This window comes from Pan troglodytes, chromosome 5 (genome assembly GCF_028858775.2).
Source record: "Pan troglodytes isolate AG18354 chromosome 5, NHGRI_mPanTro3-v2.0_pri, whole genome shotgun sequence".
NCBI classification, from domain to species: domain Eukaryota; kingdom Metazoa; phylum Chordata; class Mammalia; order Primates; family Hominidae; genus Pan; species Pan troglodytes.
The window spans coordinates 91,777,507-91,909,899 of record NC_072403.2 but is presented as its reverse complement, the minus strand read 5'-3'; the positions used below and the strand labels follow the sequence as shown (position 1 = coordinate 91,909,899).

Sequence of the window (132,393 nt, the reverse complement as noted above, 5' to 3'; positions counted from 1 at the left end):
TTTGGGAACCAAGGGATAGATTTGAAAGCAGATTCTTATACTATTAATACTGTACCCACATGCAGAAATCTTTTGTTTTTATCATTGTGGCTTTTTGCTGTGCTGGTTTAGAGATTTTCAGTACCCAGAGAAGGAAAGTTTCTACTGGGAGATAAAATAATGGTTTCACTTAAAGTCAAAATGGCCACCTAAAATTTAGGGATTCTTTTGCCATTCAACAAAGAAGAGAACTATATCTGCTGTGGTGATTGCTGGGGTAAAAAAGAGAGGTCTATGTCTTGAATTAGATCCTCTTTGGTGCTTCCAAGTATTTGCATGGGCAGTGATAAAATTTCATGGATGCCTTTAGTAATCAGAAGGAGACAGGATTACCGAGGCCTCAACTCTTTCAGCAATGAAGGTTAGGGTTTCTCTGCCATGTGAAGAATCCTCTCCAGTTTAAATAATAACTGAGGCAAAAGACAATTGGAATAAGCAGTGGAAAATTAGGTTAACCATACTACTTATGATTTTGTGACCAGTTGCAAGAACAAGATCTGAGATAGTTTTGCACATTTTCCCCTGCTTGGTGTTTATATTTGTATATATTAACCCCAAATCTCTTCTCTCTCTATTCCTTTCTATTTGATATAAGGCATATTATTGATGGTAAAATTTATAGTTTAGCCCTAAGTTTAAAAGATATCGGCCAGGCGCGGTGGCTGACGCTTGTAATCCCAGCACTTTGGGAGGCCAAGGCGGGCGGATCACGAGGTCAAGAGATTGAGACCATTCTGGCCAACATGGTGAAACCCCGTCTCTACTAAAAGTACAAAAATTAGCTGGGCATGGTGGCGCTCGCCTGTAGTCACAGCTACTCGGGAGGCTGTTGCAGGAGAATTGCTTGAACCTGAGAGGCGGAGGTTGCAGTGAGCCGATATCGGGCCACTGCACTCCAGCCTGGCGACAGAACGAGACTCCATCTCAAAAAAAAAAAAAAAAAAAAAGATATCAAGGTGGAATTATAACTGAACTAGAAGAGAAATGAACAATATCACTAGAAGGATACAATTAACAGACTTTGGATTTTCTCTTTCAGGAGACAGTGAGCGTATTTTTGTCTCTAAAAAGTCCTGTTGTAATATGCAAGGTTGGAGCATGTTGGTTTTGCTCTGGTTTTTCTTTGAAAGATAAATATAGGCAAAAGATTGTGGATGTTGAGTAGCTGCACAGCACACTGTGTTCAATATTGTTCAATGCACTTGACATGCATTCCCACTCCTTTCTTATACCCTCCCACATATCACTATTGCAAGGGCTAGAGTGCTAAAAACTGTATTTCCAACCTTCCTTGAAGCTACAGCCTTGGATCCGGTTATATTTTACCAATGAAATGTACTTGAGTGAGTGGATTTTTTGGAGAGAGAAGGTAATTCAAATAGCTCAGACAGTTAACTCTGATAATAGCTGGATCCCATGTTTCATCATTTATTATCAGCTTCATTCACATGGGGAAAATATGATGTTATCAGTGATGGTAGCAATGGCAGAAGCCGTTTTCTGACCTCCAAACTTTTTAAAAATGTTAAAGAAATGTTTCTCAATGTTTGGATGAGTGCCAAATAATTGGCCTAATTTGGGCATCCACAGATCTTAGCATAGGCCTGATTCCTACACCTCTCCTCTCTTATTTTGGGGGTTTCTTAAGAGTTGATGACAGGTTTTAAATACAGACAGTTTATTTGAGCGTTGCTTCTAGAAATCTGGAATGAATGAGTAAAGGGAGTAAGATAGGGAAAGAGGGAATGCCAATAAAGGGTATATTCTAGGCTGGTTACCGCTGTGAGCCACGAAGTACATCTGCTGCGAACCCTCTGGGGAACCATAAAGAGACCACCTAGAATCTTATATCTGGAGGATGAGAGAGGCTGGACATCTATCCACAGATTTCTGTCTCCCGTTGGTTACTCGGGAGCATTGTCTGTACCCTCCTCCTGATGTCTGGGATATGCCTATTTTCAGGCTAAGTAACTCTGAGACAGAAACAAAAAGAGAAGCAGCAAAAATTAGTTTGAGATGGGACATTCACTGCCAGTGATCATGGAACTGTCCATTACAGCACTGAAATGAGCAGCAGGCTGAGGGAATGTAGTTTTGAGCACCAAACACTTAATACAGCTGATTTGACTCTCAAGAACCACTCCCCACTTAAAAAAAATAAAAGACTGCGCTTACTCTCTGGCTTGTAGTGTAATCTCTAGTGTGTCCAGTTGTTTGCAATATTCTCTAGACACCAAATTCATTCTGTAGTCCATGGAGTTATCCAGGTGATATTTATTATTAGCTGATTTATTAGCTGATGCCCTAGTTCTCAACATAAATTTTAACAGAACTTTCTTTTTTTCAATGACAATATAAGAAGTAAAGCTTAAGTGCTATAATGGTATAAATTTTGTGGATGAGGGAATTGGGAGTTTGTTCTGTATACAGGCTTTTCAAACTGCCTTTTTTTTTTACCCAACTTCTCATTCCAACAACAATTCATCAGTCTGGCATTTCTTGGGGGCTGTGGTGGAAAACCTGGTTACCGCCTTCACTACAGCTGCCTCTGCATATAACTTGGTGGCAGTTTCCTCTACTTCGCTTCATGAGTCTATAATTTAATTGCCTACTTTCCATCTTGCAGAAAATTATTGAAATATTTTATTTGCTGAGGCCCCTTCATATTCTTCCCATTGTTGTGGGTTTAGACATTTTTGCTAATCTTTGACTATTTTTTTAAACAGAGCCTTGAGATGGATAGAAAATAAATGGTTGAGCTTACACTACCATCTTGAGTCAGAAGGCTGTTCAATATTCCTAAAAAAGAAAATGTTTTTGAAGTCATCCTTGAATCAATGAGGATTCAATCTGAGCTTTGTCACTGATACAACCTTGAACAAGTAACTTAATCTTTCTGGGTTTCTTTCTTCAAATGTAAAATGGGGATATAACCTCTAACTTGATTAATATTTGGAAATTAAATTTAAAAATGCATACAAAGTATTTAGCACAGTGTCTGCTTCATGGAATTGCTTAATAAATGTGATTTCCCTGCATTTTTCTTGGCATCCCCTTAAAAGTTCATTCATCCTCAGATTTGGTTAAATTGTTTTAATTTCATTTCTTAATTTATTATGTGGCAGTAATGGGGAAGGTTAGGTAGTTTGCAGGATTATTATTCTTTTCACAGTCATACAAAATAAAGAGAATAACTGCCCTAAGCTATTTTCTTGTCATAAGCAATCCACAATATGTTCTTATATTCATTTCCAAAAAGGGTTACATTCCCCTCCACCAGGAAAGAAACTGTTCATTACTTACTTACATCAGCATCATGACTTTCTTGTTCCTTTCTATTCACGGCTTAAAGTTTACTTCTAAAATGGCTTTTCTATAGTTAAAAAATTACACTCTCTTTCTTGTGAATTGATTGTATTAAGCATTTTTTAATGTAACACAATACATTGTGTATATTAACCACTTAGTAAAGGATTCACTGCATTGTTATTTATATAGCATAGCTAGTTACAGTGATGCTCTGAATTTGGAGCCCCCTTGGAAAATATTTATAACAACATGCAAATAATAAAATCTCCTTTGCAGAGAGAAATCTTTCAATTAATGAGTTATTGGAACATTAATGGCACCACTTCAATCCTGATATTGTGGATTGTGGATTGATATAGTGTAATTTGAATTCAGGCAATGAAAATCACTATAGAAAATAGCAGGATATCTTAATCAAATACTGAGGCACTTTAAAGTTTATTTAATAGCAAAACAAATTTAAATAACTTTCTATAGTAGCTCTTATTGCTTTATGTTGGGAATTAATTTGCACCTGTTATAAGACAGTGGTGGAATAGCTCTGGTTAGAATAGCAGGAGAGATAATCAGATTAAGGGCTCATGGCCAGGCACTGAGACAAAAATAGAAATTAATGACTTTAAATCCACAGGGGCCTGCTATGGATCCCTGGATTAAAGAACATTACTAATACCATGCCCATCCCTGTACACATCTACAAATCTCCTGCAGTTTGAATATAAGTGCTTGAAAAATATTTATTAATCATCTAAGCAAAATTAAAGTTATTGTATTATTGATGCTGCTTCTGTATGCTAATTTTTCAAGTCACTTTTTATAATTTCATTATAAATCATGATGTTAAAATTAGACTTCAGTTTTTAGAGGGGTTTTAGATTCACAGCAAAATTAATCAGAAAATACAGAGAGTTCTAGATACCCACTGTCCTAGATAAACACAGCCTACTCCACTATTGACATTCTGCACCAGAATGGTTCAGGTGGGTAGAGTGAACCAGTGATCACCCAAAGTTCATAGCTTGCATTAGTGTTCACTCTTGGTGTTGTATATATCTTACAGGTTTTCACAAATGTATGACATGTATCTACTATTAGAGCATCATAGAGAATAGTTTCACTGCCTTAAAAATCTTCTGTTCTCTGTCTAGTCATCCCTCCCCCTACCTTTGGCAACCACTGACCTTTTTGCTGTCTTCATAGTTACACCTTTTCCAGAATGTCATATAGTTGGAATCATATAGTGTAGCCTTTTCAAATGGGCTACTTTCACTTAGTAGTAGGCATTTAAGATTCCTCCACATATTTTCATGTATTGATAGCTCATTTCTCTTTATCACTAAATAATACTTCATTGTCTAGATGTACTACAGTTTATCCATTCACATACTAAATAACATCTTGTTGCTTCCAACTATTTGTAATTATGAATAAAGCTGCTGTAAACATCTGTGTGCTAGTTTTTACATGGACATGAGATCCTAACTACTGTGGATAAATATCAAAGAGTGTGATTGCTGGTAAGAGTATTGTTTAGTTTTGTAAGAAACTGACAAACTGTCCTTCAAAGTGGCCATGTCATATGGCATTCCCACCAGTAATGAATGAGAGGTTTTGTAGCTCAGCATCCTTGTCAGCATTTGGTGTAGTCAGTGTTCTAGACTTTGGCCATTCTAATAAATATATAGTGATAGTGTTTTAATTCACATTTAATTCACATAAGAATTCTTTTTTCTAGTGAAAAAATTGATGTAGCTTAGTTCATCCCATATTTCATTTTTATATTTAAAATTCATTTTGGTTTGCCTACTTCTCTATCATAATTGCATGGTCAGGGGACAAGGTTATTGTTTTTTAAATTTTTTTTACAAGTATCCATCCTAGTAGTTTTGACTAGATCCCCTGAAAGTGTTTATTGTAGATGGCAAAATATTTTTAACTGACATCTTCCTTAATTATTATTTAATTATAAAATATTAAGACTCTGGGCCAAGATAATTCTCATTTACTCTACTTATGTTTGGCAAAGACAGCTGCTCTTCACCAATATTCATTTACTCCTCCTGTCTCTGGCTACATGTTTTCCAGCTCCCTCACAGTAGCTGAGGGCTGATCAGTACATGTGAGTAGAAGCAACAGGTACTAGTTCCTCCTTGATTCATGAAAGCCCTCTCCACATGAATCTCCACTCTCTTTCCCCTTCCAGAGGCACATGGTTAAATACGTTGGCTTGTTGACAAGGGTGGGGCCTGGGTCCCCAGCTCATCCTTTGGAAGCAAGCTGCCTGTTTTCTGAACTGAACTGTGATTAGAGCAAAAAATAAACTTTTGTTGTGATAGTTGCTGAGATTTGGGGTTCACTGTTACAACAGTTAGCTTACCTTGACTAATACAAAGTGAAAAAGCCAAGTTACATTGAACATAACAGAAGAGAAGAAGGGTACACACAGCAGGTCAAACTGAAAAACAACTTCTTGCAGAAATTCAATTACTAGTATTAAAATAGGCCTTGTTGAGTAATAGAGATGATGATATTCTCAATTATTTAAGCAAAAATTTGCACTATAGGATGAAGATCATCAGATTAAAAAAAAAAAGAGTTATTATGTGCTGGAGTCTTTTTTGACAAAGGTTGTGAAACCTTTTCTCATGAAGATATAGATCCACCTGGAGTGATTAAAGTGTACAATACAATCACATCCAAACCTAAAAAGTTGTATTCAAAAAGAAATCAGAGGCTAATTTCAGAGACTATGGATAGAAGTACAATAGCTGTATGTGTGGGCCCTGTATGCCCTTTGTACAGCTGAGCCCTGCTCTCCCAGCATTTTTATTCACTCTTATGTAGGAGAGGCTTGTGCTTTGATTTTCTCACCCCCGTGACTGGTACTTGGGAGAGGACTAACCATGCGTGGACATTTGGTCTGTAAAGGAGAAATGGTGGTCCAACATGGAGCATTCTCTGGCCACAGTGGTCATGTTGGATTGTGCCATACTCCCTGTGCCACCTACTCAGTGACCCTGCACTCTGTGCTATGGTCAGGTGTTCCCTTAGTTGTATAGAGGAAGGAGCATAAGTTTGCAATTAACAGAATCCACTTGAATGTTTTTTGCAAATTGGCTGCTGAGTTATTAATAGTGAGGTGGCAGGATCCTTATAGCATGTGCTGGTATTTAATTAACATTTCCCATTGTCGGTGCTAAGTGATTAAGGAGCATGAGTTCTGGGGTGAGCTGGCTGTGGTTTAAGTCCTGGCTCTGACACCTATGGGCTATATAAGCCAGGGCAATGTCACTCAACTGGGCTTTAGTTCTCAAGTTTTTGGCGAGGATTCAATGAGACATTGCTATAAAAACAGTTAGCCCAGGAACTGGCACATATTAAATATTCAATGAGTAGTATTATTGTTACAGGGTTTCCATCATATTATTGGCAGAATAATAATACTTCTTATTATTGTCATATAATTGTAACACTACATAGTAATTACTTTGGCTTGTAACTTGTTTCATTTTCATTTATATTTATCAATAATCACGGAAGGCAGGGCTTACCTGCTTTGGGCATTCACAGTGCCACATGATCTGTTTAGTTCAGGAAAGGGATCACCTTCATTACCCACTGGACTGGAGCCTGTTTTAGGCAGTGGCCTTAGGGACAATTAATGAGCACGTGATATGCAACCAGAAAAAAGTTCCGATTTTCCTATTCATGGGATTTATAGAAAGTCGGTCACACTGAACTAATGGGACTCTTTACTATTGTGGGTGTGGTATAGTATATGTGGTATAAAGCAGACATACATATCATTTAATGTTTTTCGCATAGATCTACTAAATATTTAATATAAATTAATTGCTTTAATCTTGGTCCGAAATGTTTTCTTATATACATCATTATGGTTTACGTGCTTCTTAAGATACCTGGACATGGCTATGGAATTGTACCACTGCCTGAAAGTCTTTCAAAGACTTATTTTTGAACAACTTCAGTGGTGATTAAGGTTACAACAATTTATGTAACATTTATCCTTCCATATTCAGATTTTATGTCAGAAGTTTCCTAATTGTAACTGAAATTCATATAACTATTTGGGGGACAGTGGTATAATTTTGGAAACAAGACATTTCCTTGTCAAGAAGTAGTGAGCTATGCCTGTAATCCCAGCATTTTGGGAAGCCGAGGTTGGCAGGTCACCTGAGGTCAGGAGTTCAAGACCAGCCTGGCCAACACAGTGAAACCCCATCTCTACTAAAAAATACGAAAATTAGCTGGGTGTGGTGGTGGGCGCCTGTGATCCCAGCTACTACTCAGGAGGATGAGGCAGGGAGAACTGCTTGAACCCAGGAGGCAGAGGTTGCAGGGAGCTGAGATCGGGCTGCTGTACTTCAGCCGGGGAGACAGAGCAAGACTCTGTCTCAAAAAAAAAAAAAAAAAAAAAAAAAGAAGTAAAGAAGTAGTGTACTTATGCCAAAACCTAGATAATATAAAAAGAGCTTTACCTATCATTTTTGTGGTAATTATACTTTATACCCTCAGCTTACTGTTGAATATATTCATTTAACATATATTTAAAGAATTTCTTATATGTAACAATTATTGTGTTAGCCTCAGGAAGATAATAACGTACATCCCAAAACTTTGACAAAGCCATTGACTTGTGGGGAAGATTGGCAAAGAAACTAATAATTACATGATAAAAGGTGCTGAAGTCAAGGTCTAGACAAAGTGAGAAAAAGTTAGAACCACTTCATAAAACCTTACTTCTCATTTACAAACAACTTTTATGAATATATATACACATTCATAGTATATTATGTATGAATACATATTCATAATAATACATATATTTTCTTGCCTAGACACGCATAGATTTGTGTTTAACATTTCTGGTGGCCAGTGCAGTCTTAGATGTGATACTATTGGAAACTCTTGAGATAGTATTAACAGAACATACGGCTTTTCTATAAACTAATTGAGTCTGAGGCAGGAGGGTAAATTGAGCCCAAGAGTTAAGACTACAATGAGCTATGATTGTGCCACTGCGCTCCAGCTTGGGCAACAGAGCTAGACCTTGTCTCTTAAATTAAAAGAAAAATTATCAGGGAACAAACTAGGAATTATTTGACCAAGTTTTTATGGTCAGCCAGAGCTTGAACTAGAATCCAGGTTTTTTTTTTAAATTAGTTTTTATTGTTTTTTCTTTTGAGACAGAATCTCTGTCACCCAGGCAGGAGTGCAGTGGCATAACCATGGCTCACTGCAGCCTCAACCTTGTGGGCTCAATCAGTTCTCCCACCACAATCTCCCTAGTAACTGGAACCACAGGCACACACCACCATTCCTGCCTAATTTTTGTGTATATATATATATATATATATATATATATATATATATATATATATATATTTATTGTAGAGACAGAGTTTCACCATGTCTGCCAGGCTGATCTCGAGCTCCTGATCTCAAGTGATCCACCTGCCTTGGCCTCCCAAAGTGCTAGGATTACAGTCACGAGCCATCACCCTCAGACTATACTGAGTTCTTTAACAATTGGAAGCTAATTTTATACATGGTATATGTCAAAGAAATAGAATAATAGGTTGAAATAAGTGTGTAATTTGTCAGCTTGTTTCATCTCTACTGGAAATGAGGTTATGGTTTAATATAAGAACACAGTACAATTTAAAAGAAGATTTAAAATACAGTGAACTTTTACTATTAGTTACAAGTTTTTAGAGTTAATGTTGCAGAGTTAAGATTATTGATATGGTGCTTGAGAGTGCACTAAATTTTAATTCATTCCTTTAGTACGCAGTTGTGGTAAAATGGTCAAATGCCCAACATATCACAATGCAAGAGTATGTAATAAATGCCTATGGATATTAAGAAAAATATTAATCATCTTAAAAATAAGAGCTAGTTGAGACCAAGCTGAGTTGACATGTTATGAGTGTTAGTTTATGCAATAGTAACTAAATAGATGTTTGACATCCATACAGAATGATGACAGAGTTTGCCTTGCTAAGCAAGTTTGGATTCATTGCTGCTAGTTTAAACTGCTATTATGAGAATGTTCCCCAGGCATATTGTGATATTACACAATGCACCTAGTATCTATATGGGTAGTCTCCCAGTTATTGTTGTATTGTGTTCCAAAAATTTGTTGATCATTCATTCATCTGACCTTCCAGCTGAAACTATGTCATACATAAATATTAAGCCTCAGGCCTACCCACAGGGCCTATTGAACTTAAAGTTCACCTGAAATAAAAAAAATTTGTATTTTAATCTAGCCATCAAGTAGAATCAACAGTATTTTTCTAAGAAAGGCTTTCAGAATTCTAACTCAAAGAGCTATTTTGGGGGCAGGGTGTTGCAAAAGTAATTGTGGTTTTTGCCATTACTTTTGCACCAACTTAGTACCATAGCTGACACTCCCAACACAATAGAAGCAGGAACCACTCAGCTCCAAGCCATTGCTAATAGCTCTAAAATCTTGGAGCAGGGCCACTAAAGGTAAGAATAGGAGATGAGGAGGCAGGGAGGAAACAGGTCTGTGGGAGATAAACTCCTCATTGGGTTATAAACCTCCCATCAGATGGCAAGTTCTTTCAGGGCAGAGACAATGTCTTACTTGTCTTGCAACAGGTGTTTAAGGGCTTGAAGTTAGGCAAAAATAGAAGTTTTTAAATGGTTGTTTAAATAGTCTGCTAGTAGCTAAATTCATTGACATATAATTCATCCCAGGAATACATTGATAGCTTGGATTGCATCCATGAACTAAAAGATAAATAAATGCTATATTTTGAGAAAGCTGCAGATATTAGAAATAAAATCAACATTCTCTGAAATATAACAAATAGTTGGTAAACATTACCTACTTTTATTACTTCTATTGAGTACTTGCTATGGCCCTCTCAACACCGCCTCTCTATGTCTATCCCAGCAATTTTGAATTATACCAATAACTTAACAGCATTTTATTTTTAAAATATCCCCAATTAATGAAAAATTTATTTCAGATCAATAAATACTTATTGTGCACCTTCTTGGTATAAGATAAAGTTGTAGGAAATAGGTATGGTCAGCCAATAAGACTCAAAAATGTTGATTCAGTGTGTTTGGCTGCAAGTAACAGAAAGCACAATTAATAACAGTTTAATCGAATAGTTTTGCTTTTTTTTTTTCCTTACATTATCAGAAGTCTGGAGGCAGGGGACATAGATTTGGTATAGTAGCCATTTTTATCAGATTGAAGAATTATATTCATGTAATTACATGTATGTAATTTTTATCCTTTTTCTCTACTGATCCCATCTTTATTTAAAATTTTAATGTGTTGTTCACCATGGAATTTTTGCAATAATTTTTATTCTTTTAACATAAGTTGTATTAAATTGCACTTTAACTACATTAAAATATTCGTCTTGATTACTTTTTTTTGTATCCCCTTAAATTTTGTGCCTGAAGCAAAGGCCTCACTCATTTCACCTTACTCCTGGCCCTGCCTATTTCAATGACTAAAACAACTCTTGTTAAACACATGTACATTGGCCATTTTCTGAACTCAACCCTTAAATTACTTTTCAGTGCTCTGAAGCTTCAGAATGAGGGAAGCTCACAAACAAATTGGAATTTGTGTTTTCAACCCTTAGAAATGAGAATGGAAGAACCAAACCATCTTTAAGCCGTTATGTACTGGGGGGCATGAAATGTGGTTGCATAGAATGGGGAACGACTTACTAACAGTGTGGCTCCTAACCCTGGCTTCAACCATTAGAAGCCATGAGCCAATGAGCAAGTCAAAAATCCTCTATTGGCATCAGTTTCTTCACCTATAAAGCAAAAGTAGTAAAATCTGCTTTGCTTCTCACTCCAACTTGCTATAAAAATCTAATGAGGTCAAGAATGTGAAAGGCTTTTTAAAACATAAAAGTATGGAAGAGCTTTGTAAACTCTAAAGCACCCATTGAGGAGGACAGCTAGGGCAGAATAAACGAGAACAAAGAAAGAATCAGATTCATAGAATGTTAGCTATAATCCAGACCAGCCCTCTTATTCTGATGGTGCAGAAAGTGAGAACAGGGAATGCGCATCTTTCACCTACTCAGACGGTTAAACAGTGGCAGAGATGGAGCAGGGCATAGGCCTCCCGAGCCCAGGCCAAGGCCACGGCTCTTCCTCTTGCTCAAATTTATGATCTCTAAATCTTCAGATTCAGGGTATAATCTGGACAACTTCTACCAGGACAGATTCTTTCTTCAGGAAGAAAGAGAGAGATTTTTATGTCTTTTGTGGAAAAGGAAAATAATAGGTACACAGAGAGAGAAAGGAGGTAGGAAACTGAGATGATCTGTTTCTGAAGTGTAGCTAATTTGGACTGAGACTAGCAAAACTGGCATTTCCAGGCTCCCATCTCAAGGTGTGGCTACACAGACAAACCACAATGAGTTAGACTGACCATGTTTTTCAATTGTGGTTGGTTATGCCTGTGGTATATAGACACTAGTTTAACAGGAAAACTATGATGTAAGAGTTAATCATTTCTGTTTACAAATAAATGATCTCTGAAAAAATTATTCACATTAAAATAATGTGGCTCTCATAGAATAATAATTTACTTTAGAAACTAAAGAAAAACACCTAGAAAAAGACCCCACTTCCACCCTCCTATTTTTGGTAATAAAATTCCTTCTCTAAATTTCTCCATTCTGATGGAACTAAAAATTTTGCCAAGCTCCACCCAATTCCTCATTGCCATGACTGATTCATCAACCTAATTATTAGTTTTTACATGGTACAACTTACTCTCTAATGGCACAAGTATGAGAGTTTTATTGACATTAGTCTTAAAAAGCAAAAATAATTATAAAAGTTAAGAGTAAGAGACACAAAATTCAGTTAGAGCCATGTCTCAGAACACAAAGTAATAGTATAAAAATTAAAGATAAGTGACATCACATCTCTTTTCTGAACAGTGGTAATTTTTAAGGGAATGAAGTTCTCTGCATCTTCTCTAAGTCATTCCTAAAATCTCATTGTTCCTTGAAAGTATTTATAACATTGCTGAAAAATCACTCAAACTGTTCTCTGGTTGGCAAAACCACTCAACTTGTTTCTGCTGGACTTTATCCAAAAGATGAATGAAATTCTAGGGACTTGTTTTGAATAATTATGCTAAGCCTCCAGCAAAATTACTACATCGCCTTAACACTGCCAAATTTCCTAAAGCCTGGCTACTTCTCATGAAAATATTAGGAATCCTACTCAAATTGTTGTGTCACAGATTAGTTGTCACTATTCTTCATTCCTAGGAAGGGTGGGTCCACCCCATTTGAAGGGAAGTGTTGGGATCTACACTACCTTTGCTGAATAGTCTCTTCAAAATTTAAGAGAGATGTGCACATCTTTTTCAGTCCTAAGATAGGAATTTAAACACACACACACACACAAATTTCAGTAGTATATACTTTCTGAAAAAGTAGGCTTACATGATTGCTATAGTCCTGTGTAAATGAATAGAGGATGTCCAATGTAATGACAACATTTTTCTCTTCCCCAGAGCTTGGGAATCTAAAGCAAGAAAACTTTCATTTTGTGGAACAAATATTTAAGCCAGAATTCATACAATGTTGTTGATGGTAGTAATCTTTGGATGCCACAATGAGTGAAAGAGGAGGAAGGAAAGATCAAACAAACCTAAGTGCAGTCGGGAGACAATCATCTGAGATTCTATCCTTTGCCAGGTTATACAACTCAATGCAGGATATAAATTTTGTTTAAAAGAATATCCCCTCCTAGAAGTCTAAATATAAAGATTGGATTTCTAAGATTTGTTCCCTCCATTTTCTGTCCCCATTTTCATCATTTTTATCTCTTTTTTCCCACTTACTGAGTTCTAGGTAAAGACAATGAAATCTCATCTTCATTGCCTTCACCGTGGGTTGTTTTATTTTTTCAATTTTTAACTCTATTAAGGCATGATTTACATCAGCAGTCCCTAAACATTTTGGTACTAGGGACTAGTTTTATGGAAGATAATTTTTCTGTGGTGGGTGGGGGAGGATGTTTTTGTGATGAAACTGTTTCACCTTAGATCATCAGGCATTAGTTAGATTCTCATAAGAAAAGTGCAACCTAGATCCCTCACATATGCAGTTCACAATAGGGTTCCTACTCCTCTGAGAATCTAATGTCACCATTGATCTGACAGGAGGTAGAGCTCAAGTGGTGATGCTTTCTCACTCACTGCTCAACTCCTGCTGTACAGCCTGGTTCCTAACAGGCCACAAACCGGTACAGGTCCACAGCCTGGGGGCTGGGGACCCCTGATTTACATAATTGAATGCATCCATTTTAAGTATGCAGTTGGCTCCAAGGGACCGCTGATTTGCTTTGTCAATGTACATTAGGTTTGTCTTTTCTAGAGTTTCATATAAATAAAATAATATATTTTTTACTCATTTGTATAGACCTTCTTTTGCTCAGTATAATGTTTTTTGAGTTATCTATATTGTTGTGTAACACTAGCTTGTTCCTTTTTATTGTTGAGTAACATTTTATTGTGTGGACATAAACACAAATTGTTTATTTGTTGACCTGTTGAGGGACATTTGGATTGTATTATGGTTTCAATGAGATTTATCCCCATCAAAACTCATGTTGAAATTTACTTGTCAATATAGCGGTGTTGGGAGGTGGTTCCTTGAAAGGGTGATTAGGTCATTAAAACAGATTAACACTTTTCTCATGAGACTGGGCTAGTTCTTGTGAGAATGGATTAGTTTCCACAAGAGTGGGTTGTTATAAAGGCTACTCCTCCTGTTTGGTCCCTTTTGCACATGCCTACTCACCTTTCTGCTTCTTTGCCATGCTGTGATGTAATATGTGAACCTCACCAGAAGCTGAGCAGTTGCTGGTGCCATGCTGTTCAACTTTCCAGTCACCAGAATCATAAGCCAAATAAACCTCTTTTCTTTATAAATTATACAGCCTCAAGTGTTCTGTTGCAGCAACACTAAACAGACTAAGACAGTTTGCTTCCAATTTTTGACTATATGAATAAAATTGCTATGAACGTCCATGCACAAGTCTTTGTGTGGGCATATATTTTCACCTTTCTTGGCTAACTTCCTAACAGCAGAACTGCTAGGTTGTATGGCAATTGCATGTTCACCTCTTCAGGAAACTACTAAACTGTTTTTGCAGATGATTATACCATTTTACCTTCCCACCAGCAATGTATAAGAGTTCTACTTCCAGGCCAGGCATGATGGCTCATGCCTGTAATCCCAGCACTTTGGGAGGCTGAGGTGGGCGGATCACGAAGTCAGGAGATTGAGACCATCCTGGCTAACATGGTGAAACCCATCTCTACTAAAAATACAAAAAATTAGCCAGGCGTGGTGGTGGGCACCTGTAGTCCCAGCTACTCGGGAGGCTGAGGCAGGAGAATGGCATGAACCCAGGAGGCAGAGCTTGCAGTGAGCCAAGATCATGCCACTGCACTCCAACCTGGGCGACAGAGCAAGACTCTGTCTCAAAAAAAAAAAAAAAAAAAAGAGTTCTACTTCCTCTATATCTTCACAAACAATATTGTCAGTGTTTTGTCTTCACTAGTTTATGTTGTTGTTAATTTAAGCCATTCTAATGGGCTTGTAGTGGTATCTCATATTGGCTTTAATTTGTATTTCCCTCATGTTAACAATATTGCACTTCCTTCATGTGCTTCTTTTGTAAAATGTTCCAATCTTTTGCCTATTTTTACATTGGATTGTTTATCTTAGTATTAAGTAGTGTTGTTTAAAATAATCTGGATACAAATTTTTGTCAGATATATGTGTTCCAAATATTTCCCTCAGCCTGTAGCATTTGAAGAGCAGTAGTTTTTTATTTTGATCAAGTCCATTTTATTGATTTTTTTCTTCTGTGTTTAATGCTTCTCGTGTTCTATATAGAAAATCTTTCCATACCAAAAGATCACAAAGACTTTCTCCTATATTTTCTTCTTAAAACCATAGGTCTATAGTTTATTTACAATTAATTTTTGTGTGTCATGTGAGATAAGAGTAATTTTTTATTTTTCCTCAAGTAAATATTTAGTTGTGCCAGCAGTATTTGTTAAAAAGACTCCCTCTTCTCTATTTAGTCATATTAGGACCTAGCATACAAAATAATTGAACATATACATGTGAATTTCTACTAGACTCTATTTAATTCTATTGATCTAAATGTTAATCTTTACATCAATACCACAATGTCTTGATTACTATATATTTACGGTAAGTTTTGAAATCAGATAATACAAATGTTTAACTTTTTCTTTTTCAAAACTATTTTGGATATTCTAAGTTCTTTGATTTTCTTCATATACATTTTAGACTCATCTTGTCAGTGACCACAGATAATACTTCTAGGGTTTTTATTGCGATGTTGTTGAATCTATAGATCAAATTTAGGAGAATGCCAACTGACATCTTAACAGTATTAAATCATCTGCTCTAAGTACATTCATATCTCTCCATAAAAATGTGTTTATTAATTCTTCAAGTATCAAACCAAACTTTCCTGATATTAGAATGTGTTGCAGGAAGTCAGGGACCCTGAATGGAGCGACCAGCTGGAGCCACAGCAGAGGAACATAAATTGTGAAGATTTCATTTTAATGTGGATAAATTTTAATTTATCGGTTCCCAAATAATAGTTTTATAATTTCTTGCACCTGTCTTTATTTTAATCTCTTAATCCTGTTATATTCATAAGCTGAGGATGTGCGTCACCTCAGGACCACTGTGATAATTGTCTTAACTGTACAAATTGATTGTAAAACATGTGTGTTTGAAAAATATGAAATGAGGGCACCTTGAAAAAGAATGGAATAACAGCGATTTTTAGGGAACAAGGGAAGACAACCATAAGGTCTGACTGCCTGTGGGGTCGGGCAAAAAGAGCCATATTTTTCTTCTTGCAGAGAGCCTATAAACAGACGTGAAAGTAGGGAAGGTATCTCTAAATTCTTTTTCTGGCAAGGAATATTAATATTAATACCCTAGGGAAGGAATGCATTCCTGGTGGGAGGTCTATAAATTGCCGCTCTGGGAATGTCGGTCTTATGCAGTTGAGACGAGGACTGAGATACGCCCTGGTCTCCTGCAGTACCCTCAGGCTTACTAGGGTGAGGAAAAACTCTGCCCTGGTAAATTTGTGGTCAGACCAGTTCTCTGCTCTTGAACCGTGTTTTCTGTTATTTAAGGTGCTTATCAAGACAATACGTGCACCACTGAACATAGACCCTTATCAGTAGTTCTGCTTTTGCCCTTTGCCTTGTGATCTTTGTTAGACCCTTACTAGTAGTTCTGCTTTTTGCCTTTTGAAGCATGTGATCTTTGTACCTACTCCCTGTTCTTACACCCCCTCCCCTTTTGCAACCGTTAATAAAAACTTGCTGGTCTGAGACTCAGGCAAGCATCACAGTCCTGCTGATATGTGATGTCATCCCTGGCAGCCCAGCTGTAAAATTCCTCTCTTTGTACTGTCTCTCTTTATTTCTCAGCTGGCCAACACTTACGGAAAATAGAGAGAACATATGTTGAAATATTGGGGGTGGGTTCCCCCAATAAGAATGTTCTTTACTTCATGATCTCTCCACCCATTTTCACAAATACACTTTTGTCTCAAAATTTGTCTCAGATTTGTACTTGACAAATTTGTGTTTGAGACAGAATTTGTCAAATTTGTGTTTGACAAATTTTGTCTCAAACACAAATTTATCTCACCCTAGTTTCACAAATAAATTTTTTTCTCAATTCATTCTTAATTTAGAAAATTCAGAAATTTTCTAAAACTGTCTCTTTTTTTCTTTGAATAAATCTATTTAAAAGAAAGGCATTTCAATTTATCATGCAAAGCCATTCTCTCCTTCAATCAATATGGAAGTATTTCTGTTTGCTCATTCAGAACAAATCCCATTATGCTGGATTTCTGCTAGTTAAAGCCATGTGTTCTGGGAGAAGGAAGGGAGAAGTTCCTCCTTGGTGTTGGATTTTTCTTTGTTGTGTTTATCTCCTCTAGGAGGAAGCCCACCACAACAATTTTTTGGCTTTTCATTGCCTGCCGTTATATACTTGAGTCTCATGGTATAAGTGGAGTGCTTTAGAGTCTGTATCACTTAAATTTGATGCACTTTGTTCTTTCACAAGAGGGAAATTGAGTTAGCCCTTTATGTCTCCATACTTGTATTTCATCCACATTATAATAAAAATGTAGTCTTTCCTCTAACATTGTTTTGTTTGTTTTGTTTTGAGACAGGGTCTCACTCTGTCACTCAGGCTGGAGTGCAGTCTCACTGCAGCCTTGACCTCCTGGGCTCAGGTGATCCTCCCACCTCAGCCTCCTGAGTAGCTGGGACTACAGGCATGTGCTGCCATGCCTGGCTAATTTTTTGTAGATATGAGATTTTGCTATGTTACCCAGGCTAGTCTTGAACTTCAAGACTCAAGCAGGCTGCCCACCTCAGCCTCCCAAAGTGCTGAGATTACAGGTGTGAGCTACCATGCCTGGCAATAACATTGTTGATCCAAATTTACTTTTTATTACTGATAGTTGGGATATATAATATATGCAGCTTCACACACAGATATACTCACTGTAGGACTGGGTCCTACAATCACAGAAATTCTGTTAAGTTACATCTTGTACAAATACCATCAAGAAAGGAATTAATGTATGGCATGTTCTCTGTGTTAGCAAGCATATTATTAACAGGAATGTACTTCCATTTTTACTAGAATTGAATCCTTGGCTTATAATTTTTATATCAGTTTTATGCTTCTGAAAATTAAAATAAATTTCCTCTGGCTTGCTTTTGGCTCCATACAAACTTTGTTTTACTTTCCATACCAAAGGTACTGTAAGATATGTTTCAAAGCTTGTTGTAACGTTCTGCTCTACAGCTTCAGTCATAAAACTAAGTGAGCCAGCACAGTGGCAGTAGAATATCCCTGAAAGCCATTCCTACACAAGCAGAGCTAGCAATAACTACACCTTAACTCATCCTCTCCTTAGCCATATCTCCAAAATGATGACAGCTTCTTCAACACTACCGTCAGTGGTCAGGGAGAAGGTCAGAGTGGAAAGAGAGGGCACTTAACGTACTACAGCTAATTTTTTAAAAATAATATCAACTTATATTTTAGATTCAGGGGATACATGTGCAGGTTTGTTACGTGGGTATATTATGTTAGGCTGAGGTTTGGGGTACTATTGAATCCATCACCCAGGAAGTTATCATCGCACCCAACAGCTAGTTTTGGGAGTTTTTTGTTTGATTGTTTTTTAAATTAACAGCTAGTTTTTCAACCTTTGTCTCCCTCCTTCCCTCCCTCCCCCCTCTAGTAGTACCCAATATTTACTGTTGCCATCTTTATGTCCACTGAATACTCAATGTTTAGCTCTCACTTACAAGTGAGAACATGTGTATTTGGTTTTCTGTTCCTGCTTTAATTCACTTGGGATAATGGCCTCCAGCTGTATCCATGTTGCTGCAAAGAACATGGCTTTGTTCTTTTTTATGGCCAGCATTGTAAATATTTTTTACATTTACAAGTTTTACCAAAATATATAAGCATGTAAACACATCTCTAGGGTTCCTCCAGGCCTTTGAAAAGGATATAATAAAATAATAAAAATTAAGCTTCATTCACTTTGTGATAAATCTGCCTCAATATTCAATAAACAATTTGTTGAATAAGTGAGTGAATAAATGAACAAAATAATTTTCCTTGCAGAAGGCGGCCAAACTTTTGTGAACTGTATAACATTAGCAATGAAAGAATGTTTGGCGAAGTCCTGGGACCCTTTCTTTGCTGACATATATGATGTTTGTTTTTAATCAATGTCATTTTAGTTGGAAATGATAAATTTCCTCTCACCTGATTGACTGAATTTGCTTATCAGTTCTAATAGTTTTTTGGTAGGGAGTCTAGATTTTTTGGAACATAAGATCATGTCATCTGCAAATAAGGATAATTTGCCTTCTTTCTTTCCAATTTGGATGCCCTTTATTTCTTTCTCTTATCAGATTGCTAGGACTTCCAGTAGTACATTGAAAACAGTGGTGAAAGTGGGCATTCTTTTCATGTTCCAGATCTTAGAGGAAAGGCTTTCAGTTTTTCTCTATTCAGTATGATACTTGCTGTGGGTCTATCATATACGGCTTTTATTATGTTGAGGTATGTTCCTTCTATACTCAGTTTTTGAGGGTTTTGATTATTAAGGGATGCTGAACTTTATCAAATGATTTTCAGCATCAATTGAAACAATAATGTGGATTTTATTCTGTAATACATCATTCTGTTGATATGATGTATTACATTGATTGATTTGTATATGTTGAACCATGCTTGAATGGCTGGTATAAATTCCACTTGGTCATGATGGATGATCTCAATGTATTGTTTAATTCAGTTTGCTCGTATTTTGTTGAGGATTTTTGCATCAATATTCCTTGGAGATATTGGCCTGTAGTTTTCTTTTTTTTAATGTGTCTTTGTCTGGTTTTAGTGTCAGAGTAATATTGGCCTATGGAATGAGCTTGGAAGTATTCCCTTTTTCTCTATTTTTCAGAAGAGTTTGAGTGGGATTAGTATTAGTTTTTCTTTAAAGGTTTAGTAGAATTCAGCAGTGAATCCATCAGGCCCTGGGCTTTTCCTTACTGGGAGACTTTTCATTATGGTTTCAATCTTGTTACTGGTATGCTCAGGTTTTCTATTTCTTCATGGTTCAATCTTGGTATATTTTATGTGTCTAGGGATTTATCCATTTCCTCTAGATTTTCCAATTTATTGGCCTATAGTTGCTCATAGTAGCCACTAATGATCCTTTGAATTTCTCTGGTATCATTTGTAATGTCTCCTTTTTCATCTCTGATTTTATTTACTTGAGTCTTCTCCCTTGTTTTCTTTACTAGTCTGGCAAGATGTCAATTTTGTTTATCTTTCAAAAAACCAACTTCTTGTTTCATTGATCTTTTGTATTGTTTTCTTCATTTCAAAATTACGTATTTCTGTTCTGATCTTTATTATTTCTTTTCTTCTACTAATTTTGGCTTTGGTCTGCTCTTGCTTTTCTACTTCTTTTTTTTTAACTTTTATATGTGGGTGTTATATAAGTAAACTCATGTCATGGGGGTTTGTTGTACAGATTATTTTGTCACCCTATTACTAAGCCTGGTACCCAATAGTTTTTTTTTTATACTTCTCTCCCATCTTCCACTCTCCACCCTCAGGTAGGCCCCTGTTTCTGTTGTTTCTCTTTGGGTTCATGCGTTCTCATCATTTAGTTCCCACTTATAAGTGAGAACATGTGGTATCTGGTTTTCTGTTCAGGCATTAGTTTGCTAAGAAGAATGGCCTCCAGGTTCACCCATGTTTCTGCAAAGGGCTTGATTGCACTCTTTTTTATGGCTGCATAGTATTCCATGGTGTATGTGTACCACGTTTTCTTTATCCAGTCTATCATTGATGGGCATTTAGGTTGATTCCATGTCTTCGCTATTGTGAAGAGTGCTGCAATGAACATACACCTGCTTGTGTCTTTATGGTAGAATAAGTTTTATCCCTTTGGGTATATACACAGTAATGGGATTGCTGGGTCAAACAGTAGTTCTGTTTTTAGCTCTCTGAGGAATCACCACACTGCTTTCCACAATGGCTGAACTAATTTAGACTCTCGCCAACAGTATATAAGCATCCTTTTCTCTGCAATCTCACCAGCATCTGTTATTTTTTGACTTTTTAGTAATAGCCATTCAGACTAGTGTGTGATGGTATCTCATTGTGGTTTTGATTTGCATATCTCTAATGAATGGTGATATTGCACTTTTTAATATATGCTTGTTGGCCACATGTATGTCATCTTCAGAAAAGTGTCTGTTCATGTCCTTTTCCCACTTTTTAATGGGGTCGTTTGTTATTTCTTGGAAATCTATTCATGTTTCTTACAGATGATGAATATTAGACCTTTGTCACATGCAGAGTTTGTGAATATTTTCTCCCATTCTGTAGGTTGTCCATTTATTCTGCTGATAGTTTCTTTTGCTGTGCAGAGCTCTTAAGTTTGAATAGATCCTGTTTGTCAATGTTTGCCTTTGTTGCAATTGCTTTTGGCATCTTCATCATGAAATCTTTGCCCATTCCTATGTCCAGAATGGTATTGCCTAGGTTGTCTCCCAGGGTTTTTATAGTTTTGGGTTTTACATTTAGGTCCTTAAGCCACCTAGAATTGATTTTTAATATGAATTAAGGAAGAGTTCCTGTTTCAACCTTCTGTATGTGGCTAGCCAGTTATCCCAGTATCATTTATTAAATAGGGAGTCCTTTCCTCATTGCATATTTTTGTCAGTTTTGTCAAAGATCAGATGGTTGTAGGTGTATGACTTCATTTCTGGGCACTCTATTCTGTTCTATTGGTCTACGTGTCTGTTTTTGTACCAGTGACATGCTGTTTTGGTTACCATAGCCCTGTAATATAGTTAGAAGTCAGGTAGTGTGATGGCTTTTCTACTTCTTTAAGTTATATTATTAGGTTATTTTTTGAAGTTTTTCTTTTTTGATGTAAGCACCTATAACTAAAAATTTCCCTCTTAATACTCCATTGCTGTATCCCATAGGTTTTGGTATGCTGTGTTTCTGTTATTCTTTGTTTCAAAAATTTTTCAATGTCCTTCTTAATTTCTTCATTGACTCATGGGTTATTCAGGAGTATATTGTTTAATTTCCATGTTCTTCTATAGTTTCCAAAGTTCCTCTTGTTTCTGATTTTTAGTTTTATTCCATTGTGGTCAGAAAAGATGCTTGATATTATTTCAATTTTTTGAATATTTTAAGACTTGTTTTATGACCTAGCATATAGTCTATCATTGAGAATGATCCATATGCTGTGGAGAAAAATGTTACATAACATTTGAATGAAATGTTATGTTTACAATTTTTATATCCTATTGCTGCATTGACCCCTTTATGATTATATAATAACCTTCTTTGTCTCTTCTTACAGTTTTGGTCTTGAAATATATTTTGTCTGATATAAATATAGCCACTCCTGCTCTTTTTTTGGTTTCTATGCATGGAGATCTTTTTTAATTCCTTTATTTTTAGTCTATGTGTATCTTTATGGGTGAAGTGTGTTTCTAGCAGGCGAGAGATCATGGGTTTTTTTTTTTTAATCCATTCAGTCACTCTATGTCTTTTGATTGGAGAGTTTAGTTCATTTACATTCAATGTTATTATTCATAAAGTAGGGACTTACTCCTCCCATTTTATTATTGGTTTTCTGGTTGCTTTGTGGTCTTCTCTTCCTTCCTTCCTTCTTTCCTGTCTTCCTTTTAGTGCAGATGATTTTCTCTGGTGGTATAATTTAATTTCTTACTTTTTGTTTTTAGTGTATTCATTGTATGTTGTTCAATTTGAGGTTACTGTGGAGATTGCAAATACTATCTTATAACCCATTATTTTAAATTGATGGCAACTTAACATTGATTCTGTAAATAAACACATAAAAGGAAAACTAATAAAAACTCTACATTTTAACTTTATCCTCCGCTTTTTTTTTTTTTCTTTTTCTTTTTTTTTTTTTTTTTGAGACGGAGTCTCGCTCTGTTGCCCAGGCTGGAGTGCAGTGGCGCGATCTCGGCTCACTGCAAGCTCCGCCTCCTGAGTTCACGCCATTCTCCTGCCTCAGCCTCCCGAGTAGCTGGGACTACAGGCACCCGCCACGACGTCTGGCTAATTTTTTGTATTTTTATTAGAGACGGGGTTTCACCATGTTAGCCAGGATGGTCTCGATCTCCTGACCTCGTGATCCACCCGCCTCGGCCTCCCAAAGTGCTGGGATTACAGGCGTGAGCCACCGCGCCCGGCCTTTTTTTTTCTTTTGAGATGGAGTCTCACTCTGTTGCCCAGACTGGAGGGCAGTGGCATGATCTGGGCTCACTGCAAGCTCCGCCTCCCGGATTCACGCCATTCTCCTGCCTCAGCCTCCGGAGTAGCTAGGACTACAGGAATCCTCTGCTTTTTAACTTTTTGTTGTTTCTATTTATATCTTATTATACTGTCTATGCCTTAAAAAGTTGTAGTTACTATATTTGATTGGTTCATCATGTAGTTTGTTTGTTGGTTGGTTTGTTTGTTTGTTTTGAGATAGAGTCTTGCTCTGTTGCCCAGGCTGGAGTGCAGTGGCATGATCTCAGCTCACTGCAACTTCGGCCTCCCGGGTTTAAGCGATTCTCGTGTCTCAGCCTCCTGAGTAGCTGGGATTACAGGCGCCTGCCACCACGCCTGGTTGATTTTTGTATTTTTAGTAGAGACAGGGTTTCACCATGTTGGCTAGGCTGATCTCAAACTCCTGACCTCAGGTGATCCACCTGCCTCGGCCTCCCAAAATGCTGGGATTACAAACATGAGCCACCACACCCGCCCCATCATGTAGTCTTTGTACTTAAGATAATAGTACTTTATACATCAGCGTTACAATGTTACAATATTGTGTTTTTCTGTGTGCTTATCATTACCAGTAAGTTTTGTAGCTTCTTATGATTTCTTCTTGCTTGTTAACATCATTTTCTTTCACACTGAAGAACTCCCTTTAGCATTTCTTGTAGGGCAGGTCTGATACTGATGAAATCCCTCAGCTTTTGTTTGTCTTGGAAGGTCTTTATTTCTCCCTCATGCATGAAGGGTATTCATACTGGATATACTGTTCTAGGGTGATTTTTTTTTTCATTCAGAACTTTAAATATGTCATGCCACTCTCTCCTGGCTCTTTTTAGATTTCCACTAAAAAGTCTGCTGCCAGAGGCACGGGAGCTCCATTCTATGTTATGTTTTCATTTTCTCTTGCTGCTTTTTGGATTCTTTCATTATCATTGACCTTCAGGAGTTTGATTAGTAGTGCCTTGAGGTAGTCTTCTTTTGGGTTAACTCTGGTGTTCTATAACTTTCTTGTACTTAATTGTCAATATCTTACTCTAGATTTGGGAAGTTCTGATATTATTCCTTTGAATAAAGTTTCCACCCCTGTCTCTTTTTCAACCTCCTCTTTAGGGCCAATAACTCTTAGATTTGCCCCTTTGAGTCTATTTTCTAGATCTTGTAGGCATGCTTCATTGTTTTTTATTCTTTTTTCTTTTGTCTCCTCCGACTGTGTATTTTCAAATAGCCTTTCTTCAAGCTCACTAATTCTCTCTTCTGCTTGCTCAATTATGCTGTTACGTTACTTTGATGTATTCTTCAGTATGTCAGTGGCATTTTTCAACTCCAGAATTTCTATTTGATTCTTTTTATTTATTTCAATCTATTTTTAAATTCATCTGATAGTATTCTGAATTCCTTTTCTGTGTTATCTTGAATTTCTTTGAGTTTCCTCAAAACAACTATTTTGAATTCCCTGTCTGAAAGGTCACATACCTCTGCTTCTCCAGGATTGGTCCCTGGTGCTTTATTTAGTTCATTTGGTGAGGTCCTGTTTTCCTGGATGGTGTTGATACTTACAGTTGTTCAGTATCTGGACACTGAAGAGTTAAGTATTTATTGTAGTCTTCTCAGGCTTGTTTGTGCCTGTCCTTCTTGAGAAGGCTTTCCAGGTATTTGAAAGGACTTTGGCCTTAAGCCCAATTTTGCTGTGGTTTTTGCAGACTCATAGAGGTACCACCTTGGCAGTCTTGAATAAGACACAGAGGAATTTTCTGGATTACCAGGAAGAAACTCTTGTTTTTTTCCTTTACTTTCTCTCATATGGAGTCTCTCTCTGTCTCTCTCTTTCTGTGCGTGTGTGTGTGTGTGTGTGTGTGTGTGTGTGTGCGCTGAGCTACCTGGAACTGGGGATGTGGTGATGTAAGCATCCCTGTGGCCACACCACTGAGACTGCATTGGGTCAGACCTGAAGCCTGCATAGCACAAGGTTTTGCCCAAGGCCTGCTGTAACCACCCCCTGGCTACCACCTTTGTTCACTCAATGACCTAGGGCTCTAAAATCAGCACATGGCAAGGCCAGCCAGGCTGGCTCTTCAGGGTGGTGAGGTCCTCTAGGCCCAAAGCAGATCCAGAGATGCTCTCTGGTGGCCAGGGATTGCAGTTAAAAACCTTAGAAATTTGCCTGATGTTCTATTCTACTATGGCTAAGCTGGCACTCAAACCACAATATAAAGTTCTTCCCATTTTTTCTTCCCCTTTCCATAGGCAGAGGAGCCTCTCCTTGTTGGCACCATCCTACTGGCCCATGGGGGTGGGGAGTGGTCTGACAGGCTACTACTGATGTTCACTTAAAGCCCAAGGGCTCTTCAGTTAGCTTGTGGTGAATGCTGCCAGGCCTGAGACTCAGCTTTCAGGGAAGTGGGTTCCCCTCTGGTCCAGGGCAGGTCCAGAAATGCTGTCCAGGAGCCTAGGCCTGAACTCGGGGATCTCAAGAGTCTTCTAGTTGCTCTATCCCATTGTGGCTGAGCTGGCACCTAAAGTGCATGACAAAGTTCTCTTTATTTTTCCCTCTGCTTTTCTCAAACAGAAGGAGTTTTACACTGTAGCCACCACAACTGGGGCTGTGCTAGGTTACACTTGTAGTTAGCATGTTTCAGATGCATTATCTTACTGAGTCTGAGCTGGTATCCAAGATGCAAGGCAAAGTTCTCTTTACTCTTTGCTCTCCTCACCTTAAGCAGAAGGAAGGAGACACATTTGTTGCTGTGAGCTGTTTTGCCTCAGGTTGAGGGAGGACTGGCGCAAGCATTCCCTTAGCTACTCCAGCTGATGTCTCTCTAGGTCACATGCCACCCCAGTCCTCTGGCTCTAAGCCCAACCCAGCACTAGGAGTTGCCTAGGAATTGCAGTCCCTGTGTCCTAGACTGTCTTTCAAGTTTACCTAGAGCCCCAGAGCCCTCCGGCCTGCTGTGGTGAGGCTTGCCAAGAAATTTGAGTTCTGACTTATGGAATGTGTGATTCCCCTCTGACTAGGTCTGCTCCAAATGCACCTTCCATGTGCAGTCACTGGCTGAACCTAGCATGGCTTTGCTTTCTGCTATGACAGGTCAGCACTGAGTTCAGGGTAAAGTACGCCAGTCACTGCACTCTCTCTGTCTCCGAAGTGCATAGACTCTGTGCTACACGGCCACTGCCACGGCTGGAGGAGGAATGGTGTCAGCAACTCAAGGCTGTCTCTTCAACCCTTTTCAATGCCTCTGTCAACAACATGAAGTTAAAACCAGGTACTGTGATTGCTCACCGGATTTTTGGTTCTTGTGATGGTGCTTTTCTGTGTGTAGATAGTTGTGAAAATTTGGCATACCTGCAGGGGGTACATATGTTGCAGGTTTCTATTCTACCATCTTACTCTGCCTCCCAGCCCTGTCTCTTAATACCATCACAATGACAACTAAATTTCAACATGAGATGTGGAGGGAGCATTCAAACCATGTCAGATGGCAATGGAGAGAAAATATCTTGCTAACATTGTCTTGGATCAAACTGTGACTGAAGTCAACTGCACTCTGGCCATACCAGTTATGTAATACAATGATTCCCTTTCCTGACTTCAAACTTTTCTGTCACTTGCCACCAAAAGTTAGCTAAATAATAAATTGATTTTATACATGTGAGCATGAGAATGTTCAAGTATCATGCAAAAAGCATAAAGGTCTTAGGGGAAACTGTGTCCTTATTCATTACCTTTTACTAAGATTTAACACTGGGCTGAGAGCCAGGGTCATTCATTTATTACCAAGGGCCATTCTAATAGAAACAATTGGTGACCTGGCATTCCCACGAGTTTGAAATAGCATAGTCCAAATATGTTAGTGTATACGTGTGTGAACATGCACGTGTATATGTGTGTACCTCAATTTTGAAACAGTCCTGGAAAGTCTATTACAGTGGAAAGGTAAGGGGATGTCTAAGGTTGAAATGAGGGGTAGAAGCATATTTAACAATTTGCCTTGTGCCTAGTATGACTGGAATATAAACTCTAAAAAGGATTTCTTTTAATTATGCTGAAATCGCTTGCTGTCAAGCAACAAGCTCCCCCCCAGAGATAAATCTTAAAGCCTTAAGCTACTCTCACTCTTAAAACAGGTTTATAATTTATTCCTTTCATTCTTAGGCCTCCTTACCTCCCCTTTACCAGCTACCAACAGGTTGCTTCCTTTCGGATGCCTTTTCCTAGGATCCTTTGGAATTCCTCAAGTTTTTTTCCAGCCTGCTATTTCCAATGCAAACACACAAACTCTTTTCTTCCTGCAGGAGTTTTTTGTAGTAGGTTTTCTTATAGACTATAAGAAAGTAGGTGAAAAAACACAGAAAACATTGGGTTGGTTCCTGCAAAACCATGGGAACTCTCAACAAGCATAAACAGCATCAGTTTCTCCACTTCACTGGCATGTGGGCAGAATTGGCTGGCTGTGTCCTAGCTTCTTCCTTATCTTCTTTTCTGGATGGTCCCTTTACCCTCATTTCACAACTCTTCCATGTCTAAGGGGGGGATGTGATATCATTTTCCCTCCTTCCTCAATGAGCACCAGGTCTTTCCAGATGATTGTGTGCTCTGCTTTGGACCCCGAGATCTGCATGGTGCCTCAGAGCTTACTCTCAAAAGGGGCCCATCCTGGAGGTGTCTGATGTCTAAGTGCTCTTTGCTATCCAAAGGAAAAGAAGCCCAGTTACTCCCTGACATATATAGGAAAACCATTGCCTTTCTTTCCAGGTAGCAAAAATACTGTTATGCTCCTTTGGAGATGGGGATTTTTAACCTCCATTTGTCTCTGCTTCTAAATTTCCAAAATAATAGTACTGACATTAGATCATTTTTGTGAGGATTAAATGAGTTAATTTAGATAGCATGCCTATCCTGTGTGCTCTCTCTAGGCTAGCTCCTCTGTTATTTTAGTGTCTTCTTTCCTACCAGGGAAGTATGAATTAAAAAGCATTGTTTCAGATTTCCTTTTCTGGCTATGAGTTTCTAAAACAAAGATTTTTTTTCTTCTTTTTTCTTCTCTCCTCTGTATTCTTTCATCTTGACCTGACTCTGTATCCTTTCCTCTTGACCCGACTCTAGATTGTGCTGGCAATAGAGTTGTCCACACCCAAAATGCTCTCCTCCTCACCTATTAATAAGGCTTCCATTGTGCACCATAAGAATGTTTTTATTAGTATAAGTCGTATCCTCAAAGGTATTTAACTATCAAAGCTATCAAAACTGCAAATGAATCATTTATTTGTGTGACCAATATGTGCAGAAATGTTTGCAGAGAAAAGACTAATCTACAAGGAAATTTAAATGATACCACCACTCCTTTTACTGGGGAAAAGACAAAAAGACATTTTGGTTTCTGGTGCTAGTTGTTGTATTACAAATTATATATAGCAAAAGACCTTGAACAAGATAACTTGGGGCATTGGAATACTGGTTATTTGTGACATTAAAAAATAACTTGAATTTTTTGGTGTGCAATAATGTTATTGTGATTGCAATTTTAGACTGATCCTTAAACTTTTAGAAACACAAAAATATGTATGAGTAAAATGACACAGTATCTGGTGTTTGCTTTGCAATATCCAGTGTGTGTGTGGGAAAGTGGGTGGAGGTACACACAAAACAAAATTGACAATGAATTGATAATGGTGAACTTGGGTGATGGCTACACTGGAGTTCATTACCCTTCTCTCCCTACCTTTGCCTATGTTTAAAATTTTCCATGATTAAAAGCTTAAAAAGAACCATTCTATGTCAAAATGAGAAGAACCAAGTTAGATCTCTGGTTTCCTCCTATTATGGAGCTTATTTTAAGTTTAAATTCCAACAATGTGTGTATGTGCGGGGTACGGGTGGGAGGTCTTCCTTCTACACAGGCTGTATCATCCACATCTCGGGCATGAGGGCTTTGGACCCTGTAGTCATGCTGCTCTTCTTAAAGCATAGCTAAAAGAAGTGATATTTATGGAAGATAAGTCTCATTCCACTTGATCTCCCAGAATCATTTTATATCATTGACACCCAACTTCTCCTTTCTTTCCTATCCTTTTGCAAAACACTCATTTCTCCTTCAGTCTCTGACTCTGTTTTCTCTAGCTCCTGCCAGCCATCAAATAAGTTGTACCTCTTTGTTTTGTCCTTGGTCCTTTTCTTTTTCTCCATGCACCTTTAATTGTGGATCTTCCCAATTCCAGGGGTTCAGCTATCATTTCATTCATTTAACTTGTGTTTTATTCTGCTTCGGTTATATGGCTTGGAATCTACTTTGATTTGTTAGACTTGCAGTTAATTAATTTGTTCATTGATTAATTCATTTGTCAAACTTTTAAGACCTTCTACTACACACCAGACACCAGGTTGAACACAGAAGATATGGAGCTGAATAAGAAACGATTCTTCTCTCAAAAATTTCACAATAATATGCTAATGTTTCCTGTTTCACAAGCTCTGAACTCTTTCCTAAGATCTAGATAAATGAAATTGCCAACTGGATGGTTTGTTTGCTCTTCAAACTAACATGTCAGAAAAGAGTCTGGCTTTACCCCTCAGCCACCCCTACTCACATTTGTTTTTCACCATTTCTATTAGTGTCCTCAGCACCCCAGCACCAAATTATCTTCCTCCTTTTCTCGTCTTCCCAGCCTTGATTCCTCATCTTTCTCTACACATACCTCACACTTTAGTCAATAGCTCTGTCCTGAGCACACCCAAACTCTTCCCAGTCTTCCAGTATCAAGACTACGTTTAAGATCTGCTTCCTTGCAATGAGTTTCGTGTAAATTAGGATGCACATTGTGACAATATTAACTTTTATTGTCAACTTCTGTTCCTACCGTAAATGCATTTTGTAATGAATCTTCTCTCTATGGCTGTCCATGGAGGATATATTATCATTTTGTTTCACATGTGAAGAAATCAAGTGACTTGCCCATGATTATACTACTGGTAAGGGTCAGGGTCAGAAAAACAGTTTGCCAGTTTCCCAAGTATGAATCCTTTTCAGTGCTTGACGATTGTGAAGCAAGTTCTTAGCTTCTCTCAGCAGCATTTCCCAAAGGGTGTTCCTTGAGATGCTACTTGATGCTATTCAACAAACAAAGAATCCTACAGACAAATGAATTTGGGAAATGATAAGAAATTAAAACTGGCTTCTTTTCTGCTAGTATTCTCTGAATTTTTAACATGCTAATGAAGTGCATTGTGAATATATAATGCATAATATTTTATATAGCACTTTCTGAAGATGACCTAATTACCACAGAACCATTATTTCACAGCCTCTCTCAGACTTGTTTTATTCAGAATAAATCGGAGAAAATGTCTTTTAAAGAAAGGGAGCTTGGGGGTCACAGCACTAGTTCATATTCTCTTAATTTCACTTGACATGAGAAATCTTCACCTTAATATTTCCTGGTTGACCATTCGACAAGCTTGTTATGAATTCAATTACACATCAGTTTCAACCTTTGTCAAAAGCTTTTCTTAGGAGGCTCAAGGAGGTGCCTCACCTTCTGGCAGAGAACTAGTGAGTCTGTGTTTACATTCTCAGGAAAATCATATTATTAATTAATAAGAACTTCCACTTTTTTAACACTGCTAAATTCAAGACACTGGAGCACTTATCTCACTTAATCCTCAAAACTATTCTGGGGAGTAGGTACTAATGTGACCTCTATTTCACAAATGGGAAAGTAAAGGCTCAGTAGTACATGCAAGTAAGCCTATGACCACCATAATGGTGATAAGCTTAAGGCTCATCACCAAGTCTCTCCGATCAGAGCCCGTGCTTTTAGCCTTATATTCTTATATCCTGACTCATTATCAACATATTTAAAAATAGGTGAATCTGATTGAATGATAGAAAAAGAATGTACCAGGAGACAGCCATGTCTGTATCCACCTCATGATATTTATAGCTCCTAGCACAGTGCTTAGCATGTAGGAGGTGTTTAAGAAATCTCTGTTGAACAGAAATTAAGTTGAATGACAGTATGGAGCCTTATAAGGGAGGTATATAGAAACAAGAGAACACACTTTGAAAAAGAGCATCAATTAAACAACATAGTATCTTCATTGTGAACATGTGAAGAAAAATCACGTCACTCCTTGGAATGACTGGAATGATTCTGAGAGCTACTTGTTTCACCAGGGTCATAGTTTCCCTGTTGGCTTATTGAGCTAGAGAACAAGATGCTGCAGCTAAGTTGTCATCATCGCCTCTCTTTGTTGTTGCTCTTTTATTACATGTTTCAGTTGCAGCAGCAGGGATGAATCAGGCATACTTACACAATCTTGAGTTTCCTGAAGGAGAATTGCCTGTTAGTCATATATCAACTACTCACCTGCCCAACCAGTGAAGATTTAACCTTAGATATTGGAGCATGTGCACATGTCAGAAATGTAGACAGAGGATAAGTAAAGAAATAAAAGAACATGTAAAATCATCTTCTAAGTAACTTATTCAGCTACAACCGGACAAATTACAAATGTTATGATCGTGTCTGCAAAAGGAAGTGGATAGGTGTATTTACATGAGTTTCTTACACTGAGATAAGTAAGATAAGTTAAAGATAATGAAATTTATATGCTGGGGTGATGACTAAAGAAGGAAATCTTAATTACCCAAAAGAATATGGATGGTATAAATCAACAAGGAGGGATAGAATTGGAAGGCCTAAGAGTTAAATAATTAGGAAAAACAACATATGGTAAGAGAGAAAGGAGGAAATATCTAGTCAAACAACTTGAAACCGTCCTTGTTTGGTCTTAATATTAATCCTATTCAGTTGACTCTCTGATTCAGCAAGATGGGGCTCAAAGTTGAAGAGGTAACACAGCCTCTCTACCTCCTTTCAAAGTGTTCTGGATTTCTCATGAGTCAGTTGATGATACTCAGAGTGTGGTGCTGACACCATTCCCATTCACGTGTCCATTAAAGTAAACACCAGTGTGCACAGTGATCATTTTCACTGTGGGAACATCTGTAATCTGTTTTATTTTTATGTATTGACCTTAGTTTACCCAGACTCTTTATTCACAGGATTCAGAAGGTGTATCACACTAAAGTTAATGAAACCAAGCAGCTCTTATTCCCCCTTCTTCATAGCTCCTAGCATAGCATGAAACATGGTAAGCACTTAAAAAATGCTTGTTCAGAGAATGAGTAGAGGATCTAAATGACTGAAAGAACATAGAGTTAAAACAACCACTATTACATTTTGGTTCCAAAATTTTTCTTTTCATGAGATTAACTGTTCTTTGTACGGTCTGAGGTTCTTACCCCACATAACCTTTTATAATCCAATATAAAGTGGAATTACCAGATTTAAGGAGTTTACATCTCCACTGGGGCTATGTTATAAGCTGCCAAATGCCAGTGAAATGGCATAGAAAACACCATCAGAATTCTGACATATTGCTCTCTAGAAATACACCAGTTCATTCAATGAGTGCCTTATGTTCCTTTCCTAACATAATCTTATACAAATAATAATACAAATATTTGTTAGAAAATTACCTTAAGAATTTAGCCTAAGTGGTTGATTGGAGGAGGAATTAACATCAGATAACATCACATCTCCTGGGTTTCAAATTTGCCATGTTTGCTAAAAATTCAGATTCCAGGGCCCCATCCCAGTACTACTAGATCAGAATACCCAGGAGCTAAGGCCTGAAAGTGTGTGCATTTTAAAAGCTGAGAAAGATTTTGGATCACTGCCCTTTCCTTTGTTATCTAAAGAACGTTATTTCTTTTTTATATATATTTTTAATTTAAAAACATTATACTTTAGGTTCTGCGATACATGTGCAGAACGTGCAGGTTTGTTACATAGGTATACACATGCCATGGTGATTTGCTGTGTCCACCAACCCATCATCTACATTAGGTATTTTTCCTAATGCTATTCCTTTCCTACCCCCCCCACCCCCTGACAGGCCCTGGTGTGTAATGTTCCCCTCCCTGTGTCCAAGTGTAAAGAACCTCATTTCTAAAGGAATGAGCTATTGAGACCCAGGCTTCTGAGCTCAGACCTCCAGCGAAGAAAGGACAAAGCCCATTCACCCTTTGATTGACCCTTCCATATTTTCCTTTGATGCTTCCTTTTTATTTCTAGCAAACATTTCCTATTTGATTCTGCTTGGAGGTATACAAACAGGCCTCCTCATATACTCAAGTACCAGCGCTGTATGTTGGAAAGAGTTGAATAAGGCAGATGTGCATTTGCATATTGGCTGTCTCTATGACCTTCGCCTAGTTACTTCACTTCTTTAAGCTGACATTTCCACATCTGCAAAAATGTGGGCAATGATAATAACATTACAGGGTTACAGTGAAGATTAAATTAGATAACAAGATATAGAGCCTGGAACATATTATCTTATGTAATTATTATTGCCTTCCTTATGTGTTGTTTTTAAAAGTGTGAGTACCTAATGTCTCAATTTCCTGAGCAAATACCTGCCACCCGACTTTGTGAGATTACAGATAAGGACTAACATGGTTACAGGATCCAGTGTATCTGCGTAGCAAGGCTAAGGGACAATCTATTTAAAAGGGGGCAACTTCCAGGGGCTTTGTCTTGAAACTGTAAAGCAAGACATTTGCTTTTGCTTAGATTCTGTGATCTTTGTTTGCGTGGCTTGAAAGAGACTAAAAGCCACCCTTTTCCCTAATCACCCCTTAATACTGCCATTGGTGGTAGGGGCCCCTATCACCAGAATTCTGTCATTAGTATCTCTACCTTGCCTTGACTCCACTAAAGCCAATGAGTGTGGAGATGGTTGTGATAGATACTCCTATTCATTCATTCAACAAGCAATCATGGAACACCTACGTTGCAGAAACTGTCCTTTAAGGAACTCAGATGGAACCTGCGAGTCATCTCTGGATTCTAGAACCCATGTTCTGGCTCCATGCCACTGCTGTAGACACTATCCTGTGTCATTAAACACTAAAAGCAGTGTTTTGTAAAGCAATCTCAGGTATATCAATCCCTCATCGGCTGGCCCAGACCTCCAGCCATCCATTTCCTAAGTTTAACAGAGGAACTAAAATTCCAAGACCCAATTCCACAGTCGTTGCTGAGCATCAGCACTTCAGCCATCATCTCCTCTGCGATGAAGTGGTCATTCTCTGAGGGTAGGAATAGGTTTCTTCTTTGTTTTTAATTCCAAGCCTGTAGTGTATTTCAATGTTAATTCATTTAAACTTATTTACTAGCTATCAGGCACAGGCACATCACAGAAGACAGATAAGCATCTCCACCTCCACAACTTGCTGTCTACATGAGTACTCTTTGACAAATTATTTGGGGTGAGTGGGGTCTCTTTAGCATGAAAATGACAACATCTATCAGTGTTCAGTGGTGAGTACAGCCCAGGGTTAGACATCAACTGTCAGCTTAGGCTGTTGTACAGAGGCATTTTTTTCCATTGTATTTTTAAGTTAAACAAGGGAAACTCCATTTCCGCTATTGGGAGTAAGGCCACTTTCTTGTGCAGGCCCCCACCGCAGCCCCTCCAGGAGAAAGTAGCTGAAGGTGAACTCTCTCGGACGTGGCCTTTCCGGGGTTGGAGCCAGCAGCACCGCCCAGCAGGGCTTCCGCTCGGCGTGTGTGATGTCCTTGGCGGCCGCTAGAGGGAGGTGAGAGCCTGAGGCAGCAGCGCGAGGAGCCGCACCGCCCAGGCCACCTGGGCTCCAAGGCCCAGGACCTCGCGCCCTGGCTCAGCAGTCACTCAGCTAGATTTAGAATGCCCTGGAAAACAGCGTGAAAACAGAGTTCAATCAAAGATAGGGTTGCCAGGTAAAGTACGACAGCCCAGTTAAATCTGAATTTCAGATAAACAACAAATACAAATACTTAAAAAAAAATCGTTATCTGAAATTCATATTAAAATAAAATCCAGACTGGGTGCCCTGGACTTTTATTGACTAAATCTGGCAACTCTAACCAAAGAGCAAAGGGCCCTTGGAAAGACTGAAAACCCTTTTAAGGTACAGAGGTGGGAAAGACAATATTTACTACCTGTTAACTGAATCTTGGACAAGGCATTGCATCCCGTAGACTGGAAGAGGCTGTTCTTGTCACAGTTGGCAGAGACGCAGCCCTGCAGCCTGTGGCCTTGTCTAGGACAGACGTGAGGAAAGGTCCTCCCCACCTTAGAAAATTTCCTCCTTTATCTTCTCCAAGGCCGAATGCATTGCTAAAGTCCTCTCTGTGTTCATTCAAGAATTTCTCCTAAAGATGCAATTATCAGAAGAACACAAACAAAGCAAAGAACACGAGCAAAATGCAAGCAAACACACACACACAAACACACAAAGAAAAATACACAGAAAAAGAAAAACACAAGTAAAGAACAGAAAAAAAAAAAAAAAGTCCGTTGACTTTTCCAGAGAGATTACTTGGCAGCTTGTTGGAAATAAGTACCAGCCTAGGAAAAACACATTAAAAGCCCAGGTGGAGAGGCAATAAACAAGAAGGGAACAAAGCATCAAGATAAAAATGAGGGCCACAGAAAGAGGCTGCCGTTACTAATGCTACATCCCTGGTTAACAATATTGTCCAGGGCTGGAGCCTTTCAGAGGGTAGCTCACACCAAGTTAACAGAATGACATCTGGGCACCTGGAATGCCCCATCGTGATTGCTATTCATTGGTGGTAATAGTTTTCGCAGACTGAATAAACTCCATCAATGAACGGAGCTCTACTGTCCTTTGGTCCTGAAGTGGGGATTAATTACAAGGGGCGTGTGCTCACCCGCAACCAGCTCCTCTCTCTTCACTGCTTGCTCGCTTTCCTTATTCAGAGTCACCAAAGGTACGGGGAATACTGAGAAGGTTCTTAGAACAAATATCTCCAGAAAGCTCATAAAAGGAGGCATTCCTCCTTTGCTTCCTTTTTTCCAAGGTCACGATCAAGCAAAAACTTCGTATTTGCACAGAGAGGCTGCCTTAGCCTCTGAGAGGAGGACATGTAAATTACTGACCTTGAAGACACTGCACTACCCTGCGGCACTGCAGGCCTTTTAAAAAAAAAAAAACAACCCAAAAAACCAATGACGCTAATATCAAGTTAAATCAGCAGGGGGCACAATTTCTCCACAATGTGGTAAGCTTCTTTTTCTGATTAGAAGGAAAAATGCCTAAGCTGTTTCTTTGTGCTGTTTTGAATCGGCGTTATCTGATAATCCAAACATTAAAATGTCGTGCACAAATTCATTTTCCACAGAAACAGGCAACATAAGCCATCCAAAGGGAGTTGGCAAATTTACTGACAGTGCCTTGCTGATTATATCATTTCTGCATCCGTGAGTTTTTATTTTTTAAAATAAGCAACCATGGGGTGGGTGTGTTCAAAACTGTAAATACAAGCAGTGCTATGGAACCTGTGGCCACATATTTATTTAGAGTCTTTCTCTAGAAACTCCCAGCCTGACAGCGACTCCCGTTTTCTTGGTATCTAGGAAAGATGTCGTCTATTGATTTCATCAAGAATTGCAGCAGATACTTTCAGGGGCTGTGTTTTATAGCTGTCTTGCACATCTTCCAACACTTTGCGCACTCATAATGCCTCATAATCCAATTTATTATATTCTCTTTTTGATTTGTTATAAAGAAAGAAAAATCAATGACCTTGTTTCTTAGGGTTTCCATATGTGTGACATGGAATGATCTAGCAATGCCCAAGTGTCGGCTCCTGTATTTGTACCTGGCCCTGGCTCAGTGCTGTTTGATATTACTGTATTTCTCTTGGCATTCATTTTACCACCTTTGGGGGGAAAAAAGTTAGGAATATCAGAAGAATTCAGGAAATCTTATCACTAAAGGGTTAAAGTGTTCTTCAAAATTATTACTGTTAAATGCAGTATTAATAACAGACTACAGTCATGTAGAACTCACTGTGTTTTAGGCTTGATTCCTTTGTATTTATTAACTCATCAAATTCCTTCAAGACAGAGAGGGGTTAAGAAATTTGCCAAAATTCACTTATGTAGTAAGTGAGGCAGAAATTCAAACACATGCAGTTTGGCTGTAAACACTATGTGCAAGGTGTATGATTTAAAATTTTTAATTTTTAATAAGTAATAATTCACAGGTAGATTATTATTTTTAATTCATGGATTTTTAAAATAAAAATGTTATATGTTGAGTTTTGCTTCTATTCTATCCACCCGGTCAGCCCCCCTCCTTACAGTATACCTTTCCAGTACTTTATGCAGTTGCAAACCAAAACAAATACATATTCTTTTCCTCTTCTTTATGACACTATGGGCATCATAATGTGTTCACTATTCTGAACTTTTCTTCTGAGCCATCTATCCTGGATACCTTCCCACAATGTAACAGAGAGGCTGTCTTCATTCTTTTTCAGCACCTAGTATTCCATTTTGAGGACATACTGCACTTTATTTAACCAGTCCTCTCTTTATGGAAATGGGTTGTTTCTTAGGCTATTACAAACAATACCATAACACATCACTTGTGCATGTCATTTTGTAACTGTGCAGAGATTTCCATAGGATAAACTCCCTGTCATGGGTTAATTGAGTTAAAGGGTGAAAGCATTTGTAATACTGTATGGAAATTGCTACATGGTCCCCTCTCAGAGCTGTACCACTTGGGTTCCTACAGAAATGTTGAAAGTGCCTGTTTTCCCACAGTCTCACTAACAGAGTATATTACTGAATTTTTGGATTTTTGCCAACACGATAAGTGAGAATGGCTTCTCACTTATCATTTCTTTGCATTTTTAAAAGTATGGGTAAGGTTGCGTGTCATCTCACTAAGGGTCATTTTTATGTGAACTGTCTGTTCATGTCCTCGCTCATTTATCTTTTGGCTGATTGATCTTTTTCATCTCAATTTATAACGGTTTACATATTAAGGAAATAAATCATATTTATATGATAAGAGTTGCAGATATTTTTCTTGGTTTGAATTTGCTTTTTACCTGTGTCTTTGTTTTGGACCATAAATGCACTTTTTATTTTGATGTGCTTCAATGAAGATATAGAACTTAATTACGTTATTAATTATGCATGTTTTAAATAGTTTTTTGACAGCCATCAAGGAAGGTATAAACAGATTTTATTCAACAAAAACATGTTAAGAACTTACTACTGTGCATTCTACTTTGTGCTAAGTGTTTGGAACAAAACTGTTCCCCTGGAAAATTTCCTAATGTAGTGGGTAAGACAACTGTCTCAGTAAATAATTCCAGTGTGCCAGTGGTAAGCATTATAATAAACACATGAAAAAGAAAATTATTTTTAAGCAGCATCTTGAGGGATATTTAGGAGTTAGGTAGGAGAGAAGGAAAAGGTAGGCTGAGTTCTCATAGCCTAGCTCCTGAGGGATTAGTTCCTATCTTAGCATTTGAATAACTTTCTACCCTCCAGACAAAATAGGTTGGCTTTTTCTTGTATCAATTTCCCAAACGCAGGCAATAATCCCAATTATCTCTTACTTAAACAAGAGGGGATATAGTAGTACTCTTACCTGAAAGAAATTTATTTTATTTGGAATACTGCAAAGGTGGGTAAGCTTATGGTGGCATCAGACTCTCAATGTTCACCTAATGTCATTTTGCTTCTAAACATTTGATGTTGTCAGGTAAGAAAAGGAAGGAGTTCAGGTGCTGGTGCATTTATAGTCCTTGATCGTGACAACTCTCAACTTTTTTCTTTCAGATTGGATTTACAGTTTCTGAAGAACTGGAAATTGTGTTTGCAATGCCCCAGTTATTCATTGGTCAGTTCAAATATGAGATATAATTGATGTGCAAGCAAGAAGAGATAGTAGAGTCAGCGACTGACAGGTCTTCCCTACTGAGCTGGGATAAGAGGCTGGGACTGGCAACACTGGTTCAAATGGCAGATACAACTTGTTGCCTATCCAACTTATACTCTTCTTATGTCCCACCAATGAAACTCATGTTTGGTTCAGAAAGATAAGGAGACCAGCCCAAATGTGTACTCTGACAAGTCTGGTCTAGTGTAGGCCAATCATGCTGATCTAGCTCCTCTTTTTCAGAAACTTTTTTTTTTTTTTTAAGCTCAGGGTATTATGATCCAGTTATGGCCAATGGTGCACAAGGTGAAGTCTGCTGGAGTATTTCTGAGAGAGCTTTTGCTTTCATAATAAAGCAGACAGATGATGATTCCTGCTTTCACTCCTTCATCTTGCCCTAAATGCAGATGTGATTTGATATCCAGAACCAGAACAGCCATCTTAGGACGAAGATGACTGAGAAATTTTCGCAGTGGATCAGCCCTGACATCATGTCGCTGACTTAACAGTTGCCTGTGTCCTGACTTCTTGGCATGTGAGGAAAGGAGACATCCCTTCTTTCTTAAGCTGGTTGAGTTTTCTACCAAGCAGCCAGGCAGTCACTAAGCAATAGCATGGGGGCGGCTGCTAGCTTTGCTGGCCATATTTCTAGAGATTCGGCTGGTAAGGAGACAACAAGCCAAAATGGATTTAGCCAATCTATAACTCATATAGACAGCATAAAAGATCAACATGGTGTCAGCTACCTGCCACCATTGTTCCACAGGATGACACCAAGCCAAGGAGGGAGATGATGGGGAGCACAAGCAGTGGGTCACTCCTCACCCTGTGACTGAGAAGTCAACAACTCTAGGCTCCAGCCAAGCACTTTTATAGTCTGCAACAGTTCCTGAAGAAGGGGGACAGATGGAAAGTCCCATACCTCACCAGAACCAGGAAAACAGATGGGAAATGACCTTGTGACAACCTCCCACAAGGTAGAGAGGTGAATGGCAACAGCCTTGACAGCACCGCACGGAACTGCCACTCATGCCAAATTCCTGAGAACATGACAAGGTGTTCGTTCACCAAGCCAAGTCAGGCTGCAGCTGAGCCTCACCTCCAGGGCCTGTGTGGAGACCTGCAAGGGTGCCAGGAAGCCATTCCCTTAAAAATTGCAGATAAAAACATTTCTAATTGAGAAAACTCTTATCCCAAGGAGGTATGAGGGAAAGGAACTAATCTTATGGAAGAACAAAGGTTTTCCAGAGGAATAATACCTTCTCTTTATTTTTTTTATTTTTTGCTGAAATAGTTCCCAGTATCTCGTAAGACTGATTACCAGGACACTTCACTGTATACAAAGGCAGTGTTGAAAGCATTTCCAGACATTTCCAAGGGCAGATGCCAAGGTCATGCATGAGTGTGTCTGTGTGTGTAAATGTGTGTGTGCTAAGCATTCATTAGCAACCAATCTCATAGACCCCAGAACAGCGTATCAACATGCTTCCTGCAGCTGCCCTTCAGAAGTGATGTGTATAATTACACATTCAAATTCATCCCCAGCCACCCACACTGGTTTGTTTCACTCTTATTTCCTAAATATATAATGCAGGTTTTGAAATATAAAATTCCAATGTTAACAAGCCTTAAAAGAAACCATTTTACAGCCTTTGCCTTTTCATGCCTGAAAGAAAAGCTCACATAACTACAAGTGCAAAGCACAGGTAACACTGCTTCTTCATTTATCCCTTCAAACCACAAGATGTGGGAGATGTTATTGTTATTTGTGACATTCATGTCATATCACCTTAATGTCTTGAAGTAGAATTTATGTCTGTATATGATTCATCCTAGCTATCTACAGGGATAAAAATGAGATGACTTCATTACTGTGGAATAGAACAGATGATCTTAGAGCTGAAGGGAACCTAAAGATCCCACACTCTAACCCTCTAATTTAATTTTACTAGTGAAGGTAAAGTGATTTACCCAATAGTCTCCTCTTATGAACCCAAAACAAGACACACGTGGAAGTCCCTGGGCTGCCCCTCCACTCCCACCCCATGCCCGGTCCTATACCCTAAAGTGTCTGGGAGCATGCATGTGAATATCCTAGCCTGCACAATCAGGTTGTTCTATTACTAAGCTCTTAATGATTTTTTTTAGCCCCTTTTAATCATTGTCCTCAAAAGGCGATGCCTGAAAAATGTCTTTAAGTTCTGATTTGCAACCCTGTAAAAATGATCCCACTGAGTAAGCTATTCCTTGTGATCTTTAGAATTTGCTAGAAAGACTTGATTACCTTTCTGAAGTTCCCAAAGAAGGGACAGATTCAGGAACACCAGTTGGGAGAAGTGGAGGAGGTGAGGCAAGAGGATGGAAGCAGGGAATTCAGTGAAAGTCTACACACCAAGTAGTGAGCCCCTGCCTAACTCAACCTCCATTCTCTGGTGACCAGCCTTAGCTCTCCAGCTAGGAGAGTGGAGGATGCTCTCTGGATAAACAGATTGAGCAGAACAGACCTACAGATGCCAGTATTTGAGGGTCACTCAACAAAATGGCCATCTCTACCCATAATCCCACAGTGAAGCTAACCAGGAAATAAGGACTAGCCTTGAACACAGAGCTTCACTCCACCCTCAAGGGGCTCACTCTTATGAGTAAGGACTGACAAAGAGGAGCAGATGTCAAGGAAGTCTTCGAGAAGCAAGGCAGAGATAAAAAAGGAAAAACTAAAGAGGAACTCAAAGGATTCAGCAACTATACAGGCAAGAAAAGTAACAGCCCCAAACACTTTATAACCACATTCCTCAGAGGGAGATGAGAATACACTATATCCATAAAACAAGAACTGGTAGGATCTTGGAAGTTAACATTTGAAAGCTGAAATCAGTAGAATTGCTAGGAGATAAATTTAAGGAAATAGACTGGTAAGCAAAACAAACAAAAGCCCCTACAGATTTCTAACAGGAAAACAGAAGAAGAAATAATAAAAAAGTTAAAGGATCAAACTAGGAAATAGATTTAATTAAGAATTTCTGGAAGAGAGAAAATGGAAAGGAGGTAATTGCTAAAGAAGTAATAAGTGACATTTCCAAGAACTAAAGGATGTTGGCTTTCAAATGCACATGAAAGCCCAGCCCCCTAAATGAGGAAAGACCAAAACCAAGGGTTTCATGGAGACTGCAATATGGCTGCAGACTGCAGTGCACACTGGTCACTGATTAGTTCTCCAGTCTCCTGCTGGCACTGGACTCTGTTCTAAAATACAGGTCATGTGTCTGGAGCTGGAGAACGTGTGAATTCTTAGTCAGGCCCAGACTACTTCAACTGCGAACTTCCTGGGAGTTGAACCCTGAGTCAGCTCAGTTGCTGACTAAGGACTTGCTTCAATTCAAATGGGTCCTTTTGCCCCTCCATTTAGCTAGGACCAGACCTGATGATTACCCCATCTGCAGGGTGCTCTGTGGCACTCTGTTCACCAGAGAAGACCCTGGATAAAGCTGCCAGCTTGGTTGGATCCCTTTTATTTTGTGATTTGGAAGGCAGGCCACCCCTCCCACGCATGTTCAATGGCAAAGTTGGTTCCTGATCTCAACCCTGACCGTTCCTAACTTATCCCTTTTCCCCGCTGGCCTCTGTACCCAATGGCTTAGCCTAGAGTGGTTATTTAAATGACATCTCATTATCTTATAGTTGAAATACACGCTGAGTATTGTTTCTGGGCCATATATTTGAGTCAGGAGACACTATAGGCCTTCAACTATATGATCTTAATAAATGAATGAATGAATGAATGGATTAACAAGATTACATTCCTAGAGAATTTGTTGGCATAAAATATTTTAATGAGTTTCTAACTAAACACATAAGCCAGATCACCCAAATGAGGTCATTTGAGTAAGAGAGGAGAGAAACCAGGAAAGCAGCACAAAAGAAGCAGACAGTGCTCCCAGCCTTACCTTCTGCAGGTATTTACTGAGGCCCACCATGGGCCAGGCACTGCCATAAGCACTGAGGGTACAATAGAGTGTAAGATAAGGTGCTTCTCTTGTGGTGCTCATCTTCCAATAGGGCACATGATAAACAATGAATACATTTTGCTCACCTGTTTTATTTCACAGAGTATGACTATTTGCCAGACAGTGCTCCCAGGGCTTTCAATAGTAATTCACTTAATTCTCACAATCTTATGAGATAGGCACTATTAACATTCCTATTTTCCAGAAGAGGAAACGGAGGAACAGGAAAATTAAGTACCTTATCCAAGGTCTTCCTCCTCCCCACCCCGCCCCCCAGCTGTCAAGTCACAGAGGCAGGCTGCACATGCAGGCCGCCAGTTTCAGGTCGTAGGCCTTACCAGCTACCAGCCTGCTGTTCTCGGGCAGTAATAGCCTCTGTGAAGACAGCAGAGTGAGGGGCTGGAAAGCCATGGGGTGCATGTGTTGCTTTACATAAGAAGGTCAGAGAGTGTCTTTCTGAAAAGATGGCATGCCTGTTGCCCTCTGTGTGCTTTGGAGCTCAGAGGAATCTGGAAAATCGAGGACAGTGAACCTTTTCCCCTTTCCATACTCATGATTAATTTAAAAAGAAATTGGAAGTTTCTTGTTTAGCAAATGATGTCTAACTTCTGAAATTATGGCAGGGTCACAGTTGCCAGGAGTGGCATCCACAACAGCTTGCCAGGAACAGTTGCTTCTTGGGAATATTTTTATTTCCTCTGATGACTATAAATTAGATTCTGTAGGTGACACAATTCTCACCCATTTCAACTATGTGATACACTTCTTTACTTTTTTTAAAGGTGTTAGTTTATTACTCTGTGACTGTTTCTATCCTTACATTTATCCTCCCTATTTGGATTTTTTTATGATTGCTCTAAAATATCACATCTGCAGGAAACCAGTCTCTACATTTCAACTTTCTGGGTTCTCATCATGCTGACCAGTGTCTAAATTTTATTTACATCACTTGGTAACAAAACCGCAGAACTAAAGTACCCCATCTTTCTTCAGCCATAGTGTGCTTTCTGCAGTTGGAAGACCCTTAAAAATGCACTGTTACAGTAAATATGATGAAGGCTTTCCTGGAAATGGCATGAGCACAGTGGTAGAAGCTAGCATCGTTATGTAAACTGATGTTTTCACTGTTAAATGCCATACATTTTCATTAGGTGATCAATAGAAATGACAAGATTGCTCAATGCTCAGCTCTGATATTTAAATTCTTTCTCCTTAATCTTAATGAAGGCATATATCACAGCAGTGGAGTGGGGTGACATTTAAGACACTGATACTCTGTGATTAGATATGGATCATTCAGAGGTTAGGCTTCAGGCTGGCCATGATTCTAACATGTTCTATATAGCAATCGTGGTAATTGCAAAACTTATAATAATAAGAATAACAAATGATATATTGGTTGTTAGACTGCACCTTGAGCTTCTTCTCAGTTAGCCTTGCGTTACATAATTGGTAGTGGGGAGGAGCTTCTATTACATATCAGGCCCTGAACACAAGGAGTGGGAGGGAGGGTAAGGGGCTTCTGGGAAGATGAAGAAATAGAGAAGAATATTAGGAGTTGCAAGGAGGCAGCTGGAAATAGAATCTAAGTTTATTAGTCAAGGTTCACCAGAGAAACAGAAACCATTGATTTAAGTATTTGGCTCACGTGATTATGGAGGTTGGCAAGTCCAAAATAAGCAGGATAGGCTGGAAGACTTGAGACCCAGGGAAAAGATGATGTTGCCATTTCAGTCTGAAGACCGTCAGAAGGCAGAATTCTCTCTTCCTCTGGGACTTCAGTGTTTTCTCCTAAGGCCTTCAATGGATTGAATGAACCTTACCCACATTGTGGAGTGTAACCTGCTTTATTCAAAGTCTACTGATTTAAATGGTAATCTCATGTAAAAAAAAATACCTTCACAAAAACATTCAGACTGCTGATTGACCAAATATCTGGATACTGTGGCCTAGCCAAGTTACACATAAAATTAATCATCACATTAAGGGTCAAAGTGAAATCATCCAGTCTCATTTTATAAACCAAGCAAAAATCCCTATTACTCAGGAATTCATCTAGTCTCTACTTGAACACCTCTCAGAAGAGAACTCTCAACATTTTTTAAATTATCCATACACTTTTATTCTGAAAGAGAATCAGACCTACCAAAAATCTGTAAGATTATTACAATTGACATTCATATAGATTTTACCTAGATTCACCTACATTTACACATATTCCCTCTCCTCATATATATATGTATGTATATATATAATTTCTGTTCTTATTCATATATATTGCTGAACTGTTAACAAGTCCAAGCTTATATCACTTGCTGCAAAATAGCCAGTAAGTCAAGAGACAAGGTGTTAGGGGAAGGAAGGCGACTTTATTTTGGACAGCCAATAAACCAAGAATATTGTGTACTGATGTCCTAAAGAACCATCTTTAGTTAACAGAATTTTAGGCCCTGTTTATGTTGGGGAAGGTGAAGAGGGAGGAGGTTGAGATCAAGAGGTGATCAATGATCACAGACATCTGGGTGGCAACAAGGGTCTCAGGGAGGGTTGTGAAACTGCCTTGTCCTTGGTCAGGTCACAATGCTCCTATAAATCTTTAACATAACATGGTTCCTTGTGTGTACACCATCCTTATCTCCTCAGGGGTTTGTTTTGGGAAGGGACTATTATCCTTGCTTTAAAGGTAAACTGTAAATTCCTCCCATAATTAGTTTGGCCTATGTGCAGAAATAATCAAAAGCAGTTGACCTAAATGATATCATTGTTTAGGGTGCTAGGGGCAGTGGTGGGGTTAGGAGCAAAATGGAACTAGTCATGCTAGACTTCCTTTCACTACTACAATTTCTGCACTGTCAAAGGTCATTCCACAATCTTGTGGGATTGCAGACAAAGGGATTTTTTTCTCTCATCTGCCTATTTCTTGCTGGACAAGGTTGATGAGGGGCGGCTGTAGAATAAAATCGTTTGACCTGCCTAAGGAAATAGTCCTTAGTGTTTCTTTTAGGAACAATGATCATGGGCATCTCCTTTCTTGCTTTGATAGTTTTAGTCAAACTCATGCAACCTTTGGTTATGCAATACATAGTAAGTTTTACTAGTACGTAGGCCGCCATGACAAAAGAAGAATATTAAGGCCCAATTTAAGAATGCTTTCCAGGTTTAACTGAATTCCACTAGGAATCCCAGAGAACAGGTCTATAAACCAGTCCCCGAAAGTGCCCAGATTAATTCTGCTTTGGTGTTCTAAAGTTCGTTGAAGTCAGGTAGCCTGTTGTATAATTTTATTAATATGGGTCTCTACTTTAGAGGAGGAATTAATGTAAGTGCAACAGGTGGCTTAACCTAGGGAGGTCATTTGGTCAATAGAAATTACACTTGTAAGCTTGTGGGTTCTTATTATTTCTTTGCACATAATGTGTAATGCAGTGCTGAGTAAGAAAGAAGCATGGATCTCTGGGTACGAAGTTATCAATCAGACCCTATAGGTGATTGGAGAAACAGGCTTCAGGTTGGTGCAAGAGTAATTGCGGTTTTTGCATTGTTGAAATTTGCCATTTGATATTGGAATGCATTCTTAAATAAATGTGGTAGGACATACATTTTTATTTCACTTAGGGTTTTTGTGTAAGAGTAGCTTTGGATCCTCCAAGGCCTCCCAAACCCCTTGTTTTCCTGGTTTCTTCTGGTTGTGCTGCCTTGACCTGAGTGTGATGCACCTATGGCTTTCTTCCAGCAAGCTTAACTGATGAGTGAATATTTGACAGCACTTTGAATGGCCTTGTCAACTTGGCAGGAGGTCAGCGTTCAAGTCCTTTTTTTTTTTCAGAGTCTTCAGGAGGACACAGTCTCCCAGTTGAAAATGATCTAGGGCTACATCTGTGGGATGAGTGGTCCTGCTAGAAGCAAACTCATGAACAGAAGTCAGTATAGTGCCCAGAGTCTTAACATATTTGGCAACTGCTAAATCTTTTAAAGCATCAGTTGGTGGTCCCACTGGAGCAGACACCTGGAGTAGCCTACCATAAGGGACTCAATTTGAGCCTACTTCAGAGAGCCACTCTAATCCATAACAGGGCAACCAGCAATGACTTATCCCAAATCAAATTCATTTCTTGACATATTTTGACAATGCTTCTTTTGAGAGTATGGTTTATCTATTCAGTTTTTCCCATCAATTCTGATGCGATAATTGATCACAGCCAGTGCCAGAGAAAGGCAGTCTCCCAATAGATAGAAAAAGCCTGAAACTGAGGATCAGCAACTTCCCAATAAAATCTCAGGAGTTGGATGAGTAGTCTGAAGCACATGCATTAAGAGGCAAAATGGCAGAGTAACTGGTATGTGTCCTTCCTCTAGAAACTTTCAACTGGTAAGGGAAGGCCCAAGTGGTGTACAATCTCAGTAAACACACTGCGATGCGGCCCCTCCCAAGTGCTGACAGGCCGCTGCACATGCAGACAGCCTACCCCAAGGGAAGAATCAGAGGAGAAGTAACACAGGACCCTGGAAGCATGCCAGTGTATAAACCCCAAGTCAAAAGGTCAAACCATGCACTTCATCTCTCTAGTCACCTGCTTGGTCCTCTTCAAAGTGTACTTTCTTTCATTCCTGTTCTAAAGCTTTTAAATAAATTTTTCACTCCTGCTGTAAAACTTGCCTTGGTTTCTCATTCTGCCTAAGCCCCTTGGTCAAATTCTCTCTTCTGAGGAGGCAGGAATTGAGGTTGCTGGCTTCACTACTGGTAACATAATTTGGTACCACAGGAGTCAGATGCATTATGCTGCTAACATGTCCACCCCTCTGCATTTGTATATTGAAGCCCTAACCCTCAGTGTGACGGCATTAGGAGATGAGACCTTTGGGAGGTAATTAGGTTCATATGAGGTTATCAGGTGGAGTCCAGACAATGGAATTAGTGCCCTTATAAAAAGACATATCAAAGAGCTTGTTCCTTCTCTCTCTCTCTGCCATGTGAGGAGCTAGCAAGAAGGCAGCTGACTGCAAGCCAGGGAGCGAGATCTCTCTGGGAACTGAATCCTCTGGCACCTTGATCTTGGACTTCCCTGTCTACAGAACTGTGAGAAATAAACATCTATTGTTTACATCGCCCAGTCTATAACATTTTGTCATGGCAGCCCAAGCTGACTAAGAAGGGGCTTAGTAACATGGTCAACATGGGATCACATTGCTCAAAATGCCATAATGAACTTATGAGAAAAGACAGGAAAGTTAAAGGTTACACTCTATTGGAGCTGATACATATTCCCTCTCCCAAATCATACACTGACTCCCAAAATAAAAAATACTACAGCCTATTCAGTTTTAATTTGTGTATTGAGATTTTCAATTAAAAGGTACTATGGTCAGAAATCAATGAGAAGAATGCACATTCATTAAATGTATTCATTATAAGTAAATAATTCTTAGGAAGGCCGAGTATTTCTTCTACTGCCAAAGACTTGTTCTTGATTAAAGTGTAGGTAAAATATACACACAGGCTGACATTTTAATTCATTAAGATTCCTTTGCTTGGTTTTGGAAGTTTCAGAGACTAAAGTTTGTTACCATTGACAGCATAGTATTTTCAGTAAAAGGAGCTAGAAAGCAATGAAAAATCAGAAGCGAGGGGGCTTAGAGAGACGTATACCCTCTAAATATACACAAATTTCTACCGTGTATTTATTTTCAAAAGAAATAAATTTTAAGTAATGCTAATTTAACCAATGGGGAAAAAACTTTCAAAAAATATACATTCTCCATTACAAACTAGAAGGTAAATATTAAAATACAATTGTAAGCCAGTAAGTTTGCTTACACAGATAAGAGTCATTATCCCTTTGAAACACAAAGCATCAAATAATGTCTTATAAAAGATCAGTCTGTGATCTTTTTCATTTGTATGTTCTGGTAAATTCCTAAATCTTGAGTTTCAGCCTTTAGATCAAGGTATACCCATGTTTCTTAATCCAAATTAAAGAAAAAGAACTGTAAGCAAACTGGTCTTTGCAAATGAGATTTGTGATAGCTGAGTTCTAATCCTGTTCCATCTGATTCTGAACATTTTGTTCTAGAAAAATTTCATCACATTTGGTATGAAAGTCTTTAATTTTAGCAAATATGTCAACCATCAAGCAAAAGTTATGGCAAAGTTTCAAACTAGCGCACAATTCAAAACTGTACAAAAACTGCAAAACCTGGTCCCACCACTTCCCAGCCTCAGTCATACACTTATATACTTAAGGTACTGGTCTAGTACTCTGTAAGAAATGGTGACAACTAACTGTAGTGCCCTCTGGCTGCATCTGTGCTTATCTTCTCTGAATTATAGTTTCATTTTATTTTCATTTCATTGGCAGCCTAGTTTCTGCTCTTCATCTGATGGGCCAAATCTCAGATTCTGTAGAAAGTCTTTTGCATTAAACATGGTTATTAAAGAGGTAGTATCTTCTGGACTTACGATAATGGGTGTTTGAGATTGTTTCTTCTGGTTTAGGGGAAGTCCTGCTTGGGAAACTGATCTCAGTACTGGCTATCCTGCAGGGGTCTATGTCTTATAGGCAGATGCACCCTCTGTTGGAGATTTCTGTGCCCTACCATGCTAAGTGCTGCAGTGTTGAGTTTCAAGCCTTGTTTCTTTTCCTTTGAATCTACCCTGGTCATGTCTGTTGTGTGCAGCTGGGATAGGTTTTTTGGTATAATATAACATGGGATCCACGGGTGCTGCATTTCAGTCGGTGACTGTACAGGTATATACCCTTCTTCTCTGGTCCTTACAGACTGAAAAATTGCAAAAATAGTCTTGGAAACATTTTACTGTGCTTCTGATTCTCCACATATACTGTCTTTGCTCACAATATCTTGGGTCATATCTAGCTCAGCATCCATAAAACTCCTCTATTTCAGGTCAGTTATATAATCATCTAAATTAGTCTTTTAAAAATTTTTTAAATTTTTAATTTCTGTAGGTGTATATGTTTTTGAGGTACATGAGATATTTTGGTACAGGCATGCAATGTGAAATAAGCACGTTGTGGAATATTGGATATCCACCCCATCAAGCATTTATCCTTTGTGTTAAACGTACAATTAAATTATTATTGACTATAGTCCTGCTGTTGTGCTATCAAATACTATGTCTTATCTATTCTTTCTATTATTTTTAACCCATTAACCATCCTCACCTCCCTGCCACTCCATGATTACCCTTCTCAGCCTCTGGTAACCATCCTTCTATTCTCTATCTCCATGAGTTCAATTGTTTTAATTTTTACATCCCCCAAATAAGTGAGAACACGCAATGGTTGTCTTTCTGTTCCTGGCTTATTTTATTTAACATAATGACCTCTAGTTCAATCTATGTTGTTGCAAATGGTAGAATCTCATTCTTTTTTATGGCTGAATAGTACTCCATTGTGGATAAGTACCACATTTTCTTTATAGGTTAATCTGTTGTTGGAAACTTAGGTTGCTTCAAAATCTTGGCTATTGTGAACAGTGCTGCAACAAATATGGGAGTGCAGATATCTTTTTGATATAATGATTTCATTTCTTTTGAGTACATATAGAGCAGTGGGATTGCCAGATGGTATGGTAGCTCTATTTTTAGTTTTTGTGAGGAACCTCCAAACTATTCTCTATTGTGGTTGTACTAGTTCGTATGACCAACAGTGTACGAGAGTTCCTGTTTCTCCACATCCTCACCAGCATTTGTTATTGCCTGACTTTTGGATAAAATCCATTTTAACTGGGCTGAAATGATATCACATTGTAGTTTTGATTTGCATTTATCTGATGATCTGTGATGTTGAACACCTTTTCATATGCCTGTTTGACATTTATATGTCTTCTTTTAAGAAATGTGTATTAAAATCTTTTGCCTATTTTTTGATCAGATTATTAGATTTTTCTCTGTAGAGTTGTTTGAGCTTCTTATATATTCTGGTTATTAATCCTTGTCGTATGGGTAGTTTGCAAGTATTTTCCTCCATTCTGCGGGTTGTCTCTTCATTTTGTTGATTTTTTCATTTCTTGTGCAGAAGGCTTTTTAACTTGATGTGACCCCATGTGTCCATTTTTGCTTTGGTTGCCTGTGCTTGTGGGGTATTGCTCAAGAAATTTTTGCCCAGGGCAATGCCCTGGAGAGTTTCCCAAATGTTTTCCTATAGTAGTTTCATAGTTTGAGGACTTAGGTTTAAGTCTTTAATCTATTTTTATTTGATTTTTGTACATGGCAAGAGATAGGGGTCTAGTTTCTTTCTTCTGCATATGGATATCTTCTAGTCTCCCTAGTGATATGGTTTGGCTCAGCATCCCCACCCAAATCTCATGTCGAATTGTAATTCCCATTGTTGGAGGAGGGGCCTGATGGGAGGTGACTGAATCATAGGGGCAGACTTACCCCTTGCAATTCTTGTGATAGTGAATTCTCACACAGTCTGGTTGTTTAAGTGTGTAGCACTTTCCTCTTTTCTCTCTCTTCCTCCTTCTCTGGCCATGTAAGATGTGTCTTCTTCCCATTCACCTTCCACCATGATTGTAAGTTTCCTGAGGCCTCCCCAACCATGATTTCTGGACAGCCTGTGGAACCGTAAGTCAATTAAAGCTCTTTGCTTTATTAAATACCCAGTCTCAGGTAGTTCTGTATAGCAATACGAAAACTGACTAATACACCCAGCACCGTTTATTGAAAAGATTGTATTTATTGAAGAAATTGGGGTCAAGTTTCATTCTTCTGCAGAGATATTTAGTTTTCCCAATTTATTGAAGAGACTGTGTTTTCCCCAATGTATGTTCTTGGTACCTTTGTCAAAAATGAGTTCACTGTAGGTGTATGGATTTCCTTCTGGGTTCTCTATACTGTTGCATTGTTCTATGTGTCTGTTTTTATGCCAGTACCATACTGTTTTGGTGACTATAGCTCTGTGGTGTAACTTGAAGTCAGGTAATGTGATTCCTCAGTTTTGCTCTTTTTGCTCAGGATAGTTTTGAGTATTCTGAGTCTTTTGTAATTCTGTATAAATTTTAGAATTATTTTTTCTATTTCCATGAAGAATGTCATTGGCATTTAAATAGATTGCATTAAATCTGTAGATTGCTTTGTATAGTATGAACTTTTAACAATATTCGTTCTTCCAATCCATGAACATGGAGTCTCTTTCTATTTTTTGTGTCTTCTTTAATTTCTTGAGTCAATTTCTCATAGTTATCATTGTAGAGATCTTTCACTTTTTTGGTTTAGTTAATTTGTAGGCATTTTATTTTATTTGTAGCTATTGTAAATGGGATTACATCTTTGATTTATTTTTCAGATTGTTCACTGTTGGCATATAGAAATGTTACTGATTTTAGTGTGTTGATTTTGTATCATGCAACTTGACTGAGTTTGCTTATCAGTTCTAATAGTTTTTTGGTAGGGAGTCTAGATTTTTTGGAACATAAGATCATGTCATCTGCAAATAAGGATAATTTGCCTTCTTTCTTTCCAATTTGGATGCCCTTTATTTCTTTCCCTTATCAGATTGCTAGGACTTCCAGTAGTACGTTGAAAACAGTGGTGAAAGTGGGCATTCTTTTCATGTTCCAGATCTTAGAGGAAAGGCTTTCAGTTTTTCTCTATTCAGTATGATACTTGCTGTGGGTCTATCATATACGGCTTTTATTATGTTGAGGTATGTTCCTTCTATACTCAGTTTTTGAGGGTTTTGATTATTAAGGGATGCTGAACTTTATCAAATGATTTTCAGCATCAATTGAAACAATAATGTGGATTTTATTCTGTAATACATCATTCTGTTGATATGATGTATTACATTGATTCATTTGTATATGTTGAACCATGCTTGAATGGCTGGTATAAATTCCACTTGGTCATGATGGATGATCTCAATGTATTGTTTAATTCAGTTTGCTCGTATTTTGTTGAGGATTTTTGCATCAATATTCCTTGGAGATATTGGCCTGTAGTTTTCTTTTTTTTAATGTGTCTTTGTCTGGTTTTAGTGTCAGAGTAATATTGGCCTATGGAATGAGCTTGGAAGTGTTCCCTTTTTCTCTATTTTTCAGAAGAGTTTGAGTGGGATTAGTATTAGTTTTTCTTTAAAGGTTTAGTAGAATTCAGCAGTGAATCCATCAGGCCCTGGGCTTTTCCTTACTGGGAGACTTTTCATTATGGTTTCAATCTTGTTACTGGTATGCTCAGGTTTTCTATTTCTTCATGGTTCAATCTTGGTATATTTTATGTGTCTAGGGATTTATCCATTTCCTCTAGATTTTCCAATTTATTGGCCTATAGTTGCTCATAGTAGCCACTAATGATCCTTTGAATTTCTCTGGTATCAGTTGTAATGTCTCCTTTTTCATCTCTGATTTTATTTATTTGGGTCTTTTCCCTTTATTTCTTCATTGGTCTGGTTTAAGGTTGTCAACTTTATCTTTTTAAAAATAACACACTTTTTGTTTCACTGATCGTTTGTATTTTATTCTACTGATTTGGAGTTCAACCTGTTCTTGCTTTTCTAGTTCTTTAAGATGCATTGTTTGGAATTTATTTGATTTTTTTTCTCTTTTTTGATATAGGCAGTTATAGCTGTAAATTTCCCTCTTTGTCTCTTCTTATAGTACTCCTTTCACTATATCCCATAGGTTTTGGTATGTTGTGTTTCCATTATCATTTGTTTCAAGAATTTTTTTCAATTTCCTTTTAAATTTCTTCATTGACTCACTGGTCACTCAGGAGCCTGTTGTTTAATTTCCACGTGTTTGTATAGTTTCCAAAATTCCTCTTGTTAGTTATTTCTAGTTTTATTCCATGTGGTCAGAGAAAACGCTTGATATTATTTCAAATTTTTTGAATGTTTTAACATTTGTTTTCCGACCTAATATATGGCCTATCATTGAGAATTATCCATGAGCTGGGGAGAAGAATGTGTATTCTGCAGCCTTTGGATAAAATGTTATGTAAATATCTATGAGGTCCATTTATTCTGTAGTGCAGATTAAGTCCAGTGTTTCTTTGTTAATTTTCTGTCTGGGATATCTGACCAATGCTGAAAATGGAGTGTTGAAGTCTCCAGCTATTATTTTGTTGGAGGTCTATTTCTCTAGCTCTAATAATATTTGCTTTATATATCTGAGTGTTCCAGTGTTGGGGGCATATATACTTACAATCATTATATCCTCTTGATTGACACTTTTATCATTATATAATAACCTTCCTTGTCTCTTCTTACAGTTTTTGTCTTGAAATCTGTTTTGTCTGATACACTGCAGTACAGCTACTTCTCTTTTTTGGTTTCCATTGGCATAGAATATCATTTTTCATCCCTTCATTTTCAGTCTCTGTGTATTTTTATAAGGCAAAGTGTGTTTCTTGTCAGCAACAGATCATGGGGGTCTTGTTTTCTCATCCATTCAGCCACTCTGTTTTTTTATTGAAGGGTTTAGTCCATTTACATTCAATGTTGTTATTGATAAGTAAGGACTTACTCCTGCCATTTTGTTATTTGTTTTCTGGTTGTTTTGTGGTCTTCTCTTCCTTCATTTCATCCTGTCTTCCTTTTAGTGAAGGTGATTTTCTCTGGTGGTATAATTTCTTACTTTTTATTTTTTGTGTATTTGTTGTATGTTGTTCAATTTGAAGTTACTGTGGGGATTGCAAATACTATCTTATAACCCGTTATTTTAAGTTGATGACAAGTTAACATTGATTCTGCAAATAAACACCCAAAAGGAAAACTAATAATTTAACTTAGTCCCCCTAGTTTTTAGCTTTTTTTGTTTATGTCTTATTTTACTGTTTATGTCTTGAAAGGTGGTAGTTATTATTTTTGATTGGTTCATCATTTAGTCTTTCTACTGAAGTCAAGAGTAATTTGCACACCACCATTACAGTGTTATACTATCTTATGTTTTCCCTGTGCTTACTATGACCAGTGAATTTTATACCTTCAAATGATTTCTTCTTGTTTATTAACGTCCTTTTCTTTCAGACTGAAGAATTCTCTTTAGCATTTCTTGTAGGACATCTCTGATATTGATGAAATCCCTCAGCTTTTGTTTGTCTTGGAAGGTCTTTATTTCTCCCTCATGCTTGAAGGGTATTTATACTGAATATACTGTTCTAGGGTGATTTTTTTTCCTTCAGAACTTCAAATATGTCATGCCACTGTCTCCTGGCTCTTTTTAGATTTCCACTGAAAAGTCTCCAGCCAGAGGTATTAAGCTCTGTTGTGTGTTATGTGTTCATTTTCTCTTGCTGTTTTTTGGATCCTTTCTTTATCCTTGACCTTTGGGAGTCTGAGTAGTAGATGCCTCGATAGTCTTCTTTTGGGTTAACTCTGCTTGGCATTTTATAACTTTCTTGTACTTGAATGCTGACATCTTTCTCTAGCTTTGGAAATTCTCTGATATTATTCTTTTGAATAAACTTTCCATCCCTATCTCTTTTTCTACCTCTTTAAGGCCAATAACTCTTAGATTTGCCTTTTTGAGGCTATTTTCTAGATGTTGTAGGCATGCTTCATTATTTTTTATTCTTTTTTATCTTGTCTCCTCTGACTGTATTTTCAAAAATAGCCTGTCTTCAAACTCACTAATTCTTTCTTCTGCTTGATCAGTTCTGCTATTAAGCAACTTTGATGTATTCCTCAGCATGTCAGTTGCATTTTTTCAACTCCAGAATTTCTGCTTGTTTCTTTTTCATTATTTCAATTTCTGTTAAATTTATCAGATAGAATTCTGAATTCCTTCTTTGTGTTATCTTAAATTTATTTGAGTTTCCTCAAAACAGTTATTTTGAATTCTCTGTCTGAATGGTCATAGATCTCTGTTTCTGAAGAATTGGTCCTTAGTGCCTCATTTGGTGAGGCCATGTTTCCTGGATGGTGTTGATGCTTATAGATGTTCATCAGTGTCTCAGCATTGAAGAGTTAGGTATGTACTACAGTCTTCACAATTTGGGCTTCTTTGTACCTGTCCTTCTTGGGAAGGCTTTCCAGGTATTTGAAGCACTTGGGCCCCATGCCAAATAGTGTTGTGGTTTTTGCAGACTTGTAGTCTTCTCTCCCCTTTCCATAAGTAGAGGAGCCTTTCTCTGTGGCCACCACCACCACTGGTCCACAGAGGGGCTCCGTCAGGCCGCCACCAATGTTCACTTAAAGCCCATGGGCTCTTCTGTCAGCTCATGGTGATGCCTTGGTGGTCTTGGACAAAATTCGGAGGAATTCTCTGGATTACCAGGCAGAGGTTCTTGTTCTTTTCCCTTACTTTCTCCCAGGGAAATGGAATCTGTCTCTGTGCTCAGCCACCTGGAACTAGGGATGTGATGATGCAAGCACCTCTGTGGCCACCACTGGGACCTGAAGCCAGCATAGCACTGGGTCTGATCCAAGGCCCTTCCCTTCATGGCAGTGAGTTTCTCCAGACCCTGGACATGTCCAGGGAGCTAGGGATTAGAGTAAAAAACCTTAGCAATGTACCTGATATTCTATTCTACTGCAGCTAATCCGGCACTCAAACCACAATACAAAGTCCCTCCTGCTCTTCTTTCCCCTTTCCACAGACAGAGTACATACTGGTTGAATGAACAGCTAAATGGGAAAAGTGGAACTTAAGTCAAATGTCTTTGTTTCCCTGTTTTTTCCCAAGGTCAGTTTTGCCAAGGGTAAGGACAAATCAGTATACAAATAATGTGGGCATCCATGACCAGAAATACAGAGCAATTTTAACTCAAGTCCTGTGGCATCTCTTTGTGGCTCCTTATTGACAGTGGAAATAAAATTTCATAATGGTCTGCCCAATGAAACTTAAAACTCAATTCTATCTGAATTATTTTCCCCCAGTGTTTCTGTGTAAACCATCCAGCTCTGATCACAGCAGAAGTTCTGCAGATAACTTACTGAAATGGCATGTGTGTCCAACCTGGGTCAGTGCAGGAACATCAATATCACATTTGCTAAATTATATTGCTAATGAGGACATTTCTAGGAAGTTTCATTGACAGCCCCCTCATTTACATCCCAAGATGCATGCACAATTCCAATAGACCTTGAGAATGCTTGGGAAATCAGTCCATAAATCATTCTTCTAATGAGCAAAGAAAATATATCACATCTTACATTCACCACATGTTATAGCAAATAAAGGGGTATGTTTATTATTTACTTACTTTGGTTACATCAGCTTTTTAAGTCATTGTGGTTAAATTATAAAACTCTATTAAATGTCTTAGACTGTCTTCTATAGCAGAGTAGAGAAACTTGTAGTGGGAATTAGAGCACTTAGGTTTGTTTTTATCACACACGTACATATGTGGAAGCAGTTTACGTGCCATCTGCCCCTTGTTATAGTAGAGAATAATGCAATTGAAATTTTCCACAAAAAATACATTTTCAGGAAACAACAACAATGAGAATCTTTTCCTTTACAGGAAAGAAAATGGACAACTTAAAATATATAGAGAAGGGGTTAGGAACAATGGCTCATGCCTGTAATCCCAGCACTTTGGGAAGCCAAAGCAGAAGTATTACTGGAGGCCAGGAATTCAAGACCAGCCTGGGCAACATGGAGAGATCATGTCTCTACAAAAAAAAAATAATAATAAAAAATTAAATTAGCGGAACACAGTGGTGCATGCCTGTGGTCCTAGCTCCTCAAGAGGCTGAGGCAGGAAGATTGCTTGAGCCCAAGAGTTTGAGGTTGCAGTAAGCTATGATTGTGCCACTGCACTCCAGCCAGGATAACAGAATGAGATTCTGTCTCTAAATAAATAAATAAATAAATATAAATAAATGAAATATATATGTATAGAAGACATATTTGTGGAACAAGATTTGGCTTTCTACAAAGGAATGTATAGAATGAGGGAGTTTCTTTAAACTCTGAATTTTTTTCTTTTTTGTATTTCCAAGTTGCTTACATTCCTTCATATGTTCATTTCACAAATATTTATTGAGCATCTACTAAGTTTTATGCACTTTCTAAGTAGAGTTAGGGATATGCAATGTAGCAGACAGACATGAATGTAAACATGTATTGCTCTTATAATTAAGTTAAAAGAATATAGTCTCTCTGATCAAAATAATCTTGGCTTTTATAAAAGTTTGAGGGGAAAAACAGGGGAAGGAATTTTCAAAATTCCAAGAAAAACTGGTAAACCAGAAACTAAAATGAATGGAAGTCAGATTGCATCTACGTGGACATAGAAGAATTGGGTTGACAGAAGTTCAGAAAATACTTGAAACTTTTGAAATTAGTCTCTGATACTCCTAATATTATTATTTTAGTTCTTTGTTTCTTTAAAATTCTCTCCCATGAAGTTTTATAAACCTAGTGGCCTCCCCCTCATTAATTCACAGACCCTCTGGAGGCCAAAGCAGGGACTGGCAACCTTGTGTGGTGAGGCTGGAACACTCAGGCCTTCTAGAGGAAATGCTCACTGCACATTTCTGGAAGCAGTTTGGCAATATGCACTCTTCATTTCACATGATTATTGTGGAAAAATTTTCCTCAGATCTGGCTTTAGGAAAAATGAAGAAGAAACTGATAATGGAGCCCCAGATCCATCCTTCCTTCCCTTCCTTCCTTCCTTCCTTCCTCCCTCCCTCCCTCCCTCCCTCCCTTCCTCCCTCCCTCCCTTCCTCTCTCTCTCTCTCTCTTTCTCTCTCTCTCCCTCTCCCTCTCTTCCTTTTTTGAAGCAGGGTCTTTCTGTGTCACCCAGGCTGGAGTGCAGTGGTGTGATCACAGCTCACTGCAGCCTCTGCTTCCCAGGCTCAAGCAATCCTCCCACCTCACCCTCCCAAACTGCTGAGATTACAGGCATGAGCGACCACACCCAGCCCCAGATTCCCTTTCTATACCTTCCCCCTTCTTAAAGAGCCTCCTTCACCTCTAGTTGCTAGTGCCTCATGTTCTCTGTCCACAGACAGACTAATCTTAGGAGAGTCATTCACACCACAGTTCACATGGGGGATGCGTCTTTTCCTTTTTCCATTGGCATTTGCACTAGGCAAGGGTCAACCTCTCAAACAAGAGGAATCACGTCTAAATTTCTTATTTTATCATCTGAGAATTGGAGATGTGACTTTCAGCTCTGAAATTCTGTGGTTCTAAATGTGTAGCATCATGTTTGGCCACATTTTACTAGGTATTATGGGGTTGTGAGGGGAGCAGAGAAAAGCAGGAGGGTAAAACTCTTTGTGGAAGAGCCTTCTATCAGTTAGGGTGATTTTTCTTACAAGTAACAAAAAAAAAAAACCTAACAGTAGTTTAGCCAAGAATGTTACTTAATTACTCACATAACAGAAACTCTAGATGTGGGCATTTCTGGGTGAGGGTCAGTAGCTCAGCACTGCCAGGTCACCTAGTCTGTCTCTGTGACAGGCTTCTCTTCCCATCGTGATTTCCTGAAGGTCTGCTGAAGTGCCAAACATCACATTCTCATATAACAGTGTTCAGGAAAAGAAAGGAAAGGCAAAGGGCTGGATTCATGGGCCTTTCCTGCTTTGTCTGGGAGGAAACTCTTTCCCAGAGCCCTCAGCAAACTCTTCTTACATCTCATTGTCCTGAACTTGGTCAATTCTGCCATCTCTAGCAGTAAGGAGTTGACAGAGACCAACCATGATTTACCCTCTAGGGTTGGGCACATTGAGACTTGAGAAAAGTGGAGGTTTTGCTAGCGAGGGAAAGCCAATAGCATCCTGCCACAACCTTGAAACCACATCACTAAGTAGCTTCTCTGAATAGGTCTATAACCAGGCTTGAAAATGGATGAGGTCAAGCTAGGTACAGTGGCTCGCGTCTGCAATCCCAGCACTTTGGGGGGCTGAGGTAGGAGGTCACTTGAGCTGAGGAGTTCAACACCAGTCTAGACAACATAGTGAGGCTCCATCTTTTAAAAGAAAGTAGCCAGGCATGGTGGTGTGCACCTGTAGTCCCAGCTACTACTCAGGAGGCTGATGTAGGAGAATCACTTGAGCCCAGGAGGTTGAGGTTACAGTGAGCTGTGATTGTGCCACTACACTCCAGCCCGGGCAACAGAGAAAGACCCTGTCTCAAAAGAAAAAAGAAAGAAAGAAAATGTCTGAGGTCAAACACCTGGACTCATTCAGATCCCCTCTACCTTTCAGGTCCTGCCTTGCAACTCTGAGTTAAGAAGGGAAGAGGGTGTATGAAGAGAATATATGATGATGTTCTAAGTTGAAAGAGGAAACCAGATGGTGTAGCACTATGTCCAAATTTCCTACTCTCATAATTTGTCTTATATTTTTATACTTTAACTTAAGTGTATTCTGCTGAACATCTTCATTTACATCTACAAATTGATAGAAAAAGTAATATAATTTTTGGTTAGGCCATTCTCTTATGGAGATGGTCCACAGATGATTGTATTTGGTTTTATTTATTAATTCAAAATCTCCACTTATAAAATACTAGCATGCTAAGAAAACAGATAATTTGATCTGAGGCTTCTTTCATTGTATGCAGGATAATGGTGTTTTTTTGTTTTTTTGTTTTTGTTTGTTTCTTTGTTTGTTTGTTTTTTGAGACAGAGTTTCACTCTTGCTGCCCAGGCTGGAGTGCAATGGTGCAATCTCAGCTCACTGCAACCTCCACCTCCCGAGTTTAAGCGATTCTCCTGCCTCAGCCTCCTGAGTAGCTGGGATTACAGACACCCGCCACCATGCCCAGCTAATTTTTTTGTATTTTTAGTACAGACGGGGTTTCACCATGTTGGCCAGGCTGATCTTGAACTCCTGACCTCAGGTGATCCACCTGCCTTGGCCTCTCAAAGTGCTGGGATTACAGGTATGAGCCCAGCAGCGGGCTAATGTTTTAAACATTATGCAAATATTTCGTTTGTAATTTTAATTTTTTAAATAGATTTTTCTTATTTTCTTTTTTTGTTTATGTTTTTTAGAGACAGGGTCTCATTCTGTTCAGGCTGGAATGCAGTGGTGCAATTATGGCTGACTGAGGCCTTTAAACTCCTGGCTCAAGCAATTCTCCTGCCTCAGCCTCCTGAGTAGCTAGGACCACAGGTGCATTCTACCATGCCTGACTAATTTTTTAAAAAACTTTGTAGAGACAGGGTCTTGCTACATTGCCTAGCCTCGTATTTGTAATTTTAAAATTGCTGTTTTCCCAGACTAACCTTAGAGTAAGATCAAAATTCTCAGACTTCATAAGGGATAAGCAAAACTTTTGTATGAGGGCTAATGCAGGAAAAAAATAAGAATGTTTAAATGACACATTTTTAAAATCAAAATAAAAATAGTTTTATTGATTCCAAAGTAGAAAAAAGTCTCTATTTTTAGGATATATAGACCTGTTGCATTCAATAGAGGAAAGAGAGTTTTAAAATTTTCATTTCTTTTTTAGCCATTAAAATGTTGATATCTTGGCACTTTTGAAAAGAAGCAAACTTAGATGCAAATTAATCATTTATCTTTTATAGTTGAGTAGAATTTTACAGTTCATGAAATTTCTTCATGTGGATTACCTTATGTTATCTTTCCATTAATGTGTCAAAAAATTACTGTTATTCTGATTTACAGATGAAGAAACAGGTTCAAAAAGAATAAAATCACTTGCCTAAGAAGACAGAATGTTACCTATCAAGTTAGGGCTAAAATTAGATTGGTATATGCACGGTAACACTTACTAATGCCTAACCTGTGTCAAGCACCATTATGACACTGGAAATAATTAATAAAAATCAGACCTAACAGTTATTGAAGAGTGGGTGCCAGGCACTGTCTTAAATATTTACATGCATTATTTCACTTAATCCCCTCAACAAACCTATGAAATAGGAACTATTAAAATTCTCATTTTACAGGTGTAGAAACTGAAGTCTATAGAGTTGCATAAGGTCATACTTCTAGATATGGGGAATTACTGGCTCTTAATCATTTAACAAGCACATGTCTCTCTCATTTAATCATTTAACCCAAGCCACACCTGGGTTGTAGTTGTCCCTCTCTGATTGAGCTTCTCACGAGTTTCATCTGTGCAAGGTGGAGCCACATCGGGAAGCACTGGCTGCAATAATTCATGGTTATCTTTTCCAGTGCTCTGCATTTTTTCGTGACTCTCAAGTTGCTGTGATGGAATTCAAGAGAGAGCTAAACAACAAAAACATGCATCTGCTAGAAGAGCAAGGTTGTTGCTAGTCTCAGGTACAACTGAAATCAGAAACTTCAGTGCTGACTAAATTCTGATCTCTTGCTTTTCCTTTTGCGTTTATGTTGGTTTCATTTTTTTCTCATTACACATGGCTGTTTTTCAGACTGTAGGAAACTCAGTCACCAGTAGCTCATGCATTCATCTTCATCATTTTGGCTTTCACCAGTTAGAGATGGTCCAACTCTCTTGGTCTAGTTGGAAACAATTATACAAGAGGGTGGCTTATGTAAGAAGCCACCACTGGGCCAATCAAATGTAGTTAAGGAGATACATCATGTAAGACCATGTAAGAGCTGACATGTATAATTGTGCAATTTGTGCACTTCTCAAAGATGCCCAGCAGGAGGGCATGTGAAGATGGAAACCAAGCACGTTGTCTGCTCACCACACCATGCAGCATGGAGTAGGGATTTTCCCAAAGGAAGGGATTCCCTTTGCCTCTTTCTGACGCTGGGTTTTCCAAGCTGGGCACCCATGGAGCTGAGCCATTTTTCCACATTGATTAAGCTAGTGGTAGCCATGTGTAAAATATGACAGCTTCTGAGGAAATCATGTATTTTTAGATTGAGGAAGAAAAGGGAAGTATTCATTTCAGAAGAAGGAGAAATACTCACCAGAACACTGAGAGGGAACTTAAGCTATTGGCTGTGCTTTAAGTTGCCTAGAAGTATTGATGCTCTCTCTTTAGAAAACTATAAAATATTTTGAACAGTTTCACAATCAAGTCATGAAGAAAAAGATAAATAGAGGCTGTATGGTATGAGTAACAACCACTGCCATAGCAAGGTCTAAGCAGCATCTTGGAGAGCAGCTTGCTACTTTCCCTGGCGTGCACCATCACTGTAGATGACTCAGCTCTCTTGCACTGGGGTTCAAACACAACTTCATAATTTTTATGCAAAAATAGTCTGACATTTAATAGAGATGCCTGTTATTTTCCACTAGCATAGTGCTACTGAAAACATCTCAGCTTACATTAAAATGATACATTTAGCACCTGGCTTGTGGAGCTGTAAAGACATTAAAACAAACAAACAAACAAACAAACCAAAAAACTTAACTGATTTCTCATAGGCCAAACTAAGCTTTCTCTGGAATACAGTTATGCTACCTCTACCCAGCAGGCCTGGCATATCCTCCAAAGCTGTGGCTGTGTGGAGCTGGGTGACACTCAGCATGTCTAAAGATGGATGGAAAGAGGCAGACTCAGGGACTTGACCTGCTGGCCCCATTTCAATACAGTCCATCCAGCACACAAACCAAGATGTAAAGTCCCCAGTGTAGTTATTCTGGGACAACCAGTTGCCTTCTTCCCTGGGACACACATAAAAATCTTCAGACTGTGAACTTTGCAAACTTCATCAGGCAGAATGCAGTGAGGAGGGAAATCTGATATTTCAAAGGCTGGAACAACAAATTCACTTTTCATGTTGCTGCAGTATCTTCCCAAGCTTAAGAAGTTTTTGAATTTTAGACTCTCCATGGGTGGGTTCCACTTTCCTTCCCTCCTCATTGATCCTTGTTCCTTTCCTGCAGTTGCCTTTCTTTGATGGCCCCAATTGATGTGTGTGATTTAACCTCTTTCTACTCTTCTGCTTCCTCTTTCCTGGAGGTTTCTCTTTGTTCAGTGAAATAGGTCCTAGAGAAATGAGCAACACTGGGGACTCAGAGGAGCAGAAAAGTGGTAACAAAGCCATTCAGGGCGAGGATGGGCAATGCTCATAGTCAGTCTTCTCCCTCTCTCCTTTATTTCTCTTCTTTCATTATTTTCTTCTTATATGTCACTCATCATCCGTTCTTCACTTCTTCTTTTGTCTCTCTCCTCATCTTCCCTACCTATGACTAAGCCCTCCTTACAGAATTTCTCTTGTCAGGAATGCTAATAGCATGTTCAGTTCATTTTAAATTTGGTGATAGTTTATTGAATAGAAACAACATACTCTTCAGTAAGGGACTCAAGGGACTTCATGGGAAATGTGTGGTGTGTGTAGGAATCAACAGACTGTACACAAACATCCTAACTCTGCCTTGCCTTTCCCCATGTGTGAAACTTGTTTTTGGTAAGTAGAAGTCGCTTGTATCACTCCTGGGTGGAAGTTTTAAGGGCCAGTGCAGGAGCTGATGATAACAAGGCTGACAGAATGACATTTTTCCTATTGAGAAACCTTTGTGGAAAATTGCACCATGAAACTGCAGCTCGAAACGCACTGAAATCAAAAAGGTACGTCAATAATAGAATATTTCTGGTCTTCAGCATCTTAGTTTTACTTCTGTTTCAGGCAGAAAAGAGGGATACCAAATCAATTACAGTGCTGCCCTGTAAACTCTTCTTCCTACTCCCTGTTCTCTGACATACAGCTGGGCCTGCTGGTTCTTCGCCGGTAACCTCTGGGGATAGGGACACTGCTGTCTCCTTTACTGGTGTGTTAGAAGCAAGGGCAAGTCTTTCCCTGATTTCCTGCAGCACAGCAGAAACCAAGCTGTACTTCAAAGTAGACTTTATTGAAGATTTGAGGAAAATGGAAGAGAAATGCAACACTGAGAACACTTTACAGTTATTGGCTAGGCACAAGCCTGTCTCCTGGCTCCCTCCCTCTCTCCTGCCCAGATGGAGACTTTCTCCCCAAATACTCTCCATCCCTTACATTCATCCCAATGTCAGAAATGCTCCAGAAATCTCCCTACCTTAGACCTCTGGCCCCAAAGAGAAGGAAAATGTTCTCTCTCGAAAGTTTTCTATAAAATCCTTATTTCTTACTCCAGGCCTGATCATTTCCCAGGATGACTGATTTTGGGATCACCTGCTCCTTTAGAATAAACTGCATCTTCATCTTCACGTACCATGATCTTACCCTATGACTCCAACAAGACAATCACATAACTGTGCCAGAAAGTAGAAAATAGGCTCGGCTCTGGCAACAAACACTCCAAATGGTCAAAAGCAATCAACACAAACATTCATTTCTCATTTATGTGAAGCCCGATCTACATTGAGTAGTCCTACTGCATTACGTACATATACCATCTGGTAGCCTCTGGGACAGCTATGGCAGGAAAAGGAAATTCAGAGGGTTGAGGGGAGTATGATGGCCTACATCATTTCCACCCAGATAGCTAGAACTCAGCCTCAGGGGTGCAGCCAACCCCAGGGGAGCCAGGGAAGCCAACACTCTCTGTGAGTCCAACAGGAAGAAGTGCATTCGTAAACGCATAGCAGCATCTTTGCCACAGTACCTTTCCCAAGGTTTTAGGTAATCAATCAACAATTACACCCAAGTAAGGGATATTAACAGTCCAGCCCAGATGGAGTTGTACCAAGCTCAGCCTCAACACTTTTCTGATTCTTCTTATCAAGGTCTTTAAAAAAGTTCTAGGATGTTATCTCATCCAGGATCACCTTTTTACTTTAATACTATAGAAACATAAGTCAAAATGGAGGCTCTTGAACCAAAGAGTAGTTCAGTCACTTCTCATGTAGAGTACACTAAGTGGCACCAGGAAATGAGTGAAATATAAAATATATTGGATGAAAAACATGTCTCTACAGGTACCGAAGAGAGAAAAATCTGTAGAGAATTTGAAATGTTTATTCTCAAAATTGTAAGAAAAAGTTACTATATCCCATCAAAAAGTAGATAATATAAGAAGTCACTGGCCTAAAACTCCTAGAGCACAATTTGAGGGAACATAAAAGAATGCAGTAACTAATGGAATAACTCTGCTAGTGAATTAGGAACTGCAGAAAATATGGTAGAAATGATCTCTTTTTTCAAGGGCAGACATTTTAAAAATAATGTCTCAAAGATAGCTTCTTGTTCAGAAAGGTCTTTTACATAGTCTGTGTACTGTATTCAGGAAAATTTCTCATGGTGTTTCTATAGTATTTATTTTTTAGAATGACTTGAAATTTATTAATTCCAGACCTTTCCTTCTTCCTTGCCTGGCAAAATCCTGTTCCTTTGTCAATTTCTCTGTGAAGTTTCCTCTCATTCTGGGAAGGGTGAATACTTCGATTCTGGGTAATTCTGTTGCATTATTCTCCACACCTGTTTGACAAGATTTTTTACCTTAATATATTGTGATTTGTCTTTTTTATGTCTTTAGATAGTAGTAATACCTTCCCAAGGACAGGAGGTAGGTATTTTCATGCGTCTATCCCAGTGACTAGCACAGTACTTGGCACATAGGAGCCATGTGATCTATGTCAACTGCATGGATGAGTGGCATCTAAAGGTACCATTATTTCCCCCACCACACTTGGTCATATGTGTGTGTTTTGTGTGTGTGGGGGTATGAATTATATCTGTGTAGCATCATGTATGAAGGGATGTATCTAAAATTATATTGAACCTATCAAAATAGTTCACTGATTAAAATATAGAAAAGGTTTGAGAACTATTTATATAGGCAATTCCACCACAAGAAGAAAGTCTGAGGTTCTTATTTGCCAAATAAAACTTGTCATACTCCACAGTGGTAACCCATATTTACCTCTGAGCCATTTCTTTCATAGTTAAAATCAGAAAATTAAAAAACTTTTTTTTCTTAAAGGCATGTGAGACACTGTTGTAACTCAGGTGGGTAGTTTATAATACTTTTAGTGTGAAATAAAGAAAATTATTGAAATTTTTTCTCAGTATAAACTTTTAAGCCCACATGATAAATCAGCATTTACAACAAATTTCTTCATGTGAGTTCTGGTCTCCTGATTTACCTCATATTTTCTGAGATGTAAGCATGATAAACCTTGCTGAAAAACAAAAAGAGAGAGTGGTAGATTTTAATTGAATTATCACAGAACTGCATTGCTATGTTTTCCCATTTATCGTAGGCAATGGTATTTTGTTATTTGTCAACCCCCCCTGCAAATGTTTTTTTTCTTTCTGTAAGTCAAAAAAGTCTTCTTCAGGGCATTTAGGGTAAGTTGTAATAACATATGTAATAAATAATTCTCTTCTATCAATGTACACAGTGAATATTATTAATGGGAAACTTTTTGCATGGTCCCTGAAAATAGCCAATAACTCAACTTGTCAGCATTTTGATAACTACAGGCTTCAATTCAGCATGAAGAAATATAGGATTCTATTTAGCAGTTTCAAAAGCAATGAATACAGATGATGAACTCTCTCCTTTCCAGCAAAGAGATGCAAATTATTATACCTAGACACTTATTTCTAATAATGTCATTTCAATTTACTTCTCATTTACCTGATATTACAAGTATTTGTCTAGGTGTTGGATCAGAATTTAATCACAATTTCAGAGTTCCAGGCCTGGTCTGAAGCACCAGCTGAAAATCTTATTAGCAACTGAGTGACAATGTTTCTCATCCTTTCCCTATGCTATCTTATCTCCTTTCTTTTCTACCTTTCAAGTTTATTTATAAACATCCCAGAAATAGCTATTTGAATGAGAATTAATCATGAAATCAAGATAGTTGTTACCTGGGCATGGCTTTTGTCTTGATCCTCCTTCCATCTTTGGTCACTTCAAGACACAGATTACGCCTCCTTATTTTTTAATACACTTCCTTCCTCTTTGCCCGAACACCCTCAGTCTGGTTGAACGAAAAGGAATAGATGTCCTCAGATAGCCTAGCATCAAGCTGTTCCCAGGAAGAACTGCACGGTGGCCAACTGAAATGGGCAAACTACCAATACCAGGATGCTCATCTCACTAGTAAGGCCATTCCTCAGACTGCAAAGCCTCCTGGCTCCCATTGTCTTGCCATTGGTAGGTGCCACCTGTTCCTCTCAACTTCATCCACCTGCAGAGGTATGGGAATCTTTCTCCTAGAGTATAACCCATCCTTCTCCAAAGCATGTTAAGAGTTGAAGGACCATGTACATTTTAATGCTTTCTTTCTATAAGATTCCCCAACCTATTTCAGCTAGCACAAAATGTCGTGTTGTTTATGGTGTTAGTCTCACACCTGCCTCAACACTCAAGTTTGTCTTCTCCGTTTTCCCATGCACCTGTGCTTCCCTCCTGTGTCAATCTGCATTGTGCTCATCCATTACTCCTGGAGTGGGCTATTAGGCTATAGGCTCCCCGAGGGCAGGTACCGCATCGTATACTTCACTGTACCCAGAGGGTCTAGCATGGTGGTAGAACATGCTCAACACTGTTGAATGAATGCTTGAATAGTCAAAAAGCACCAACAGCAAAATGAGAGAAATGTTAGCTTGGGTACTTCTTTTATACTCATAGATTTCTCACATCTACTTTTTAGTGGGATTTTATTTTGCCTGCAAAATCAACTCTGATGTAAAGAGCAGAACTATTCTTGAAGATGGTACATTGTAGCTAGCTCCAGAGATGTCCTAGCAAATGTTTATTGATATAGCTGATTTCATGCTATCAGCATGTTGTCATCGAGCGTTGAAAAGAGATGTTCAGTAGTACATCATTCAATAGTATTTTCATCAGATAGCTACAATATGAGAAAATTACCTCAAGAGTACAGATAACAGTAAAATGTAGCAAAAATAAGAAGTGAAGGAATACCAGTATTTATGACGTTTGTTGTATATAATTTAATTGTAAGTTTAATATATTTTTAAATAATAGATGTATGTAACAATTGGCTTACAAAATTCCTGAGAATTTCATCATTTCCTCTTATTACACTGTAGGAGTTGACTCCAGCACACCACTCAATAAGACTATTCCAATCTGCCTTCAGTACCCAAACCTTCCCCCTCTAGCCTAGATCCCATGCAGGACCACTTTAACCAGTTCTTTGCCAGCATTCTCCACCACAAATATGTGCTGTTTAATTAAAACAACTAGTTGTTTTGGTTAATAGCAGAGAAGTACAAAAGTTTGTAAGAAAAGGGAGTGAGATCAGAAAGAAGGTTGGGACATTCTTTGACGCTCTAAAACCTTACTACATATCTTGAGTTGCAGGTGAATAGCCTGCTTCAACTAAATATTTTGTATTTGGTACCATAGGCCACTTCTGTGCCTCACTACCTCCACAATCCAACTTGATTTCTGTCCCTCATTTTCTGTCTAACTGTATTTTCTGTCATGTGCGCCTCCTTTTCAACCTTCTCAATTGCAGAAACCTTTGAAATGATACTTCATTTCAAAATTGTCTCTTGACTTTGGATGAAAGGTGATGATTCCACCAATATTGCCCCACCATACAACATCAAATTTGCTCTTGTTTTTTTAAACCACACCAAAATACTTCCATGGTGCCTTGATTTTGTGGCTATATTATAAATGTATTGAATATTTTCATCACCCTTTTCTATATATGCTTCCGACTGTCTGCTCTTCATGGGAAGTGCTTAGGAATCAGATCATGGGGTTTTTTTGTTTTGTTTTGTTTGCATCTCACTGAGTAAAGAATCATGCCCAGAATCATGTCTTTTCATAGATTTCAGAATGGTAATTTTCTTTCTTTTTTTAACTTTTATTTTGAGTTCAGGGGTACATGTGCAGGTTTGTTGTATAGGTAAACTTGTATCATGAAGGTTTGTTGTACAGATTATTTTGTCACCCAGGTAATAAACCTAATCCTCTTCCTCCTCCACCCTCCACCCTCTTGTAGACCCCAATGTGTGTTGTTCCCCTCTATGTGTCATGTGTTCTCATCATTTAGCTCCCACGTATAAGTGGGAACATGAGGTATTTGATTTTCTGTTTGTGCATTAGTTTGCTAAGTATAATGGCCTCCAGCTCCATCCATGTCCCTGCAAAGGACATGATCTCATTCTTTTTTATGGCTGCATAGTATTACAAGGTGTGTATGTACCACACTATATTTAGCCAGTCTATCATTGATGGGCATTTAGGCTGATTCCATGTCTTTGCTATTGTGAATGGTGCTGCAATGTACATACCTGTGCATGTGTCTTTTTAGTAGAACAATTTATATTCATTTGGGTATATATCCAGTAATGGGATTGCTGGGTCGAATGTTATTTCTGTCTTAGGTCTTTGAGGAATTGCCAACTGCCTTTCACAATGGTTGAACTAATTTACACTCCCACCAACAGAGTATACAGTGTTCCCTTTTCTCCACAACTGTGCCAGCATCTGTTATTTTTTTACTTTTTTTTATAGTCATCCTTACTCATATGAGATGGTATCTCATTGCGGTTTTGATTTGCATTTCTCTAATGATCAGTGATGTTGAGCTTTTTTTCATATGGTTGTTTGCTGTATCTATGTCTTCTTTTGAGAACTGGCTGTTCATGTCCTTTGCCCACTTTTTAATGTTTTTTTTTCTTGTAAATTTGTTGAAGTTCCTTACAAATGCTGGATAAAAATGGTAATTCTCATGAAGAATTAATTGATAGATGTAGATTCATGCATGTGAGCAGCAACACATGAAATGGTGACTCTATCTTAGAGTATGAGTCCTCTATAAAAAGCAAGTGATGATGATGATAATGCTTTCAAACTTCTGGCACTGTTCCTGTGTCTTAGCACATTATTCATGCATGATAACCTATACAGAAATTGTGCCAAGACACACTCTAAAAAATCCGCAATCATCATGTCTTTCCTTATATATCTTCTAAGTTATGGATACATGGCACATAAACAAATTCCAGCTATTTTGTGCATTAAGAGTAATGAAGCCGTTTTACAGTTGCCTCATCCTTAAAAACAGAAACAACCATTAGATTTCATTTCTAAATGTTTAATTCATTGCCACACTCATCATCATCTGGGCTACAGATGGCAGACATACTTTCAAAAATTCTATTTCTAAGTAAACAGCATTTCCTTGAACAGCCCTGAAGAGAGAACATACATTATTTACATTCCTCTCAGTTCTCTGCATTTTGCCCAAGTTTACAAGCATATTTGGGATGAGACTGATATCACTGTAAAGCAAGTGTGTGCTCTCAAATTTGGTTAAGGAAAAAAACCAAACTAGAATAGAGGAAAATCCCTTTAAAAGAGATTCTTTTGGTTAGGTTGCTTTATTTTTTTAAAGTTTGCATATAGCTTACTCAGTCTTTTTTAAAGACACACTTATCATTTACATTCCTATTTTCTCTGCTCATAAATTCCTGGCCAAATGTAGTTCACTTAATTAACAGCTCTCTAAATAGATTGAGTTTTCTGCCTTAGGGGATGAGACGCTGGAAGGCAGAAACTCCTGCATTGTCTGGCAAAGCTCCAGAAGTGCCTAATCACATGCTTGAACTGAAGAAATATAACAGACCCAAATGCAGATGACAGGAGCAGAGACGGAGGCCACTGGGCACAAGAGAGATTTGGGATGGAGAGCTGGTGAGCCTTTCTCTGTTCTCCACATCTGAAAGGCTGGCTTTAGGCACAATATTTATGAACTTTAGCAATATGCACGAATCAAATGAGCTGAAAAATCAGACCAGGCAGATAAAAGCAAAATCATCTTACTGAAATTCCTGGAAACAACAGTTTCAGCCATTTGACATGTAAGTATATATCCTTTGGTCATCGAAGTATGAAACATATAAAGAAAACTTTAAAAGAAAAATAAAATACATAAAATGAAGATTATAGAAATCATCAAGTTAATGAATTTACTAGACTTACAGTAATTTATACCTCTCTACAACATGAATATTAGTTATATTTCAGAGCTTTGCTACTAGCAGCACTGATTTCTGGGCTGCAAGATAACTGGGGCAAAGGTTGTTCTGGGATCCTATTGAATTGGCTGGCTACGTGCTTTTAAAAAGCAATCATGTATTTCGTACAGCTGAGATTAAAGTGGGACAGCAATATTTCGAACTTGAAACATTTGTGACAATTACAGACTTTGATCACATTTTATGTCCTTCTTTATATATACATATATATGTAAACTTTTTATTTTAATATATGTAGTTTGTATTTTTGTTTCGATGCAGGATCTCACTCTGCCTCCCAGGCTGGAGTGCTGTGGTACAATCATGGCTCACTGCAGCCTCCACCTCCTGGGCTCAAGTGACCCCAGGAGGATCCCAGGAGCCTCCCAAGTAACTGGGACTATGGGTGTGAGCCACCACACCTGTCTAATTTTTTTTTTTTTTTTTTTTTGTAGAGACAGGGTCTCACTGTGTTGCTCAGGCTGTCTTGAACCCTTGGGCTCAAGCAATCCTCCCACCTCGGCCTTCCAAAGTGTTGGAATTATAGGCGTGAGCCACCATACCCAGCTCTTTATATATTTTTACTCCTAGGTCGATCTGATACTTGACCAACAAGGATCAACTGGAGGAAAAAAAAAAAAAAAATATATATATATATATATATATATATATATATATGTTTCTAAAGATAGATTGCACCACCCGAATTTTACCTGCAATAAACTGTTAAATGTTGTTATATTATTAACTTTTTTCCAAAAAAGCAACCCAGTTAGAGAGCTCAAGCCCTGCTTCTGACTTAGGGAATACTTGTTACCTGATTTCATGTATTCAATAACAATTAATTATTAAACACCTGCCCTGGGACAAACATAATGCTAGGTCATGTGTTACCAGCTAAAACAACAAACACGAAACTTTGAATGGGAATGGAAAAAGTGTGTAAAGATACAAATTACACTTCGCAGTTTTTCAAAGATCTGATTGTGGCTGAGCAATCCTGGCCCAAGAGCAGAGGCTGGAAAATAGAACCACCGGTTCTTTTTTTTCACCTGCCAGTTGTTTTCTTTTTGAATTAATTAAATACTTTATTTTATTTTATGTTGGTTTTTTGAGACAGGGTCTCTCTCTGTCACTCTGTTCCCAAGTCTGGAGTGAAGTGATGCGATCTCAGCTCACTGCAACCTCCACCTCCCGGGGTCAAGTGATTCTCCTGTCTCAGTTTCCTGAGTAGCTGGGCGCCACCACGCCCAGCTAATTTTTTGTATTGTTAGTAGAGACATGGTTTCACCATGTTGGCCGGGTTGGTCTTAAACTCCTGGCCTCAAGTGATCTGCCTGCCTTGGCCTTCCAAAGTGCTAGGATTACAGGCATGAGCTACCACGCACTACCTGACTTAAAAATTTTTAAATTAGGAGATTATGTACCAAAAAATCCATATTTCTATATTCTCTTGAAAAATCAGACTATTTGGGCCAGTATTTCTGCAGCGCCACAACCCACTGCCTCACAGTAGTGACCTTTAAATGGGTCTTGAGTTCTTCAATTTAAGAGTTTCCCAGTTTCCTCAGGCTCAAAATGAATGCCTGGTGTGATTATACCCAAGGACTTCACTCATTTATCCTACTTACCTGGCCAGAGAGGCATTTGGGATGCCTGTCTTAGAATTCCATATAGGCATTGTTTTAGATCCTCCACTAAAATGTGTGTGACCTAGAGCAAATCACATGTCCTTTCTGTGCCTCTGTTTACCTCAACCTCTAAAATGCGGATAATAGTATGGCTCATAGTGTTGATGTGAAGATTAAACAACTCTGGCAAAATACCTGCTACATAATATGTGCTATAAATATGTGAGCCATTGTAATTAATTTATTATTAATACCTATATCATAATCATATAATTACATGATTAAGAATTGACACAATTATTAAATTGTGTAAACTATTAATTCTCTGATAGTTATATATTATCAGCAGGAATATGTCAAGAGTAATCAATAAACTGTAATTAGCTGTGATATATCTTGCTGGTGGTTTGTAGAAGCAGATTTACTGTGAAACTAATTAAACTTCAGAGCTCTTTACTTTCATGGACCATTTCCAAGGCCCTGAGAAGGAACCCAGAAATGTGTTCACATAATCATATGTTTTTGTAAAATATACCAAAGTAAGATATTTTCACTAGTTGAGACAATTGTCTCTTTCCACTGCAATTCTTTCTTTGTCATACTTGCTCTTGGGTGTCAGAGGCTTTAGAATAGCATGGGTTTGGGGTGATACCAACAAAGAGAGTTGATCTGGGAAAGCATTTATTTTTTGCTTCATAGGGCATATAAAGCTCATGGTCATTTTTGGCATTGTTATTTATTGTTAGTTGTCTAGGTATAGGAATGACTTTCAAGAATACCACTATTGTTCATGGTGCTGATGCATCCAACATGAAACATGAAGTATATAGGTCCAGAGATTATGTTTCACTGTGAACATGCAGTATCTACCTAGCCCTGGAACTATGCAGGTTGTTCAGGTAAACAAAGCTTAGGATGTGTAGAACTGGAGCTAGTCTGCTGAAATTTCTTCCAATTATCAGATATGCAAAATTGGAGGATTTGGTTTTCCACAATGCTTAATCAAAATGGACGTTCTAACAGGGACAAACTAAATAATTTGGAATACACCATTTTAAATACTCTATACATTTTTTCCTTTTTTGATAGGAGTCATGCAAGAGAGGATTTATAAGAATGCTTATGTTTATAGAGCAAAACTATAGCAGCACCACATGCATCTAGAATGACTGTGTGTGAAGTTTTACGCATCCCATTATATGAGATCATATACTAGCCTGAATGCATCTCATCCCAACAGTAGTTTCAGAAGAAAAAGCATACAATATTGACACTGATATAGCAAAACCAACTGATCATCAAAACTGCACATGAATTGCCCCAAAGGTAGTAAAATGGCCTGAATAAAAGAATATTCCCATGATAAAAATCCCTACAGTTATCCATGAACAAGTCAATGTATGTACCATAGGAGTAATTTGATTACTAGTTTATGTAGCCCTATACAATGTAGGAGCATTTTAAAAATTTATTTGAATTGTGCTTTTGTGAACCTTATATTCAGATTAATTTTGTATGTTTTCCCAAAATTATTGGAATTATCAAAATCTAAATAAAATGGAGAGAAGTATCCTACCAAAAGCTAAAAATCTATTCTGAAGAAAGAAGACTTGCAACAGCTTCAAAATCTCAAACATCTGTTGTTGTATCACAAGGAAACTGAAATCTTTCACGGGCAAAGTCATGAGATAAAGAAAAAGGATCAAAATAGCCAAAAAAAAAAGGTAATAAAAATTACAACTGAAAAGGTAAATGTTTTTATGAGAATTAGAACACTTTCAAAAGGAAAACAAAAAAAAAGAAGGTAAAGGAGAGCAAAAAGGAAAAATTTTAAGTTCAATAGAACACTCCAGATGGTCAGCAGCAGCTCCACTTTGATGAATACTTGATTTTGTTAAGTACCATGTTTCCTTTCATTATGTTCAGTTACAGAAGGCAATAATTGTATTCAAAATTGTTAAATAAATGATAGCTTTCTCAAAATTGTAATCCCAATAGTATGTGCAGAGAACTAAAGTGAATGTACAATAAACAAAAAGATGAATTACAAACAGATATGAAAAAATTGTAAATGGTTAGATTATGATGAGATCTCAACTAGCCTAGACCAACCCTAAATGTTGCATTAATTGTAAACTGCTTTCAGTGAGACAGACACAGCTTACATAAGATGAGTGTTTAGGCTGAAAGACTCTATTTGGGAATTTCTTAGTCGCAAAGACTACACAGAGTACAAGGAAGCTGTGCTTACTTGTATTACAGTCATCCCTTGGTATCCATGGGGTGTTCACTCCAGGACTCCCTATGGATACCAAAATCCATGGATGCTCAAGTCCCCATATAAAATGGCATAATATTTACATATAGCCAATGTACATCCTCTGGTATACTTTAAATCATCCCTAGATTACTTATAATATCTAATGCAGTGTAAATACTGTGCAAATAGTTGTTATACTGTGTTTAGAAAATGACAAGAAAAAATGTTTGTACATGTTCAATGCAGACATAACTACCTTTTTTATTTTTAAAATACATTTGATCTGTAGTTGGTTGAATCCACTGATAGAGAACTCATAGATAAGAAGGACCAACTGTATATGCAAGACAAACACACTGGATCAGTGTCTTAAAGAACAAAGGCAATTCAGTATTATCTCTGGAGTGCTAAAAGATATTTACAGTTGTCAAGTTTTAAGTGAAAAATTTTTACTCTTCAGAGTCATGATGAACAGTGAGGTTTTTAAAAGGCATAAATGTTACAGGAATCATCTAATTATGGAAGTTAATCCATTGTTGTACAAAGACTTGGAAAAATGCGAAAGTGAAAAAACAAATGTGACTTACTTCACAAAACACTTTACAAAAAATAATTGAAATAATGAGTATGTGCAAAATGAAGTGGTAAAATAAACACCATATACTATTCCACTAATATGGATTCTACACTGGATGTGACACACTGAACACTTGGTAATGGTGCAAAATTGTTATCAAAAAATTATGAGTCATTTAAAATTTTTTCCAAATAAAAATAATGTGTTAATTTCTTCAACCAATGAAATATGTTCTGGGCAATTGTAACCTGCCATGGGAAAACATTTGCCATTGGTTGTGTGATAACATAGCAGTTATGAGAGATGAGGACTATGTGAACTCTTTAAAAACATGAATATATTAACATGTGTTTCTTCTTTCCTTCATTTCATCAGATTAAAAATTGCTTCTCAGGATGAGAAGTCATTAATTACTTTGTTATTTTGCAACGATTTTTTAATAGGCTTTAACTTTTAGAGCAGCTTTAGTCTCACAGCAAAATTGAACTGAAGATACATATTTCCCACATCCCCACTCCCCTACACCTGCGCAGCCTCCCCCGTTATCAACATTCCCCACCAGAGTGGCACATTTGTTACAATTGATGAATCTGAATTAAGAAGTCATTATCACCCAGAGTCCATAGTTTTTACAGGGTTCATTCTTCATACTGTACCATCTATCGGTTTGGATAAACTTACAACAGGTACCCACCATTATACTGTCATACCGAATAGTTTCAGTGCCCTAAGAATCCTCTGTGCTCTGCCTATTCAACCCCTCCTCTCCTCAATCTTTTGCAACCACTGACTGATATTTTTACTGTCTCCAAAGTTTTTCTTTTTCCAGAGTGTCATATAATTGGAATCATATAGTATGTAACATTTTCAGATTGTCTTCTTTCACTTAGTAATACAACATTTAAGATTACTTCATGTCTTTTCATATCTTGATAGCTCATTTCTCTTTGTCATTGAATAATATTCAGTTGTCTACATGTACCACAGTTTATCCATTCACCTACTGAAGAACATCTTGGTTGCTTCCAAATTTTGGCATTTATTAATAAAGTTGCTGTAGACATTCACGTTCAGGTTTTTGTGTGGACCTAAGTTTTCAACTCCCTTGGGTAAATATCAAGAAGTGTGATCACTAGATTATACAGTTAGTGTATTGTTTAGTTTTGTAAGAAACTGACAAACTGACCTCTGTAGTGTCTCTACCAGTCTTCATTCTGTAAGCAATGAATGAGAGTTCCAGTTGTTCTACTTCCTTGTCAGCATTTGGTATTGTCAATGTTCTAGATTTTGGCCATTATAATAGGTAGGTAGTGGTATTTCATTGTTGTTTTAATTTGCATTTCCCTGATGACATATGATATGAAGCAGATTTTCATGTTTATTTGCTGTGTATATTTGGTTAGGTGTCTATTAAGGTCTTTGATCCATTTTTTAATGAAGATGTTCATTTTCTTATTCTTGAGTTTTAAAAGTTCTTTGTATATTTTGGATATCAGTTTTTAATCAGATACATCTTTACAAATAATTTCTCCCAGTCTGGGGCTTGTGTTCTTATTCTTTTGACAGTGTCTTCTGCAGAGCAGAAGTTATTTAATTTTTACAAAGTTTGGCTTATCAATTCTTTCTTTCATGGATTGTGCCTTTGGTGTTGTATCTAAAAAGTCTATTAGGTTGGTGCAAAAGTAATTGTGGTTTTTACCATTAAAAGTAATGGCAACAACCACAATTACTTTTACACCAACCTAGATATTTATTTTATACTTCGTGTTTTACATTTAGGTCTATGATCCATTTTGAGTTGATTTTTGTGTGTGTGAAGTTTGTGAGATCTGAATCTATGTTCAACTTTTTACATGTGGATGTTCACTCATTTGTTGAAGACTATCTCTATCATATTGCCTTTTCTTGTTTGTGAAAGACCAGTTTATTATATTATTGTTGGTCTCTTTCTGGGCTTTCTATTATGTTCCACTGATGTATTTGTCTATTCTTTTTACCAATACTATGCTTGATTACAGCTTTATAGTAAATATTGACATGGGGTATTATCAGTCCTCCCACTTTGATTTTCTTCAATATTTTGTTGAACATTCTGGATCTTTTCCTTTTCCATATAAACTCTAAAAACAATTTGTTTATATCCATAAGACAACTTACCAGGATTTTGATTTGGATTATTTGTATCTAAAGGTCAGGTTGGGAAGAACAAACATTTTGAAAAAATTGAGTCTATCCATGAATATAAAATATCTCTTCATTTGTTTAGTTCTGCTTTGATTTCTTAATCAGAGCTTTGTAGTTTTTCTTGTATAAATCTTATGAATTTTTATTAGGTTTATACCTGAGTATTTCATTTTTCAGCATGTTAATATAAGTGGTAGTATGTTTTTAATTTCAAATTCTACCTGTTTGTTGTTGGGAAAACAATTGACTTTTGTATAATAACCTCATATCCTGAAAACTTGCTATATTTACTTAGTCGTTTTTTTGTTGATTCTTTCAGATTTTCTACATAGACAAAGATGTCATCTGTGGATAAAGACAGCTTGATATCTTCCTTCCCAGTCTGTATACTTTTGTGGTTTTTTTTGTTTTTGTTTGTTTGTTTTTTTAATTGAGACAGAGTCTCACTCTGTCACCCAGGCTGGAGTGCAGTGGCACCATCTCGGCTCACTACAAGCTCTGCCTCCCAGGTTCACGCCATTCTCCTGCCTCAGCCTCCCAAGTAGCTGGGACTACAGGTGCCTGCCACCACACCCGGCTATTTTTTTTTTTTTGTATTTTTAGTAGAGACGGGGTTTCACCATGTTAGCCAGGATGGTCTCGATCTTCTGACCTCGTGATCCACCCATCTTGGCCCCCCAAAGTGCTGGGATTACAGGTGTGAGCCACCGCACCCAGCCCCCAGTCTGTATACTTTTTATTTCCTTTTCTTGTCCTATTGCATTAGCTAGTGCATCCATTATGATATTAAAAAGGAATGGTGAGAGGGGACATGCTTGCCTTCTTCCTGACATTAGCACTAAAGCTTCTAGTTTTACACTATTAAATATGATGTTAGATTTTGTAGATGTTCTTTATCAAGTTGAGAAAGTTTCTCTCTATTCCTAGTTTGCTGAGATGCAATACATTTCTAATGCGTCTTAGTTTTTAAATTTAACTCTAGCTATACTTTTCTTTAATGGCCATTCAAATCTAGATGGCAATATATTACCCTCAACTCCCTCCTGGGTGAGAAACTTGAAGCTATACTAGGGAAATTAAAAGCCAGGAAACAGTTTAGTTTTATTCTTAGTAAAATAAAAAGAATAAAAAACTTTCATATAGTCTTGTAAATACTAGACTGCATAAAGCATGTGAAAATCACGTAAAAAGCATTTGCATTCTATAATTATAGTTACTGACTTTGTATCTTTTTTCTAATCATTAATAAATGAAGAAAACTTAGAAAGTAGTGAATAGAAGAAAATTTTTTAAATCATTCAGAATTAACCACCAAAGAATAACCAAGTTTACCATTTTGATGTATTTCCTTTGATTTAAAAAAAAATGCATGCTGCTTGCAAATTTATCACAAGTATATTTCAAGTATAATAAATTTTGTAACATTCTGTTTTAGTCTGAATTTTTATAGTTAAAATGAAAACAAGACTTTTCCCAAATAGCTTTTAAAACATAATTTTTAGTGAGAGTTTAATATGTTATCACGATTGTTTTAAATTTTATTTTTAAAATGATTTGAAAAAATTTAAAAATTTCTCTATTATTGTATTTTTTTTTTGCTATTATATAATGTTATGATAAACATCCTGAGACTCACACACACTAACTTTTTAAACCTTATATTCAGTTATTATCTTAGGATAGATTACTAAAAGTGGAATCACTAGACCAAGAGATAAAAAATATTTAGAGTTGTTTTACATGTTGTCAAACTCAGTGGAGCTTAAAATGACTGAATAATTAAAATTTGATTACTGTGAATTTTTTATACCACAAGGAACAGTTCTTAGGGTAAAGGGGTAAATTAAAATTTAGGAGAGAGTAAATATATGTAACATGATGGCAACATATTGCAATGTATGAGTCAGCCAAGAAAATGTGATTGAAGATTTCAGAGACCTTTGGGCTGCAGCCAGAGTGAGATTTCTTATGTGTTCTATACTAGGTTATTCTATTCCCAGGTGGACTCCCAGCCCCTCATCTGTCTTCACATGTTTATAAATGGAAACACTGGCTTTCCTCTACAGTTTCTATGATGTGTGGCCCTTTGCATAGGAGTAGCTATTTGAATGACAAACAGATATCACGTGCTGAAGAAATTGAAGGTTTTAAATTATGAACTTTAGGTGTGTTTTAAACAGCAAGCTTCGGAAAAAATAAAGGAAACAAAAGCCCATTCTTCTTTTTATCACCACAATCACAAATCAACTCTTCCTCACTGTATCTGGCAATGTTTTGCAGTATATTAAGCCTTTGGGGCTTAGAATAATGGTTTAGTTTGATTAATGAATAGGATTAGTTTAAGAAAAGATCAAGGTTGAAGGCATTGTTTATTACTAGATATATTTTGTTATGTAAATGGAAATGCAAATGAATTTTATGTTCCATATACCTGGGGTGCTGTGGAATCATTAATCATAGCTGTCTTCCCCACAGCTATGATTTCCAGCAAGTGCTAGCACTCCAGGTCTGCATAGCCCCCCAAAAAACATCTCATAGATAAAAAGAACATCATTCTCAACTCATGCTGATGGTAAAATTTTTCCAACATATTTTCCAACATATTTTCATTTAGTCTCCTAGGAAAGATCTTTTTCCAATTGTTTAGTGCAATGTTCTTTATTGCTAGCTACTAGGCTTCCGTCTTAGCTTAATGAAAGAAGTTGGAAGATAAGTAATTTTTCACATAAGGAACAGCCTAGAAGCATATATGAATGGAAGCAATTTAGACCACATCCTTTCTTGTGATTTAGAGTAAAGCCTGGAAGACCCGGGTTGCTGTCTCTACAGCTGCTTCATGTTTTTTTCTTGATTGTTTATTTCTTAGATGAAGGAATCAATAAACGCGAATGGAATTCAAACGGAATAAATCTTACTGCCTGAATCACTCAATTCAGAGTAGCCTCCTGAGGATTTCACATTAAATGGTAGCCTTTTGTTCTATAAAAGAAAGTTAATTAACCTGTCTTGCAGCTTCTCAACAAATGTCTAATTTGTTCCCTGAATGTGCCCTATACAGAAGTAAAAATGGTTTGCCAGTTTCCAAGTTCGTGGAGTTCAGTAAAACTCTCCATAACCTTATATTTTTTAAATATATATTTGCCTTGAACAATCTTTTTAACCATTTCTTCAGGACCTTTTTTTTCCTTTCTTCACTTTTTCTAGGCCGAAGATGATTGATGACTCTTCAAGTATAAAAAGGCATTACTTATCATATCAATAGGGACCATACATAGCAAATCTGTTGGTTCTTTGCCGGTTTTGCTGGGGTTAAAATATCCTGGTCTTAATGAAGTAAGTGGCATTATTGTCCTAGTATTTGAAGTCTGAACAGAGATATTTTCTCTTTATGGTAATTCTAAAATTTAAATTAAAAATAAAACACGAGAAAGTTTAAAACTAAAATGAAATGAAAAGAAAAAAATTTTAGAGATCAATCTTATTTTTTCTTTTCTTTCTTTCTTTTTTTTTTTTTTTGAGACAGAGTTATCTCAAAAAAAGAGTTGTCTTTTCGCCCAGGCTGGAGAGCAGGAGAGCAATGGTGCAATCTCGGCTCACTGCAACCTCTGCCTCCCGGGCTCAAGTGATTCTCCTGCCTCAGCCTAGAAGAAACGTTGGTCAATGCAGACATTTATAAAAGTTTATAAATATTTTCCCAAACAAAGCTGAAAATCTAGTACAAACACCGCCTTCCTAAGAGTTGTCTTCTGCCTGACTGAGATTTTGGTTGGGCACTGCTACTTATTGCTTCCCCAGGACAATCACTTACCTTAGTTTCAGAAAGTTTAGTAACCACAGGCTAGGTATAAGGAGTACTGGGGCTCCTAATGAGTGCATGTGTCTCCTCTTCTCCCTCCAGCACCACAGAAGTCATGCCAGTTACTAATATTCATCACTGAACTAGTAAATCCCGGACGGAGAGCACAAATACTTCCAATTGACAGACTTATTTCTATGGCTACAGTCCTTTTCCCAAAGGATTGAAAAATGAGTGTGAAGATATAATTAAGTCCAATGTTATCTAGTCTTTTACCCTTGATCCTGGATCCTAGATAAAGCCTGGGACTGTGGGAGCTTTATAAGAAAGAGCAGTGTTGGTGCCCTACAGCTTGAAGCTGTGTGATTACTTTTGCTTTCTCTGGCCTTATGATCTTACTTCAAGATAGTACCAGGTACTGCCAGGTGGACACTCGAAGTTGCACATGATATCTGTGTTTGAAGGCTGTCTAAATAGCCAGTCTCTTATCTTCTGCAGTCCCTCAGAATTCTGACTCAGAGGCCTGCTGAGTCAGAATTGTCTCTGGGATATCCATTGGACAAAACCAGTCCTAAAGGGGAAAACAAATGCAACATACAGAGACCATTAAAGAGGAAAACAAAAACAGAGAGCACATATATGAACAAATGGTAGCAGAGAAATAAAAATCCATGGGCAAGAACTGATTGGTTTACAACTCTTAGATGAACTTTTTATAAATAAAGAATGAGAGAAAGATAGCCCATGCTTATTTTTTAAAAACTTGAAATGAACCCAGAGGATCTTAAAGTTTATTGCTTAAAACATTGACACTAAAGTTTACATATTAATGCATTTATAATTAATGTAAAAATGAGGGCTTAGTATTAACTAGGAATTTTTTTAAATGTTCTGCATGAGGCTCAACTGAGTTTCAAACAGATGCCAAAATATGTGCCATTTCCTTATTAAAAATAACATTGTTTAGCCTATTGACATCATTCATACAACTGATGAAGACCATTTGCTACTGGGTATGTTCTGGATACTGAGATATTGTATAATTTAGTGCAGGTATTTATCTTCATGCCATATGAGTCTAGACCATTTTCTCTATATCTGCTTATTATTTTATTCCTTTCCATTAATATCATGATTTATGATATATGCTAAGAAGGTTAACTACTCCCAGTATTTCCCTGTTACTTGGCAATCTGGTAGTCTCCTTCCTCTGTCTGCCAGAGGCAAGGTACACCAGGAAGACAAGATTATTTTGATGTTCAGCAGTGGAAAGATGTATTTTCTGCATGAAAATTGCAACTCGCTTCTAACCAAGAAGAGTTTTTGTATTATCTGCAGAGTTGTTCATGTTATCATTAACTATTAGAAAATGCCATGTATTGATGGTGACTTGTTGCATTTCATTCAGATTTTGTAAAACTTAAAGAAACATCAATTATTTGAGATGTCAAATAATAAAAATGTAGCTTTGTATATAAAAGTAACTGTGAATGCTTTCTAGGCTTGAACAATAAAATCCGTTCAATTGGTTGGGTACAGGGACTCACGCCTGTAATCCCAGTACTTTGGGAGGCCATCCTGAGCAGATCACTGGGCCCAGGAGTTTGAGGTCAGCCTGGGAAACATAGTGAGACTCTATCTTCACAAAAAATACAAAAATTATCCAGGCATGGTGGTGCGCACCTGTAGTCCCAGCTACTCAGGAGCATGAGGTGGGAAGATCACCTGAACCCGGGAAGGTCAAGGCTGCAGTGAGTCATGACCATGCCACTGCACTCCAGCCTGGGTGACAGAGTAAGACCCTCTCTCAAAAACCCCCCGAAACTGTTAAATTATAGCAATCATAATTAATGATAGTTTTTTATTATAAAGTGTAATAACAGTTGTAGAGATGTAGAAAATTCAGAACAGTACAAAGCAAAAATTACCTTTAATGTTATAGCCGAGGTCTGCAACTTCAAATATTGTAGGCTTGCCTTATGATATTTGCGACATTTATACATAACTTTTTAAAAATTGTGATCATACTGTGCATATGATTTTATAGATTTGTTGTAGAGTCAACATCTTCCCTTATTAAATATTCATCTAAAATATGATTATGAATAGTTATATAACAATTGAGCATGTGTTTGTACCATTATTTAATAATCTCCTACTAATACTTCCAAGGAATAAATAAAAAATATGAACTATTTTATACCTCATTCTAAGAAAATGTTTTACATAATTATGTGGGTTAGGAGTATAGTGATATATTAATATTTGGGTTATGTTTAGTTTTAATTCTTAATACATTAAGTATCAAAATAACTATCTGTATATCTCTGTGATTTCTTTGTTTTAGTATACTACACTAATATTTTTATGATTCGTCAGAATTTGTTCCAAGTACTATTAATTTTACTGTGGAGTTGGTGTTTAGTTTTTTCTTTTATAAAAGTATATTTTTTCTCTTTTATATATTATTCACAGTATAATATATAGTATATTAGATTATATTTTTCTTATGTATATGTATTGTGTGTGTTTATATATGTATACACAATACACACATACACACACACACACATATATTTCCTGAGGAGGATAGGCGTGAGACTAGTTAAGCAATGCTTTAAATGTTTGTTTTGTTGATTTTTCTGTTTGTTGATGTTTTGTTTTTGTCTTTTCATAATGAAGAGAATCTGCCATTTGAAGGTTGTCAGGTACATTTCTGTCTTCATTAGGATGGAGACCTCTGTCACTTTGATACAGGTGTCTTCCTTTGGGAAATTCAGTGGAGTGGTGTCGCTTTGATAATATAAACACAGTTAATTCTTGTTACTTGTGGTAGCTATGTTTTCTGAAGTCACCACAAATACTGCATTACCAAACACCGAACCATTGCTTCTAGGAGAAATACAGGATTAGATCCCTGAGAGTCTGGTCAAAACATTTTTGCAAAGTGACCAATACATGCTGTTCTTTTATGTGTGTTTCTGTTTAAAGACAACTTATTTAATATATATTGATTCAGTAACATTGAACTCATAGCCAGTAACACTATGACTCATGCCTGAAGTTTATCCAACATTTTTTTCTCCATAAGCTACATCATAGTCTTCTTGTGCTTAGCAATGCTAGACAGAACTTCATTACGGTGCTTGAGGGGCATTATAAACAGCAAAATCACCAAGAAAAGGCACAAAAATGAAAAAATGTGACACTAAATAGAATGCAAAAAGGACACTTATTTTCCGCATAAGAATTGAAACAAGAAGGCACAGTACTGCCTTGTTTGTTCTCAGCTGAAACATGTGACTCACGTGTTTGCTGCTCTGGGCATATCTGTGAATGACTGAGAAAGCTCCAGGAGTACTGATTTTGGGGTTACAAATAAATGTTATCCAGTAGAAAATTCACAAATATGAAATCTGGGAACAATGAGGATTGACTGTATTAGGAAAGAAGGTTCCCACTGACATATGGAAAGGGTTCGGTAAACTCCTCTGCGGTCTTACCCTTTAAATCTGCCTTTTCTAGTACTTCTTAGGATGCAGATCTAGTAATTAGAAAATTTGTGCATATTTACAAATTTCTTTGGCACAAAGAATTTTCTGGGTATAAAAGGATGGAGAAGTCCTTATTCTTTCCTTATTGTGGTGGAATATTATTCAACTTTATCTTATGGATGGCTAATGATTCCAATTGAGCTTATCTGGCGGGAAATTTGAGTGGGGCTCCTGAAGCATTCATCACAGGGTTTTCTGAACTACTAATCTGTGCTCAATAGGGAACTCCTTGTTTGACATGGAAGAGGAGTCAGTTTTGAATAGAGTAGTTGAGTCTGGCCTTGTAACTGCAGAACCAGCTTAAACCTATGAACCATTGTTTAAGTTGTTACAGGTGGCACAGAGCAAAGACTGAAAGTCATGTAGCCCTGGCATGTGGAATGAGAGACAGCTTTAACCTTCTAGTTGTTAACACCACCAGCATGGCAGATTAGCTATACTGGAATCATCTGGGACTAGTTAGAGACGCTATAAAAGCTTACCCCACCTCCAGAGCGGGAGAAAGATTTGGGTTTTGGCTCCTGTCTCCTTGCCGGTCAACTTGCAATACAGCTTTTTTTTTTTTTTTTCTTTTTCCAAAAGCCAGTGCCATATTATTGGCTTCTATGTGTCGGCCAGTGAGGCCATTGCTCGGTGACAGCCTTTCTGATCTAGCCACCATAGTGTGGAGGCATCCATTGAGAATGATGACCATGTGAATGTAAACAAGCTATGAGCCATAGCTGTGGCACCCAAGGTCGTGGCATGATTTTTTCTGGAGTATAGCATTTAAGGGATGGGATTGTTCTTCCTAAATTAGCTATTATAATCTTTGAAGCCTTAAAAGCAGCAGACTTCACTGAAGTCTCCTGGTATCCTTCTTGAATCACTGGCCAAGATTTCCTGCTTCTGCCCAAACAGATTTTGGAGTACTCCTGAGGCTTGGTGCTGGTAACATGCATGATAATTGTTGCAGATTTATTTTTTCTTTTGGGAGGTGGGAGTTGTTTTCAGCAGAATCCATCAATTTTCTTAGATTTTTATGTGATCTTACCTCCCCTTTCTCTGCTCAAACTTTAATTGTTTGAATGCCTGGAACATAACCTCGGGTCCATGTCTTCACGATCTCTTTCTCCCCAGTGATTTGGATCTAGGACTCTCAACTAGATCTAAACGGACTGATCTCTTCTCTTGTGTTCCCATCTCCACATAAAACTGCTTACTGTGCATCTTGGCTTAAATAAGGTATTTAAAACCAAAACTATCCAAATAAAACCTTATTTCTACAGTCTCCACTCACTCTTGTTTCTTTCCCTGTGTTTCTTATCTTAGTAAAAGGCATCACCATTCATCCAACTGCTCAAAACCAGAAAAATTGGGAGTTATCCTTGTTTCCTTTCTTTACTTCATGCATTGTTTCCAAATCCTCAGTAAGTTCTGTCATCCTGTGAAATGCGCCCAGAAGTATCCATTTCTCTCTATCCCCACTGCTAGTATCTTTTTTTTTTGAGACAGAGTCTCGCTGTGTCGCCCAGGCTGGAGTGCAGCGGCCCCATCTCTGCTCACTGCAAGCTCCGCCTCCCAGGTTCACGCCATTCTCCTGCCTCAGCCTCCCCAGTAGCTGGGACTACAGGCGCCCGCCACCGCGCCAGGCTAATTTTTTTTTTTTTTTTTTTTTGTATTTTTAGTAGAGACGGGGTTTCACCGTGTTAGCCAGGATGGTCTCGATCTCCTGACCTCGTGATCCACCCGCCTTGGCCTCCCAAAGTGCTGGGATTACAGGCGAGAGTCACCACGCCCGGCCCCCACTGCTAGTATCTTAATCCCAACCGCCATGATTTCTTGCCAGGATGATCTCAATTGCCTCCTACTGGCTATTCTGCTTTCACTCCCTTTTGCCTCCTTCCACCAGGTACACAAAAATGATTTTTAAAATGTTGGGTCATATTACTCCTGTTTCACTCTCCCCCTTTTTTTAAGAGACGGGTGTCTCACTCTGTCACCCCGGCTGGAGTGCAGTGGTGCAATTACAGCCTTAAACTCCTGGGCTCAAGGGATCCTTCCACCTCAGCCTTTTGAATAGTTGAGAGCACAGGCATGTGCTACCATGCCCTACTTTTTTTTTTTTTTTTTTTTTTTGGTAGAGACAGGGTCTCCCTATGTTGCCCAGGCTGGCCTTGAACCCCTGGCCTCAAGCAATTCTCCTGCCTTGGCCTTCCAAAGTGCTGGAATTATAAGCATAAGCCATGGTCCCGGCTGTGGTTAAACTCTTCTAATGGATCAAATAAATTATTTAAATATTGCTTTCTCAGCAAGGCATTTTCTCATCACCTTTTCTAATGTTGTATGCCCCCTTCAGCACTGTTTCTCACACTATCACTTTATCCTCTTTATCAACTCACTTCCATCAGTATGATCTTGTGTATTCTTGTTTATTTGTATATTGACTATTTCCTCCACTACAACATAAATGTAGCGTGCGTGCCTTTTTTTGTTCAGTAGAATATCACAATGCCTTAGCATAAGTCTGAGAAGGTAGTCGCTTTTAAACAGACAATTGCGAATTAGTGAAAGAAAATCTTTTAAGGAGTCTAATACGCAGAAAAAGAGCTCAGAGCAAAGCTGTTCTGGTCTTATGGGAAGAACGGAGGGAGCGGTTAGTTGTAATGGTAGAGAGACCCTCACTCGAACCTTTCTTCCGGTTCCTACTGAGGCTTCTCAGAGAACAACTTGAAAATCTGGAGCACTGTAGGGAGGGGAGAAGCCAGCAAGACAGAGCTGCCTTGGTCAATAATCTTTAAAATAGTTTTAAAACATCACTGCGATAAATCTGTTGTATTGGTCAAGGGTCTCTAGAGGGACAGAACTAATGGAATAGAGATATATACAAAGGAGAGTTTATTAAGTGTTAACTCACATGATCACAAGGTCCCACCATAGGCCGTCTGCAGGCTGAGGAGCAAGGATAGCCAGTCCGATTTCTAAAACTGAAGAACTTGGAGTCTGATGTGCAAGGGCAGGAAGCAGCCACCACAAGAGAAAGATGTAGGCTGTGAGGCTAGGCCAGTCTCTCTTCAAATTTTTCTGTCTTCTTATACTTTAGCTGAGCTGGCAGCTGATTAGATTGTGCTCACCCAGATTAAGGGTGGGTCTGCCTTTCCCAGCCCACTGACTGGAATACTAATCTCCTCTGGCAACACCCTCACAGACACGCCCAGGAGCAATACTTTGTATCCCTCAATCCAATCAAGTTGACACTTAGTATTAACCATCACATTAGTAAAAATAGTAGCCAGGGTCTATTCATGGTTTTATGCATTACTTGCAAAATGCCTTTCATTGACACGGAAGCCTCAAATAGTAACAAGCAAACAACTAAAAACTTCCTTTGCTGAGCCGAAACATCTTTGGTAAATAGTTTTGTGATAGGTATTTGAATGTTGCTTGGGAGGGCTATCAGCCAGGTCACTAGCAAACAAATCCTCAAGCCAACTAGGAAAGTCTCTAAAAGTCGGTAGGCAATAACATTGGGAAAACAAATTGTAAGCGTGGTACTGTTTTCTGGCATCGAGTTATTGGTTTTGTCACTGAAATAGTAAACAATTCACTTCCCAAGAAGTTGTTTGGTTTAGAAAATTGCATGTAATAAATTTCTTATTCTGAACATTAAGAAAGCAATAAATAATTTTAAGAAATTATTTTTTCCCATTATCCAAAAATATATAACAAATATTTTCTTTAAAAATATTGATTTGTAGGGCTACCTTTCCCAAAATATTCATACGTCTTGACCTTGCCTGGAATAAATGCATGATATTCTCAAGGGAATATATCTCATTTGACAAAGCCCACCACACTCCTCCAACCATAATGACATGTGAATCCTGGACAGATGGCTAGACTCTCTCACAAGCCCCAAAGCTCTATTGAATTCTTGCCTTAATGAAAGAATAATTGCTTTAGACTGTAAACTTCCTGATTGCTCTAGTGGAGATGATACTTAGGATGAGAAATCAAATATTTTTCAAGGCATTTGATTTTTTTATATAGAACCAAATTTTAATTATTTAAAAATTATATTTAAATATTTTGAAATAATGTTTTCACTTAAGTATTACAACTCCAAGAATAGGACAACAGGTTTTGGAAAACAGACCTGTGCCTTGTAAGCATAGGCACAGGGCAAATGTTGATTTGTTGACAGCTGAAAGTAGGAAAAAAGAAGGAACCGAAAAAGGACCAACCCTTGGTATTAGTCAGGACTTTTTAGTACAAATTCAGAAACCTCATATCACACTAACATTTATTATTATAAAGGCATTTATTGGCTCATAACTGAAACACCCAGCAGTACACCTGGCTTCAAACACAACTGGAACTGGGGGCACAAGGGATGTCACCAGGTTCAGTTTCTCTCTATCTCAGCTTTTCTTGCTCTATGGTGACTTGATTCCCAGCTCCGCTTTGCAGAGCTTAGACAGCTTCCAGGCTCACACTGTTTTTACCATTATCTGTGTGAGTGGAAAATAGTACCTGCCTCTTCCTGGACTGTATTAGCGAAAGTGTCAGTGGGTCTTACTGGCTTTCTCTGAGCCAGTCACTGCAGCCTGAGGAATATCACAGATCAGAAAGGACTGCTAAGATCTAGGAGAGTCCAGCCATATGTAGGTCAAAGTTACAGGACAGGGACTAAGGTCCAGGGAAGAAGATCCAGTTCCTGCCCCACTGATAGAGGCAGCCTGAATTTGGGCAAGTTTCTTCATCTCTCTCAGCTTCATTTCTTCTTGAATAAAAATTCCTAGTTTATAATGTTTAGAGGATTAAATGAAATAAATAAAGCACCTAACAGAATAGTAGACTCTCAATACATTTTAAAGATGATTTAATTTTTATTCTATTTCTTTTCTGGCCTTTGAGTCCAGTCACTGCATAAGCATCAATGACCACTGTCGCCACTAGGTGGCAATCATGTGATGGAAGGTAATGGCCTGACTTTCTGGCCAGTGAAAAATTAAGAATTGGCTGAAACCTGACAATTGGCAGTGAGAGGAAAGCGTGGGGGACTGTGAGTCCAATTCCTGCTGCACTGAAACCACGCTGTGTGACCTTCATCAAGGTCTGAATTGATCTATAGCCTGGATTTCCTCAAGTAAAACTTGGAGGCCAATTCAGTCTTCATTTGTCTATAAAATCTTTTGAATCTGTAAAAAGAGAATCTTATAGAGTAATAACTGTGACTGTAATCTCAAAAGCCAAAAACTGTTCAACAGTCTTGATTGTTAATATGTAGTTTAAAAATATGATTGTATGAAGCATAATCCATTCATTTATTGCTAAGTTTTAGCTACCCCAGGGATCCAAAAAGAGTTCATGCAATTTTGTAAGGTGACTAATGGGCCCGCAGAGATGCTGTCAAGTTATACACAGCTCAGAAAATCATCCTCTGAGGCATGCAAGTCAGAAAACTCACTATTAAAAAAAGTCACACTGAGCAGCTTCAAAAGTATTTTTCCGCCATGTAATTATGTTTTAATGTTAGGTTCTTAAAATCACTTGGAAAAGAAGAAGCAGCTTAAAAAATTTCAGGTCTGAAATGTGTTAGAAGTATCTGGAGCAGCAGGAGGATGAATCAGGAAGTGACATTTAATTGGGTTTAAGAACAAAAAATGATGACTCTCCACTTTTGCATGAATCAAGCCTTTATAACAAAGTTGAAATAAGATGATGTGATAAAAATTAGCATTTATCTGATATAATAGATTGGGGGGATATTGTATTTTCTTAATATGAAATTCTTTAGTATAAGGAAGTTATGTGCTGGTTCCATCTTGATTAGTATAAAAATCCTTGTAAAAGGAGAACCAATTGAAATTCCAGGGGTGTCCACACATTTCTTCATTCCATGGAGATGTGGAACAGCCTAGTCTAAATACTTGACCTTTATTTCTCAGCATGCTGTTTTTTTAGGATAAAGCCTCCTGAATTCTTAAACCTGGAAGGTAGGGGCGAGGATTTGTTGGTGGCGTGTGGATCAAATGAGTTCAGGTTTTCTTTATCCTTTATAAATCTCAACTTTGCTTTACACAGTGCCTTATCAGAGGGGAGAGATCATTAAGGTATATATGTGGGGTTTTTTTATTTGTTATTTTTTTGCTGCTATAGAGGTATCTGAAAGAATGAGGACTGTTTTGCTTTTACCTCTCTATTTTTCCCTTCTCTATTTAAAGGAGGTAGCCAGAACTTTTGCCCTCTGGGTGGTTTGTTGTGAGGTCAGAACAGAAAGCCCTGACCTTTAAGGTTCCTTTAAGGCTTAAGATGCAGCATGCTGCCTGTGCCCCCAGTTTCTGATTCAGCAAGTCTGGGATGGAGTTCAAGAATCAAGAATTGGCCTATATATATAAACTTTAAGTTCTGGGATACATGTGCAGAACGTGCAGGTTTGTTACATAGGTATACACATGCCATGGTGGTTTGCTGCACCCATCAACCGTCATCTACATTAGGTATTTCTCCTTCTAACTGTAACTACGGGACCCACGTGCTGAGAACTACTGCATTAAGGTAACTGCTCCTCCTGGCCACCTGGAAACCTACCTCCCTTGCCTGAAACCTGAGCTCACTGAGAGGGCTGGCACGGGCGGGAATGGGTCAATGAGTTTGTCCAGGGAACATGGAAGCTTTTGAAATGGGAGGAAGGGACATTCCCAAAGCCCCTTTCTTGGCACTGCCCCAGTCAAGCTGCTACTCAGGTGAGAATGCGGCTTGAAGGGAAGCAGCTTGGTGCAGAACCAGGAGAGCCAGCCGCCTCAGTTGGAGCCTCGGAATGAAGATTCAGAGCACCCTGGACCCACTGAGAGACTTGCTCATTTTCTGGGCACCAAATAATCCTCCCAATTTTTAGGTAAACCCAGGGAGGAGGGGAGGAAACAAATAATGAAGACTGAATTTCTTGCAATTCAGTGACATAGGGGATGGCAGCCATATTGAATTTGATTTGAAGAAAAGGTATTTCCTGCCTACCCAACTTTTAGTAAATGCCACACCAACTACATGAATTTCTGGATTAAAACATACAATCTACATATATTAATATTTGTGACCTTAATACAAGTTCTACCCTTGCCGTGGCTCTGTGTTCACTTGGCAGGGAGGGGCAGAGCTTATAAACTGAGCTGTGCAAATCTCACCCTTGTTCAACCATGTCTTGCTGAGCAGGCACATGGGGGCTGAAACCTAATCAGGCTGAGAGAAAAGGGTGACGTTTGCTAATTTTCTAATGTACCTACATAACTCCTGCATAATCTGACATCATATGAATATATCACACTTAAGGCATTTTCTCATTGACTTCTACGTGGTTTCTACTTTTCATTGCTATAACAAATATCCTAATACATTTCTCCTGCACTTGTGGGTTCTTTTGAATTAGATACCTGAAATTTTGACTTGATTTTTTTTTTCTTACAGAAATTCTGTCAATGGGACATGCATGTGAGTTTAGAAGCAATTCTTTCTTTAATATGCAGAGGCTTCTGGGAGTGCTCAGGCCATCAACCAAAGGTGTTCATTAGCCCATACAAGCTGCTTTCCTCAATTTCTAGATGAGATATACTGTTATGAGAAAATGGAAGAAAAATTACAGGAGAACAAATAGGGAATTGCTAAGATATGTACATCTGTAGTGAGGAGAGGAGTTGGGGGCTTGGGGGCAGGGGTGAAATGCCTAGCGACTTAAATGACATAAGGCACTGATTTCCTGAGTGTTGAGTAAAGGGATGTTAGAAGATAGAAAATTGCCAAGGATTAGTTTGTAACTCAAAATTATAGCTCAGTCCAATCCCATTTCCCACTAAAAGAGGGAAACATCTTTGTCTCCCTCTTCTTTCCCCTCTCCCACAGGAGTAGCTGACTCCTCCCTGTTCCAGGACCCAGGGCTCAGGCTGACTTGTGTTAAGCTTCCATCTGGGTTAAACAGATTTCAGGAAGATCACGTGGAAAATTAAATGCCACTGCAGCATTGTTTCTACAGGAAATGAGTTTCTCTTTGCAAACAATTATTTGCTTTCGGTATACAACCACTTATCATAAGGAGGGAGCCTGTCTGTGCTTATAAAGCTTAAATTTGAAGGACTCCAGTTATCTTAATTTAAAATTAAAATAGCCTAATTTGAGAAGAAACCATGTTCTTAAATTTCCAATAGATGTACCAATATGTATTTACTGCAATTTCTATGTTGGGGTGGTTTGTTGTCATTTTAAATGTGAGGCTGGAACACTATAATATGTCCTGTCTTCTTTTTGCCTGTTAAACAAGGCGAGCTAGGGCAGCTTCTCAAAAGGCTCAAGAGGCACAGTCAGTGATCTCAGGCCACCCTGGATGGCGGGAGGCCACGAGAGGGGGCTTGCACCACCAGCTGCAGAGAATTGTTAAATTCCTGACCTAGTTTTTGAAACTATTCAAGGAGAAAGCAGGGACACAAATACTAGCTCTAGCCTCGTTCAATGAGACCACGTTCCTGTTTTCATTTCACTTTAGCCGCATTTGTTCGAGCAGCAGGTGAAGCGCCTTTCAAAAGACTGTCATCTCCAAGGGAAGTCATCTGTTTTACATTAATTGTCCATTAGTCTCCAAGCCTCGATCCATTAAAGTCCTCAGCCACTCATTACGTATATTGTGCAGGAGTCCTGCTGTCAGCTTTTCAATGCAGAGCTGTTTTTCTGCATCTGACTTAATTGCTCTAAGTGCCTGTTCCTTTGAGAGAGCCTAGAGCGTACCAATTAATGCTAACTTTTTTTCCTTGCTAGGTTGAACAGATAAGCCATGGTGAGGCCAGTTCAGCTGCTATTTACTCAAATTTATTAGAGACCCTTCTGCCTTAAGCTCACACAGTGGGTAGTTTACATCAGTACTGCCCTGTTTGCCTGATGACTCCTGGATATGTTTTGAATGGACTTAATTTTCTATAGTGAAAATGCTCCATAAATTTACAATCTATCCATGTTATTTTGATGAGGGGTTTAAATTCCATTTGCTCCTGATTAGTTTAAACATGTAATTTTTAAATGCATGTGGCATTCTAAACAACAGCTTGGATGAAATTGACTTTGTTGATGGAAAAATTAAGCTTTCATCCTTTCAAATGACAGCTCGAGGGGTGGCCGTACAATAATTTAATTACAGTAGCTTCCTTAATTACAGCTGACTCACCTACCTTTAGCTCCATTACCGTTTTCCTTAATAAACACGAATAAATGGAGGAAAAGCAAAAATTAAGAAAACCAATCTTAGAGTAGCTTTTATAAATTTTTGATAGGCATAGAGGCAAATACAAATATGTGAGACTCAGAGAAACATATTAACCCCTTCAACTCTAAAAGAACTAGAAAAACCACAATTTTTTTTCTTTTTAAAATTGTACCATAGTCCCACTTATTAATATTAAATTTTATATTTTATTAATATTCAAAATATCCAATCAATATAAATTCCTGTCAAGATATGGTAATATATCTATAAATTCAGATTCTGAGTAATGACTTGATATTAATTGAATTTATTGCAGGTTTTTAAATCTTTACTACAGTTTAATTCCATCCTATAACTAAGTTTGTTAACAAATGGCCCTGTTAATAGATAGTTAAGTACCTGTGTATTGATTTGCTTAATTACATCTAAACAATACCAAAAAATAAAAACCACACAGATGCACCCAGACTGATTTAAATTGCAGGATATCATGAAAATTAAAGACAGACTTCTGTGTCTTATTTCCTGAGGATTGTTGGGGAAATATGCACTTTTGGCATAAGCAAACTACTTAGAACAAAAATAGCAACCATTCTGGGAAACATTTACATTAGGTGAAATCTGTCTCTGAGGCTGTCTGCCTTCCACCCAAGAGCTCCCTGACCTGGCAGCGGCCTGTCTCCTCTCTATTCTCTCCCCTTCCTCAGCTGGAGGCCAGTCGTGTAGCTCATATCACATGGCCCTGGTCAGTAACAAGGCATTATTAGCAAAGACAGCTATTTAGAGGTAGGGTTTTGAACTCTCTGAGGATTATCATTTTCTTAATCTTCACTATCTTCATCCTCATCTTCAATCAACAGTTTTGAGAGCAGACTGTGTACAGAGCATGGAGAGCCACTGAAGTTGTTCCCCTCTCCCCAAAATAGTAACCTTTCTCATCTAGATGAATGAGCTCCTCTGATAAATTCTACAAGTATTGTTCCTGCTTCATGGGCATTGAGAGTGGCCTCCTCCATCTTTACAGAAGGAAATTATCACCTCCAAATTAGACTAGTTTATTCCTAGAAAATTCCTTCAATACCCCCTCATCTGTAGGATATTCATTTAAAAATCCTATCAGCTTTTTTCTCAACAGTTTTCAGGAAGAGAGCTTTGGAAAATACTAAAATATCAGTCTAACAAATTCAAAGACATATATTAGGGCCTTTAAGACCTCATACACTTCCCCTTGGCCTCCAGGATAATGCTCCTTAATCCTAATTAGCTTTTACAGCATGATTAGTGTTTGCCAATGATGATTAGAGGTGCCAAATTCACCAAACCAATTAGTAGCAGAATTATAGGATCCTGGTGCGGCTTTATTTTGATTCTGATTCACCTTTTACATCATCTTTGTCGTTGCCTCGTTTTTCCAAGGTAGCAATGCTTCTATATTTCTGTGTTCTCATTTTGACTGTAGTGTTTTGATTGAGAGTCTGGAATGTTGTTCACACAAGGGGAATCTTGCCCAAAAGAATATTACTTCTAAGGTCTTCACTCAGGAGTTTAGTGATGTACTTGTGCTGCCTTTGTATTACAACCCTTTGTATTAAAACCCTTCTGATTATGGTTGAATCTGTTCCCCACCTCTGACAGATACACCATAGGGTGACCCCTAATGAGTCATGCTCTTAATCCCCTTGCCATGAATGTGGGTGGAAATCATAACTTGCTTTTAACCATAAGATACAACAAAAGTAAGGAAATACCACTCCTGTAATTATGGCAAAGTCTTAGGGACTTTCTTCAGGTATAATTAAGATCCCTAATCAAGTGACTTTTAGTTAAACAAAAGAGCACTTACCCTCAGTGGGCCTGGCCAAATCAGTGAGCTTTTTAAAAGAGGGTCCAGGCCTTCCCTGAAGTTCGAGACCTGAAGCAGTAAAGACTCTTATTTCTGTTGCTGGCTTTGAAGAAGCAAGCTGCCATTAATTCTACAGTCATAAAGAAATGAATTCTGCCAACAACCTGCAGGAGCTTAGAAGCAGATCCTAGCATTTCCATTGCATCCTCCAGATGAGGATGCAATCCACCTTGATTTCAGCCCTGTGAGACCCTGAGCAGAGAACCCAGTTATGACATGCCCAGATTCCTGACCCACAAAAACTGTGAGATAACAAATGGGTATGGTTTTTAGGCCATCAAATGTGTGATTATTTATTATGCAGCAATAGGAAATTGATGCACCACCCTTGCAATAAAGATACTTTGTTTTATTATCCAGTATCCCATATATCATTTTTAAATAAGTAGATCATTATACATGAACTCCACACAAGGGCTTCTTATACTTTGTTGTTAGAAAACTTACCCACGTCACATCTCAGGCTCTAGAGATGACTTACCATCTAACCCTTATGTTTCCTATCAACTTTACTGTTAGATAAACTAGAAGATTTGGTGCCCAGCATGAAGAAGAGTTCCTTTCAAGTACCTGTATGTCCCGAATGTATTCCTTCCAGTGGGTTCTTGGTCTCGCTGACTTCAAGAATGAAGCCTTGGACCCTTGTGGTGAGTGTTACAGTTCTTAAAGATGGTGTATCTGGAGTTTGTTCTTTCAGATGTTCAGATGTGTCCAGAGTTTCTCCATTCCAGCGGGTTCGTGGTCTCCCTGACTTCAGGAGTGAAATCGCAGACCTTTGCAGTGAGTGTTATAGCTCTTAAAGGTAGTGCAGACCCAAAGAGTGAGCAGCAGTAAGATTTATTGGAAAGAGCGAAAGAACAAAGCCTCCACAGTGGGGAAGGGGACTGGAGCGGGTTACCTCTGCTGGCTTGGGTGGCCAGCTTTTATTCCCTTATTTGGCCCCGCCCATGTCCTGCTGATTGGTCCATTTTACAGAGTGCTGATTGGTCCATTTTGCAGAGTGCTGATTGGTCCATTTTACAGAGTGCTGATTGGTGCATTTACAATCCTTTAGCTAGACATGGAGTGCTGATTGGTGCATTTTTACAGAGTGCTGATTGGTGTATTTACAATCCTTTAGCTAGATACAGAGCACGGATTGGTGCATTTTTACAGAGTGCTGACTGGTGCATTTACAATCCTCGAGATAGACAGAAAAGTTCTCCAAGTCCCCATTCAACCCAGGAAGTCCAGCTGGCTTCACCTCTCACCTGGACACATCTGTCCTTTGGCTACCTTTACATCAGTGGTTCTTTAACATTTTGGTCTCAGGGTTTCTTTACATCAAAAATAATTGAGGACCCAAAGAAACTGTGTTTATTTGAGTAATGTTTATCATCTACTATGTTAGAAATTAAAATGGGACGAATTTTAAATCATGAGAATGCACAGGCACACATTCCGTTAGCAGTCAATAACATTGTCACTCAGCATGGGAAAACCCACGGGTTGCTTGTGAAAGAGTGAAAGAAAAACACGAGGTAACATCATAGTATTATTACAAATTGACCTTGCAGATCTGAAAGGTCTTGGGAACCCCTAGAAATCACACTTTGAGACCACATCTTGAAAACCATTGCTTTATGTTTTTAGCATTTTTTTGTTTTATATTGCATTAAATTTTATTAAGCCAACTTACATAAGTTTATAAAATATATGAGGTAAACTTTTTTTAAAAAATGAAAAAGGCAAAATACTAGCTATGTAATTGTGCTGTTTATTCCCCACCTGCCCCACAGATATGTGCTCACCCTTCTCTGCTCAGCTCTGTGCCTGGGAGGCTGACCTCTACAGACTGCATCACCAGGCTTCCGCCCTCTGGCTTCCAGATGGATTTGGCCAATGGGCAGCACCAGTGGGAAAGGAGAGGACAGGAGGAGAGACAGTCTGAGGTCATGTATTTATCCCCCTCTTCCCTACCCCATGACAGTTCTGACAGGCAGCCCCTCCGTTTCTCCAGCTCTCAGCTGAGCTCCAGTAACAAGCTTCCTTCTCTTTCCCCTTTAGGGTTGGGGTGGCAAGAGCCACCACCTGGGTGTCTCACTATATCTTGTTGGCTTCCCTAATCCTGCCTACATTAATCATTTTCTTAAATTTCAAACTCTCTTGATGCTTCCATTTGTTTCCCGAGGAATCCTGGCTAATGGAGCAAGCTTGGACACATTCCTTCATTTCACACGTCCTCAGTTTATTTAGCTGTAAAATGAAGGGCCTGAGCAGCCTTTCCCAAAGTGGATTCTGCACATCAGTCTCACCATATTCCATTTTGTATTCTGTGGTCAAATATGTTTGGGAAACACTGAATATAATGTCCCCTTTTGGAGAGCCACAATTTGTGGCACCGTATCAACAATTCTGAGAGGTCCTGAAGTAGATACACCTGTTTTACCCTGTTTAGTTCAGCATTTCCCAAATATAGTTAACAATGGAACCACTGTTTTTTGCTTGTTTGCTTTTGCAGAAAACCCTAATAACATAGAGAAAACACCAGATCAAGTTGGGCCATGTATGGCATTGTCTTATTCTGTGGAAAGGTATTCATTTTATATTTTTGAATATTTTCTGGTGGCCCCTCAATCCTGAAGTCTAAAATTTCCCACCCATGTGGCTCAGCTTGCTCTAGGCACAATAATGGAATTCTATTTCTGTGACCTCAGTACAATGTTGAGCTTCTCTTCTGACCATGACTTTGTCGTGGTAAAGAAGTATCCCTCTAATTAAGATCAGGATTGAAAATAGAATTCCAGGAATAGCTGAATACACAATACACATTTACATACAGCACAATTGCATCCAAGCCCCGTGGAGTGTGGTGGTGCAAAGTAAGGTGTGAATCCCACTGAAACTTTCTGAAAGTGCGTGGTTGTCATGAACAACACTGACAAATCTCAGGCCCTCCTTGCTTCCTGTTACAATAAATAACTACCTTTTCTTCTTTTTCTTTTGGAGACAGATTGGAGTGCAATGGCACGATCTCAGCTCGCCGTAGCCTTGACCTCCCAGGCTCAAGAGATCCTCTCACCTCAGCCTCCTGAGTAGCTGGGACTACAGGCACATACCGAATGCCCAGAAAATTTTTTTCTTGTGAGGGCTGGTGGGTAGAGCCTGGGTCTCTCACTATATTGCCTGGGCTGGTCTTGAACTCCTGGGCTCAAATAATCCTCCTGCCTTGGCCTCCCAAAATGCTGAGATTATAGACGTGAGCCACTGTGCCCAGCCAGTAACTACCGTTTTGATCAGATCATTTCTAGAGAAATATATATCCCCTCCTGATTTTCTATTGTCAAAGCCCCAGTATCAGGCACTCATCCCTTTCCAATGTGGCACAAAGCAGGGGGCTTACCCCACTTCCAGGGCTGAATCCTGGCTGAACTAAGCCCATTTGTATGGCCCCATTCTCTTTCCAATAATAGGTTTAGGGGTGGGCTTGTGACTCATTTCTAGCCAGTGGGACATGCAAGAGAGGTGGAATGCTGGGAGTTTAGAGGGAGAGTTTTCTCTGTTTCTGAAAATACAAACACGAGAAACCATGCTCCCTTTTTGGCACCCAATGGTATTTTGTTTCTAGATGTGTTACTTAGGAATGTGGCAGCTGTCTTGCCTCCACAGGGAGGACAGCGTCAAAATAGAACTGATGCTGAGGACAGCAGAGGAGAGGACAAGACAAACCTGAGTGGATGGCATCATGGGGCCTCTGATTGTTCCTGCATCCATTCCATGTGGTTTAAGCCAGTTGAGTCAGCATTTTCTGTCTTGAATCCCAAATCTTTATAAATGATAGGTGTACCTTTTAATGGAACTATTCTTGGCCTCAAATTCTTCCCAGATATACCCTGTGAGTGTTCAGGAAGCAGCAGAATATTAAACACCACATTTCTTCATTCACAGGCCTCCCTCCTCCTGTGTCCCTGACATACAGTGACAGTGCTGCCCTGCAGGATGGCATATCAGAGAGCTCAGGATGGATGCAGTCAAGGACGACAGCCCATGTCCAAAAAAGCTGCCTGCTGAACATTTGCCCAGCAGATTTTATAAAGAAAGGAAACATCTTAGTGATTTTCTTGCCTCCAGAAGATTCCCTGATCCAATCTTTCCTTGGCACAAACTTTTAGTTATTGTGTTTACATATACATTTTATATATGCGTGGTCATTATTGTATCTGTTTTATTTGGGGACTTTATCTTGATGTGTGTTATACCTAATACACTGCAATATAAATTATGTAATTATGTGCTTTTTTTTGAGATGGAGTCTCGTTCTGTCACCCATGCTGGAGTGCAGTGGTGTGATCTTGGCTCACTGCAACCTCCACCTTCTGGGTTCAAGTGATTCTGCTGCTTCTGCGTCTCAAGTAGCTGGGAATACAGGCGCCTGCCACCACACTCAGCTAATTTTTTTTTTTTTTTTTAAGTAGAGGTGGGGCATCACCATGTTGGCCAGGCTGCTTTCGAACTCCTGACATCAGGTGATCCACCCACCTCAGCCTCACAAAATCCTGGATTACAGGCATGAGCCACCACACCCGCCCTGTGCTTTCAATAAGTACTTTCTCACTGCTTACTGACTGATACCCCTAGCTTTTGTATCATGAGGAAAAAGAGGCATAAGAGAATGAATCCCTGGCCCCAGTATCAGTCAGGATTTAATCAGAAAACAGAAGTCATGCTAGGTTTTTGATGAGTTGGAGAGAGTTGAAAGAGGAATTAAGGCTTGCACAACCATTAGAAGGGCTGGGTAAGGAAAGGTCAGAAGGTTGCTCTTAGGGCATCTGAAATGCAGAGATCTCAAGAGAAATTGGGGCTTCTGTTGTGATCAAGTTGCCCATAGCAGGTGCTTCTCAGGAGGACCCTGAGAAGCTGAGGCTCTGAGTAACCGCCTGTAGCTGGCACTAAAGAAAAATGGCTTCTCCTTTTCTGCCTCAGACGTTTCATGGGGGTGCCTCTCACTGGACAAATGTAACCTCAAGGCACATAGGAAAAGAACTGGGTAATGAGGTTTCTGGTTTTCCTCCAAGACAGAGAAGAGTGGAGGGCTGGGGAGCATAAGTTACAATGAAGTTGAGCTATCAACAGACCACCCAGAAACAAAACCTCCCATATATTAATGAAAAATAAAAAAAGCAAACAGCAATTGATAAACAAATGTATTTAAGTTATACCAAGGGCAAGATTGCTCTGTCAAAAAGCATTTGATAATCAGTTAATTGGTAAGTGTCTGCTATGCAGAATTAGAGGCAGTTTTTTTTGTTTGTTTTTGTTTTTGTTTTAGATTATTTCTTGCTCAAAACTCACTCAGGTTCCTGGGCTATAATACTTGAGCCAGATAGAGCAGCTTTGATCTCACTGGCAGTTTGTTTAGAAGCCTGAGATCTGGAGTGGCTTTCTAAAATCTTCAGCTCTAAAAACCAATACAGTTTAGTAAAAATCTATACATTTGCTTGCAATAGTCTCAAGTACATAGTAAAATGACAGAAATGATTTCAACCAAGAAATTAGCCATTTTCTTCCTCTTGATTTAAGAAGGGAGAAATAGCTTTGGAGGGAAGTGGCAATATTTCTAAATTTACACACAAATTCACACCGACAGTATGCTCCTAATGGTTGCCACATTTAGAGCTAACCTGGTTTTCTGAGATTGATCTGGGACGGAAGGAGAAAGAACAGCTAACTGACCGGAAGCTAAACGCCACAAGGCAAAGCCTTTTTGTTAGAAGCTGAAGATTATAATATTTCTAGGGGAGGCTGGATGCTTTGGTTAAGAGAGACCTAGTTATGAATCCAGCCTTCTAAAGACCTCCAGGGAGAACTCTGCAAGTCTCCTCAGGGCAGGGGTTCTGGGAGTTTCTAGGTTCTTGCAATTCCTGCAAGCAAACACATCAACACACAAAAAAGCACTGGGAATTCAGAGTCCCAGAGAAGCACATTTGGGTACATCCCTCAAGGTTAAGATTTGCTGGAAACTTTGATAAGATATTTGGATGTGGAGAAGACCGGGGAAGTGTTAAGTAAAGGAATATGAAGTTGGGAGTCAATTATTCATTATTTTCCCTATTCCTCTCACCCATTAGCATCAATAATTGAAAACGAACCATCCGTGTGTGTATGGGGAAGGAAGTAGACTCAGAGGCTGCTAATAACAATTTAGTAAATGAGGCCAAAAATGGGGCTCTGCAGGCAACAAGCTTGACTGGGTAGAGCCAGGCCACCTCAAAGCTGAGGCTTTAACCACCACGGCCTGCCATCTGCAGCACGTGACTCACTGCATCTTTAAGCAAGACTTTGCCCAAATAAGTACCTTCCACTTTGGTTCTATATTGCTGCCACCAGTGTAACTACTCTGCTGCCTTTCCTAGGGGTGGGGACAAGCTACCTCCTTGAGTTTGAGGCTTGAGCCTACCTTTGTACCTGTGGTCCTTAAGAGGTGCTGTCCTTCTCATTTAGCTCATACAAAGTGACTCGGGCATCCTGCAGCATCCCTGCACAGGTATCTGGCCCAGTCCACACTGCTAATTGCACCCATTGTCCTCAAAGTCCATCTGTTTACTTAAGCATGTTGGTGCTCATGCTCAATGTGCAAGGCAATACAGATTGATGTGGACTCTTTGGGATTTTTAGTTAAGTGGTTTCTGCTTGTGACATTCTTTTCTCTTTTTTTTCTTTCTTTTTTTTGAGACGGAGTCTCTGTCGCCAGGCTGGAGTGCAGTGGCATGATCTCAGCTAGGCTCACTGCAACCTCCATCTCCCGGGTTCAAGCAATTCTCCTGCCTCAGCCTCCCATGTAGCTGGGATTACAGGCACACGTCACCATGCCCAGCTAGTTTTTTTGTATTTTTTTTTAGTAGAGACGGGGTTTCACCATATTGGTCAGGCTGGTCTTGAACTCCTGACCTTGTGATCTGCTCGCCTCGGCCTCCCTAAGTGCTGGGATTACAGGCATGAGCCACCACGCCTGACCTGCTTGTGACATTATTTTCTGCCTTTTAAATAGAAATAGAAGTATACAAAAGCATATACCTCAGTGCTTCAGGGAGAAAAGTGTGTTAGATAAATAGACTACCTGTAAGGAAGACTTAGTATGATGACAAGCATGACTGCTTGGTATATTCAGAATTTTGATGTGTGATAAATAATGTGTGTCATTCTTTGAAATATAAATGTTAGAGCTTCTTATGTTAAAAGAAGCCATCCTAACCAAATAATACTCTAGGCTTTCAGTGTACCTATAAACATGTTCATCTGGTAGGAATTAAGAGATATGCCAAAAAACAGATTTGAATTTGAGCAAAAGAATAGCAATACATTAACTGCTATATTACAGAGTTTGTAAAGATTGCTATAGTGATTATCAGTGCTTCACGGTGTCATTATTGGCTTTACTATTAAAGATATTGCTGTGAAAATGAAAATTCGTAAATATGAATTTTTGTGTTATATTTTATTTTCTATTTTCACATCTGGCAATTGGTACATGTTGTGTGCCCTGCAGAGCTATTAAGTCCTGGGGTTATTGATTAAGGCCCCAAATGAGTGAGAAATCTTAGAGCATAAAGACTGTTTCGACCAGGTGCAGTGGCTCAAGCCTATAATCCGAGCACTTTGGGAGGCTGAGGCAGGCGGATCACCTGAGGTCTGGAGTTCAAGACCAGCCTGACCAACATGGAGAAACCCCGTCTCTACTAAAAATACAAAATTAGCCAGGCATGGTGTTGCATGCCTACAATCCCAGCTACTCAGGAGGGCTGAGGCAGGAGAATCGCTTGAACCCGGGAGGTGGATGTTGCAGTGAGCCAAGATTGCACCATTGCACACCAGCCTGGGCAACAAGAGTGAAACTCCATCTCAAAAAACAAAACAAAAACTGTTTCATGTACATGGGACACTCTTGTAACTCCATCCTACTCATTCAAATACAGGCCATTACCCATGAAAATAAAAAGAAAATAAAAGGTGAATAGCACTGTGCAAAGACAATTGGGCTATGTGTGAAGCAACACATATAAGCATCATTTCTGTGTGCTTAGGATAATGCAAAAGGCATTGATCAAAGTAAAATGATCATAAGAAAACATAGGCTATGTGTCTGCTCAGCTCCCTCAGTAACCACTCAGGAATCAGCCTTTCATTCTGGAATCCTGGCTGCCATTTACAGAGTGCTCGTGCCACTATATTCCAGGTGCTATGCTGAGTGCTTTGCCTGAGGTGCTTAAGGGACTCTTGCATCACCTGGGTAGTGGTTAAAGTGAACTCAGATGGTCTTGGCTTCAATACTGGCCCCACCAAGTGCTCCTGTGTGATATTATGCATATTATGCACTATCTGTTCTTCAGTTTTCCTCACTTGTAAAAGGGGAATGATAATGCCTCAGGAATTAATACATGTAAAAGGGTTAGTGCAATGCTTAACACATGGTAAACATTCACCATATTAAATACCATCACCACTTTTATCTATGAACCATCCCTACCTGCAAGAACTTATAATTTACTTGAAGAACAAAACCCCATGAATCAGTCTGAGAACAATTAAGACTTACTACAGACCACCAAAACTGGAAGACTTCAGGGAAAATAAGAGAGAGAAATGAGAGCTTGAGCTGTTTAGAATCATCTTGGTGGAAAGAATAGGGTTTGACTTGAGCTTTAGAGAATGAAAGGAAGATGAAGAGACAGAAAAGAGGAGGAAGGATGTTCTGATAGGGTGAAGAAGAGGCCAAAGCCTACTGATAGCAATGACTGTGTTGAGGGCAGGGGAAGGAGGCAAAATCAGCCAATGAGGGGTAAGTAAGGATGAATAATACCCAAGGATATAAAGAAACAGAAACGAGGGTACAATACCTGGCCCGCCACCAGCCCCCTCCTGAGAGTTTCCAAAAGGATGCTATGGTTCTTAAAGTGTGGTCCCAGACCAGCAGTATTGACATCATCTGGAAATTTGTTGGAAATAAAAATTCTCAGGCTCTTCCCCAGATCCACTAAAACAGAAACTCTCAGGGGGTGGGGCCTTGCGGGTGATTCTGATACACAACAAAATCTGCAGACCACTGGTGTGGTGAGTTACAAGAAGACCCATGTTCCCACTTTATCCTTCCCGCCCAGGCAGGTGCTCCCTCCCATTGGCAGCCCCAGTGCAGGCTGCTTGGGGTCCACTCCTCAGGCATGTTTCCTTTGGCCTGAAAGAAAATTTCCGAAGGATGAGCAGTGAAGATGGAGAACAGGTCCCTCCTCACATCTTGGGTGACTTTCAAATATCCCATCCTGGTGTCTCCCACTGACGTGTGGGAGGGAGTTAGACCGTTTGGCATCTTGTAGAGTGGATCTTGGATAATGGAGAGTTGGATGAAGAATTTGGGCTGATGGCTGGTACATAGCAGTTAGTAAGCACTTCCTTTTATTTCATGGGTCTATTTAGGAAACTTTATTATGGACAATATTGAAGTGATTTAGATTTTTCCAGAATAGAAAGAAGCTGTAATATAGTCCTCAACTCAATCTAATCCGTTTAAGAAATTGTTACTCCTGTGATGGTTTTCTGAAATAATTCATTTCCATCAGCCTCATAAAGATCCATGCATTATCACTGGTTGATACAGCTTTTTAGTCTTTCTTAAGTGCTGGGCTCGTGCAGGTGGCCATTTGGAGGATAGAGTGTGCTATTTGCTGTTAAGAGCAAACAAATGGCCCTTTGATATAAAAAGGAGCATTTGTGAGAGGTAGAGAAGGTCACATGACTTCCCTCAGGAAGGATCTCTGACATCTCCTCTAAGTGCTTTTGCACACTTAATCTGAAAATGTATAATAGGTGATGAAACCGGTAAATTACATTTGCTGGCCTCCTTAATTTACCTTATCTAATTATTTGATTGGTGCTTAAAACTCAGAGACAAGTCTAAATTATTCAAGAGTCTACTGCTTCTGAAATAATTCCAGAGTGTGTTAAATTGCATTTTTTTGTTCTGACACATAAAATAAGTCTCATCTTAGACATAGTTGCCTTTCAGAGGGTTGGAGCGGGGGAGCGAGAGGACAGAGAATTGGGCAGTGGTATTTAGATCTTAAATTCTCATTTTCATCTATTGTGTAAGGGAAGAAAATTAGTTTTTTAGGTGTACCTGCAAAACATTCATCCAAAAGCCTACAGGGAGTCACAGGCATCCCTGTGTTCTTTGGCCAGCAGTTATCCATTTCTGCAGCATCAGAAATCTATACACATTGACAAACAAGAAATTAAAGCAGTGATGTGAAACAGACCTCTAAAACACCTCTCTTTCAATTTAAAATTCATTGCCTAATGGATGAGGTAGAATGGGAAGTTGCCATTTGCTGGTTAATAAAAATTCCTGGTTAATGTCATGTAAAGTGAAACTCATTAGCCAGGATATATTTTTCTTTTCAGAGCTGAGATGACAAGGAAGGGGAGAAAAAGAAGACAAAGCCTTCTGAATGGAGTGTTGTTCACTTACGTTTGTCAGATCCAGTCAAGCTCCCAGTCTTGTCATGTAGTTCTTGGCACTGACAGTCTTATATAATAATGAGGATAATTTTTGCTTTATTCACTTGACATAACCCTGGTCCAGAACCTCATCAACCACTCAAAGATTACCGCAACAGTCAACAAATCCATCATCCAGCCATTGGTCTCGCCTTGTTCCCATTTCATGAAGCCTACACTTCCCTGGTTAGTTTTCCTAGTAATTTCAGGGTCTGCCTTTTTCCCTGAATATGTATGGTTTATGCATGAATATGTATGTAACATTTATATATATGGCATACAAACTCTCCATAATGACTTTTGATGACCCTCACAAGAAAGCCTCTTTCTATATCACCAAACCTCAACTACATTGCTGCCCCTTAACTTAGCTGTGTACAGTTTATCAGAATTAAATGGTGCTCATCTCTTATTGTGCCTCCTTTGCCCCACCTCACAGCCTATGAATGAGCTAAACCAGAAGACTGGAGGTCCAAACAGAACTTCTTTCTAGTCCATGTATGCATGAGGTGCCCTCACTGTTGTCTTTCTTAGCGTGTGCCAATGTCAGGCTGAAAAATACCTACTTCTCTTTTACAACTTTGCTCAGGCATGTTTCCTTTTAGCCTCCTAAATTCATGGCTGGGGCACCTGTAACAAAAGACACATTAACAGGAGAACCCTGTAACAGAAGACACAGTAACAAGAGAACTGCATACAAATGTATTCGGTTAATCTAAGTTTTACATGGTGCAGGAGTATTCACAAGGAAATGACCTGAAAAAAACAGTTAAATCCTAGTGTTTTTGATAGTAGGTTTGATGAAGAGTGAACAGTTGTGGAGAAATATGATAGGGCAAAGAGTATGTGGCGAGTGTAGTAAGCTAGAAGAAACTTAGCAAGGCCTGTGTGTTCAGATTCTTCACTGTGTCCCTTTGTCTTTTGAGATAAGAATGCTGCTTCCCTCTGGTTATAGGGAGGGCATCTTTTGTGTGGGAGTCTTGTGACCTACTTCAGAGGAAAAGGGCAGGGGAAGGTCAGAGAGATCTTCCTGCTTCTGCTGTTTTCTCAACTTCCTTTAGCTTAAAATATTCAATATGCCAAGGTGCCATATTTTCTAGTAGTATGTCCTGAACCTTATCAGACATAACCTCTTCTAAGTGTCTTTCCAAGTCCCTAGGCTCAGGAGCTGCTTTGGGTTTTGTCCCCATGGGCCTACAGCTCTGAAGGCACCCATCACACTTTTTTTGCAACTAATTTGTTTGTGTGTTTACAATCCCCTCTAATATGTAAGTTCACTGAGGACTGCAGCCGTGTCTTATGTTTGGTTCCATTTCCAAGGCCTGGCCAGTTTCTAGAATGTGGCAGATTCTTATAAATATCTGGCAAACTAAAATGGATAGAGGGTCCTGCCAGATCAGATGGGAAACATTTAGGAAAAGAGATACCTTTCAGGCCTTGGCAACACAGGCCATCACCACTATATTAAAAATGGTCTTGGTCAAGCAGCAAAATGACTGTGGGAAAGGGGATTTGAGGGAGTCCAGAAGATGATATCTAGATTAAATTAGCCTGGAATCTTACAGCTTCAGGTTTGAGTTTCAAAGGATAAAACAGGTCTCTGCTCAAAGTTACCTCCTCTGAGAAACATTCTTCCCCACTGACCTCTTAAAATGTGAGTCCCTCCCCCTCCCTCAAACCCCTTGTCTTGCTTTGTCTTCATCATTCTCATCAAAGTCTGACCGTGTATTACGCATCATTTCTCTACAGTCTGGTCCCCACTGGAATGTAAGATCCACAACAGCAAGAAATGTGTTGAATTCACAGAATCTACGACAGCACCAGGTACATGATAGACCTTCGGCAATATTTGCTGAAAAAATAATTATTTTTTCCAGGAATCAATAAATCCAGTTTCTCCTTGTCCATAGTATTCATTATGTAATATGCTTGTTTTTAGGGGGAGCTTCAGCTAATGGTAAGAAATGAAATAGAACCAAAAACAACTGTAAAAGTTAAGCAGCCTGAGCCACGAAGGGAAGGGGTCATCCTTGAATGCGTATTCATCCTCAGCCAGTCACTGTTACTTCTAACACTGACCCTAAGTCAAGACATAGCTTGTGTTCTTTTCTCATCATTTATCTTTCAGTCCTATATTTATTGAACTACTCAACGAATCTATCTTGCGCACCTATCATATGTCAGATGATGCTGGGTATATTGAAGATATAAATATTTGATTCAACAACACTTCTTCCTTTAGGCCACACATTTACAAAACATGAAGTGATAGGTGCTATGATAAAGCTTCCGTAAAAAACGAAGGGAATACAGCTGTGGGATCATTTATTCTTTCTAGACAGGAAGGAGGTGCCAGGAAATATTTCACGGGGAGGTAATCTTTAGACAGTCTTAAAGGATGAGCAGAAATTCTCCTAATAAATGCTGCTGTTTTCCATCTCCACCCCATCTTTACCATATTCCCTTGAGTCTTGACTATGACCCTAATTACCCCTCCCAGAATTAACCTTAGTGAACCCTGCCATCCTACTTCTTGCATCATAGTAGATGACGCTATAACCTTGTTGATGACTGGTATTGACCTTCCTGCCTCAGTTTTCCAGGGCATCTATCTTAACCTCAATGCCTTAGTTTCCTCACTTGAAAAATGAGAATTTTAAACTTTCTAGCTCTAGAAATCCTTTAATGATGAGCGATAGAAAAAGTATTAGCAAAAATATGCAAAGTGAAATCACCAGTTATCCTGAAAGTTATGCTATCCTGAAAATTTATTCACCCAGAAGAACTTGTTCTACCCAATAATGCTTGATCACTGAGGTATTGCTGTGATGATGGTCCTCAGTATTATCTTTGTTGCTGGCAAAATTAAACTTTTGAGTATACTCCTTCCATAGAATGAGCCAAGAAGTTTTTTTCTTTTTTGTGAAAGCCCAGAGAATCTTCTGGCACACACTGTGAGTCTGAGATATCAGATGGTGGCTGTAGAATGCCCTCTAGATTTCCAAAATGCAGAGCCTTGGACAATCTCTAGTCACTTGGTGAAATGCAGGAAATTATGCAAAACTTAAGCTATTACTAAGGTTTTGTTTTTCCTTATGATTCTGTTAATTGTACACGTAAATGGCACAGTTCCTTGGGATCTATCACATTTCAATTCTGGAGGTTGTTTTAACAAGTCTAACTCTACCACACCCTGAAAGGAAAATAATGGTCTGCTAATTACATCAGGCTGCTCTGATCCAGCCATGGGCCATCTATAGAGAAATCTAAATGAATGTTTAGTGCCACTTACTGGGTAAGTATAAACGAAAGAGAGCTTCCATTAGGTTCCTGGTGTACCAAGGGCTTCACCGCGAAGAAGGCTGCTCCTAGTGAACTGTTAATGCTCCATAAATACCATCACCAATTATAATGAAATGCTGCCTGGGGCCTTCTCTGAAATCCAGGGTACTCTGGCATTGTGACTTTCTCCGAAAACTTAGGACACATGACCAAATGACCAAGACCTTCTATTATTATCATGTGATGGTGCTTTTTATCTTCCTAAATTTAATTTTTCCTTTCCAGGCAAAGTGACATAAGTATAAACAATTAATTACTGATTTGACAAATGTTCTAGTCAAAGCAGACTTTTCAAGTGTTGCTTTTCTTGTCCCATTAGAAATTAAAATTTGCTATCCCTTTCAATTAAATCTGGGACCAGCAATATGTTTCTGGGACTCAATTTAGTTATTAAACAGAAAAATATGCTATTACATAACTGAGAAAATTGCATTGTTTTATAAAGTTTGGTGTTTAAGAATTAAAAATTAAGAGTGCTAATAAAATCATAATATTGGACTTTAATGAAAATATGCATTCCTATTGTTTTAAAGAAGTATTCAATTTTTCTTCAAATACATTTTAAGCTACAATTTGATATATACATTTTTTACTTCTCGAATGAGCAAAGATCTAAAAGTATGATAACACACTTTATTGCAGAAGGTGTTAGGGAGACAGGTGCTCTTCAACTGGCTGTGGGATGTAAATTCATAGTCTCTCTGTATGGCAATTTGGCAAAAAATTTCAAAATTAAAAACCTACATAGCATTAGGTGGGGGCTGAGCAAAGTAGGCCTCAGCATATGGCCTGAGGGAGACAGAAAAGCCTGAGCAGCAAGAAGGGGGACCACACAAAAGAGTGACCAGGCACAGGTGTTAGAGCACAAGCAGTGGGAAGGGTGTCCAAGTGGTTGGATGGTAGTAACAGCTGTCCACTGCAGGGCATCAGAGTGGGATGAGGAGGACATTCACACAGCACAGGGCAGTTTGGCACAGAGTGTCAGAGCCCAAGTAAGGTGAGGAAGGCATGTGTGGGTTTGGGAGTAGCTCAGAACCAGGCATCAAAACCCAGGAAGTTCCAGTGGACAGTGTCAGAGACCTAATGACGTAAGGAGGGTGTTCATGCATACAGGGTTGGAAGAGGGTAGCAGCAGAGTATGGAGAATAGTAGCATGCTGGGGTTTTGATCAAATTAGTAAATATATTTAGGATAACATTAGACAGTATTCTCACTGTTGGAGAATGGAGTTACAGATATGAAAAGGGAGAAGACTAGAATGAACCTCATGGTGTTGGATTGGAATTGGGGATATTAATATGAACTCATGGTTTTTAGTATGCAGAGATAGTTGTAGACATAAGTATGATATAAAGTATATATGTGTATGCATGTACGTGTGTGTGTGTGTGTGTATGTTAGGTTGCTAGCTTGGTTGACTGAGAAGGCCTAGGAACAGAAACACCTCAATATCAATGAGCATACTTCATGCCCAAATTACTTTTATGCACTAAAAGGAACCAAAGACCCTAGGGTAAATGGCTGATATCAGGGCAGAGGCAGGAAAAGCAAAAGCCAAACCTGAACGTCTCGTTATGCAAGAAAACCAGGAAGTGCTCAAAGAATGATGTGCATACGTCCAAAATCAAAGCCAGCCTGAATGGGCTCTTATTGACCAAGTCTGGGATAATCTGAGCATCAAAATAAGTAATGATACTAATGGATTATAGCCTATTGAATAAACTAAGAATTCATTAATTCATAATAATATAAATGAGTGAATGAATCAAAAGAGCAAAGAGGAATGGGATAGATACATGGTTTCAAAATACCTTCCTACAAAATTCTTATTAATTATCAGGGGCAAAAGAGTCAGTATACAGTATAGAAGACTCATCAACCCCCTAATTAAGCAAAGTTAACACCCTCATTAATAGGACAAATTGACATCATGCATGATGTAATAGGATGTAAAGAGAAGACTGCAGTGAGGCTTCTGTAATGTTGTAAAAGTGCTAACCATGAGGAAACCTCAGACTAACCCCAACCGGGAGACATTCTACCAAATAACTGACCTGTAATCTTCAAAGCGTCAAGGTCATAGAAGTCAAGGAAAGCCTCAGGTCCTCTTCCAGAGTAAACAAAACTAAAGAGAAAACTAAATGCAACATGTGATTCTGGACTGGCTCCTTTTGCTGTAAAGGTGTTTGGGACAATTGGTGACATTTGTATAGAATCTAAGATAAATAATGTATCAGTGTTAATTTCCTGATTTGGATGGCTGTATCTGTGGTCATACAGAAGAATGTCCTTGTTCATAGGAAATATACAATAAAGTATTTGGAGGCTGAGGCATCATGTCAGCAATTCACTTTCATACAGTTCAGGGAAAAAATTCTTTGCACTATTCTTGCAGCTTTTCTCTAAGTTTGAGGTTGTTTCAAAATGAAAAGCTAAAAAAATGCACATACAAATTCCTCTTTTATAAGGAAGTTACATATGAAGGTTTCTTCCTACAGACATATACTTCCATTTGTGCAAAATATTGTATGTACCTTAATATTCATTGATGCATTGCAGCAAAAGATAGTACACAGTAAGAGCTCAATAAATGGAAGCTTGTTATTATTACTGCTACCATTCTTCATTACACAGCACCCAGTGAGATTACAGAGGTTGGCTGGGATGAGGAGGGCATCTTTGTGGGGTGGAGGCAGCTTGGCTTGAGCAGGGTGGGGTGGCCTAGAACAAGATGTCAAATGGTTGTCAAAATCAAATGTACAGATAGGTAATTTCCTCTTTGCCTACTAGTCTATTAGCTTCACTGTATACTTAACTTAGAATATATACATATGTATATATAGAGAGAGAGGTTTCAAAAGTTAGTCTTGAAGCTCGTTTTGAAGGGAATTGACGACATCTAGTATTAGTGGTTTCCAACCCTGGCTTCATGTAACAATCATCTTGGAAGCTTTAAAAAAATACCCATTCCTGGGGCCTCACACTCAGATATTCTGATTTAACCAGTCTAAAGTGGAGTCTAGTCATCAGCATTTTAGAAAGTTCCCCAGGGTTCTAGGTACAGCCATGGTTGAGATTCACCTTCTGTTACCTTGCCAGTGAAAGGTGCATATCCAGCCTTAAGGATCCTAGAAATGGGCTCTTGAGGTGGCTAAATCAGTACTTCTCAGACGTTACTTATTTAAACTACAATTTCATGAATTTTTACCAATCTGCGTGCCATCCACACTATTATTAAATATTTTAACTCATCCTGTTTTATTTAAGTTTATTATAAAAAAAGTTAAAGAATAAATTATAGCTCTATATGCAAAATCAAGATTGCTTGCCATAAAAGAAGGTAAAGGTAAAACAAATACCAAATTTATCTGAAATGTTGTTACATTTTTTGAATTTAATAATTATATAAAAATTTTATGAAAAACAATAAAATAAGTCATTTATTGACATAAAAAGGAATATCTGAAATTTAGCTTCTTCAATGAGACTAAAACTATGATCAGTCAATAATAAAAGACACCATTTGGTTGGATTTCCCTTAGTTGAAGGAGAAAATTAAGTTCTAGGCCAGAGAGATGATATAATTGAACTTTTCGTTTCACTATTAGCAAGGTCAGAGAAATTCTACTAACATGTTGTATAAAACTGGAAAGGGCATAAAGGCTTAGTTGAGAATATTCAGTCAAAATGTTGTATGGGGCTTTTGTTCAATGAAATGTGGTTTCAGGAAGTAACGGTAAATGAGTTCCAGGAACTAATGAACCAAGAACCAGAAAAATAAATTGCAGTTATTGGTTCAGTTAATGGGCGTGGGTCACCCACCCAACCTTCCTCTTTGCTTCACTCCCACCCCCACCCGCAAGTCTCAGCTACCTCCACTTAAAATCAGCAGTGTATGCCAACAGTCTAGAAAACTCTAACCAGATAGTTGTCTGTTAACCTGTTCTGCCAACAGTCTAGAAAACTCTAACCAGATAATTATCTGTTAACCTGTTCTTACATGACGGTGCACATTTCAAACATCTGTCTACCTCTTTCTTCTTTTTCCTTGGCTTTTAAGAACATACTATTTTCTGGAATTGGAAAACACTCCTTGACCCCAGTTTCTAAAAAGACAGCTATCCCCAGGCAATATTTTAAACTAGTGTAGTCTTTCTCCTCCTCTCTCTATTATAGATATTTGTCTTTTCTTTGGTCCATTTTGCAAGCCTGCCCCTGTACCTAGGGGCTGAAGGTCTCTCTCAGTAATCGAGACCACTCTCACCTCATCAGCCTCAGGATGGAAGCATCCTAGGTCCCTGGACCACTACGTGGAGGAGAGCTGCCTAGACAGCCACCTCGCCCAAAGTGACCTTAAATTTATACATCAAAGAAAAAAAAACCTTGAGCCACTAAGATGTCAGAGTTTGCTTGTAAATATTTTGCAGCCTCTCGCAAGAAATACAAACACTCATGCTTATAAAAGACTGGAATTATAGAAAGAAAAATGTAAACAGTGGCTGCACTTCAGGGTAGGCTTACCAGTGATTCACACATTCGTTCATTCATTTCAACAAAGATTTACTGAGCCCACAGAAAACAGCACTGTGAGAGATGCTGAGATTCGATTATGAACATGGTATTGCCTTCACCTTAGAGAAGCTCACAGCCCTTTCACATGTCAGAATAAAATGCAGGTAGGATATTTTTCATATAAAAACTGAAGAAAAAGAAAAGAAGCCCTACACACCAAAAGGAGAAAATTCTACATCTGTGGCATGAAGAGCTAGAAGAAACTGGGCCCAACCTTGTGTACCTTTGATGATGCATATTTTGTACAACTTAGTTTGTACAAACTAAGATTAAAAATACAGAGGTCCAGGATGTTCTGTCATGATTGGACAAACTCAGTTGTGAGTATGGTTTGTAAAAAGAGATTTCATTAGATTGTATAAACATGTCACCTCTGTTTAGGACTAGATGCTTGTAATCTTTCTGCTCTATTTGCTGCATGAACATTCATTATTTTAGATCAAAGAAAACAGAGGAAGCCACTCACACTTCCCCAGTGTCTCTCTCATTAAAATTAATTATTTTCCCAGTTCAGTCCTCTTTGTTCACAGTCGTGTCCAGTGAGAGAAACAGGTCTTAAGAAACCCAATTATGTCTAAGGCAGTTTCAGAATCAGATAAAAGGGTTGGGGGCTGGAGCATAAGAAAGGCCTAGCAGGGAATAACTCCACATTTCCAACAACCTGCCACATTCAGAATTCTCTTTCTCCCTAGGATTAGTTTTGAAAGCACTTTGACTTAAATATAAACATTTTCCAGTTTTAATTTCTAAAACAGAGAAGAAAGAATTTCATTGAAAAAAGAATGAAACTATTTTCTGTATCACTTTATAGCACATGAATTTAATTAGTACATCAGTCAATAAAGGAATCACAATTTATTCAGTGAAGTATTTTGGTAATACTGTGCAGCTATGGGTTTCACTTGTTCTATTTAATGAACCTACAAAATACACATAAATGATTCCTTCAAACAGAGGAATCTGATGCTGAGTTCACTGGGGAATGAATATATTGATTATTATCAACGCATAAACCATGCCCAATTAAATGTTTCAGTGGAAATAATCTTGCAGAAAGGACTTTTGACAGCATAGCTTAATGTAATTTATTTTAGTTCTCATTTGCTAATAGAAAACAAGAGCTTTGTGTTCCAAAGACAAAAATAATGTGTTTAAAATTTCAAAAGAGTGGTGACAGTGAAAAATTAGTGCTATCTCTCACTTGCAGAACTCATCTTGATAGAACAGGAAAGAGTCAGCATCACACAAGAATCTAAGGAGACAGAGGAAGGCACCGGAGAGCTCTGGTGTTGTCTCCAGCTTCCACCTTTCACGCTTGTTAGCGAGGTGCTTACTGGTGCTTTTCATCTATACCTGGAAAACAATAACAATCTTCCTTCTCTAGGATGCAGGCCTAGTATAGTCCCGATTGTGACTGAGCCCTTGGGAAAGGCTCAGGAGGAATCTTCCCCAGGGGAAGGGAGAATGGCCTGGGTCTTGAACTTGATGGATCCTGCCATGCCATGGTCAGGCAGCTGGGCAAGACCTCAGGACATTGGGGGATGAAGGTGGGTAGTGGGAAGACAGGACTTTCCAATGCTGCTGAAAGCAGAAGCAGTGCAGCATGACTATTAGCAAGTCAAAGCCAGGGGGTTGTTGTTTTTCTTTTTACTTTTCATGACAAGTATTGCCTCATTTTTGCTATACAATATCATACATTCATTGTAGAAAATGTAGATTGCCTGGATCAAGCAGAATAAAGAATATCTTAAAACATGTACATTCCTATCACTTCAAAGAAATAATCATTAATATTTGTGAGTCTGTCATTCTAGATTTTTTCTATATATTTCCTACTTTATAAAATGTATACATTTTGAACATTATTTTTAATTTAATTTTTAAATTCAGGAGTATTTCAACCACATCTTTCTCTATTGCTATGTACACACCTATATAACTTTTAATAGCTGCATGTTGTTCTGTTGTATAGCTATAACCTAATTTATTGAAACTAGACTATTGACATTAGGCTGTTCTCATTTTATTCTATTGTATGCCATCCATCTTAAAAATGCTTGCATTCCTATCTTTTTGCATTTGTTCAGTTCTTTACTTGGGATAAAGCAGAAAATGGGAACTGATATATCAAAAAACGCACACTATTTTGTATGCTTTTGATACAAATTGTTGAATTATCCCCTGGGGTTAGCAGCCTCTAAAATGGACCCTAGTGATCCTCCCTCCTGGTATTTATGCCCTCAAATGTATGGATGGAGACCTGCTACCAGTCCCGGCAGGGAGCTGGGAAGTAGAGCTTCCTCTAGATGAGCTTTCAGATGACTGTGGCCCTCACCAACTTCTTGACTGCAGCCTTGCAAAAGACCCTAAGCCCAAGGACACAACTAGGCTACACCCAGATTCCTGACCCACGGAACTTGTGAGACAATAAATGTTTCTTGCTTTCACCTGGCACAAACCTCAGTCCTGATAAGACTACCCTAGCTGTTTTTCTCCAAAAGACTATCCTAATTTAGAATCACTTCAGTGGTGGACATATGAGTGCACCTTTCCCACAGACTCAACACTGTGCCTTTTAATCTTTGCCAGACTGTTTGCATGTCTTTTATTATTACCAAAGTATTTATTTTTTATTGAATCCCCCATCCTTAGCCTTTGCCCATTTTCCTATAAGGAATTTGTCTTTTTTCTTACAATTATAAAGAATGCTTTATATATTAGAGTTATTGCAAACTCCCATTCCACCTCCCTACATACACATACATGAGTTTTCTATATTTCTACTTTTATTTGATATTTTTGTTGCAATCTTTTCCAATCTGATTGGTACAAATAATAGCTCATATTGTTTTCATTTGCATATCTTTATTCCACGTATGAATGTGGTCAAACTTTTACACAGTAGATTTTGTTCTTCCTGTCTTCAATATTATACTTTTAATCCTTCCTTGCTTCTTAAAATACATTTGTATTCTGTTATATTTTCTTCCAGTATTTTTATAATTTATACATTAAAAATCTTAAATATTTCAAGAATATAATTTGGCATAAAGTGTAATGTTCTATTTTAGCTTTTTCTCATGATAATTAACCAGTTCACCTAATACCATTTATTTAATAATTCTCTTTCCAATCACTTTAAGTACTGAGGAATTATAATCTTTTATACTTCACAGAGCAAATTTGCTATTACTCTTTTCTGTGAAACTTTTCTTAGATATTTTCATATATTTATTCTTATAGATCATTTTTAAATTATTTTATAATGGCTCCGATACAGAATTAACATCTTATAAGAGTAACTATTCCTTTCCAGGAGTATAGAATTATCTCCATTTATGCAGTCTGTTCTTTATGTACTACAGCTGAACGTTAGGATTTGCTTTATAACGATCTTGCACATTTCATTTTTATTTCTTTCTCATGATTTTCTGTTGTTTAAGTTATTATTATTGTGGTGATGGTGGTTGCTCTGTGGATGGATTTTAAGCTCCACAAGGTGAGGATATAGTCGGTTTTGCTCATCATTATATTCCCAGTACCTCATATTTTCCTTGACTCGCAGAAAGCTTGCCATCTACTTCTGGAATGAATATATGAACAAATAAGGGAGAAAGCAGCCAATATTCCATTATGCTTTCTAACAGCTTATTGATAACATATAGGAAAGCAAAAGGAATAGGAACAATTGCATATATAATACAACTTTGTTGCATATCTAAAGTGTCATTAAAAAGTCTATGACTTAGGGAAAAATAATTAAAGCTTACATAAAAGGAAAAATCAATGCAATCCCTATGATATGAAGAGTACTTTCAAATCAGAGAAGATAACACAGGAAAAAGTGGACAAAGGACATTAAAAGGTAATTCATAAAAGAAGAAATGCGTATGGGCAATAGTTATATCAGAAGAAAATAAAGATATGCAAACAGAAACAATATGAGCTAGTATTAAATTGGCACAAAAGTAATTGTGGTTTTCCCCATTAAAAATAATGGCAAAAACTGCAGTTACTTTTGCACCAACCTAATATTTATACCAATCAGTACAAAGATTTTAAAGTTGGATAAAAACTGTTATTGTCACAGATAGAGAAACAGGTAGTTTCCTGTGTTCTCAGCAGATAGGGTTTTAAACTGGGACACCACATACGGAGGGCAATCTAAAAATATATATCAAAATTCAAACTGAGCTAATTAGTTGATGCAGCCATTCCTCTTCCAGTAATTTAATCTTAATTTCATATTCATCTTAATTTAAATCTTTAATCTTAAAATAATTACATAGGAATGTACATCTCAAAGAAATTTTAAAAACTAGCCATTAGGGAAACATCTGCTTGGATAAATCATCTTGTATTGTTTTCATGTGAATCTGTGTCATCATGAAGTTTTCCCTCCTTTCTCTTCTATGCCTTTCTCTTCTTCTCTTCACCTATTTTCCCCCCTTCCTTTGGACACAAATAAAATGAATGTTAATTGCAAACACCAGTAAATAGTAGTTGAGAATGATGAAGAGTTAGTTACTATTTGTATGCCCAGAAATGTAAATTCCTTTAATCATGATACTACTGTTAATAATTCATGTTTATATTTCTTCTCTTTGTAGGAAAATTGAATTTACTGTACTGCTTATTATTGTAATTTGTGCACATATGAGATCTCTTCATTCAGAACTTAAGCTAGAACCCAAGCCATGGATTGCCTTGGTGGCAGTGTCCGGACTTACACAGAGCAGGCAGGAAGAAACAAACATCCCTGAATCCAAAACAAGCGTGAAAGCTGTACACATCTTGTGACCTTTTCTGACTTTGAAATTGCAACAGCTGATTTTCTAATGTTTTCCTTTAGCTGTGGCAAGATACCCTGGGAGCTTCAGGAACAGGAGCACTCCCTATTCTATGTGGAATGAGGGATGCTCAAAGGATGAGCCTTACCTTGCCCTGCCTAGAAGAATGATCCTTATCTTGGCTTCCCTAGAGAAGATGCCAACTTAAAAAGTGACTTGATTTGAAATGAATTCAACTCATTTATTCAAGGTAAATAATTAACCAGTCCTACAGAAAGGAACAAACAGCATTGTACCATCCAGTCACTCCTCCCTCACCTCATGTAATGAGTGGCCCTCGGCTGTGGCTCTGCTGCCATCTCTGATACTGTCGGCAACAGTCCCTTTGCAGAGGGTCATTTCTAATTTGGCCCTTCTAATTTGAACCATGTCCCAAAACAGAAAATGGACAGATGCTGGGGATTATTTTTAACTAGTCTGTTTTTAATCAGGGATATGGAATCTTGATCATTGATTTCGTGTTGTTTTTCTCCTCTTCCTCTGCAGTAGTGTTTCTCAACCTCAGCACTATTGACATTTGTGGCCATGCAGTTTTTTGTTATGGAGGGCTATGGTGAACACTGTAAGATGTTTAGCAGCATACTTGGTCTCTACCCTCTAGATGATATTAGCATTTTCTTTTCCCCAACTGTGACAACCAAAAATAAGTCCAGACATTGCGAAGTGTCCCCTGGAGGCAAAAGCATCTCTAGCTAAAACTATGGCTCCATGCCCAAAATGACTTACTGAATACATTTACGTGCATAGCATATGCTAGGCATTTGTAGGAAGGAAGGATGGGTGTATGGAAAGAAGGAAGGAAAGGAGGAAGGGAAGAGAGAAAGAGAGAGGGGGTGGGATGTAGGGAGTGAGAAAGGGAGAGAGAGAGAAAGAGAGAGAGAGAGCCCCAGTGCAATATCTCAAGGCACCCGCATTTCAAACAAGATACTACACAGACAAAAATACAGCAAAACTTACTATTATGGAATTGCCTTTCACATTCAAAAGAAAATAGAGGTCAACTTTCCACTCCTCTTTATCCAAAAGAAAGTTAACTTTTAAATTAATATCTTCCACATGAGCCCTAGTTGAGACACTGACATCACTTCTAGATTCTATCAAACTTGCACACTGGTTTAAAAATGCAGAACCATAAGTCAAGGGGACGAGGTGTCCAATTCTGGTAATGTCACTAATGCAACGATTTAAAAAAAACCATGTCAACATTTTGAACTTCTGTGTTCTCTAAAAGATCATGTATCTCCCAGGACTCCTGCTTATGGAAGCATTTTCAAATGTATCAGGTCCTATCCAAATGGTAAGGAAGATATAACTGTCTATCCTGTGTGTACACCTCAGATTATCTTCTCAAGGGAATGATGCTTTCATTTACTTCTTTTTGTCTTTATATTAGCTTACAACATATATTTAGAAGGATTTCATTTTATTTGAGATCATAGAGGGAAGGAAGCCACTTTTTCAAGTGGTCATAAGAGCCAAAACAGAAGGCCTCTGAGTCAGAGTGGGATGACACAGTAGGCTGTGAAGCTAGTGCACGACAGAATTGTGCCACTGACTCCACTCTGGTCTGGAACTGGTGGTCATAGGCCCCTAGAGGCCCCTAGTGGAGACCTACTTAGAGGAAGATAGAGTTGAGGCACTCTCTGATGAACAGGGCGTTGGCATTGAATGGTCCTGTGCTTGGTGTAATGCTCTGTGGGTGTTACTTTGAAAGACTTTTTTAGCAGGAGGCTCTCTGCATTTTTTTTTTTTTTGCAGTGGGCCCCACAAATTATGTAGCCAGTCCTGCCAAAGAAGAATGTTTTCTTAGGGGTACTTGAAAACCAAAATGAGCTCATTCACTTCACTTGAAATTGTCCCTCCATCTGTCCCTTGACAATAACCATTCCTATCTCTGAGGCTCCTTGAACACCAATCGTAATAAGTACAGGTACATCTACTGGGTACTTAGCATGTGCCAGGCACTGTACTATGCACTTTATACATTCATTACAAATTTGTTCACCTTCATATCTCCACAAATTACTGCTCCTCCATTTTACAGTTATAGGAAGTCAGGGAAGGTGCCCAAGGTCACACAGCTATGAAGTGGAGGAGCCAGCCTCCAACTCCCACACCTACTCCACAGTCTGTGCATTTGTTCACATGATTCTGCCTCCACAGACACCTCCCTGGAGGCCTAAATGTATAAAATCCATACTTCTGGCACTATATTACCTATCTGTGTTAGGCCATTCTTGTACTGATCTAAAGAAATACCTGAGACTGGGTAATTTCTAGGAGTTTTAATTGGCTCGCAGTTCTACAGGCTGTACAGGAGGCATGATGCTGTCATCTGCTTCTGGGAAGGCCTCAGGAAGCTTACAGTCATGGTGGGAGGTGAAAGGGAAGAAGGTGTCTCACATGGCAGCGGCAGGAGCAAGACAGGGAGCACGTGAAAAGAGGTGCCACATACTTGTAAACCACCAGATCTCCTGTGAACTCAGAGTGGGAGTTCACTTACCACCAAGGGGATGGCCCAAGCCATTCATGAGGGATCCTCCCCCATTATCCAAGCACTTCCCACCGGGCCCTATCACCAACACTGGGGATTACAATTCAATATTAGATTTGGGTGGGGACAAATAGCCACCACATTATATCATGATCACTTAAATGTAGCTAGTAAAGGGCAACCTCGTGGGCCAAACATCCTGGTTATCCTTGCCTCCTTCACCCTTCTTCTCCCACCTCACATTCAATTCCTCACATATTCTGTGAGCTCTATTCCTGAAAAGCTTTCAGAGTTTGACTCCTCATCACCTTCACCACTTTCCACTCTGTCCACGCCACCACCGTTCCTTCCATGGGTAACATCTGTTCTTGTGGCATTCTGGAGCACCTTTAAAACCAAAGTGTAATCTGTCTCTCCTCTTTCCAACAGTGCCCCGATCACTCAAAATGGAGGCCTTATTGTATGCAGCTGCGTGGCCCTACAGAACATAGCCTCATCCCCACCACAGTCCACCTGGCTTACTCCACTCTTATCTCATTGGCCTTGTAGTGGCTCCTCAGAACAAAACAAAAGCACCAGAAACTTTTGTCTCCCAGGTATCACGCAGGGCATTCAATCTCTTTCTTCATGCATGTCTCTGCTCAGATGTCCTCTTACAATGAAGGCCTTTTCAGACAATGCATCAAAAGCAGAGCCCCTTTCCTGCCCTACTTTGCCTCCCTACCCTGCTCCCTCTCCTTAGCACCTAGGTTATGTTCATGAACCAAAGACTGATTCTGTGTATTGACCCCTACCTTGTTTATTTCCTCACTGCAGGTTAAATTGTCAGCTCAAAAGCCTGCTGATGCCAAATGCAAATTTTTACACATCCAGTTATTTAAAAAATAGCACAAACAAACAGATTTTTAGCCATTTGGAGCCTGCCTACTTTACGTACCCTATGAGGCCTCACCCAACAGCTGTTGCTCATTGATCAGATGGGGCCTTGTACTTATAAGGCCCTGAACACTGTGGCCCTTCTGAGCTCTCTGACCCAGACTCTCTGCTGTACTGCTGAGTGACATCACTTAGATCCTCTAAGCCCCCTTTCTAATCCCCCTCTCTCTTGATTTTCTGTTTGCTTTTCTCCCCTTCTAAACAGTGGCCCCCTTGCCCTAAACCTCTGGATGGTCTCACACTAGGAGAGACATCCTCTTTCATGCAACCCCATCCAAGAGCCATTCAGTAAAGCATGTTGTATGTTACTGCCCCCTGTGCTCACATCTTTTTCCTTGATCATCTCCCAGATCCCTCCAACTCAACTCCTACAACATAGCACCCTTATGTATTTTCTGTCTTTCCTCAAGGTCGGTCTCAAATAGCAGGAATTTTGTTTTGTTCACTGATGCATCTCCAATCCCCGCAACATGACTCCACGTTGCTAGTAGACACCTGATATATACATATGTAATAGGTATCAAATATATATATGTATATTTGTTGTAGTAGGAAATGAGTGAATGAATCATCGCTGCATCACTGTTCTTCATTTCTCTTTCACTCAATCCCATTCTTTTACACTTCATCTTTACCTTCAAATAATCTGTTCTCTTCCACAAGATAGCAAACATTATATAGCCAGCATTATAGTGGAGAAAGATACGGGAACGTACAGTAAGGAAGTAAAGAAGCCACTCCCAGATAAGGGAAGCTAGACTAAAGTCTCACTACATACAGCTGTTGGGTTGAGATTTTCATCCTCCATCTTGCCACTCCCAACAACACTTCTTTCAAATCAAGAGTTGATAGAAGAGAAATGGAGGCTACTACCTCACAAACCATGTTGTTCAAATTCTGCTACACCTCTTTGGGCTTCGATCTCAACACCGCCATGCTGCCTCTCACCAAGATTTAAAGAGATACAGACAGGCTTCACCGTCTTAGAGGAGAACCAAATCACCCACCTCTTATAAGAGATATCAGTGTGCTGGCAGAGAATGTAAGGTTCCTATCATGTGTGGGTACAATTTTGTTTGCCCTGTAATATTTGCTAGCAGGCGTTCATGCATCCCTAACTGCTTGAGGAAGAATGCTGAAATCTACTGGGCATTTGTTGGTAATGCAGGAGAGAAATTGCAGCTTAGCCCTTTCCTATATTACTCAATAGGAGCTGAACCCCCATGCAGAAGAGCACAGTTGTGGCTATGGTTGACTGGGGTATGCACCATGCATTAGCCCACTTCCCATTTTCAATCACTTGCTCGCAAGGCCACACTCTTGCCTTTATCATCATTTTGAACTATGCCACCAATGACATCTTAAATTCTACCAGAGACACCCAATGTTTATACACAGCATCCCCCACTCTCACAACTCCTACTCAGCCTCCTTTCTTCCTTGTCAGGACCTCCCAGTTCTGTCTGCCCTCCTGGACCACAGAATCACTCCCTTGAACCACAATTATCAGCACTTTCTTCACTTTCTTCCCTGGTTACCCCTCTGCCACACCCATGCTTCCACAGCCTCACCCAAACCACCTCATGCTGTATCTATTTTTGCTGCAGCATCCCATATACTCTGGGAGCAACATGGATATGCCAGCCACACTCCTGCTACATAGCCTTTATGCTGGCTGTTCTCTCCACCAGATTGCTTGTCCTCCGTAGCAACGTGGCCAGCTTCCTTCAAGTCTTTGAGGTCAATGAGAGCTTCCCTGAACACCTTATTTAAATTCTAAGTCACAACTCCCTCACAACTTCTGATATCCCCTATCCTGATGTGTCTATTTCCACACAGCGTATCACCTTCCAGCATTTCATTTTGCTTACTAATTAATCTTGCGTCCTCCCAATCTTCAGTCCTCCTCTCCTTCTAGTATTTAGGAAATACTGGAATATTTCCCAAAGGCAAGGAGTTTTTTCTATTTTGTTCACTGATGTATTCTCACCTCTTGAAACAATGTCAGCACACAGCAGATGTTCAATAAATATCTCTCAAATACATAAATGAGTGAACGATTGGTTTCCAACAACACATAGGCCCTCGTACAAGGCTCAGCCACCTGGCCTCTCCTTCTGCAGTTCTCTTTACCACCACACATGGGCTTTGCCCTTCATATTCTCCTTCTCATTTTCACATATGACATTTGTATCTATCTCATAATGAAAATAGGGAGGAAAACTGGCCGCAGGCCTTCTAAGTTCCCTTCCCTCGAAAAGCATTTTTATTTCTACCCACTTTTGCTCTGCCTTTTCTCCCTTTGCTCTGCCTCAGCAATAGAGGTATCGGGCCTTCCTTTCAAAGTCTGGCCCTTCCATCTGTGCTTCTGGTCATCTACCCTCCTATTTTTTTTAGAAGGGAGGGTGCTAGGTCCATTTTTTGGTAAACTAGTGGGGTTCGCACCCTGAAGGAAGCACCATGCCTTCTGTGCGAAGAAATAGAGGATTTTCCGCACTCTGGGGTTAGAGGGAAAAGCCCTAGAGAGGCAGGAGTTAGAGCTAAGGCGGCCAGAGTACGTGCAGCCCAGCGAGGGCCCCTTTGGACCCAGCCGTGGAGATTCTGAAAGTGTGCTGGGGAGGGTGCGAAGGTTGGAAGGTTCGGGTCGCTCAGTACCTGGAGCTCAGGCCTAGGAAGAGAGGGCACTGTCAGGACAGGGCAGAAAGCTCTGAAAGGAGTAAGGCACAGCGGGACTCCAGAAGAGGCAGGACCGCAGAACTCCAAACATCTTCTCTTCCTATGGCGCCAGCAGCACTAGAGCAGGGGTCCAGGTGGAGCCCCGCCCCCGGCAACCTCACAGGAGTGTGCTCTTCCTACCTAGCCCCCCGGCCCCGACTTTCCACGGTCGGGAAGGCCAGCGGCCGCCAAAGACTCAGTGCCACCTTGTGGCCACAACAGCAACTGCAGCCGCGGAGCCCGGCGTGGGCGGCTCCCTGTCCCTCCTCCGCGCATGCTCAGGATCCGGTAACCCTGGGTTTAGGAAACCCCCGGGTGCTCAGTTTGATCGCAAAGAGGTAGAGAATGGAAGGGGAGAACCTGGGAAGGGATAAAGACATTATTGTAATAACGAAATGGAGACTCCGGCTATTCTGAATATCAAAAGAGATGTGCTATTTTATACCTGGCATCCTAGTGAAAAATGAAATCTCTCTTGGGTTTTTTGTTTCTCGTTTCTACCAGTTCCTTCCATCTCCCCCACCATGAACGTCAGCCAGTTCCCTTTCTAAGAAAAAGAAAAAAGAAAAAAATGTTACTGAAACTGCTACCCCTTGAGATCAGTCTTGTTTCCTTTTTCCTCTTTTTAAAAATTATGGTAAAATACCCATAACAGAGAATTCACCATTTTAATGATTTTTAACAGTGTAAAGTTCAGTGGCGTTAAGTACATTTACATTTTTGTGCAACCATCGCCACTGTCCGTCTCCAGAACTTTTTTGTCTTCCCAAACTGCAATCCTGAACCCATGAAACACTAACTCCCCATTCCCTCCTGCCCTCAACCTCTTGCAACTACCGGGCCACTTTCTGCCTCTCTGGCGAGTTCACTACCCATCAACCACAGCTTTGCTGAGAAGCCAGGATAGGGAAACATGTTCCCCCACTCCAATCTACATTTGTTTCGAAGTGGTGGTAGGCTTTTTAGGTCATCTTTATTTCTTCATGAAACTTCTCTGTGTTTTCTTTCTTTTTTCCAATAAAATTGCTATTTTTATTTTTAAAAACACGGATAACCTTTTGAAGAAAGAGATGGGTAGGTGTTTACTAAGCAGATGTCTGGGTGGGTGGGGAAGGGCATTCCAGGCAAAGGGAGCGGGAAGCACAGAGGGCTGGAGGGGGCATGAGGAGGGTGGCGTCTTGGTGGAGGGCAGCTTGGTCAACATGACTAGAGTTTGGGGATTACAATGAGGAAAGAGGAATCAAGATATCAGGCTGCCTGCAAAGTGGGCAGAAGTAAGATCTGAAAGGCTTTGTTTGCCACGTTAAGTAGTTGGCCTTTTTAGGCAATAGGAGAAAAAGGATTTTAAACAGAGGAGATACTTGAGCAAAGACTGCTTTAGAAATGAGACTCGAGTGTATGGATTGTAGTGAATGGAAGGAGAGGGAGAGGGAGATGAGAGTGGATGCAAGTTAGGAGACTGCCACAATGGTCAAGGGGAGGAGTGCTGAGGGCCTGAGACAGGGAGGAGAGGCAGAGAGGTAAACAATTAAGAGAGGCATTAAGAAGGGGAACTGAGGGGACCAAGCAACTGCTAATCTATTAGGGAGTGAGAAGGAGAGGTATTTGGCTGGAGTGACTGAATGGATGGTGGTGTCAGGCACTGAGTTAGAGAATGGAAAAGCGAGAAGCAGATTTCGGGGAAAAGTCCATGAGTGCACTTTGGGACATGTTGAGTTCTGGGTTCCTGGGGGTCACCCAAGAGAAGAATCGTTAGGTACAGTGATTATATTTGCAGGTGGAGAGTTCATGAGAGATCTCTATGCTAAAGATATAAATAAGGAGTCAAGAACATATGGATGGTGGCTGAAGCCGTGAGAGTGAATGGGGCTACCAGGAAGAAAGCCCATGTGCACAGAGGAGAGAAGATACCTCAGGGCAAAGTTCTAGGGTATCTATTAAAGGTCTTTAGTTACAAGTAAAAGAAACCAGATGTAGTAACTGTAAGCACTATATAAAGAATAACTTATTGGAAACCTGCTGCATAGGTCACAGTATAAACAGCTGAATACTCAGGCCGTGAGAGAACAGAGGAAGGGAGCTCCAGGGTCTCTGGGGAGAATTTGTGGCTTGCCATCTAGGCTGCTGCCATCAGCTGACCCACTTACAACTGCTCCCCACCCCCATGTGTCCGCACTCCAGACTTACATTCCTTGGAATGATCATCTGATTTTCCCTGCCTGTGTTACATTTCCCAGGCTGAAGTGAGGGGATCAGGATCTTGTATCAATTCCCCACCAAAACCCCAGGAATTTTGAGTGAAACCAGGGAAGGCAACTGAGAAACAACATCTAGAGATGGAGAGGACCCAGGAGACAGCAGTAGTCTTGAAGCCTGGGAAGGAGTTTTAAGAAGGGAGGGATACGTTGTATCAGGTGCCACACACAGGGCCACATTTAGCAAGATGAAGGGTAAAATAATAAATTAATTTGGCAACTAGGAAAGCATTGATAAGTTTTTCCCTAGCATATCTGGGGAGTACAAGGGATAGCTAATGGCAGTGGGTTGAAGAGTGAATGGAAAGAAAATAAATGGACTGAGTGTTAACCACTTTACCAGGGAGCCTGGTGGTCTCATGGGGGGAAAAAAGATGGTAGCTACAAAGGCCTATATAGTAAGGACAAAGATTTGTTAGTGGCAGTGATGTGAACATATTTCTAGCTTATAGGGAAGGAACCAATTGGAGGAAGATGTGGAAAGTGGAGGAAAACAGTCAAGAGAGGACTCCCAGCTTCAGTGAGGTACCAGGGAGACACAGATCATAGGTTATTTTAAAGCAGACACATTTTCCTCTAAGATTGGACAGAGAGAGGTGAGGATGAGTACCTATATACAAGTATGTTGTCATCCCATTTTTTTTTTAAGGTACCTGTCAGTGTGTGCCTGTACACAGAAACCACTATATCAGAAACATGTCTGTATTTATTGTCACGTGACTAGATATGGTACAGGGCGTTTCAAGGCAGTTCATTTCTGAGCCTGACTCCCTCAGTTTTATTTCTCGAGTCAGACCCATAGTCATCTGCTGGCATTGTACAAGTGGCCAGGTGACAAGTAGTTTAGGGAAAAAATGTTCTATTTTAATGTCTATGTAGAAGTTATGTACTCTTTCATCATGACTGTGTCTCAGAGAAACGTATTCGGGCATTGTGTGACCTGCTAGTAAGATTAACAAAAACGTGAAGGGAAGTATAGCAGTCTAGGGAGTTGGCTATTATTAAGACAATATAGAAAAAATAAATGAAACTTTCAGAATAGACAGTCTAGGGAGTGATCATGGGAAAAGTTTGCCTAAGTAGGGAATGGAAGTTTTGGGTCAAAGAAGGTCAAGAAAAGTTGAAGGCCAGGTTTTAGGAGATTGTCTAGGGCAGGGTATCATAGATGCCCACAGGGTTCAAGCAGATTCTACAAACGCAGGAGGCAGCTGTGCATTGTCTTCCACAGCACATTGTGGAGACCACACAGAAAGGACTAGCATCAAATGTTTATGACCCAGACAGAGTATGGGCTTAGTGTGGCCAGAGCTTCCAGGTTTTCAAAAAAGCCAGATATCTGTATTTTATGCAAAAATCTCTTAATTTTTTAACAGATTGTAGGTTCATTTTTAAAAATTATTTTTAAATGCTTTTTAAAAAATCATTCTACAAGCCAAACTAACAACTAGTGTACAGGATTTTTCTCTTGAACCACCCATTTCCAACCTTGATTCTATATAGCTGTTCCTTATATTATAAATAGTGTGCTAGGATCTGAATGTTTGTGTTTCTTCAAAATTCATACGTTGCAATTCTAACCCCCCAGGAGATGGCATTAGGAAGTGGGGCCTTTGGGAGGTGATTAGGTCATGAAGCCATGGAGCCCTAATGAATGGGGTTGGTCCCCAAATAAAAGAGGCCCAGAGAGCTGCCTTGCCCCTTCCACTGTGTGAGGACACAGGGAGAAGGCACCATCTAGGAATCTGGTAACGGGCCCTAAATCTGCCAGCTTCTTGGTCTTGGACTTCCCAGTCTCCAGAACTGTGAGAAATGAATTTTTGTTGTTTATAAGCAACCAGCCTATGACATTTTGGAATAGCAGCTCAAATGGACTAAGACATGAGTTTTTGGTTGTTTTTTCATTTGTTTGTTCATTTTTAGAGACAGAGTCCTGCTCTGTCACTCAGGCTGGAGTGCAGTGGCATGATCATAGCTCACTGCAGCCTCCAACTCCTGGACTCAAGTGATCCTCTCACCTCAGTCTCCCAGGTAGCTGGAACTGCAGGCAAGTGCTACCATGCCAGGCTAAGTTTCTTTTATTTTCTCTAGAGATAGGGTCAAGTCATATTGCCTAGGCTGTTCTCTAACTCATGGCCTTAAGCAGTCTTCCCACCTTGGCCTCCCAAAGTGTTGAGATTACAGGTGCAAGCCATCATGCTGAGACCTAGAAGATATTTTTTCCCCGACTTATATCCTGCCCTTGAGAGAAACCTACTGCTTGCTCTTGCATTTGCCTCAACCTAGATTTCTTTCTTTGTTACTGTAAGCCTTGGTTTAAATGGCGTCTTCATGTCTAGTCTTTCTCTTGAGGGTTCCCAAACCCAGCAACCATAACAAAACATGGATTGTTGTTTTTATTGTTGTTTTTTTAAATAATGTTTATGACTTTTACTGCTAAGCACTTTACATTCACTACTCTACAATTTTGACATCTATATCACCCAGGGTTCAACCAGAAATGCACAAATAACAGAGAATAATATATATATAGTTAAATATGGATATAGATTTACTACAAGGAATAGGCTTACACAATTGAGGAACTGGATAAGGAAATCCAAAATCCACAGGGCAGGCCATCAGGAACTCTCCTGCACAGGCTGAAGCTGCTGTCCGTAGGTGGATGTTTTCTTTTTCAGGGAAGTCTCAGCCCTGGTTTTAAGGCCTCTCAACTGATTGAATCAGACCCACCCAGACTATTTAGAATGCCCTCCCTTATTTAAAGTCAACTGATTATGGACTCACATTTACAAAACACAATTTCCACAGCACCTAGGTTATCATTAGGTTGAATAGCTGGAACCATAGCTTAACCAAGTTAACATATCCAAAAAAAAAAACCATCAAAAATATATTCTAAATATTTCACATACTCTAAATATTATCCTAACTATTTTAGCCACGACACTCTTTTGAGGTTCTATGATTATGCCTTTTTCGTAGATGAGGAAATTGAAACTCAGGATGTAGTAGATAACTTCTCTAGTATTTTGTAGCTGGTAAATGGAGGTGAGGTGTGTCCTAGATAATCAGACTCCTGAACCAACCAGCTGAGCCATATTTGCCCTGCTGCCTCCTTGGAGCAGAATAGGATTAAGTGCCTTAAAAGGTAGAGACCAGCTGTACTCACTTTTGTATTCTTAGCACCTAGCCTGGCATATAATAGGGACCCAATTGTTGAATTAGCTAGTTAATGTATAAGATTTAAAATATTCTATGTTTCCTCAAGGGAAGATCAATGAAATCCATTTAGCAAGTTCTTCAAACTGAAAATACCTAAAAACAATTTTCTTAATTTCTATTTAAGTGTTCTTTGGTTACCTAAAGGAATTAAGCAGTTATTTAGTTCAGAGCTGAAGATATTAAGTAAAATAGCTCAAGGTAGATTTTGTTTCTAAATTATGCCATTTTCCACAATGTGGCTTTATAACTTTATGCAGGATATGAAGCCAAATTTCATATTTAATTAAAATTCAATATCTTTATGAAAATACAGGAACTATTTGCTTTATGAATTCTTTCTTTGCAAACTAGATAAAACGTGTTTGAATTTGTTTGGTGGCAAAAGCAAAATTGAGAGTTTTCCATATTTAACTATTTACTAATTGTGG

The 132,393-nt window shown here is 38.8% G+C and overlaps 1 long non-coding RNA gene across 2 annotated transcripts; it reads left to right on the top strand.

The window, feature by feature from the left end:
- The first annotated feature begins 26,243 nt into the window (after positions 1-26,243).
- On the top strand, positions 26,244-101,690 carry LOC107975209 (uncharacterized). Of its 2 annotated transcripts, none has more exons than XR_008548586.2 (6): positions 26,244-26,599; positions 97,572-97,699; positions 98,831-99,625; positions 100,045-100,185; positions 100,701-100,823; positions 100,980-101,690. It is a non-coding gene; the product is annotated as an uncharacterized LOC107975209 (long non-coding RNA). The 2 variants fall into 2 exon arrangements; XR_001718552.3 differs by lacking the exon at positions 26,244-26,599 and adding an exon at positions 71,453-71,765.
- Positions 101,691-132,393: the final 30,703 nt, after the last annotated feature.